The 103,538-nt window shown below is 39.2% G+C and overlaps 4 protein-coding genes and 1 non-coding gene across 5 annotated transcripts; 2 read left to right on the forward strand and 3 right to left on the reverse strand.

The window, feature by feature from the left end:
- The first annotated feature begins 3,936 nt into the window (after positions 1-3,936).
- On the forward strand, positions 3,937-7,085 carry zgc:92162 (group 10 secretory phospholipase A2). The gene is made up of 4 exons (XM_038703742.1): positions 3,937-4,085; positions 5,227-5,395; positions 6,082-6,188; positions 6,668-7,085. The coding sequence occupies exons 1-4, from the start codon at positions 4,049-4,051 to the stop codon at positions 6,814-6,816; spliced, it is 462 nt and encodes a 153-aa protein (XP_038559670.1). The 5' UTR covers positions 3,937-4,048; the 3' UTR covers positions 6,817-7,085.
- An 8,248-nt stretch (positions 7,086-15,333) lies between these two features.
- On the reverse strand, positions 15,334-15,405 carry trnat-cgu. The gene has a single exon. It is a non-coding gene; the product is annotated as a tRNA-Thr (tRNA).
- Positions 15,406-26,876: 11,471 nt separating this feature from the next.
- On the forward strand, positions 26,877-54,158 carry axin1 (axin 1). The gene is made up of 11 exons (XM_038703755.1): positions 26,877-27,048; positions 29,445-30,413; positions 39,873-40,013; positions 41,088-41,184; positions 42,230-42,367; positions 45,665-46,203; positions 46,296-46,457; positions 46,663-46,911; positions 47,111-47,218; positions 49,639-49,788; positions 50,692-54,158. The coding sequence occupies exons 2-11, from the start codon at positions 29,521-29,523 to the stop codon at positions 50,816-50,818; spliced, it is 2,604 nt and encodes an 867-aa protein (XP_038559683.1). The 5' UTR covers positions 26,877-27,048; positions 29,445-29,520; the 3' UTR covers positions 50,819-54,158.
- A 9,392-nt stretch (positions 54,159-63,550) lies between these two features.
- galr2b (galanin receptor 2b) lies at positions 63,551-72,331 on the reverse strand. Its single transcript, XM_038737661.1, has 3 exons — positions 72,202-72,331; positions 69,320-69,702; positions 63,551-64,368 (listed from the first exon to the last, which is right to left on the reverse strand). Exons 2-3 carry the CDS (start codon positions 69,691-69,693, stop codon positions 63,606-63,608), a joined length of 1,137 nt encoding a protein of 378 aa, XP_038593589.1. The 5' UTR covers positions 69,694-69,702; positions 72,202-72,331; the 3' UTR covers positions 63,551-63,605.
- A 21,135-nt stretch (positions 72,332-93,466) lies between these two features.
- On the reverse strand, positions 93,467-96,975 carry zfand2a (zinc finger, AN1-type domain 2A). Its single transcript, XM_038703765.1, has 10 exons — positions 96,813-96,975; positions 95,974-96,072; positions 95,782-95,876; positions 95,262-95,393; positions 95,026-95,177; positions 94,815-94,940; positions 94,650-94,725; positions 94,476-94,555; positions 93,974-94,058; positions 93,467-93,783 (listed from the first exon to the last, which is right to left on the reverse strand). The coding sequence occupies exons 2-10, from the start codon at positions 96,026-96,028 to the stop codon at positions 93,745-93,747; spliced, it is 840 nt and encodes a 279-aa protein (XP_038559693.1). The 5' UTR covers positions 96,029-96,072; positions 96,813-96,975; the 3' UTR covers positions 93,467-93,744.
- Positions 96,976-103,538: the final 6,563 nt, after the last annotated feature.

The following is a 103,538-nucleotide window of genomic DNA, read 5'->3' on the forward strand; positions in this document are numbered from 1 at the left end:
TAACAAGGCGGCTGCAGGCGCTGAGTGCGGCGCTATGGTCCGGTGGCCGCAGTTGCTTTCTCCAGCCCGAACCGTTGGGTCCACACTCTTGCCTAGTCTCGCGGCATGTGATCAGACTTTAGCCTTGCTGTTTTTTAACATTAGGGCAAATCCAGTGATAACGTTTTTGATGGGAGTAACTGGGAAAACCCATAGAGAAAAACAATCTAACCAAACATGGTTCCACCACAGCACTGAACATTGAACTTCACACTTATTGAGATATTTGGGAGGGCATAAAACACATTCTCAAGGTTGTTCTCCTACATTAAGTTTCTCACAATAATTATTATTTTTCTTTGTTCAGAAAAAAAAAACTCCTTGTAGGAAATTGTGTATATATTAATTTTGCACAAAATGCAGTAATAAAATACACTGCTCAAAAAAATAAAGGGAACACTTAACTGACACAACGTAACTCCAAGTCAGTCACACTCCTGTGAAATGAAACTGTCCACTTAGGAAGCAACACTGATTGACAATCAATTTCACATGCTGTTGTGCAAATGGAATAGACAGCAGGTGGAAATTATAGGCAATTAGCAAGACACCCCCAATAAAGGAGTGGTTCTGCAGGTGGTGACCACAGACCACTTCTCAGTTCCTATGCTTCCTGGCTGATGTTTTGGTCACTTTTGAATGCTGGCGGTGCTTTCACTCTAGTGGTAGCATGAGACGGAGTCTACAACCCACACAAGTGGCTGAGTTAGTGCAGCTCATCCAGGATGGCACATCAATGCGAGCTGTGGCAAGAAGGTTTGCTGTGTCTGTCAGTGTAGTGTCCAGAGCATGGAGGCGCTACCAGGAGACAGACCAGTACATCAGGAGACGTGGAGGAGGCTGTAGGAGGGCAACAACCCAGCAGCAGGACCGCTACCTCCGCTTTGTGCAAGGAGGACCAGGAGGAGCACTGCCAGAGCCCTGCAAAATGACCTCCAGCAGGCCACAAATGTGCATGTGTCTGCTCAAACGGTCAGAAACAGACTCCAGATGAAAGCAGGTTCACACTGAGCACACGTGACAGACGTGACAGAGTCTGGAGACGCCGTGGAGAACGTTCTGCTACCTGCAACATCCTCCAGCATGACCGGTTAGGCGGTGGGTCAGTAATGGTGTGGGGTGGCATTTCTTTGGGGGACCGCACAGCCCTCCATGTGCTCGCCAGAGGTAGCCTGAATGCCATTAGGTACCAAGACGAGATCCTCAGACCCCTTGTGAGACCATATGCTGGTGCGGTTGTCCCTGGGTTCCGCCTAATGCAAGACAGTGCTAGACCTCATGTGGCTGGAGTGTGTGAGCAGTTCCTGCAAGAGGAAGGCATTGATGCTATGGACTGGCCCGCCCATTCCCCAGACCTGAATCCAATTGAGCACATCTGGGATATCATGTCTCGCTCCATCCACCAACGCCACGTTGCACCACAGACTGTCCAGGAGTTGGCGGATGCTTTAGTCCAGGTCTGGGAGGAGATCCCTCAGGAGACCATCCGCCACCTCATCAGGAGCATGCCCAGGCGTTGTAGGGAGGTCATACAGGCACGTGGAGGCCACACACACTACTGAGCCTCATTTTGACTTGTTTTAAGGACATTACATCAAAGTTGGATTGGCCTGTAGTGTGGTTTTCCACTTTGATTTTGAGTGTGACTCCAATTCCAGACCTCCATGGGTTGATAGATTTGATTTCCATTGATAATTTTTGTGTGATTTTTGTTGTCAGCACATTCAACTATGTAAAGAAAGGAGTACGGGAGATTGAGAGAAGAGATTATTTCATTCATTCAGATCTAGGATGTGTTATTTTAGTGTTCCCTTTATTTTTTTGAGCAGTGTACAAAGAAATAGCGATACCGGAAATATTAAATTAGTATTAGTAATAGCGATGGTCCTTATTTCTGGAATCAATTCAACCATTCTTTTCTTTTCTTTTTTCATAATTTATTTGATCTGAAATTTTGTCATCTACAAATTAAGTTTGCACTCTGTTTAATAAGAGTTATCAAAACAAGTACAAATACGTGAGAGCAGCAGACATATAGATCTGTGTGAGGAAACACATGCCCTGATCTTAATTTTCATCCTTTCCTGACTTATTTTTCTTTCGCAAAATTAGATTGGAGCTACTGATTCTCATTCAGGAAGAATTCACCCACAGACTCCCAGCAGGGCAGACAACAAACAGATCAAACATTAAAAAAAAACACTAAAGCAGCAGTAATTATCCTTTTGTACCAAAGGAACACTGCTACTTTGAAGAGTGACTTCCTCTTTCTGCATCTTATAAGTGATGTGTGAAATGTCAAATCCATTATGCCAAAGTGAAAACAACAGTCCAGAGTTTAGTCAGTTTGCATTTTAACAGCACAGGATCAGAGAATTATTTTGGAATGTGTTTTTGGTTTACTTTGGTGTTTATTCTACCCCAAGACCTACTCGATTTGTTGTTAAATTAAGTTTCTCAGGCTGAAACTTATCTTGCCTTTTGTCGAGTGTTTGTCATTTAATCTGAAAAATGTATTTTTGGATCGTTTGTTTATGTGCAATCTTACTGTCATTCACATATCATCTCACCCTCAGTCCTCTGGGAGACTTATGTCAACAAAACCAGAATTTAACACTGTACATTGTCTGGGATTTTGCTTTCTGTTGAGATCATTGCACATTTGTAACTGCTTCACATTAACATTAACAGCTTTCAGCCAGATGTGTTCTGCCTGATATGATCTAAATGTTGACTGGACGTTTTGTGGCAATTGGCAGGTTGAGCTAAAAATAATCAGATATACAGGGTTCGAGGGCTCCTCTGATGCAGTCACCCTGTTAGCTATAATAACTGCCAGTAGGAGGCGCTTATCTCACATTGTGCAGAAGCATCATTGGGGAACTGAATCACAGAAAACTGTGAATGTGTCCCCTCTTATCAAAAGCCAAAGCGTGTGTCTTTTATGATTTAGCTGCACTGACATTACCACTTTATGGATGACGATGGAGTCCAGTGCGGCAGAGCTGAAAATATACTTTCAGAAAACATAAAAAGATGAAAAGCAAAGATATGACACAATTCATGCCATTTTCAGATCAGGTCTGCAATTTGTCATATAAACAAACTGAGCTGTGAGACACTTGGAGTGCTGCTCAGTAAATCACACTGACAATAATGATAGCTGTAGTATGTCTGAGTGGTTGTTTTACGGAGAGAAGCCCTGTTCTATTCACCCCTACTGACATGTTTATTTCCAAGGGGAAGAAAACGGATGAGATGCGTGAGGGAAATCTATATTATTAGAGCACAATTACAATAATCTGGGTGCATTTGTTGGGAGGAAGTGGAACCATATATAGTGTTGTTTGCAGTAACCATATATGTGTTAAAAAATTAGCCCGCAGACGCCAGCAGGATTTTCTTGTTTTTTGGTATGTGTTTAATTTTTTTACCATACTGTATGAATACAGGATTTATTTGGAAAAGCTCAGACTGACTTGAGTTTTATGTGAGAACCATTAATCTATAATTAAAAACAGCATCCAGAGTGATACTTATCTGTAAAATATATGCTATGTGACATGTGGCTCAGCAAGATAGTCAGAAACTTTTCTTGTCAGTCTTTTGGTGCACGATTGGCGCAACATCCCAACACCCCAACTTCTCTATCTGTGATTTTTAGAGGCCCTGGCATTGGCAAAAATAACATTTAGGCAAGACACAGTGATGCTAATACATAAATAAAAGAAAAAAACAATAGATAAACAATTTGTTTTCATTGCTATCTGCGTATGAGGATGAGCTGCAAACACAGGTCTTACAGAACTGTGAAGAAGCAGTAAAACAGCTTCAGGCTGTTTCCTGAAGGGGGCGTACAGTTTGACAAACACTGGATTAGCCTCTGGCCAATGGTGATGCTCAGGAGATTATTCACACAGCCTCTAAAAAAAGCTCTCCACTCAATGCCACACTCACAGACTGTAAGTGAAAATCACTTGGTCTGGGGTTCAGCTGCCTATTTCTTGCCATGACTGCGTTTTACCGGATACTTCTCCTGTTATCTGGTAAGTTGATTATTTCCTTTGTAGTGGAGCTCCAATTAGTGATAAAAAGCAGTAGAGTTAAGAAGTTTTTTAAGGACACAAAGGCAGTCCATGTAGATTCAGTGCCTTGAAGTGGAAATTAAGTCTGTTTACATATGCACAGTGATTCAGTGAAAGTGTTATTCTAAGAGGTCAAGTGCAGACAAGCTAAACTGTTTTTGCACAACATTATCTACTGTCCCGTCATTTCAAGCCTGACCCTGATTCAGGTGTCCAGGCAGAGTGTAGCTTTCTGGTGTTCTGTTACTTAGGTTGAGTGGTAAGTAAGAAAGTAAGTAAGTAAGTAAACTTTATTTGTAGTGTAGTGCTTTAAACCAACAAGAGGCACCAAGGGCCATACAAAAACATTAACGTACAAGAATAAAAACACAGAAGATAAAATACTCACGCACACCACGGGAAGAGGAAGTGAACTAACAGCACAGCATGTAATATAAATATATAATAATTGCACCAGATGTAATATGATATGTCACATTACCACGGCTCATGGTAAAAATGCCCAACAAATGCATAGTACATAATAAAATACACAAATAAATAAGAAGATGCAGACCTGGTGCATACGGTTACCCAAACTCCCGTCTGAACAGATTTCTTTTAAAAGAATCTGCAGAACGTAAGAATGCTGGCAGTGCATTTCAAAGTCTGGATGCAATGGCCTCAAAAGCTCATTCACTAAATGTCTATGTTATTTATCTAAAGGCAAGTGCGTGTTCAGATAGCAGGTTTTACTTGTTAGACTTAGTAGAGCGGCTGATGGGAGTAGTAGTTCAGCCACATACCTTCATAGAGGTCTGCTTTGTTAATTGTTTGTTTGACTATTGTATTAGACTGAATTGCCTATCTAATAAAGGGCTAACCAAGTGTACACAGGCAAGACAATAATAATGCTGAAAAGAAAATAATTTTGTTAAGACTGTGTCAAAGACACCAGTGTTTCTATTACTGCGTCCACCCCTGAATACCATACTGCATCAAACCAAAACAGGAGGACTGAACCATACTAAACAGTGTGGATGGGTGTAAAGAAACTGAAACTTGTTGACAAAGAGAGAGATGACTTTGCTCGTCCTCTTTTGTTGTTTATATCTCTTTGCAGTGGCCGTGGCCTCTGTGGCGACACGCAGGTCCCAGCGGACAAAAAGAGGGTTACTCGAGTTGGCAGGAGCCATCAAATGCAGCACAGGGAGATCTGCCTTGGCTTACATGATGTACGGATGCTACTGTGGACTGGGTGGTCAGGGCTGGCCCAGAGACAGGGCAGACTGGTGAGGCACCAGCTTTAATTACGCTCTTCCCAAACCTGACTAAAGAAAATACAACATGGTCAAGTCTGTTTTTTTGTTGCTTTTTCAGGAAAATTATGCCTGGATACCTGATGATAGAGTGTACCGAAGTGTAAACATTCACTTGACACTATATATGGCCCACCTATACATTATGTGATGCAAAAAATATAATTCACCATGCAAAGGCAATGTGGCAATGACAAAGGCACATTATTTCCTCCTCCTGGATACCTTTGGTTCTTCTTAGTTGTCCTACATCCTGCTCGTTTACACACAGTTTCCGTTTATGAATGAGTCGACTGAACCACAAATGCTGTGCGATAGGATGGAAGCGGGGAACGATGTCCAAATTCAGCATACTCACATGCTCCAGTGGGTACTTCCAGATAGGCCCAAAAATTACACACCCAAATCCTAATTGCCGTCTCCTTCTTTTCCTTCTTCACCGCAAGACACTAAACCCCCTCAAAACAGTTAACTGCTAACTATCTGCTGTGAAAACCCGTGTGGTGATCCTGCCCCTGCCTTTCAAAATAGCTGTGGTGTGATTCAGACCACAGCGCTGTGACGTTCCACCAACTGCTTTCTTGACCCTGCCTTGTCAAGTCTAGAGTTCAGGCTCCAAAACAAAACATTTATCTTGTTGTTAATCTTTCTGTATGTAGGTGTTGTCACAGACATGATTGCTGTTATGGAGATGCAGAACATCTTGGCTGCCAAACCAAAACAGCCCAGTATCAGTGGAAGTGTGAGGACAAGGCATCTGAGTGTGGTATTGCATTTATCTGAAACTTTTTTCGTTGTTATTTAGAAAATAAGGTAGATGATGCTTTTTTTGTGGCAGCAAACGGTAACATGATGCCATAACACAGTGGCATGAGTATGATCTAAAAGTGAGACCCAGACCAGGCTGTGTGTGATGTACAAATATCCCTGGAGTTTATGAAAACAGTATGCAGGCAGCTAATTATGGGGGAAAGACAAGATGTTTCTAATATAATATTTAATAGTATTTTAAGACCCCATGAACCACAGTAGATTGTGTACTTACATAGCAATGGCCTAAATGAGGTTTACACATTTCAGTACCAATAAATAGTGGGTTGTTTCTTTTTTTCCAGCCACTGTGCAGGCATTCGAATCACAACAAATGTCACAATGTTAACGAGAAAACTGCTCAAAAACTATTTTTAATGGAAATCCTCTTTTCAGCTTGTCACTGAAAAAAGACATGTATGTTCTTCATTGCAGATGATTTGAAGGACAAATGTGAAAAGCTGCTGTGCAAGTGTGACAGAGATGCTGCCAAATGTTTGAGAAAAGCACCTTTCATCCGGAAATATGCTTTATGGCCAGATTTTCTCTGTGGTGATGAACACCCTACTTGTAATATTTACTAACACAATAAATGCATTTGCATGTCCTATGTGCCTTTTGTAAATATAACATGTTACAGCAATAATGGGAATGGCATTGCTCTCAAGATCAGAAACTCTACATTTTTGCTTTACATTGTGTTATATTTTACTGTTCTCAATGTCACATCATTATCAGACTCTTTGTGAAAACACATAATGATTTGTGTGAGGAGTAAAACAGTGTTGTGATTTTACACATACCTTTATATGAAATTTGTTTTGCAGAAAATAAACTCTAAATTTTGTCATGAGCAGCCCACGAATGCCTGAGAAGTCCTCAGGATTACAGCAGCAGTCCACATAATGAAAAGGCAACTTGAGCATTCCTCTGTTGAAACTCAGTCAAGGCTCAGCCAGAAGGTCAAATGTTAATCAGTGAGTGGGAAGATCAGATAGCTGGTCCTCACAACAGTGCTGTTATTTGTTTTAAATACTGTGCAAGGCGTTGGCCTCCTTATAACTCTGAAGCTGACTCCCTGTGCCTTTGGAAAGTCTGTGACAACACTGTATTCCTTGGTTTTAAAAAAAAAAATTTGGAAGTGTAGTGCACTAATGGGCAAACTGAGGTTTTCTTGCCTTTCTATTTTAGAGTCTGCTGTAAAGCAGGTTTCTTTCCTTTTTCTATGAAATATGTCAGCTGTGTTGTCAGTGCTATTTCAGGGACATGACAGCCAGCTGAGGCTTTGTTTAAAAAACTTAAATGTTGTGAAAAAAAAAAATGTGTGAAAACTCCATGTGGTCATTCTCTTTTAAGGTTTTGGCAGTATCACAATAGGATTACAGGTTGTTTCCCATGGAGTCGACAGAATAAGCTATAGTCACTAAATAGCTATTAAGTGATCTCATATACCCTTAATATTATGAAGTGCATGATCTCATTGGCTGTTCCACAGTTTTTCTTTTCCTCAGAGTACTAAAGACAACAGAAGCATGTTACATCTACAAATTGTGTATAGTGGGATGCCTCCACAGAAACAAACTGTGTCATCAGAGCAGCAGGACGTCACCTGGTTTGTGATGTGTGAAGTCTAGATATTCTCCTGTAGATGGTGCCATGTTCACGAATAGTAAACTTGCACACTGACACTGCAGGAACCAAGCAAATTGTTGTTTTTTTAGATTTGTGTTAAAAAACAGGATTTTATGTATAAAGATTTGTTTAAGCAAAGAGCCTGTTATTGACTGTGGGGTTTAATACATGCTGTGAATTACTCTATTTTGGTCCACCACAGTTGGTTTTGGGTTTGGCTTGGGAACCTCCTTCAAATCCAACTAGTGAAGTCCCACAGTCAAATCAAAACCTTTGTTTCCCATCAGACACCCACGAAACAGTATCACTACCACGGCTGTAATCAAAGCAAACCCTCTAAGTTTTAGACAAGTTTCAAGATCAAGATCTTTCATGCTCCAAAACATCGTCTACGAGTTTTGCTTTCTTTGTTGCATCGTTCATGAGTGTGGAATGAAATGGGAGACGATGCTGTGATACAGTGTCCAGTCCAGGGCTGGAAACAAGTATCTGGGTCATGGCCCACAAACACTTGCCTGATTGTGTCCAACCTTCTGCGGACTGAGCTCTGAAGTTATGGAAGTCATATGCTTCATTCAAAAGGGTGGTTCAAAGTCCCACTTTTCTGTATGTGTATGTCGTTTTACGTATAATCTGTGCAAATAAAATAAACTTTTTATAGTACTGCAATTAAGGTTTTTCTGCACTTCAGTGATGACTTGACAAATTATATGTCATGTCAAGTGATATATGTAAACATCCTGTGTTATATAAGCATGAAGAGAAAAATGCACATGCCTCATTTTTGTGATGAAAATAACTTTTCTTAATAATCTTTCTTAGCTGTAATACAGAATGATTCAATACGCCAGCTGTTTGAATGTACTGATGGTGTAACACAGGCTGTGCTTTCAAAGCATAAATCTTTAATTTTTAATGTCACAAAAGTGACATCTCTTACTTGGTTGCAAGTGTCTGAAGTAATTTGGAGAATTTTCAAAGGGGAACTTGATGATTGTCAAATCTCTAAATGTTTCTCTGCATCACACAAGGTTTGCATTTCATTTTTGCCCAGGCAGCTGTCTCGTGAAGCTCTGAGACCCTATGAAAGCAGCCTGGATCCTCGTTCTTTCTTTTCCAGTTCCACTTCCTTGTGAAGGTTGAGCGGTGGTTTTCTGGCAGCACACTCTTCTCTTCAATTCCTGCTGCCTTGAAGTGGCCTTTTAAGGTTTTCAGCTCTTGACTTGTTGATTATCTCTCACTTGTCCTATGTACTTTTGCCAGTTGCTACCATCAAACCGTCTGACTCTTTTGTCGTTACCTTAAGCCCCTTGTCGGACTGGACTCTATCTGTCATTGCTGACTAGAGAGTTGTAAAAGTTCACAGCTCTACCTGGTCTTTTTAAATCTCAAAGGAGATGCATCCGGTGCAATATGCCCCAGCTTTCATAAAAATCCTGGTTGGAAAAGACTCATCTGACCTCACATTAACATTTCTGGAGCAGCGTGGCGCTCTTGAGAAAATCCTGTGATTGAAGAAACACCGGTTGCCTATCCTACACATGCATGACGGCGTGGTTGTCACAATGAATAAGCGCATTCTTTAATCCCTGCCGGGTGAGCTGACAGAACCTGTTCCACACTAATTGCGTTCTTTAATCAACTGTTTGGCTCCCCACCCAAGAGCCAGATGGCACACAATGAAGTCTTGGCTTAAACAGCTCAAAACATAAACAATAACAACCATGTGCAGAACAAAGTATTACCAGTGTCGGATCTGCGTGTCTTTTTGGACTGCTATGTTCAGGCATAGAGTGAATGGTTGGTCACAATAGAGAGGATTTTCTTTTTATTTGTTTCAAAGGTTAGTACGGTCTCCAAGTCTGTTTGATCTATTTGAAGTGGAGTCTGGAGTTTGGTCTATACAAGTCAATACATCAGTATTATTATTTCAATTTTATAAGAATAATGATATAAATAAAATGTATAAATTACACCTCAAATGCAGTTGCAGCATGAATATGGGATTTTAGTGGGCGACAATCCTTTGCGTTTATTGTGTGAAAATCTCCATTGAGTTCAGAATGCTACAACCCACACAAACAGGGAAATCAATGTGTGTGGAGCCAACAGCAGATCTGGACCTGATGCCAATATACCTCATTTTACAGACTCTCTTCCTCCTGCTATTTATATCTCCTATGAGATTTTTTTTCTTGGAAGACTCTCTCTATTTGCAGGTGGCACAGGAGAAATTTGAGGAGATTAAAATAAGAAATCAACAAAGAGAGCCGCGTGGTTCACTCACAAAGGCAGAAATAAATGACTGCAGGCCTTGTAAATATATTTAAATGTACATATTTGTTTACAGGTATGATGTGAAAAAAACCCAGTTTATGTGTGTTTATAACCAGAGTTTAATATGTGTGTAAATAATATTCAAAGTGATGATATATTGAGTTTTAGGAAGGGAAGGGCAACAAATCTGTACACAACTCAGCAGCTCATTTATATGGTAATATAACTCTGTTTTGCATGTGTACATATTTAGACAAGTGCTAAGTTGGACTATGAGAGATGTGGGCATCATCTATAATTACCTAAGGATTCCACCAGGGGGCTGAATTTACAGTAATTCATAAATTGTTCAAAAAAAGAAGAAACCAGAAAATGCCATTAAGGGCATGGAGACATAATGAGACATTTAGGAAGTATGGTCCAGCCGTGTCAAATACTTTGAGGATGAAGTTCCAACTTTTGCTTGTAGTGACCCAATCTGGCTAATTAACTCCAGCTTTTGAGGTATGTGTGTGTTTTGTGTGTGTGTGTGTGTGTGTGTGTGTGTGTGTGTGTGTGTGTGTGTGTGTGTGTTTTTAACTTAGGACAGCACATTTCCTGTTCATTGTGTTGTTTCCTAATTGGAAGGGCAGCTTTTATTATTCTTGTTTAACCAGCTTGTTTAACCAGCTTGGAGAGACTCAGTTAGGACACATGTTAAATGTTTCTGTCCAGGCCTGCGCCACACAGCCTCCATTGGTGCCACAAAAACACTGGGAAAAGGCACTACAATTTTGATCATGAAAACACAAGGAATGCAGACACGTATACTGTTGCTATATCTGGAATTTAAACAGCAGCCGTGAAAGGCAAAACTAATTAGAAGGATCCTGATAATTGCCTTCCTAATCTTGCTGAAGGAAATGTTATGTGGGACACTCATTTCCACAAGTGTGAGATTGTGCCACATGCTTACATAGGCGTATATACTTTTATGGTAAACATTCTTTAAAGATTGTTTACCATAAAAATTTAATTTAAACTGTCTCTAGATATGTTTGACCATCTGTATCTGAATAGTAATATCAGCTAAAATTGACAGATTTGAAAACCATTTACTATCTTTTTTTCTTCTTTCACCATCATCAGTCATCTATCAAAAGCTTAATGGCAGTAAATCCTCCCAGGGAGGAAAAAAACAATTACAATGACGTTCATGGATTATGGTCTCAGTGTTATTATTAATGATGCTATTCACAAAAAAAATCTTATAGGTTACCATGGAAACAAGCTGCTGGCACTGCAGCATGAGTTTACTAATGTATGTCAATCTCAGTAGCCTTGACTGCATGATGAACATGAGCCATTTTTCAGTGCTCATGTTAAAAATGATCTTGGACTATCTCAACACAGATTCCCAATAAACAACCTGCCCAAAAGGAGCTTTGTAGATCAAACCTTGGTGCAATTAGTTTGTTTACATGGTTAAAGCTGCTCATAGTGTCATATAGGATTATATGCTTTTGCACCATCATGCTGAATAAACTCCAGAACCAGCAATTTTGCCATCTGGATCTGATTTTCAAGGTACTGATTTATGTGCTAAATGCAGCATTTCTTCTCACAGTGATGGCAGCTGGATGTTGGACATTATCCACCAGTGATGCACTGTGGATGTTGCTGACTAGGGCTTTTGTAAACCACTACAGCAGCTTCCAGTTGTTTCCTTCCTATCATCAGATTACAAAGGGTCACTTCAACAGATGGAACGTGATGATACGCTGCAGCATGCCATGAACTAGATATGAATCATTGATGCTGCTACACTAAGTGTTACCCAGGAAACTGTACTAGTCTGAGAACAGTATCAGCTTAATAGCTGCACGATTATAGTAACATTATCACATTGTGATGTGAAAACAATTTTAAAATTAAGAAAGAATATTATGAAAAACATTCAATTACATTTGATGAAATTCTGAAAAATGCACACACAAACTGCTGACTGATGCAGACTGGGCAAAAGTGAGGTGGGTTTACCTGCAATCTCCTGTTTTTGGTTCAAAACAAAACCCCTGTGTTTTGAGAAATACACTTTCATCATCTTCAGTTTAGAAGATCTCTGCAAGAGCAAGATCAATCTTTAAACATACTGTTGTACATCTGAAACACATACTGAAGGTCAGCTTTCTGTTTGAATGAAATCCCACTTGAATTAACCACTTTCTAGGCCCATTTACAAAACATCTGTGTAATGCTTAGTAACTTCTCATGCAAACGTTGCAGAAACTTTGATTGATAGCACATACTAAAGAGGACACATGTACTATTAAACATATAAATGTAAATGACTGAATGCATTAATCTCCGTGAAAATATAGGATAGTGAATGCACAATTTGGTTTTCAAAAAACTATAACACTAAATGACTTACCTAAATGTATTATAAACTCTTCAAATGTTGCATTTTCTGGTTCCCAAACCCCTTGTTTACAAGTGTACTAAATTTCACGTTGACTTGAAGTTAGAAAGCTGTTTGTCAGTGTTTTTTGGTGTGCCCATCTATCCAGAACCTGTGCTTTAGTTTTTAAACATATAAGGCTAATGACAAACATAATTACATATACTAACAACCCTAAAATGAAGACATTTCGTTTAGAAAATAAAAGTGTGGCTATGCATGTATCCAAAAATCTAACTTCTCCAAACAACAATATGAATGAGCATTGTTCTTGTAGCATATGACTTTGTTTGTTCGGGTGACTTTACAACCATTTAAACCCACTGACATCATCTGCCTAGCATAGCTGAACATTAGCTCTCACTCTAGAAAAGAATAACAAACAATAAGTCACATTTTGTGTTTAATGACTGCACCGGGCCTTTCGGTGCATAAACATAATGCAGGCTCACCCTGAGTGCGGGAGGCCCATAGTGCCTCTCCTATTACTGTATTGAACATTAATAGTGATATGAATGTCTGAGTGACTACTGACTCCAAACAAGTGAGTAAAAATGCGCAGGCTACTTATCTAGAACTTCACCAGGGCAATCAAGTACAACATGAATTAAAAGAAACTGACTGAATGAAACAGTTAACCAACGTTTAAAGATTTTTTTGTGCCGAATGTCTCAAATCTAAGCAGAAATTCATAACGTGGCATAGTTGGCACATAGCCTACTGCTCTAGACAGAATTTTGCAGCAGACACAGCTGGTGCACGTTTCTAGGTTTTTTTCCAGGCTGAACTGGAGTTTCTGCACCAGACTAAGCAGGTGTGGGCTTGGCTGGTACTTACATGGGAAGACCTCTTGGGAAAACTAAGTGGTAGCTGGAATAGATCCAAGTGCAGTGTCATGGACGCTGTGCTGTAGGAGTTGCGGTCCTTCAACGTTAAACTGAGGTCCTGACTCACTGTGGTCATTGCACTTATCGCAAACAGTAAGGGGTTCCCTGCATGTTGCCCCATTGTAAATGGTTCTAAGTTTCTCTCCCTCTCCAACCCAAGCTGCTGTGTGATGAGCGCAAAATGGCTGCTGTGCATCACCCAGGTGGTACTGTGGAGTTCCATCCCTTGATACTGAGGCACTTTGAGTATTCATGTTAAAGTGCTTCCCCAGACTTCTTAAAGGACTTCCAGGAAACTTGAGAAGGCTGTTTGGATCATTTAAGACATTTAAGCAGTCCTTGAAGTCATTCCAGGATGCTCTAGAAGCTACTGGAACTCAATATTTTAGGGTTCCTATATGTAGAATGAATTCAATGATGCCTTAGAAGGCTCCTGGTGTCCTTGAAGACAGTACAGTGGTGCTTGAATTAGTTCCAGGCTCTGTGTCTGGTTATCTTTAAGATATCTGGTTGTGTCCTGCCACCTGAAGCCTCAAATTCAAAATCACCAGATTTGGAGATGGATGGTTTTGAACTGCAAATATGATTAAATATGTTGACAACTTTAAAGAAAAAACAAATATGAAACATTTAAATAAGAAAACAAATGCAACGGTTTGACTTCAGGTGTGATATTTTATTCTTTGTCATCTTTCCCTTTCCCAGTCATGATTTCTGAAAGTGATTCAGAAAAGATTTCAGTTAATATTCTCAATAAGTAGAGATCATTGTTGTTATCTCGTTGTTTTGTCCAACTATTTATCGAGTCACAAATTAACTTTCTCTCTTTAGATTTCATAATTTTTCTGTTGATTTTCTTCTAAAATTACTTCAAAATGTTAGTATAGATAGGATTTACTAACACAGTGCTGTATACAAATGAATTATAACATTTCTATGTGTCATTTAAATCAATAATTATTATTTATGGCTGCAGAGCAGACAGCCTATATTGAGAGAGTAAGTCAAATTTAAAAAAGCTAGAGATGCAGGGTGACAACCAGGTGGAGCTGAAGAATCTTAGCTGTAACCCCCGCAGTAATTCTAACAAAAAAACTTAAAATGTCAAACAAAAAAAATCTCAACATTTCTTCTGGCTGCCCCTAGTCTCACTGAACTAAAATTGTTCTCTGTTTCATCACAATTATTTAAGTTATTTGATAAAAGCCATACTGGCGACCTGTCCAGGGTGTACCCCGTCTTTCGCCCAATGTCAGCTGGGATAGGCTCCAGCCCCCCGCGACCCTGTACGCAGGATAAGCGGTTGACGATGGATGGATGGATGGATGGATAAAAGCCATTCTGACCTAATTTGATCAAATTTTTTTGTCAGTTGAAATAAGCTGTAATTTTTTTTTATTGTGTTCAATTTTTATTGTGTTCAATTTTTTTTGTGTTCAATTTATATATATATATATATATAAATGCCTTTTCCCTAAAAAATACATTTGATGAATACAAATGAATTTGTCAACTGCTATTTATTTTATTTTATAATATGTTACCTAGGCATTGCCTTCTTAAAGATACAAAAAAAAATCAATAAAAGGTTCTGTGTCAGAAAATAGACATTAAGCTTAGGGGGTGCATCTTACCCCACTAGCTGGGGAAAATGCCTTTCTCCTAAAATTTACATTTGATTAAATTCAAATAAATTTCTCGGCTGAAGGAAAATACTCCTAAGTCAAAATTGTGTTTGAAGTATCAAAGAGTTTTCTGTCAAAGAAAAAAAGTTAATATTTATATGTGACACGTGTTAAAGGTTTAACAGTGAAAATAGAAGTAGCCTTGGTCATGGTTTTAAATTGACTGATCGGGTGTTCAAAAGGCACGGACGGGGTTCGAACCCGCGATCTTCGGTTTACGAGACCGACGCCTTACCACTTGGCCACCGCGCCTGCGCTAAACCACTTCATTCGATCCCTTTTTGTACAGTAACTATTTATGTTGTCCGTGATTGAACAGATAGGAGGGTGCAGTAGGCCAACTATAATTGTCCTATTCTACCGAGGCACGACTTCCTCCTCATAACATACACCTGACGTCACGTGAGCTGCTGAGACCATAGACTGTATAAAAGAAGAGAGACTGAGACAAACCAACCTCCGCTATAAATGTATTGTTGTAATTCGGCCACAAGGGGAGGCTGTTATCTACCATGTGTGAACAACTTGTCTCTATATTTTGCAGATTTCAGCAAACAGGGGTCTCTGCACTCCCACTTCGTACGATAACAACAAGGTGAGAGCTCGGTCAATACAGTCTTTACTATTTTTTTCGCTCAAGACTGATTAAATTGCTACAGTCTAATTTCTGTATATCTGGCGTCAGCAAAAGTGCACGAGCTGACATCAGACTTTCTGAAAACAAAACTGGTGATGCTTCTTACAGGCTGAAATGATTACACCCGCGATACCAACGTGTAGGATGGGATGAACATCATAACATACCATTGTGCACTTCTTAAAATCTTAGATGTAGTGGGCATAATATAAAGTTTGTGAAATGGAAAATCCACTGGGTCATTACAATTTAAAGGCCCTGGAACATTATGCTCAGCATATTTGAAATGAAATCTGCAATGTTGAGAATTTGGTCAAGAGTGCCCAACAGGTTCATGTTCTTGGGAGCATGAACTCACATAGATTTTCACATGTGTCTTGCCTGCAAAACTTATTGTGTGGGAAAATGGATTGAAGGATTTAAGCAATGAAGCAATATATAACCATCAGTTTTTGACATACCACAAGAATGTATGACAGCAGACACAAAACAATATATAGTTCAAACAACACAAAGTTTGGCCAAGAGGGAATTTAGGCTTAACAAACGTGCTAGAGGAAAGGTCAGGGGGGCCACCATAATCACCTGGAATGATCTGGAGACCATTAATATCCAAACTCAATTTAAATGTTTTGTTCTGAGTCCGTATTGAGCAGAGTGAGATTGAGCTTGCATAGATAATAACTATGAGAACCAGTAGGCTGCTTGTAATTCTTTTCTAAGCAATACAATATGCATGAAGCCCGACTGCAGCTTTTCTCGCTTTCTTTTCAAAACATCAAAGATGAATGCTCGCCTGAGGGGCTTTTTTTGGGGGGGGGAATCAGATATCCTAGAGGCTGTCTGAAAAATGAATAAGACTCATTTCCATTGGGAATGAGTTAGCAGGCAAAATCACAGATGTGGAGTATTCACCTTGACCTGCTTATGGCAAGTTGTCAGCACACAGACCATAGGAGGGGCTCCTCTAGAATAAACCACATAGGTAGATTTAATTCAGAGCACCTTGAAATCTGAAAGTCCATCCTTGCTTTAATGTTCTATTTGTTTAAAACCTTTACATAAAATAAGATTTTTTGGATAGCATTTATCTTTATTGCTGTGGGTGATAATTTGCAGATACATGCTACATCTCTGGGTCCCAAGGTTTTCGGGGGAAGTGTGAATGCTGAGTTGCTGAGCTGTAATCGTTCTAGGGAGGCTTGTTGGGGTTTTTTTTCATTTTAATTTACAAATTATGCTCTTAGGATGAAACTAATATGAACAAAATGTAAGTATCTTAAAAGCAAATTAATGAACCATTGACTATAAAACAGGATATGCATGAGTGAGTGAATCTGAAGGATTTTAAATTGCTGTTGGTGGTTATAGTTGATATTGTAATGTCACATGGAATTGATTCTTTTTTTTGTTAGCAGCTCTGCATTTTTATCATAAACCCCTGCAACATCATAACCTGAGAGATACAGTATGTTCCAGTCAGAGATCACATGGATTTGGGGCATTTTTGTTCATGCGGGGGAACACCAAGCAGCTCACTCCCTGAGAGAATAAGAAGTATTACTGTAGCAATCTATTTAATTATTTATTGGTGTATTGCTTTGAAAAATCATCTTGTTTAGCTGTGCTTGTGCAAGAATACCCCTGTGCCCTGAATCTGTGAGAATATAATTTTTTTTGTTTAACAGACACACTTTATTCCGTACAGAGCTTGCTCTTTTGTTATGTAAACAAGAGTGAGACTCAAGCACATTTTCTGAATTGAATTCTGATAATAACTGACAGGAAAATTGAAAGATATACTGCACTAATCTAGCAGGCCTCCTCTGGCTGCTTTATATTTCTGTAAGCATTTTAGTGTAGTCATATGTGATTATTGAGTGCTGATTTGATCTCAAAATAGATTCCTCTAAGGTGTCTTCATATAGTGTTGTGTAGGACACAGCAGGGGACTATGATTTCAAGTTTATATCATTTGTTAAAGCTGATCTAAGTTCAGATTGATTTTGTAAAGTCTGCACTGCAGTAGCACACAGCAATAACACAAAAAACCAAAAGCACACAGTTAACGTTGTAGACAAAAGTGGTAACAATCTTCTCACCTAGCTAATGTTAGCTCCCGGCAAGAAAGCCAATAAGCGTAACATTATTTTACATAATATCAAACTAACCTTCAATCATTCACAAAGATTACACGGTTGTGTGTATGGTGGTTTGATACAGTTAATACTGTAGCCTTCTATGTGTAGTTCTGTATTGAGTTTTAAAGTAATGTTACAACCTGTTCTTCATTTTAAATATTCGTAAACTAGGCTGTGAAGTGAACACCCTGTTCACACCCCACAAATGCTAGTGTTAAAGGTTCAGTGTCTAGGTTTTAGTGGCATCTTGTGTTGAGAGTTGCGAATCGCAACCTACGTCTCAGCCACTGCTCACCCTTCCCTTTGTAAGCATGTTGAAGAAGCTAAGGTGGCTGACACGCTCTGTCGGCTCTTGTGCTAAATAATACACGTGGTCCTCTATTTGTCCAAATTTCACTTCCATTTTTACTTCTAATAAACCAGACGACTACTACAATTACGACTACTACTACTTCTTTTTCTTTATACGTATTCAATGTAGTGCCGAAACATGCTCTGGGAGGCAGCATGTCCGTTTCAGCTTCTGTAGAAACATGGCGGCGCAACATGGCGACTTCCATGTAAGGGGATCCACGGTGTATGTAGATAAAAATGACTCATTCTAAGGTAATAAACAAACACAAAACGGTTCATTATGTAAGGTCTTTAAAAAAACACTGTAAACATAGTTATGCCTATTATATTGCATATTACACACTGGACCTTTTTAAGGATCAATAAGAGAGGCAATGTAAATGCTAACGTTTGCATTACTTTATCTAGAGGTAGAGCACTTCGTCTACTAATAAGATCAGAGGTTCGATCCCTGGCTCCTCCAGTCTGCGTGAGCATGATACTGAGTGAAGGGGGTGAATGTGACATGTATTGTAATGTGCTTTGAGTGGCCGGAATTGCTATGCAAGTACAGGCCATTTACAAGAATTTTAGTGTTCGAGCAAGCTGCTACATTGTCTTGGACCGCCCTGAGGCCTAACACATCCTCTTAAACTTAGTGATGGGAACATTATTTATTTAAAACGACTGGGATTCTGTTCTGTGGTGAAATGTTGCAACTATGCTACATAACTTGTTGTGGATAACTATCTAATTTTATTTATGCAGCACTGAGCTTAAACGTTGTATAACATATCAGAGATCCTTAGTTTTCTCAAGTCATTCAAGTTACACATTTTGAAGAGCTCGTGCCTTTGGCGTCTTGCTTTTATCTTGTGATGTCTTATGACCGCACTCCTGCTAGTCTTTTGCAAATTTTGTTAAAATGCACATTTTATTACTTCAACTACATGTTTATACAGGCCGCTGACAAGTTAAAATCTGGAAATAAAATGTGTTTAAATACATCACAATCCAGACAAATGCAAGTGGCAGCCAACACCGTGGGTCTTTGCCCGTGCAGCATGAAGAGAGAATTGGTCATTGTGAGAAGGGTATGCTGGATCTGACCCTGGCTACAACCAGACATGCAAGTGTGAAATTCAGTTGAAAGGTAAGCAGCTGATGAAGCTACATAACAAAGGCAATATCATCACTCCCCCTTTCTCCAAAATTTCTTTTCATTCATCTTTTTCATCCTTTCTTTGCATTCATAAGTAAGTTTTAATAAAATATCACTTTGTTATGCCATTCATTGAAAAGCCCTTGGCGCTGAAATGTGTAATGTCTAAGAAAACTATTTGATTTGGCACAACACTGCTTCATTTATGCTTCTCTTTTTTTCTTATGCTTAATGTGTATGGAGCAATTAGGTGCACATCACTCATGCCTGTTGGGTCTGTTACCATAGCTACAATACGATTGTGCAGACAATCATCCGGTCCTTGTTTCCTCCAATAGGGTCGCACGGCTGAAGCTGCAATACAAAGTAAAGATGCTCATCTTTCAGCAACACACTAGTAAGAATCAGAAACAGGTTTATGAGTACGAGAAAGTATTGCAGAGTGGCAGGCAGGGGACTGCGCCCAGTCATGGCGGACCACAGAAACAAGATCCGACGAGCCACACAGCAGGAGAGGAAGGTGAGAGCATCTACCATTTTGAAATTCAACTCCTCTTATTGTTCATTGAAAGAGTTTGGCGGAACAAAACAGTGACAGTAAACAAGATACGCCTTTGCATTCAAGCTTTGAATACAAAAAAAGGGACCAGGAGGAAGAAAAAGGAAGTGTCACTTTAAATGAAATGCATTAGTTGGATGAAAGCAGACAGACAGCCTGCTTATACTTATAAATGTAGTTAGAGGCGGTTTAGGTCAGATTTAGGTTCACTTGGTGAGATCAGAGGATTCCAGCTGAGCTTTGCTTAAAAGGAAGATGGTCCTTTAACATTACATATGATGGAGCAGCTGTCAGAACAGTTATTTATTTTGGTGTAAATGATCAGAATCTATCGTTGATTTGCAAGTAATTACACAAATGTGGCCTCAATAAAATAGAGCTCCAAATCCCATCAATCAGAACATCTGAGGAAAAGATGAGTTCAGGGACAATCATGGAGGAGCTTTGAGGCCAGGCTTGTTGAAATCAAAGGCCCAAAGAGCTGAAATATTTTTTTGCAGGCTATCTGTATCATTCTGAGGAAAATAAATGTGGTCAGTTAATCTGCCGCTTGGAAAAGGACAACAGCCAATGCAGCATGTTCAAGCTGCCCCCCTACTGGGCGGCCCATGAGCCTGTCGATATGGTGGTTTGATGTGGATGGAAAATAAGAACCCCCCACAACAAACAGAGAGGGCTGGAACAGAGAAAGAGAGGGTAGAAAGGGAAGAACCATCGACAGATGGACTCTGTTGTGATTAAAGATGGCGGCAGTCTTCACTGCAGACTACGAAGGACTATACTCGATCCATAGAAAAGCGGTGGGAGTAGTCTGCGATTCAACACAACAAAACCGAGAACCACGCAGTAAGGTAAACCAGCAGGTATGATGTCTGCTTTTGAATCTCGGAGGATGAAAACTGCGGTTTACATTAACTATCCATTGTATTGTTTATCGTTCTGTTATGTCTGTTATCGTTTTTCATGTCATTACCATACTGGTTTTGTTGTGTCCTCCCTCTCATCACAACCGAAGCACATCATTTGATTTGACCAGTCAATGTGCATCCCATGACCAGACTACTGCGTACCCCGTTAGACTGAAGCTTAAATTAGTTGACATTTTTTTAAGCCAGCAGATGTCTGACAATGTACCTTCGCCGTTGGGTACATGGTTACAGATGTATGTCTTTGGTATTATATCACCATAGGAAATATGGGCCTTTTTAATAAGATTTTTTCCTTTCTTGCGGGAATATGGTGCTCTGTGAGCTAGAATATCCATCAAAATAAACTCAAGTCTGCAAATTGCTCAATCCTCTGTGCCTAATCCAGTCCAAGGCTTGTTAGTCATGATATATTCAGCCAGGACAAAGGACATCAGCAGGACTCCAGAATACATTTTCTGATAGTCTTTTGATATTACTCTTTGGAATATTTTCAGAACTTAAATTAATATGCCTGATGAACTTTTTAAAAAACCCTTAAAAAATGTTGTTAATATCAATGGTTTCGATTGTCTCAATTTAGTCCATAAGCCTTATGTATGTTATATTTTTAGTTTTGAGGGCTGTGAAAGATGTCTTGTTTGTTGTTTATTATGTTCTTCCTAACTTTTAGTGAATTGTTTGAATAAAAAAAATAGAAATTTTCTATTCTGTGCCTTGAGAATGGAAGCTTTCATCTAAACATCTTAATGGACTTTTGTCATCAGAGAGTCTTTAACAGAGATAAGCCTATTTCAGCCAAGACCTGGAGTCTAAATCCATACTGACAGGTGGAACAAAAGACAACTGAATGGACTGAATTGGGAAACATGTTGTCTTCTGGTAACACTTAACTGCAGCCGGATGTTTAAGAATTAGAAAGTATTTTAAAACATCAGTTAAATTCCTAATAAGAAACAGTGAAAAAATTCACATATTCAAATTCATCATGATTATAAGAATTCTTTTGACAAGCTACAAACTATTGAATTTGCATTTTTCTGTAATCAGAAAGAAATATCACAGATCAGTGAACACATTAAAATGACAAATAACTCTCAACTTAACTTAAGTTTATTTTATTTATTTTTTACAAATACATGTGTTTAAGAATTCTGACACAAAATACTACTTTTACATAAGTTTATCTGATTTCATAAATAACCAGATCTGGTTCAGAGAGTCACAGAGCTGAACAGAGAAACGTCTTCTTTTGTTCCGCTGCCTGCTGAGCAGCTCCACTGGGCCAGTTGCTTAAGGGCTTCTTGTTTGTAGTTGCTGAGGTTGGGAAGAGGATTTCTCATTTACCCTCCAAACCCTGCTGTTTTTAGCTGTTCAGTTTACCCACCTTCTTGTCACACTACTTCTAGCTTATGGCGTTACTGAAACCTTTGTGTAGGTATTTTTTTAAATAGGATGCCAGTAGTAGTCAAAATGCATTATCACTTGATATTGTGATACAGGGGGGGGAAAGTAAATTTTTTAATCTATTATGTTTTTCTTTAGTTTTCTTGGTGCAGATAAAGCTTTATAGAAAAATTAGAAATGACCACAAATAACTTAATTTGATTATTAACTGTTCTTGTAAATCAATTATGTGTACTTACAACTGTCTCTTTACTGAAAAGGCTATTTATTGTAATCCTGGTAGATCAGTGATGTAAAATGCACGCCATGTACAAGATCCACAATGTGCTTGTTTTGACATGGCCAGGGACCTGTATGCACAGAATTCCATTTGTACGTTAATGATCAAAAAAGCCCAAATGCCCTAAATGTTATCAGTAGATGTCAGTCCAATTTTGAAACCAAAAAGTAGAAGTGGGTGTAGACTCATGGGTATAGTGCTGCATCCATGGAGTTCAGTAGATGCCCTGTAGGTAAGAGTTAAAAGATTACATGTGAGTGGGTATAGAGTGCCGCACTGTCTAATGTGTAAATACATATTTTTCTGCTGCTGTCATTAGTGGTGCATCCTTCAACCTCTGAGTGTGAGAAGTCTATCAACATCAGACACTGCTTTTGACTGGTCCCAGCTTTGGTTGATAACGGGTGACTGATATGTAGTCACATTGGGCCTCTTGAGCCGCACCAGTCTTCAGGCTGTGTTTATAGTTTGTGTGCTTTTTCATGGCCGTCCTCTTTTGATTAACTTATAAGCTGTAGCTGCTGGTGGTAAGAGACTGGTCTAAAAATCCTATGTGGCTGCATCTTCATGAGCGCTGCACCAGCTGTCTACAGCACTCCATTCATGTGTTCCTTTCTCTTGTTTCTCTTCATCAGTACTACCCTGCATTTGATCATGCCAGGTCCTGACCCCCATTTTGATGATTAAAACAGAACTGCTGACAATTCAGCGTTGATCTAGCTAGTAGAATAGCTGGAATGGGATGGAGAGGGTCATGTGTAAACCCTAACTAGAATGTGATTTGTCTTCTGACTCTCTGTCAAATGACAGTGTTGTTCCGGGTTTGATTCTGTATAGATATGTAAGTGAATATGTATGTGTGTGTTTTTTTTAACAGCAACAGGGTTGCATGACAATGCAAGCCCCTGTTGGGAAAACTGTTACAGTAGAGGGCACCAAGCTGCTTTATCAGTTTATGGCATAAAAAGGTTTTGGAGCTTGACCTGTGTTTATTGAAGAGTATAGATTAAATGATCAATGTTGGTATGTGACTGTTTAATTATGCCGTGCATAAAGCAGACTTAACAAAAAATTCTTCTTCTTCAGGAACAAATGGATGGCAAAGACAAACTATTATGGCGACATTCTGCTTTGGCCAGGCCTTGTCCTATCAAGGTGATGAGAGGGATGTTGCCATTACCGAGACCCGATGTGTTTAATAACCATACAATGGAATCCTCCGTAAATGTGTGTACTGCTGGAGGATGTGTGAGGAAGACAATCAAACTCAAGGTAAAACATTGTTTTGCATGTAATTCAGTGTTTTCTCCATCACCTTCAGATGAACCATTTACAGAATGTAAACACAAAAAGCTGTACATGTACACACACAGAGGCACAGACAGAACACTTTTGTCCTTTTCTCTAGAATAACTAAAAAAACCACTAAACCAAAAGTATTTGGTTCATCTTTAGCTTTAAAAGACTCCCTCTTCACCCGTTGCAGCAGGGTGACTGGTCTGTTGATGGTGACACAGTGAAACTCAGTTTGACTATCAAAATGAATGTTCAGTGAAAGGACTCTCCTGCTCATATTATAAATAATGTACATTAAATTCTGAGTACCAAGTAAAGCGCCTGATGTGTTGGAACTGGTGAAATGTTGTTTGCCTAAAGACAATTTTCACATTGTAGCAACAAAAAAATAAACGTGCAGACCTGCACTTTATTTATTTTTTGAGTTGATCTGCAGACTGCCAGCCATGTTGATAGCAGAGAGAAAGGGTCAAATCCTCAGTGTAGTGTGTGATTATAATGGTCCAGAAATCAGCTGGGGAGTGTCAACAAATCAGTGGCTGGATGTCATGTATGTTTTAGAGGGTCATCACACCTTCATGCTGAGGTTCTGAAATGATTCTGAAATTTTCTAGATTGTCTAGTGGAAGAAATCTTGACCTTTGACATTCATGTTGTGAGAACATTGAAATAGATGGAAAAGATCATAGAGTAGATGGTCGGAGAAAACGCCATAAAGAAAAACTGAGCATTTGAGTATCAGGATGCTTAAATTGTTGCTGCCCAAAATCAATTTTTTGCCTTGAGGAAACTGAACTGTGCTGGGTCTTTTTCATGTTTTATCTTGCTGGCATAAATATTGTATGCAGCGTGTACACTGCACACTTTGATGTTTCTAGGTTTGAGCAGGTAATTCAGGTGATATGATGAGACAGAGTGTGAAATATATGTTCCTGCTCTTTCTCATGCAATCAAATGGTTTGATGTAATTACACAACCAAATGCGTTAATGTTTTTGTGGTCTTCCATCTCAGTCAAACCGTGTAACTGCTCAATGATTGCCTGGCATGAAAGCATAGAAACTGACAACAGCCTTTATTGCTGTATTTCGTCTGTCCTTTAGTTTTTGCAATGTGAAGTCAAGAACGAATGACGCGATCAAGTGTGTCTAACAGTGCTGCTAAAATGTAGCACAATGTTCTGTTGAGTTGAAACATGGTCACATTGAATGTCTTGTTTCAAGTATCAGGAGCTGTTACAACTGGCAAATTGTTGCAGTTCGCCTTCTTTCTGACATGTTCTCAGCTCGACCAGTCAAAATAAAGATTAAAATTTTGTCTAATGGTGCAAAGTGGCATGCTAATGGCTGTTTGTAACTCTGCAGTGTTTATAAAGACGAGGTATGTCACAGATGTACTGGTTTTATTCATTCCAAGGCTGTTGCAAAATGTTGGGCAACATCAGGAGCTGGGAAACATTTCATTCAAACAGAGGAATGTTGCATTTGCAGCCATTGCAAATTATTGTTACATTGAATTGAAGTGTTTGTCTTTGAGTGGCCATGTCACCGGTAAATATGACGCAGAAATTAGACCAGTGAAAAGTTACTGCAATGTGTATATTGGAAACCAGACATGAAATGGACTGTTTGCATATTGTTAGAAGCCTGGAAATGTTGGACATCTTGTGATAAAGATAGTCAAATTTATAGCCAGTTGCCCATCACTTGTTGAAGTACAATAACATTATTCATAAACTCAAGTATCATGGGGTTTCCCTAAATTTGTAAACTTAGTAGTGAAACTTCCTGGTGGTAAAATTCATGACAAAGGTCGCCTGAATGCACCACTTAACAGGAAAGGGAAAAAAATGATTGTCCAGATTTAACTGATTAAAGCACCTTCAGCCCTTGTAAACCATGTAAACTAATGAGTGGAGTAATCTGGTACAGTCTTTGGTTGCTGACTCCAAAGCACATTGTTGTCCAACCTGTTCTACAAACACTTTTCACTTTGAAACTGTATTGCATTTATTATTGCATGGAGACTACAGATGTATAATGGAAAGCCTGCATTATTGTGGAATGGTCAAGTGGGAAGCTTCCGGTCTGAGACGCGAAGCCAACATGGAACCTTACGCATACATTCTATCAAACAGCCAGCAGGGGGCGACTCTTGTGGTTGCAAAAAGAAGTCCGGTTCCATTAGAAATAATGGTAAAATGACCCTACTTCTCATCTGAATAATTACCTCAGTAAACACTTTCCTAATGAGTTTATGGTCTCAAAAGCAGAGTATGCTTCAGGGCGGGATTATCTATGATTGACATGTCGTTACCATGGCCGGCCAAACTCGAGGCTTCAGAACGACAGTCCACAAACCAACGGGTGACTTCATGAAGACTATGTCCACTTCTTATATATAGTCTATGGCAATGGTTTTATCTAATGAAAGGCACCATTGAGTTGCATTATGGGAAATGTAGGATCCAGCAGTTTTGGAGCTGGACCCATGCTGCCTCTGCTGCATCAATGTAGTCCTGTAGTCCTTGTTATGTGGGCTTCAGATCTGATATGATCAATAATCTAATTTGCATCAATAAAAACATAGTTTAGCCTATATCAATCATATGAACAGAAAACACACACAATGCCTGTACTTACTTACTTGTGATCCATATTCAATGCTTACAGTGGTATTGAAATCACTTTGTTGAATGTATTGATTTCTTCTCTTAATTTGGTTTGAATTAGGTTGATTAAAAAAACATCAGCCGATATGGCATACTTTTTCAAATTTTCAAATGTAATATAGAGACATATTTCAGTGGGTTGTAAGCCAAAAGCCAAGAAAGGGAATACTACAACCTCAATTAGAAGATGTTTATTTTAATTCTTGAGAGAGAGGGAGACAAAAAAATCAGTGTACCACATGTACCAAAACTAAACACTAGTAATTTGTGTTGTGAACGGGCGAGGCGCTGTGTATCATCTGCGGTGTAGCCTCAGCTCCGCACAGACAGTGTGAGAGACAGCCATGGAGAGGTGGAGAGCGGACTGTTTTCTTTGTTATTTTTAAAGTCCTGCAATTCGCAACTATGACACTGTTCGCCGTGACCTGTGCAGGTCCAAATGCCCGATGCACTCGAAAGCAGCAGGGAGATTTCCACTGGCTAAGTATATGTCACTTTTTTTTCTCTCCCAGATCAGGGATTGGGATTGCGGTAGTCGCGAGATATATGTGCCATCGCTTTGCTGGTTGTAAATCTGTTCGGGAATTGGTGTGGGATTCCCTCTGTGTCCTTTGACGGTAGGGGAAATGTTTGCGGTCGTCATGTTGTTCGTTTAGTTTAGCAGCTGTTAGCAGAGACAGGGCAGATATTAATAGGTGAATAGTCTGACAAAGTTGTGCACTTGTCGGTCGGCTCGGCTGCTGAAAGGCCTGGCTCCGTGTGTGTGTGTGTGTGTGTGTGTGTGTGCGTGCGTGTGTGTGTGTGTATACGGAGTTTGTTTCTAGCTCCCCTCCCCCATTCGGGGCTGCTGTTCTGCTCATTCTGGAGAGGCCAAGACATGAATGTGATGGGAGGCTCACTTCAGAGGAACAAACCGTTTCAGGAAGAGAGGACATTTCCCGAGCTCTGCTTAGACTGGCTGAAATCACGGCTAAACCTTTCTTAATATTCCTGCTTCATACCTGTGACCGCGGAACCGTTAAATTTAATATCAACGCGCCAACCCGAACATCCCCCGTGCCGATGCATCAATACATACAGTTAGCGAGATGAGTGCTAGTTTGAACAGGAGATTCACCACTGATAAAGTAGCTATGAAATGTGCTTGCACTAGAACTGCCCGCATTCTCTGGTTATCATTGTCAGTCCAGCACACCTGCCCCTATGCACGGTGCACGTGCTGCTCACACTTTGTGCAGAGAAAGGGCACTGTTGCCAAATTTGTCTTTAGCCTACTGTCTTTGTTGAATCAGGAAAATGATTTGGAGCTGCATTGGACAAGACAAGAGAGTGGGTGTGCCCTAAAGGGAATGCGATGGCAATCATTAAAAGATATTTCTTTTGAAATCTCTCTCTCACTCACTCACTCACTCTCACACACACACACAAAGTAAACCCAGCCCTTTTGAAAATTGCAAATGTTTTTTTCCAAGATTTATTTTAACCTTTTGCTACCAAGTACTTTAAAAGATTTTAACACAAATTTAATCAACCATTTACTCCATGTTGGAGTTGTTTGTCTTGCAGCAGAAATATTGGCTGCTGCATGGAAAATTTGTGCTTTTTTCCAAGCTGTCCTTACATTAGGAAATCAGAACTAAAAGGGTTTACTGGCACTGTATGTGGGAAGCTTAACCATAAGCTGTACCTACCATCAATAGAGGTGGCGATATAGGCTCTGCTGTGTCTTTGCTCAGCAAGAAAGCTCAGGGACAATACACGAGGACCAGGATGTGTCCTTGAACAACACATTCAATCACTATAATCATTAGGCATGCTATTCTGCAGCTGCTGATATTAGCTAATAGTAGAGAGACTACTGCTGCTTCATAATTGAGTCCGTACTGTAAACCTCAAGTGAATTTATCATTGTGATGATAACACTAATACTAATTTGGAAGAAACTGGAGTAGCAGTGTAAAGTAATGATATGCCTGTGCATGTAAAGCAGTGAATATTACTGCAAACCACACACCACACCACATTCATACTACTGCCTAGCAGAAAGCTGCGTCCAAGGCCAGACAGCACTAAAGCCACAACTCTTGGCCTGGATAACCACAACACTGCCACATAACTCTGAAGGTTACTCGGTATGGCGCAATCATAGACTATCAATCCATATTATAAGCCTAATAACACTTTTCAATTTCTGCTTAGGTTTACAGATGTTATGCAGAATGTGCAGTCACAGATCAAGTGCATTAAATTATTCAAAATATTCTTGGATCATCGCTTTTTGAGTTGATTTCATCACCAATTTCCACAGTTATTCCATTGAAGCGATTCCAATGTAAATCGCTGTACTTTAGTTGACTTAGAATGTAATAATAAGTTCTTTTATATTGGAGCGTAAACCGCTGAGGTCACCCGCCTACCATACAAACCATGCTGGATTTAATGGTAAACCAGAAGCTACTTTCTGGTTTTAAAGATTTATAGGAGGTTGTTTCATTTTCAAATCCTCTGGATTTCTGCAGAATTTGCATTCATTTGAATGTTCAGCTGGAAACTGGCCACATGATGAGTTTTTCATGAAAATCTGATAAAAATGCAAACTGTGCAAAATTGTAGAATTTCCCCAAGAGGTACTAGATCTCTTCTATACGGGCATATGGCAATTATGGCACATAATCGATCGATCTTTATTGTCAGCACTACATCTGTTGGCAATTCACTTTTACTTTGTATATATAAACTGCTGCATAGACCTTTTTTGCAAATAAACTGGGAATGAATATTAGAATATCTTCTCCTAGTAGAGCCCTGTCAAGGCTAGCACTACTCTACCTTTCAGTGATGTGATAAGCTGCGTCTCATTATACATTTTCCTCCTTGCAGGAGTTTTTTTGCAGCGGCATAAGTAGAGGCCTGGATCTAATAGTTGCGCAGTTTGGGCTCTACAGGGACGTTGTGTATGGATGCTGGGACTATGAGCATAAGCGACAAAAGGGCCTACTTAGCAGACCTGGGAGGCAGCTTCACTGAGGATGCTCCCAGACCTCCAGTACCAGGGGAAGAAGGCGAGCTGGTGTGCAGTGATGGACACCAATACAGCAACCTCGGTTTCTCAAAGAATGAGAGCCTCAAATGTGAGGCGTCTGTGGCTACACCCAGGCGACCTGACTTGGACCTGGGTTATGAACCGGAGGGAAGTGCTTCCCCAACACCACCCTACGTAAAGTGGGCAGAATCTCTTCACTCCCTCCTGGATGATCAAGATGGCATCCATCTGTTTAGGACGTTCCTCAAGCAGGAGGAGTGTGCAGATATGTTGGACTTCTGGTTTGCATGCAGTGGGTTCCGCAAACTTGAAGCTAACGAGGGTAACGAGGAGAAGAAGGTAAAACTGGCAAAAGCCATCTATAAAAAATACATCTTGGACAACAATGGGATTGTTTCCAGACAGATCAAACCAGCTACCAAGTCCTTCATCAAAGACTGTGTCATGAAGCTTCACATCGATCCCGCAATGTTCGACCAGGCTCAGACTGAGATACAGACTATGATGGAGGAAAACACCTATCCTTTATTTCTTAAGTCTGACATATATTTGGAATTTACACGGACAGGGGGAGAGAGCCCTAAGCTATACAGTAATCAGAGCTGTGTCTCTGGGAGTGGAAAGGGGCTGTCTGGTTATTTACCGACTTTAAATGAAGATGAGGAATGGAGATGTGACCACGAGCCAGAGGAGCAGCCTGAGTGTGACCCCACACCGAGCAAACGGCTTACTCAGAAGCTGCTAATGGAGACGGCCCCACAGCGTGTTGCCAGCAGCGTGAGATTCCAGGACAGTCACGAGTACAGGTAAATCCTCCCAGCAATCTAGAAAGCTTCACTTCAGCTGTAGCTACACAGCTTTTCTCTGCAAACTGCTGAATTATAAATAAATCCAGAAACCCACAATACTAGAAACGCTGTGTGAAGTTTGAAATGAAAACAGAGTCTCAGTGTAGCACAAGAGACAGCTGAGATGAGAGGAAGGTCGTGCATTTCCACCTATGGGGGTCTGTTAATGTCAGAGGCTGCAGAATTTAACTTTTTGTTAACTCAGGCTGACGTAGTGTTCTTTGTTTTTCTTGCGCAGGTACTGTGGGAATCATGTTTTCCCATTTTGTAGTGAAAGGGTTCAACGTGATTTTGTTTAAGTAGGAGCCTTCTGGAATATCTAATCTGAAAACTGTAATCTTTGCCTTACGCTTCCTCCTAATATTAAGTCTGCATTCCTAGGTTCAGTCGAACAAATAGCTCAACCTATCAATACAAGATAGTCTAGAAAGTTTGCTGCAGTGCAGGGGGTGTTGGCCAGCTATATGTGTGTGCAACAGCAGCATTAATATGATTGCCTTTCAGCAATCTTGTCATCTTTGAGATCACCACTAGTTTGAATTCTTTCTTTTCGTTATCTTCTGTCATGAATTTTGTATTGAATTAGTGATGTTCGACAACACTTTGATACTGACTAATCAGTCAATCTCTGTTCATCAGGGAGAGGGTGTAGGGCAACACAGTTATGATTTTATGTCATGTTTTGTATTTACACAAATAATAATCCTGTAATTGAATAATACTGACTGCATTTGAATAATCAAAAAACATCTAGACAGACAATAGGAATAAACTGAGAAGTGAAAGTGGAAAGGAGGACCTCTTTAACATGTCACAGTAGGAAAAGCACATGTGTAAATAATAAAATGAATGATGGTTGAATTACCGGTAGCTCTGCCAGGTTCAAGTCCTGATAAGATGCATGGAGGTTCACTGTCACACCTTCATGACACGGAACCTTGTTAACAACTGTATGAGTGAGGCAGGTTGTTGCTAAGTTTGAGCTGACCTTAGATTGCTGTAAAGTTTGCCTTGATGTTATGTCAGCTCCAGCTATATTATTGTGTACAGTATCTATAGCCTGGGTCTTGTAAATAAGATCCACAATAAGACTAAGATTGTATGAGGGAAAGCAGTACCTGTACCTTTTATGTATTGCTGATACTGTACTGGATAGCTGTTTGGACTCTTCTGGGTATTTGAGTTGTATTTTATGCTTTGAATCTGTCTACACTCTGTGTTTTTATTGATCTTTTATATTTTGTTAACTCAATCTACACATTTTAGTGTACTTATATGCTCACACTGTACAGATCAATTGACCGGCCCGAATGTGTCAGCTCACAATGAACGTAAACACACAACTCCGGTTGATTTGTTCAGTGGCAATTTCAATAAAATATAGTCAAACAAGATGGATGTGTCCTCAACACACACGGGAGATGAGATAAATTACATTGTGCAATTCTACTATGAGCAGAAAGTAAGAAATAAAATATGGAGATGTTTGGGAGATGCAGGCTATGGTCTGCTCTGCTGTGAATATTACAGCAGTCTCAAGACTACAAGATTACACCGTGTAAAATGCTTATACGATAGGGGTGGGAATCTCTGGACACCTTTCGATTCGATTATAATTCAGAGGGTTGTGATGCGATTTCTAAAAACAATTATCGATGCATCCTAATGCATAATTTTTTTTCTATACAGGATCTCTGGATAATTACTAAACAATTAATTTGTGCATTAAAATCCAAAAGAAACATCTCCTTATTATCTTAAAATGACTAGTTTGCATCCCTAATTTACTTCATTAACCTCAGCTCCATGGTCCCTCGTTTCTTCAACAACCAGACTGCTCTGAAAACTGAAATGTAATTATCAGAATGTACAGTATGTGTACAGGACAGAGCTGTACACCAGTTTAGTCTAAGCTTGTACCTGATGTTCTCAACCCTTGACAAGTAGGTACTAGGGATGAAACGGTATGAAGATTTCATATCACGATTATAGTGACCAAATTATCACGTTTATCAGTGGTATTGTAAAAATGTGCCAAAAAATATTAAAATGTACTGATATACACACTGAAACCATTTCAGCAAGTTTTATATTGAAAACTACAAATACAGTTGCCATTTTGTTTGCTTAAAAAAGGCAAGGCAAGTTTATTTGTATAGCACATTTCAACGACAAGGTAATTCAAAGTGCTTTACATAAAACATAAAAGCAACAGGGAAATATAAAAAAGTTTAAAAACAACATAGGGAAATTGAAAAAATACACATTAACAAAATAATAAAAGTTACACTGCAGTGTACAATCAGGGTTAAAAGAGTTAAATGGAAAATAAAAACAGGCTGAGGGGTTGAGCAAATAACTGAGTTACAATTATTTTGAAAAGAGAATAAACAGAAGTACACTTAATCTACTCTCTCTAGCTAGTCTGCACTCGGGTCCATAGCAATCTTTGGGTCCACTGAAACTCCAAAAACCCTCGGACACTACAGAGAAACCAGGAGATGGCTGCCCGCAGGCCACTTTGATCCAGTTATACTCTGGACCCACCTGCGCGTTTACAGGTAGACAGCGGTTCCTGCAAATCACTCAGCCGCGAGATTTAAGACTTCCTTCACTCTGTTCAGTCTCACTCTCATTATCTTTCCACTCAATTACCTACTCATGTCTCACCGTGTAGATATTTAATTAAAAGCAATGGTAAAAAGCTAAAAACAAAGAAAACAGGACAGTAAAAGTTACAGTGCAGTGCAAGTTATCAATCTACTAGTTTAAGGCAGTGGTAAAAAGAAAAATCTTCAGTCTGATTTGAAAGTTTTAAAGACATTTTCAGCAGACCTGCAGTTATCTGGGAGTTTGTTCCAGGTATACGGAGCATAATAACTGAACGCTGCTTCTCCTTGTTTAGATTTGACTCTGGGGACAGAAAGCAAACCTGCCCCAGACGACCTGAGAGGTCTGGATGGTTCATAACGAAGCAGAAGATCAGAAATGTATTTTGGCCCTAAACCATTTAGTGCTTTATAAACTAACAGCAGGATTTTGAAATCCAATACTTTGACATACAGGAAGCCAATGTAAAGACCTCAGAATTGGAGTGATATGATCTACCTTTTTGGTCTTAGTGAGGACTCGAGCAGCAATGTTCTGAATCAGCTGCAGCTGTCTGATGGATTTCTTAGGGAGTTACAGTGTTGCAGTAGTGGAGTCGACTGAAGATAAATGCATGGATAAGTTTTTCCAGGTCTTGCTGAGACATAAGTCCTTTAATCCGTGATATATTCTTCAGGTGATAGTATGCTGAGTCCATGACTAAACCAAGGAAAAAATAAATAAATAACAGCAAATACCTTTTGTAAACATGAAAATCAAAGTGTGCATTATCAAGATTTTATATTTTATAAATGCTCCGGTGTTTCCAGGAGAGCTCAGCTTTGCTGCAGTTCACAACCTTTCTGGCTGAGTGAAGGTGTTACTGCAGCTATGATGTTGTTTTAGGAACTTTAACGTTACTGTTCACATCACGTCGCTACGGTCCAATGACGTCATGAACGAAACGATAATTAAATTTGTTGGCAAGAAATTTAATAATAGATTTTTGTAAACTACGTTTTACACGATTTTTGTAAACTACGATTAGTTGTTGCACCCCTAATATAGGTAAGACAATGACCCCGTGGACAATTACATGAAAACAAATAAGTCTTTAGAAGATAGTAACTGCAATGAGCCCAAGAACTGACACAAAAACATTTAAATACTCGATGTTTCAACATTTGTTAATCGAGTCAGAATCTTCCACTTCCGCATCACAATGCATCTAAGAATTGATTTTTTCCTCCCACCCATATTAGACGATATATATTATATTAAAACAAGCTCACTGCATTTTATAATGGATCAGCAGACCAACATTTCTGAAATCACAGCAGAAATCTACCCAATCAACTAAAAATTTGTTGTTGTTGTGGCCCCCTCAGACTGCACCCCTGAGGCTCTGAGCAATCAGACTGTGGATACTTTTTTACTCTACATACTTGTGATCCTCCAGCAAAATAACTTAAACAACGAAAGATCATATGCAAACCTAAGTACTGGATTATTACCACAACTTAATTTCTGTCATTGGGAAGTTCAACTTTTTAAACGTGTTATGTTAAGGTTAGGTTATATCTTCCACAGAGATTTAAAGGGTAAATTGGGTATATTTAAAACTGCCTATTTATACTGCCGCTGGCCAATCACAGCGCAGTATAGGACTCTCTCTAACTGAGGTCCGACCGAGGCGTGGTTTTCTAGCATTTTCTTTTTTTTTTTTGCTTTATTTTTCCAAGATATGATGAAACACTTCTGAGGCACTTGTAATAGTTACAGTTGCCACCCAGAGTGGTTCAAAGGAGAAGTACGATTTATTCTCTTTCCAGAACCTAAAATAAATGCAGAAAAATTTCAGCTGTGGATTGTTCCTAATGTAATGTTAGTTAGCTAATGCTAGCTTACTACTATATGTAACTTTATATAAAGCTACTGCTTTTGGTTTTTAATGACTGTAATTTTGAATAGAGACCTACCCAGCTTTACAGTACACAGTGTTGTCCTTGATATCGTTGTCTTTTGTCTCAATGGTCAGGTGATGCGGTGGTTCACTTTTACTCTATATCTGTAGGCTTTAGCTTCTTTAATTTTTTTCACGTCAGTTCGAGTCACTTTGACAGCCTTCAAATGTATAATGCAACCGCTAAAATGTCTGCTTCTTTCTGAGATCGCTTTTTCCAAAAAAATTTGATAATTTTCTCTGGGGAGTGCAGTAATAGAAAGTGGTGTGATAAAAGTCCGACAGGTCTGACTGTTTGTCGGATTTAGCAGTTTAACAGTAAGCAAAGGGTCAGTTGTCCTTGAGCGAGACTTTTGTGTGTGGTAAAAAGCAAATGGTTTTAACGGGTATTGCTCTTAGGGATCCTTTCCATGATGTTGTCAGACAGTTGGTCTGAGCAGTCTGAGCTTATTGGTGGCAAAAGGAATATGTTGCAGCCAGTTTGCGGTTGCCGGCTGAAGCCATCTATTGCATGGATTCCTAAACATTTTGTATATACTATTAATTTTGACCCTGAAATAAATGAAAATACCGAAATTACCCTTTAAGACATGTTAGGTGTCATCATTAAAACGTCGCAAGTAACAAAATGTACCATCATTGCAAATTAAATTCCAACCAGGATTTATGGTCCTAATGTGATTGCAGCTGTTGTTTAGTTTGCATTGCTGTTGGTCCTCAAAAGAATAATTTTACATCACATTGACTTAAATTTAAGTCACTGTCGTACTAAGGCTGCTCGATTATGGCAAAAATCATAATCACGATTATTTTGGTCAATATTGAGATTATGATTATTTAACATGATTATTCATTAACTTTGGGAAAATTGTGCATGTCTTTAACAGTAGTTTTCTTTGAACTTTAAATATAATTCAACTTCAAAACAGATAAAAATAAATGTGCTTTAATAATAATCATAATAATATGATAAATATAAAGACTTGATGTGTGTGTGATGCGATGATTTGATCTTTGAGGCTGTAGCACCAGTGTTATGAGGAGGAATAGGAAGACATGTCAGCTGACAGATGGCCAATACCTTCCAGATAAGACCATCTATGTGACTAAACACTGGACACTGTGTAGTACCATCAGAGGAGACAGAACAAATCCTGACCAGTTAAAATCAGACGTACCATAGACTGGGCAGCTACAGACTTTTGCTACCTTGTACTTTCTATGGTCTAGTCTCATGTCTCATTACATTTTCCGCTGTTGGCACTTGGCATGCAGCTTTTCTGGTTGATATCTGCAGGACACAAGATAAACCAAATGCTTGTTTGTGTTTGATTTTTGTTTTTTTATTAATTTTTTTTTTTTTTTGAAAACACAACAAAAGGCAATTTTCCTTGAAGATCAATGTTGAATTCTCTTCTTGCTTCAGTTTTAATTAGTGAGTGAAACACAGTTTAGGGTTTATTTTCACATCATTATTTCAGCAATCAAGCATTTGGCTGGAATTACAGAAAGACACGCTTCATTTTTAAATAGCCTTTTAGCATTACCCGTTGGGTTTTTATGAAACTAAATTTTACATCAGTTGTGTCTGATCTCTTCAGAGACAGGCAACAAAAGACATTAAATAATCTTTCAGATCCGCTTTAAGAAAGCAAATGACTTGAAAGAGAATGACCTATACATTCATTAATGTTTGGTGAGATTTTTGAAATGTGAGCAGTTTAGTTCTTCTTCAAGTAAGTTGTGTACTTCAAAGGCAAGACTTCATCTCCTTTGTAATTTTAATGAAAGTTGTTGTTCCCTCTGAGCGATCTTTTGAGGGTCTGCATTCTGGAATAAAGTTGAGACAAACATGGAATAACAATATGGATGCATTATTGCTCAGTGTTTCTCTTTCAAATCAACATTATTATATGTCATGTCTGAAATAAAGGTTCTATATTCAGTTTTTGGAGTTGAATAAGTAAAAATATTTTGAGTTTGAGTTTGGAGTGCTTGAAAGGGAAATAGTACTTTCTAAAAAAGATTGTTTTTGCCTTTTGTATGTATTTAAAGTTAGGGCTCGGCAATATGGCCAAAAATACACATATAATACATATAAATACACGATAAAAACATTTCATATCATTCGATATCGATAATTATCACGATATATGTAAAATGATTATTTCTTTAAAGGCTGATTTTTCCCTCCTGAGTGAAAATTGAAAAAATTATGTGGTTAAAATTTTATTTATGGTCAGAATATGACACTTGATGCCAAACAGTGGATCACTTAACAAATCTGAGGTAGAACATTCAAAACTACTGTGATAAAATCTTTTTCATATGAATAAAAATATGATTAGTAAATCTTTTCTCAGTCCCTTTTCCTCAACAAAATAAATATTTGAATAGAAAAGTGCTAATTTGTGATTCAAATTAATTAAACCAAATATTTACTGACGATATATGGAACATTTATTATATTGATGACAATTATATTGTGATAATTATCATTATTTTTTTATTGCCCAGCCCTATTTACAGTTGACATGAGAGGGAAACGGGAAGGATAGAAGGCAAAGACAAGTGAATGGCATGTGGAAGTTTTGCTTACACATGGAGCGCAACTAAGAAAACCACAGCCAGTATCTAAAACAATCTATGTATAAAACAAAAAACAGCCCTATCTTAAACACTTGATAGTCTTTTTATTAGGGCTTTCCCTGACTAAGAATTTACATAGTTGAATCAGAATTGTCAAGTCTTTGCTGTAGTCAACTGACAGTTGAATCAGTGTGTGTTTGTGTGGTTCATCAATGGTGATAAATGATCCGAATGTCCCGCGAGGTGCAGACAACTCGGCACAACACCTGTGAGGGGGGGCCCCGTCTCTCTGCCACTAGGCTACGCCATAGACTGTAAGGCTACACACACACACATAAATGCAACGCCTACACATGGGCACTGACCCCCCTTTTTTAAAGGTCATTTTGGATTTATTCACGCACTTAAAAAAACATTATTTTAGGATACATGTTTATTTACAGCATCATATGTGGAAATTTATATTGTTATAGACTGTATATTAATTTATTGGGAGAAAACTGGTAGTCCTATTTAAAATGAGGCGTTGAGCACCCGCATATCGCCAAAATGGCATGATCCTCACTTTGCTGTGAAGCTTCGACTGTAAGATTGACAGTCAAATCAGGCTCTGCCCATCGAAGCATCGAATGTTCGACTATGCAGGGTCAGCCCTACTTTTTATTATAAGTAAGTTAAGTGAAATCAACGGAGAGAAAATGTGTTCAGGCTCAGGTGATGATGGGAAACCTGGTGTTTTATTGTGTCTTTTATTGCTGTGTTATTTTTTTTTAAAAGTTGGAATTAAAAAATGCAAGCACTAGGCTATATGTTTCCAATCGTGATATTATGCAAAATTTGCTCAAGGAATCATCTCATCTGTCTTTCAAATGCCAGGTTGAATTAAATTAATGTTTGCTTCTTTCTCGTGTCTGCACTTTGTATTTGTCCCAACGCTTCACCAACCTGGTGCTAAAATTGTTCACTATTGAATGTGGACGCTACCAGTTGGTCACAAAGGTTTCATTCTGAACTCTGGATGCTTCTGCATTCCAAACAGGGAGGAAGCTCAGGATAAATGCTTCAGGGAATCCGAATTTGAATAAAAGGAGATGATGCCTAACATCTTTAATTCATGTGTACAAAGCCCTCTAAGAAATGTGTTCAGCAAAGTCAGTGGCTGAGAATAAATAATAGGTGTCAAATGAAGCTTCCCCATATATCTGTAGACACTCTTGAAGAAAAAGATAATAATAAGACCTGCAGTTATACTCCACTGTTGAATATTTGGTATCGAATTTTGTGTGTTTACAGAGGTTGTTGAAAAACTCTAAAAAAACAATGTTGATAGCAAATGCCTGTATACTAACTCTGGCTGTAAGTTTGTTTGGATTATGCCAAACAGAAGGAGGAGGAGTTTCTGGAAGTGGCAGAATCAGACAGCTTGACAAATTGCAGGCTATGGAGTATTGGGTTGGGGAATGAGGTTGTGTGCACATTTGAAATAGTCAGCTGACCTGGCAACTATAGCCTGACCAAAACTGTGTTTTTGAGTCCGATATTGATATTTGGGAGTTTAAAAACATCCGATAATGGTATATTTGCCAACATGCATCACACAAAATGTTTATGGATTCCTTTACTTTTTAAAATGTAACCAAGATACATACTGGGACATTATTCATTTGTTTTAAAATGATATAAAAAGCTAGTTTGGCATTTCTATACTAACATTTGTTGTTAGGCTATTTATCAACCAATACATACACTGATATGATAAATCTGCAATATGCTGATATTGAGAGATTAACCAGTCTATATCTACTGCCTACACACACTACGGTGACCAGAAGCTAAATGGCGTATTTCATTTTCATTACGTGTCCGTCAGAATGCCTGTTTTCCACATTTAAATTAGTTTGTTGTTTTGCAGCCTAATTCTTAGCGTTACCCAAGAATATTAGTGGTTTGCAAGAATCATACATATTAATGTAGTGTTCATGGTTTTAAACTGTGTAACAAAACCAAAATAGGAGAAGTAAATTACAAACAAATAAAATATAGTGTAGTGCCAAAGTGTTGTGGTCTTTGTGGTCTTTAGAGAATGTTAACTGTGAACAGATAAACCATTGGCTTCTGGATGCATTTCTTATTACAGTTTCTAACCATTCGCGATCAAACAACACTGTATGTTCTTATTTAAGAATTATACTACAGAGCTGTGTACGTCTTTGTCTCTTATGTCTATTTATGAACAACTTGTTCTCAGCATTTCCTGTATTTCTTAATTTTTCCAGACATGCACCAAGTCGGGAGCCCATCAACCCATACTATGTCAACAGTGGTTATGCTATGGCTCCTGCCACCAGTGCCAACGATAGTGAGCAGCAGAGTATGTCCAGTGATGCAGACACAGTTTCCCTTACCGACAGCAGTGTGTATGTATTGTCTCATCACACACACATACATAAACACGCACATTTCATACATAAAGGCCATTCTACCAGGTCATAAAGGCAATGCCCGGCTGCATTTTTGGCTGGAACATGAGTTTTATCATCAAAATGAAAGACAGAACCCATTATTTATTTTTATGTCTATATATATATATATATATAAAATCTTATATAAAAGTTAGCATTGCTCAAAGACAGCACTAAGAGTTTAATTGGCTTCAAACTTACATTTCTTGCCCATTTTTACACATGCTCAAACTTAACAGGAGCAGCAACTAAAGTCCCATCTGCTCATTAGCCAAACCAATACATGCTGTTAGAATCAATCTCAAATGCTAATTAGGAATCCTAGAAACTCACTCTTAGAGATAAAACTAGGTCTGAGTGTACAGAAATGAAAATACTAACCTACAGACCTCTTTGACAAATGTGAGAACCGGCTTCAAATGTTTTCCAAAGTGTTTCTTTATAGTGACACAATTTAGGGTGAACAAAGCAGAACGCGTCTTCTTTCACAGGTAACTTTGTTTGGGTACATGCATGAGGCCAAAGGCAATGTCCTTTATCATCTGAGATCACTTGCACGCAGGAATTTTACTTCAATTGTGTGTGCAGGCATGTGCTGGTGAAAAGAAAAATTGAAAAGTAATGTTTCCTAGGTGCAGAGATGGCACTGGGGAAATATGCCAAAGAAACTTCAAAGCTTGCACAACTGGACAAAAATGTGTTTTGAATCTGAATGGATTAGAGGCTGTTATCAGCTAATTGGTCCAGAGCTTCCAGCGCAGGAGAGTTTGAAACGCTGCATGACCAGTACCACATGGAATTACAGACTTGTGGATGTGTTAACATGTATCTGTAATCTGCCAGACCACTTGTGGTGCAGGAGAGACACAATAAGCCTGTGAGAATGCCTGTCCTGCCGTACTGATTAATCGAGACTTACAAGGTGTCCGTTTTAGGCAAAAATGCAGCAGAAAGCTTTCAACTTCAAAGCTGCCTGTGTTGTTTATTCATGAGGATGTTATATGAAAATGTCTTTGTTGTTAATTCCAGAGATGGGATTCCACCCTACAGATACCGCAAACAGCATCGCCGGGAGATGCACGAAAGTGCCAAAGCAAATGGGCTAGTGCCACTACCTCATATTCCAGTGAGTTATTCATGGCTTCTTTTCCTCTCACATTCTGCCTCTACACCTCTCTTTAACTGTCTGTCTCTGCCTTATTTTCTCTGCTCCACCATTGGAGACGTGCATATTTAAGCTCTGCTGTGTCGCAGGGCCTGTGATGGAGTATAAGAATAGCTGATAGTGAAAGAGAAGGCTGTCTAAATGCAGCTTGGTGCTTTCCTAAGCTGTGCGCGCTGAAGCCTAGCAGACATGAATCCTCCCCTGTGACAGCCGGATGCCTCCCTCTGCAGCTTACACTGTCTCTTGGTAGGAAAACCCCGGCCCTAATTAGGCCTCAGAGTAAAGAGTCAAATTAAAACACCACACAAATCCCCAAAACCTAACTCTTACGTTTCCATGCCCCAACAAATGAATCATGACTTCACTTCATGGGCAATAAAAAGATTGACAGGCATTGTAGGTCATTTTGTTTTAAATGTCACTTTGTTTTCCAACCTTTTCTTCTATTAACTGGTTCCAAAGCAGGAGTTAACAGCTTTGAATTGTTTCAAGTGCAGTGCAGTAACTTCTGCTGGCAGGAGAGGATATAAATGTCACTCAAATCCTTATTATGCAAGTTTATTTGTATAGCACATTTCATACACAAAGGCAATTCAAAATGCTTTACTCTTTTTTTTATGCATTAAAACATTAAGAAAAGAGATTGGTAATTGTTGTCATTTAAAGTTACAGTACATTTTATGATCCTGCTAGTTGAGGTTAGTATCATCAAATTTTTAACAAATGTTAAGCATACATTCTCCATTGCGTGGGAAAATTAAAAGAACCTCACTATGTCAGTTTCAGTTCTATTCAGTGGTAAAATCTAGATTTATTATCCCTTTGGTTGTTGAACACTTGACACTGTCTACTTTAATATTTCCTGCTTATGTTTTTGTCCCTTCCTATGGTCACTGACAGGATGTCAGAAGTCTGGGTGGTAAAACTGCCCATTCGGTGTTGACAGTAATGCAGCAGTGACAACAATTTGCAGAGTGTGCTTACAGTTTGACATTTCACCCCCCAGCGCACCAACCGGATTCCAAAGGATATACATGTGGAGCCGGAAAGGTTTGCTGCAGAGCTTATCAGCAGACTGGAGGGCGTACTAAGGGAGAGACAGGCTCAAGAGAAACTAGAGGAGCGACTGAAGAGAGTACGACTGGTATGTTCACTTTATTTTCTGAATGACTGGCTACTGTTCAAAGCACAAGCAGATCCACTGTTTTGTTAATGTGGTTTAACACGTGAAGAATAAGTTGCATCTTTCACACAGGAGAGCACTGTCCATAGACTAAATTGACCTCTAACATAATACAATGGAGGCAGTGCAGGGAAGGAAAAGCAACATGCATGCTTTGACTCAGCGTTTCTCAGTGATTCTGAGCTGCTTTTACTCAAGTTACTAAAGGCACTGTAAGAATCAGATTGTTACTACCACCATGTCAGCTTTCTGGTGACACCAACTGTGTAATATTAGTGGCCAGAGGGAAAAGAAAAGTAGAGGCAGTTTAGGGCAATTATCTTCATTGTCCGTTTAATCTGCAAATTATTTTCTCAATTTAAAGATTATCAGTCATTTTAATTTCCCATAGCTCATGGTAACATTTTCAGTTTCCTTATTTTAAGTGACAGTAAAAAAAAACCTACAGATATACAGACAAATAATTTAACAAACTGGAATGAGAGAAAGATTGTGGAAGAAATGACTGAAACGATGAAGGAATTATATAACTAGTTGCAGAATTAAGTTTCTGTCAAACAACTAATCACTAACTTTAATAATAAACTTAGCTCTAGAGCAGTTTGTATTATATTGGAAACATTTATATTTAAACCGGATCTTTTGCATTGTTAGACTTTTAAAAGGCACAATATGAGAAAAGCTGATGTTCTGGTTATGAGGATCTCATTTTAAATGCTCTTTTCTTCAAATGACTCTTTTCTCACCTGAATAATTTTCATTCAGTTTAATAAAAGAATGATTCAGTAAATGATGATCATAGATAGTGTATTCAAAAGCCGGCTGTATATCGAGCGGTATCAGTAATACAACCTTTTCTGAGCCAGAAAGTAAGATGTGTGTCTGGCCGTCGGGCTTAAAGTTTTCAGTAATAAAGGAGATTTAAACCCGCCCAGCCTTAATGAAATTAATGAGGCTAGCCATTTGAATGGAGAATAAAAAAACATTATGAATCATTTGGGGGAAACCAGCCTTGGCCTGTCAGTAATCTGGCCTTGCTGATGAATCAGATGGAGCACCTGCACGCTCGGCCACTTGTAAGCCTGGAACAGTGTGCCGCCTGTTTGATGTCACTTGAACGGTGATAAAATAGTTGCTCTCTCAGTACACAGAGCCAAGTATTAAGTCTCAAGGCAGACAATTTATGTGGTTTGGCCCTGAAAGGAGAGAAGCTGCCATCACACAGCTGAAGGTTTGCTTTATTAAACCTGGAGGCAATGAAATGACTGCCTTCATCGAGTGATTCTCTGTGCATCTAGAAAAGGTTTTATCTTTTTAACCATAATATAAGCATTAAAAATTATATGGTTTTATTTCATGAAGAATTTCTGTAGCATAAAATCATATTCCAAACTCCACCATCTGGTTAAAAATTTATATTATCATTTTATTGCTGAGAGGAAAAGGTCCACATGATTTCACGGGGATGTGAGTAACTTATGTGAGTAAATTATTGCCACAGCTCTATCACACAGTCTGCTAAGAATTACTTAATGTAATTTTTTGGAACAATGGACCTTGTGGCCCAGCTATTCACTGGGAAATGTACGTAAACAAGAGCAGCAGCAGCATGCTGTTCACAAAAGTAAATGAATGACTCATGTGAGCAGGATGGCCATTGCTGGCCTGAATTGGATTTGTATTTCGTGTGAACAAGAAAACAGAACATGCAACCATGTACGTATGCTACTCCTTGCCAGGAGAGACACAACGTTGTATAAATGAGCTACTGGAGACTGTTATCGGTAAATCCCCATCCACCACCTAAGCTATCCTGTAGAATGTCAAAAAACTGTTGTCTGCCAAGGATTTTCAGTTTCATGGAAGGTGCTGGATAAGGTGTTCAGATGAAGATGTCATGATTCCATGACTAACTTCCACTGGGCTCAGCTAACACAAATATCTGTATCTGGTGCAAAGATACGAAGACACATCAATTATTAAAAACAAAACATATTTTGCCTGCATTCGGCATCTTTTACAATATTGCTGAATTGAGGAAAGCAGTGGGCACAAGAAAGTTACATTCATGTAGGAGCAGGATGAGAAACTCTTTGATGTTTTCTTTGATACAGTTATAGCAAATGGGTGGTGAGCACATTGCAATACCTAACTCAGTTGGTTTGGCATGTTCGCAAGTAAAGATTTTTTAAATTATTAACATAACTGACATAACTAAAAAGTTGGGGCATGGGCTGGCTAAAAGATAAAAGTGAAACCCCCACCCACTGTTTTCTTTCCACTGTATCTCTTTTCAGTCACCCCTTACCATCTCTCTCTGCCAAAGTGTTTCTAACTTCATAGAGGAAGATTAAAGCCAAGCCAGATGGTGCTCACTGCTCCAGCTGCATTAAAAACATTTTCTGATGGTGTTATATGACACTTTCTTTTAAATTCATAACTAAATATTTAATCATACAAAAAACTATGTGTCAAATGTGCATCTCCAGTAAGAAAATATTGGGTTCAGAATTTCATTTTGTAGTAACGTTGGTATGAGGTCCTTGTGCCATAAGGATTACAACTTGACCATAAGCAGTTTTACATGACTGAATTTTTCCACCCACTGCTGTGTTTTATTTCATTACTGCACATCCTCCACTCCCTAAAGTGCTGGCTTATCAAAAGCTATTATGAATGGCTGCAGCACCCCACCCCATGATTCCCGCTGGAGCAGATTCTGTCAGTGGGATTCTGTCCCAGTTACTCAGAGTTTCATTACATGAAACAACACAAATGTGCCGTGTGCATGCATAGTACCCCCAAATCTGACGGATACTGTTGTATTCTTGGTTTGTCTCCAAACCTCTGCAGTAGAACTGAGAAGAATATTAGCATATGGTGAAACTCTGCCATCTGCAGGTTGAATTAAGTCCATCACGTGTGTGTGTGTGTGTGTGTGTACACACACACACACACACACACACATTTTATTCTTTTATCAATTTGTTTCCTAACACATTTAACAAAACCTTCATAAAAAGTGTCTACATATATATATATATATATATATATATATATATATATATATATATATATATATATATATATATATATATATATATATATATATATATATATATATATGTGTGTGTGTGTGTGTGGCTTTTGTCAAACTAGTTTTATCCTTTTAACATGCATTATTTTTTTTTCATATTTTTTATTCTAGTTTTTCCACCCAATGATCTTTTGTTTTGTCTGTGTATTTTTGTTCTAAAGGAAGAGGAAGGTGATGAAGTCCTGCTCACAGCCACAGCATTATCATGTCACAGGTTCCCCCCTGGTGCTTATACGCAGAATTACAACTCTCGCTATGCTGATACCACCTACAGTGGTCCTTTAATTAGAGATGCTCATGAGGAGAACCCTGAAAGCATCCTGGACGACCACGTCCGGCGGGTTATGAAGACTCCCGGCTGCCAGTCTCCAGGTACAGGCCGTCACTCTCCCAAGTCACGCTCCCCAGAGGGTTTCCCAGGGGGCAAAGGGATGGGACTTGGAATGGCTCCGTCCTCAGGCCAGGGTAAACATCCTTCCAGACACGGCCTCAAGGGAGACACCAGCCACTTGTACCACCACAAACACCTGCACCACGTCCATCACACAAATATTGGAAAGCCCAAAGAGCAGGTGGAGGCTGAGGCAGCTATGCGTGTACATGGCAGCTTTCCCTGGGGCATGGAGACGAGTCATTATGGATCAAAGTCTCGCAGCTATGCAGAAGGCATGGGATCCAACCCTATGGAGCATACATATAGGTACGCACCACATTTAACCTTTTTGTCATTAATGCATCCAAAATGCCTTTTGCGTTTCTACTTACAAGTTGTTTTCTTCCATTACACATCAGCAAGGGTGGCACGCAGTGTAAAAAGGCGATCAAGAAAGGTGAGGAATTGCGGCCTTATGACATGCCAGGGCCTGCAGAGGAGATGGAGAAAAACCAGAAGATCCTTTTGTGGCTTATGGAAGGACAGAAAGAAATGGTTCAACAGAAGAGGAGCCCATACGGGTCAGTGATGACAGTTAACGTTATACAAGTGCAAGCATTTTTAAAAGCAAAAATAACAGTGCCACCAACACCTGCATGAGAGACTAATCTTGTACTGTTAGAGTAAGCACTGATTTAACCATGGTAGAAGCGGGGAAAATCCACTTTTTTAAATGATCTTGCCTGGGTTAAGTTGTTGATATTAATTCATGAATTTATGTTGTAGGAGTACAGCTGGGTCGAAGAGGACCACAGGCCATGAAGGATCCCGTCTCAGCTCGGCGGAGCGATCAGGGTCGGTGCACCCTTGCCTTAGCACCCAACTGCGGAATAACGTGCAGCCATCTCACCCGTTCATCCAGGATCCCACTATGCCCCCCAACCCAGCTCCCAGCCCCCTTATCCAGCTGGAGGAGGTGTGCCGGCGGCTTGAGGAGGAGAAGATCAAGTCTGGAACTTTACAACCCAAGCAGAGGTAAGTGGATGGACATGGTTATCTGTCCAGATAATAAGTGCAGTTTTTCAACAGAATCTATTTAACTTGATCCAAAAGGGGAAGAAGCCAGATTAAATCTTTGCTGTAGTCAAAATGAACAGTTACTCTTTTGTTCTCTAGCCTGTGTGCTCCTTAGGGCTAGTTTATGTCTAACTACTGGGGTTGTTCGGTCCCTCAGGTATGTGATGGAGGTTATCCAGAGGGGTCGCACTGCAGTCAGGCCTGCACTGATCCCTCCGCTCAGCGTGGTACCTGCCGTTTCTGACAGTGAGCTCTCCAAGTCTGAGTATGTCTATTGTGTACTACCATTACCTTTTCCTACTGTCTCCAAATTTCCCATAGGTCATGGCAACCCACTTCATTTTCCATTCCCATTACTGTTAGTTTAGTTACCCAGGACTGTGTTTTTTTTGTTGAGCTACTAAGAGACATTTAAGTCAGTAATGAGCAATTTCTTCTTCTCAGTGTGCTGTATTTGCAGTGCCATTATGTAGTGTCCCACACTCTATCCTTGAGTTTGTTTGAATGAGGTATGTTGTCTAGTTCTTCCGGTATTCCTTAATGTGGGCATAAGACTCCATAATATAGTAGCATCCATAATATACTCCTTATCAGCTTAAGACGAGAGCTAGTGCAGGGTATTGAGTGAGAAATAATGTATAACAAGGTGTCCAGAAAAAAGAAAATAATTGACAAAGGAGGCAAAGAATGACATGATGTCAAGCGGGTAGCATTTTACCCACCAAGCCCATGATTTTCTAGATTGGGTCACTTTGGGTGCATAATCACACCTATATTATGGCCAATGATTAAAGGAAAGTTTTGTGACAAGTATTGTAAGTTCAAAGTAATTAACATTTTTGTTTAGAACAGTGGTTAAACTGTTGACCAGGGCGATTTTTGATTTTAAAGGACAGCTGGCAGCCAGTGAGACTATTTTCAGTGTTCAGGGTATAAATGGTATTATTTCTCCACGCTGTCATAAACCACTAAGATCACACTTTAATGATAGAAAACATCAGAATCCTTGCTGGTTATTTCCCTCGAAGACCCGAAAGAGGATCACAAAGGAAGTAGACCTGTATGTTTTCTGTGTTCGTGCAGAAGCACTAGAATTGAGGAGAGGGTCAGCTTTTTGATGTTCAGTCAGAAACATGTTTCTGTTTGATGTTTGACTGCCTTCTATCAGATGGGTACTTAATGGAGGGGAATGGGGTTAACTGTGTAAGAGGCAGATGAAAGGCAGATTATGGGGCACAGCCAGTGGGTGAAGCCACTGGTCAGACCCGTGAGGACTTGGTTTCAGGACTTGGTGTGTGCCTGGATCATGACTGACTGACGCTTTCAGTACCTCAAATGTCCACACTTGTAAATGTCTGAAAGATAGCTTGGAGATTGGCATTTGGAAAAATGAAGGGTGTTTGTTTTAAAAGAACACTGTGGTGTTTTGAGTTGCATTAGTCTTTTAATTGTTGGTCTTACTGCTGGATACAATTGAGAGAAATACATTTGTATCCGAAACTTGTAGTAACTTGATCACTGTCAGACTAGCCTGTTATCACTGTAAATTCAGTTACTTGCCAGTCACAAAAACAGATGCAGTTATGTGGTTCTTCAAGTTGGTACAAAAGATGTTAGGCTAAAAACATTTGAGATCACTAAGGATAACATTATGTCATTGTATATCATGGCACACCCAGAGGCTGCTGGTAAGATCATCATTTCAGGGCCTCTCCCACTCAGAGGAAGTCATGACTGGTAGAGTACACCCATTTACTTAAACTGCTGGCTAGCTGACTGATAATTACCCATCTTGAGAATGCCCATTTTCAAACATCTTAATAATAGTTATAAATAAAATTAACCCAAAATATCTAAACATTAAATATTTTCCTGTTTACCTCTGTGTTAATCAGCCCTGCAGATATTTATGGGTTTGTTCGCTGAAGTTTTGGGACTGTGCCGTGCATTCAGTGCTCTGCAATCAAATATGATTTAAATTGGCCTAGTAAAAAAAATAATCGACAATCAGTCTGTGGCGGTCAGCGTTGATATTGTGGCGGGCCGCCACAAATAAAGGAACGCATGGGAAACACTGGTCTAGTAATGATTTGTTTGTTTGTTTTTGTTTGTTTTCTAGCTCCACTTCAGTTCATTTGTGTACTTGTTGATGTCTTGTTTAAACAGTGCATTTTCCTTGTTTACTATTTATTTTGTTTTCTACCTATATAAGCTATCCTTAAATAAGCCTCAGTGTTGTTTCCTTCAGAACTGATTATTGAAAGATGCTGCTTTTTATTCACTGGTCTGTTCTAATCAAAAACTCAGAAATGTCTAAGCTGTTAAGAAACACATCCTCCACATCCCTGTCTCTTTTCACGCACTCCCTGTAATTGCACATATTGATTAAAAAGTTCAACCTTTAAGATGCAAAATATGAAATGACCTTAGCCTTCAGCTGATCCCATTCATTTCATGTATTTGGCTCAGTTATTTAATTTTTCCATCTTGATTTATTTTCTTGTAAATACCTTAAAAAGTTGACATTCTTTTCATTGTTTCCACAGTGATACAGTTACTTATGAATATAAGCATGTTTGTAATTGTCATTCCCCTTAGCTTTAGCAAACTCTACTCTATATGGAAATGTTAATAAAGGGAATGTTTTACATTTTCTAATTCATTTCCTCTCTCTTGCATTTGCAGACATAAAGCTACTAAAAAGCAGCCATGTGAAAACATAACTGTGGCGTATTACTTCTGTGAGGAGCTAATACCGTACAGGACGTCTGTCAAAGGGAGGGTCGTCACACTTGGCCAGTTCAAAGAACTGCTAACAAAGAAAGGAAATTACAGGTGACATTTATGGTGCTATTTGATTTTTATGGACACATATTTGAAGAGATGAAACACAGCTAGAATGTATGTTTTAATTATCAGTAACCAGGATTGCATCAAACCCGCAGTGCTGAACTTTCGTTTTCCCTTCTGGCAGTGAGTCTAATTACACAAACACTGTCGATATGTGATCATGACATGTGCCTACACGAGAGCTCGCCCCGGGCTTTTGTTCAGAATTAGTTAAAATGCAGAGAAATGCACAATTCCAACTTAACAATACATTATTTAGTAAATGTAATCGCTACTTTGCCTACTCCAAATATTTTGCAAATACCAACCTGTCTAAGAGCAGCTGAAACATAGCATAATTTATAGTCCTTAAGATGTTGTTACAGCTGTAGTTGTCTGGGGTATGAATGGCAACGGATATTACAGTAGTTCATCCATGCCAAATAAATAAAATTGTCAGGTAGAAGTGGGGTTTTCTTAAAACCTTAAAATAACTTCCCAAATCACGCTCACATGTGGGTGGGTCCATGCTTCAGGCTGTGTCTGTTAACACTGGCCTAATGGAGGGGTGTTGTGATTGAAGGTGGGATTTTTATTCAAGTGAATAACACATTTGTGGATTATCTTTGAGTAGATGCAATTGAATTTTAGAAACTCTGAAAGGCCACAGTTCCTGCATCAGAGATGCATTTTTGACAAATTATAGAGGTATGATGATTTATAGCATGAATTACTGATTAAACTTTATATTTGTCTGATGAATATTTTAACTTCATTGCCTCAAACTAGTTTCTGATGTTGTTTCATTAAGATAACCCAAGAGTTGTCTGCCCGGGAAAATGTAAGTAAAGGTCACAGCATTTCACCTGGAGAAGTTAACTTTGTTCCTTCGCCTTGTTATTTTTTTAGGTATTATTTCAAGAAGGTAAGCGATGAGTTTGACTGTGGGGTGGTGTTTGAAGAGGTACGTGAAGATGATGCTATCTTGCCCATCTTTGAGGAGAAGATTATCGGGAAAGTGGAAAAAATTGATTGAAATGTGCATGTTGAAGACAAAGGAGTCTATAAAGCCAGCGTATTATGGACTAAGGAGCGACTGGATGGCGAAGAGGAAGTGTTTTAGGATTGCGCCCGGACGAGCGGAGAAGAAAGTCATACAGTAGAAGTGGATGTAGAGGTTAAGAGCGAAGCAGTGGTCACAGCGGATGACTTGTGACTTTAGAGGCTCAGTAACACCACTGCAGTGACATTGGACTAGAAGAAAAAAAAGACCTCATTCACTTCTTTGGAGTGTATTGTAGCATTGTAAAGTTTCCTAGATAAATGAAGAACAAAAGTGCTACTAAAGCTACATATTTTTGATATGATGTATCAGAGGGTGTCCTTTCTAAAGTAACCACACTTGTAATTTTATATCTATTGGTACCAGATGTGTACATTTTGTGTTAAAAGATAACAAAATTTTATATCTATTTAAGTATTTAAAATGCTCATTTTCAATCCTATTGAAGCAGGAGTGTCGCCCCTGTTGAAGACGATCATAATCCCTTATAGGGCTGATTTTTATTTGTTCTCATTCATGGTAAGAGCCTTCTGGATCCTAATGTTTGTGTTCGTCTTAGTGCTTTTAATACTTTATTTACCAGTACTTTATTTTGTTGCATTCAGTCAGGCTGCACTTTCATTGTATAGTATACCACTTACTATGTCTCAACGTAGGCTGCAACATAAATTTCTGCAGCACCAAACTTGTGACCAGAAAAATCTAAACCCTTGAACAGTATGTACAGTGTGAACTGTAATCCAAGACAACCCAGTGTCTTAAAATAGTACTTTTAAGAAGAGCTTCGTCATTTATGGTGATTTGAGCCTTAAATTTTGTCTAATGGATTCGAAATAAACCGAATAAGAAAGACTAATGCAATCCAATACATCATCACAAACTCAGACGTAAGAAATGACCGTAGGCGATTACCATGGAGTGAGTTCCTCTCTGACACAGTAGCAAGATAAATTGAACATCATTAAATTAACAAAGTTGTTCTTGGCAATTTTATTGGGTTGCATTAAGAATTGAATTGAATTCATTTCAGGATAACCCCTTGAGATGTATCATGTCATTTTCGAGTTGGTCCTGCACAAAAGTTAACCACACAGTACATATACATAAACATAAACACAATACACAGACATATATAAAAAAGAATAACTCGCTCATCTGCCCTTACCCCCTATTACTACATGCTATTACTATATTGTATAGGTTGTTTTATTTTCCTGGTCATTTGGTGAATGCTGCATGTAAATGCAACCAACGGCTATTTAATGTACAGTATTTTACTGCATTGTTTAATCCACAACCCATTTAAGTTTTAAGAAAATTGCCTTGGAATAACACAGTAGAAGCAGTGAAACTGTAAAAGAAATAATTATATGGTTGGAATTACAAGGTGAATATCTATGCAAGTTGGTTTATAATAGTGTTGCCCTAATCCAAAAACTATACCTGGCATTTATGAACTCAAAAAAAAAAACTCAATTCATAATACACATACGGACAGTCAGGTTATTAAAAGCCTGTTTAAGTAAATGTTTTTAATTTTAATCCTGATTGTGAATGAGTAATTTTACCTTATTTAAACTAGTGCCAATTATTTGCAGTTAAACATTGAATGACACGGGTTGGGGTTCGTATTCATTCCCAGTTTAAAGTCAAGTACTGCCTTCAGCATTTAGAGGTTAGTGTTAATGAAACAGAAGAGCAGCTTCCCCACTTGTAGACTTGCACACTTGTTCATGCTTGCAGTGCAGAGTGTCCCTTCAACCTGGTCATTTAAGGGCATATCAAAGCATTTGAATGAAAAGGCTGGTGAATGTCATCAGACTATCATCGATTGATCTTTTGCAATGATGACAAAGGCATATTTAAGCCTAGTTTAAGTGCTCTACCATTTAACAGTGTAGAGGAGAGTTGAACATATTCAGATTTCCCTGAAGTTCTGTTATCACAGATTTTCTCAACAGGAGTTGACAGACACTGAAATATTGCAATTATGTTTATCAAGTTTTTATGTATTTTTGTTTTTTTTGGTTAATCTCTATGATCCCCAAGATTTACCATCTTAAACTTTTAATCTCTTATCTGTAGACCACTACATCTTGTGCCTAGCAGGAATTGATTGTTTAGTGCAAATGATCTACTCTTGATAGATCACGTTACACCAAAGAGGAAAGTCGATGGTAGTTATTGTAGGTACAATTACCCTTTCACATTGATATTCCTCTTGCACTTATTATATGATATTCTTGTTATGTTTTTTATGTTTAAACATTGAAGCTCCACAACGTGTTTTGCAATTGACAAGGTGTATATGATGATGATATGCAGTTTTCTGATACATCTGGACATCAGCTTTTAAAAGTTGAACACCAGACATTCGATTGGGACACTTCATTTAGATGTTGTTGAAATAATGAAAAAATGTCTCTGCCAATTTATGTTTCCCGTTCCATCTATTTGGCAATGTAAATGACTCTTTTGCACTGGAATACAACAAACTGACATGAAACAAAAAATCATGGCACATAGTCAGCAGGGGAGGCTACATGACATTAAGGCCACCACGTTTTCTATCAGTACCTCTTCATTCGTAGTCCATAATGAGGAATGTGTTATCATAAAAGCCTTTTTTTATATGGAATAAAAGAAAGAAAAGTGGACCTTGAAACTAGAGTGCTGTATTGTATGTATTGTTGCATAGAAACCCAGTGTAAGGAATTTGTAATTTTCTTTGCATTTTTTTTGATGCTGCCTTATTTTTAGATTAATTTAAATCAGTTTAACTTAAATATATTTACTGCATTTGCTTCCAGAGGTCTTTTATCTGTTAAATTGCACTGCATTTACCTCCAGTGGTTCTTTGCCTGTTAAATTATACATTTTTGAGTACATCAAGTTAAGAACTATGTGTCATCTTGATTTTCATTGTTTATTTCCTATTAGAAATATAGAGTATCATATCTGTTATGATTTTTACTGTGAAAGCCCCAAAAGTAAACTTCCCTTATTTAAGATCAATGTAATGTATATATTAAATATCAGTGCCTTTTATTACTATGCTAATGATGTCTGCAGTGTGACTTTCAGACAGATGTGGGGACATAAATACCAGGGACTAGCTTTATTTTTCTGTTTTTTTAGTTTGCAAAGTGTTTCTTGTTTCATTTTTGTCACTATTCCACCTTTTCTATGTAAATATGTACAACGTAAATTGTCAGCAGCCATGTCAGCACATTCAGTACCCTGGACCTGTTCGCTAACTAGCATGGTTACCATTTAAAGGTACCTGGACAATAAATACATGCAATAAACCAGAGCTTGAGTTTTGAGTGTACTTGGCCCACCCTTCATCGTCATATGCTGCAGGCAAACACAGGTTAAAAGGCCTGCACTGGTAGTTCTGTTGTGCATTGCCAGTAGACCCAAGAGCTTTTAAAATGTGGCAGATTACTTTATTTGTGTAGGTGATCATTTAAAGGGTGCCTTGACATACTGAAACAACAGAATAATATATACATAAAGCATTTGTTTTTGTAGTTGAGCAGAACTGCATTGTTATGCATCAGACTGAAGAGGGCACTCCTAGCTTACTGGTAATGTTCAATAAACTGTGTATAACTCCAGGGCAAGCCTATCAAATGATATACAGAAAGTATATTGTGGATCAATGTGGATACTGAATGTAGAACCAGAACTTAAGAGTTTCACTGTGAAATCCTGCTGAATAACCTGCACTGACCTTATATCTGAGTGGGTTAGAGGCTTGATGCCCTACAAGCACTGCTGGCTGTTAACCTATTGATTTAGAATAAATAATGATGATCAGATGCAGAGATTACCAGGAATTGTGCTGCTTTTACCTTGACTTGTACAAGCTAATCAATGCTTCATACTCAGGAGAGCTGTATAGGAACAGGATGTTTGGAGCAAGGCCACACTGCTGCTGCCGCTATGTTGTGTTAGTTGTGCTTCCACAGGCTCATTTGAACAACCTCTTTGGGTGATATTAACATGCTGGTTAGTTAATGCCTTAAAGCACCCTGTGGAGGAAAATTAAAGAAATCACTTTTTATCTAAAGTCTTGGAGAAGGTGGTGGCTTTTCAATTACTATAGCAAGTGAATTTGTGTAATCATCCACTTGATCCAATGCAATGTGGTTTTAGAACAAATCATCCTACAGAAACTATAAATTGAAAACTATCGCAACATGATATATCTGATAGCACAATAAACTGGATGCCATCATATATAGATAACCTACAAAACAGCATTAGGATAATGTGGAGGTGATGGCGCAATGGTGCAAGACCCTTAACCCCTAGTTGCTCCAGAGGCGTGCAACCTCTGACATGTATAGCAATGGTAAGTTGCTTTGGATAAAAGCGTCAGCTAAATGAACAAATGTAAAAGTAATGTAAACTGCCATCAGTCTCCCTTTGTGTACTGTTGGGGTCCATTTATGACCTCTGTTGTTAAGTATCTATATCAATGATTTGTCAATCATCTGTGCTGATGTCCAGATACAAATGTATGCAGATGACACTGTCATATATGTTCGTTCATATATGTATCTTTTACAGCAAGTGCCTTTAGAACTCAAAAGAGCTATGGAGAAAATGGCTCACTGGCTATTTCAGACTTTTAAATGTGCCCAAGACTGTTCTTAATTCAAAAAAGTCAACACTCTCAGTCCCGAGATCTTAGTGAATGGAGAAAACCATCAGTCAAGTATTTATACTTCAGTTAAGTATTTCAGCTTGATTATGGATTCAAACTTAAATAAAAAAAACATACCATGTATATCTTCAGGTAAATCAAACATAGTTTAAGGGTGTAGATATGATGTAGGCTGCATGAAATTAACTATATAATATTAGGTGCCTTTGAGAGTACTGCAGCTGACTTTCGCAAACTTGATAGTCAAACATGGGATGCAGGCGACTGCAGGGGAGGGGTAGCCGCCGTCAAATCAGACACATTCTACCTGCGTGAGCTTAGAACAATGACTGATCTCCCATTTGTCTTTGCAAATGCCGCAAGATCAAGCAAAAAAAACAACTGTGGTCATGTGACTTGGACAACTGTAGCTGCCTTGTTCCCGTAAGGTTTTAATGTCATGTGACATGGTGACATTTTGCAGCACTGGTGAAAGTCGGACTAAATTTCTAACCAGCATGCATTATGTTGAGTCCAGCATGCCTTATGTTAAGTCAGCGCTGCAAAGCACGCATGAAGTCAAACACACCTAATATCACATCTGTCTTATTGTGCCACCTCTTGGCCAGCCTGTACGATAAAAATACTAACCCTTTTATTTAAACAAGCTCTTAAAGTCATTCCACTATTGCAATATTATAGGAAAATACAACTTGAGTTTTTGTTTATGGACAATGTTTGTTTGCTTTATACAATACTGCATGGTTTAGCTCCCCCACCCCTTTAACAGTTCATGGTGAAATAAGACAAACAACATCGTCAACGAGGGGAGACTGACATAAAACATTGCTTGACAAAATCAAACTGCTTTTTCATCAGAAGTATCACACCCAGGGACATACACAGATGTTGCAGATCTTAGATTTACTGTGTCTTTGATAATATAACTATTTAATTAAGTCATATGCAGCTAGTTATTTAAGCCGTGAACTTCTGACTACAGCATGTTCCTACAAATATTTTCATATCATGATTAAAGAAAGTAGCACAAAAAATCACCTGAATGAAACACCTCATCTTCCAGGTTTTTCCAAAACCTACAGAGAACATCAATGTACCAATTGTAACTCTACTACTGGCTACTGTCTCATAAACCAATCACTTCCTTTGACAGCTCAAATTACATCTTGGAGAGAGGTGAGGCCTTTGAATTGCTTCCTCTAAAGTTTATTAGTTTTTCCTTGTCTTTGGGCTGCTGTAGGTTCACTCTGTTTCAACAAATCGTCACCACTGCTAAATGCAATGTACTCGCAGCCTATTTTAGAAAAAGAAGAAGCATTCACTTTGGGTAATCACCAAAATGTAACTTAACACAGAAATCTAATTTCCCGTTGGCACCTTGGAAGTAGAATTGTTTTTCAAATTGTTAAACCAGAAGATCTTGTTGAATTCTTTGCTTGTTTGTTTTTAACCTCTTGGAAACAGAAACCTATTTCCAGGAAAAAAATAACATACCCAAAATGAATCTGTAATAACTCCTCGAACATTAGGCCTAGATGCATAATTCTGGTCTCCTTTGATAGGTCAGAAGCTAAGGAATATGAATCAATTCCATTAAAGACTAAATGGAGATGGAGATATTTTCATCCTCGCCTGGTATAAAATCTATATTTTAATAGTTTCAATATCACCATCAAAACCATCATCCTGTAGATTATAATGCAAATGAATATCTTCTAATACACCTGGAATACAACTAACTGTAAATTTGATGAAAAGAAACTAATATACAACAGTTATTACACAATTTTCCAAAATATACCAAGTTAATGTTCATGTTTAGCCCGTATTTACTGTTTAGCCCATATTATATGTTCACTTTTGCTGGGAGTTTTCTTCAAAACACTTTTTCATACAACCACGTTCCAAATAACATAAAGCTTCCAAAACATTGAGATATTGATAAAAACAATGAATATTGATCAACATTCCAATAACCAAAAGCACTCCCTGTAGGCTTTACAGGCCTACAACTTGAAAACAGAACATCCTACAGGGCTGATGGGCTCATTCTCTTCATGTTGAGCAGACGAATCATTTATATATTGGATGTCTGTGTTGGCCAGTAGACGACGATAAAGACTGTCTGTTCCAAAGTAACACTTCTCTCCTTCATATTGACGAGAGAAATGAGCTCAGGGATTGCGCAATACCAAGATGGCCGCCCGGGAGATATTTTCACACAAAGAAAACAGCTGTTTTTGGACTGAAAACAGTGAAAACATCAAACTTAAGGCAGCAGTTGTAATTGTAAATGTATATTGGTGTGTTTCTTGTTATTATTATCCGGCTAATACGTCTGTGAGATAGTAATTTGAGTGATATGAGCTACATAGCTGATCAGAACTGGAGCTGAGCTTTCTAGTGATCGGACTGCGGTGTAGGATGTGATGAGAGATATCTGGATGGCAATAACTGTAGCCATACACAGTGATTGCAGAGCGATTTATGTTTTATGGATAAAAATGGTTGATTTGACGTTCTGGCTGAGCCTCCTAGCTTCACAGAGGTGTGTGGCATCATTTTCATTTTGTGCGAAAATCGAGCGGACAAGTCCGTGCTTAACTTAAGGCATCAATGTCAAGGCAGACCCTAAAGCAGCATTTTTTCAGCAAAACTGTTGAAAAAATGAAGCTGCAAAACTGTCTACCAACTGCAACATGGCTCTGTCCTTAGAGTAATTGCAGCGTGGTTTCCTGAGCAACCATAGAATCGACATAAACCCTATCAACGTTGTTAGTGACGTAAACATAAATTTCCTTCAATTACTTCCAACCTAACAAGCCTTATTTCCGCAGCTACATCACATAAATTCACAAAAAGAACACCCACTCTAACCCCACTTTCTAGACACACATTTAGTTATCTAAGTGTATGATGTGTTTTGGTAAAAGCTTTGTTTCCTCAGCGGTGGTACTTCTCAATTCTCTGATAATGGAGCCGTCAATGTGTCTCTTTTTGTCATCTGCTGTCAGTCCTGCAGAAAGCCAAAGAGGTCATAATCACAGTATAATTATGTTCATGAGATCATGAATAATCATCAATCAATTGTTGATCCTGAATGAATCTTTATAATGATCACAAGAATTTAGGCTACAGCGAGATTTAAATTTAAAATATATATAATAATATATATGCATATATATAGATAGATAGAACAAGAAAAAGAACACCTGTTGTTGAAATGACAAGATAATTACTTGCGATTATGATTGGATTTCTGTCAGAGATGTACCACTGTAGTTTTACTGTACTAGTACTTGTTAGCAGCACTTTTATTTTCTCTTTTCTTGTTGTTTTTTTATATTCTTGCTGAATATCACTGTAAGCTTTGTATGCAAAGTGGTTATTTACCAAGGCCTCTTTGACACTAATGTTAGTAGCTGAACATCAAACACTTTTGTTTACTTCTTTCAATCTCAGATCGCGAGCAGAAGTTTTTCTTTAGTAAGTAATAGTAAGCTAAATGATTTGATATAGCATCTTTGTAGAAGTGCTTCACAAAAAAAGGGCATAAAATATAGACACAATACAGAAATCAATAAAAATAAATAAGTAAAACTAAGCAAAAGCAAGGGTGTGAGCTGCTTTTTAAAAGTGTCCACAAGGTTCTTAAATCCAACAAAACTGAGATCAAGTTAATGAGTCCCAACTTCAAAAACACTTCAGCAAAAACATTGTTTTTACATGCGTCACAGGAGCTTTGGCATAATTAGTTGGATGAAAGTCATGATTCTAAGAACACGGTGTGCAATGCTCAAATCCACAGCTCATTTTCTTGCAACAGTATATGCATTTCTTGTTGCTCTCACATTAAAATCAAATCTACCTGTTCAAATATCTGAAATATACCCAGTTATGCACATGAGTAAAATGTATTACACTGCTTCTCTATTGACTCTGATAGACATCAGAGCAGGATAGAAGGCTGCTCATGAAGAGGGAAATTGTGAAAGAATTAAATGTGTGATAGTTCTTGATGTTGAGAACTGCAACAGGTTCATAAAATAAGCAATTAAAAACACTGTAACTCATTGACTGATTCATTAACCACTAAAACAGTTTATAATTATCCCAGTAGTACACTCTATTCCACAGGCCTGTGGACACATTGATGGCAATGTGTGATAAACATGAACACACACTGTCCAAAACATCCATTAGTTTATCACACTAATGAACAACACTTTTTGGATTAAGCTTTTTATATGGATCAGTGGATAATTGCAATGTCCCTTTCTCTGGTCTTCCATTAAGGATTGTAAGGTAGCTATATCTTATAGATGTGTTTATTGCTAAGGCCTTACACCTCTGATCACTTATGGGTCAGATCTCTCAGGTCATCCAGCACGTCTGAAACCAAAGCTTGTGTATATGCTGTATGTAGCATGGTTATTGTCCCATTTGTTTGTACAGCATCAAAGGTTATTGATCATTTCCCTCCTTTTTTTTTGTCCTGCTGTTGCAACAGATATCCAGTATAAGAACATTTTCAACACAGCAAATTTTCAACATCATTTTGTAATATCAATATCTTCTTTTGAGATAACAAGAGCTGAATTTATTAATTAGTGTCTTCTTTTAAGTGCAGCATAGTCGCTCAACACCCAGAGAAGCAGTGATCTCTTGGGGATTTGCTCTGTTGTGCTGCACTTGTTAATATCATCTGTCACTCTGGCAGCAGACAACAGAAGTTAATGGCCTAAGGCAACAAGTAAATATGCAGAGTTAGAAGCAAATAGGAAAAAAAGGGTAGGCGGCATTAGCTTAGTCCATGGGGGCACCAGTTTGAGTCCAACATGGACAACTGCCGAAGGTGCCCTTAAGCAAAGCCCTGAACTTGTACTGCTCTCCAGGCACTGCACAATAGCTGCCCACTGCTCCGAATTAAATTAAATGGAGAGAACAAATTTCCCCTCTGGTATGATTAAAGTATATGAGAAAAATAAAGTAATTGATATTTTCTGTCTTTCTGGAACATAGTCCTTACATTTCCATACAGAGTTGATATTTTGCTACAATGCTCTGACATTGTCACTCAATACACACCCAAAGCTGAGCACAGCAGAATTGTTTGGGATTATAAAAAACTATTATCTATCTGTCTATCTTTTAATGGTATCTAGGTGTGGACCTAGCTTTGGTAGAAGAAGGGAATCCCATTTGTGGTGGTAACAGCTCTTATTTCCAGAAACATTTACATTGTTGGGCTCTAGATAAGTAAGCACACTAGGAACACACTTTGTTCTTACAGTATTTTCTAGAGCCTTTGTGCTGTGCTATAAAAGTCAATATGAGAACGGAGTCACTAAATATTGTACAGTGCTGTACAAGCTAAAAATAGTTTAATTCAGTCAGCTAATTAGTTTTATAAATTATTACTTAAGCCTAAGCGTGTGCATGGCGAGACCATCTCAATATCCATGTCCTGCGGTGCTGTGACACTCAAACAGACAAAACAATTAGTGAAGCATGATAGAGAGTAAAGCTATAGCATGTAAATACTTTTATTAGAAGTCAATGGATCGTTCACTGATCTGCATTAATGGAAAACCTAACAAATTCATTGTATCTCAGTGTTGAAGTGTGAGGTAATCCTAAGAAGACGTCCTTTCACTTCAGATTTTTATGCAGGAGCTTATGTTTGGTAATACATAAATTGTTATAATTTCTTTCTATTCACTCACTTAACTTGTATGCATATTTTGAGTTGAATAAAACCTCCACTACAGACTCACAGCAGAAAATATTTTTTTGTCATTTCAGTGTGTATTACATTTTCTAAACCATTTTTGATAAAGATTTATTTAAATATATATGCTCTTAAAGTCTGCAGGCTGTAACGTTTAATAATGCTACATGATTAAACAGAACAAACAGAGAGACACTTAACTATATACTGTAGATGTAAAGGGGAAAATCACAGTAGACACACTGGACGAAAACTGATCAGTTCAAAGGAAAATTTTCTGTGTGGAAAGAGGAAAATTCCATTTTACACAATCTGAGCAGAATACAGCTTTTAGGCAAGAAGATTTTTCTTTTTACAGCTTTGAGGTAGGACACAAGCTTACAGTGAAACATCGAGAGAGCGAGATACTGAGGATCCGCCTTCATTTGGAGAATTAAACTAAACAAACATCATATCATTTCACAGCTTCAAAAAATTTTAATACACAAAATACACAACTCTTAAATGCTTAAGTGCACTCATTGATAAACATATTCATTTAAATATGATATTTTACACCAAAGAGAAACATGCCATGAATACAATCATTACAAAATACAAGTTAGTCAAAAAAAGGTTTTCTTGTGGAGTCCGAAAAGACTCTTCTTTCGAGAACTGTTTACTCAATGTATAACTTTTGACACCTGATTCTTGAGCATCTTACAGCAGAATGTATTCCAGTGCAAATTTTGAGATTTGCAATGCGCGTATGAAATTGAAATACAACTGAATACCATGTTTACACAAGAAGATTTTTACGTCAATTTAAATATACCAGTAATAAAAGTACTATCTTGACAAGACAGAACAGCATCTGCATGCAAGATACAAAAGAGACCAAAAGGACCAAATAACATTCTGCTCCAATTAGAAAGACTTGATACTAGCTCTAGTACTTTCAAAACTAGTCAAAGAAGATGAATCTGACTTTGAAGATTACAGCTGCAGTTACACTTATGTGAGGAAAAGACCACATAAGAAATTGACAAACCTACAGTTAAATATAATGTTGGAAATACTGTGGTGACAGTTTACTTGCACAGGATGGACTTCACATGAGCGGAGGATAAGCACCACTTTGCAGAGGAATGCCATTCCTTTGGACTTTATAAACCTGCATTTCAGTGTTTCTAAAGTCAAATGTCTACATCAATTTCCCCCTACAGCTGCTAACCATTTGAAAAGGGAAAAGGTGAAACATACTGTACTGTAACATTATGAGACACATTCTGTGCTGCTCTTAAAAAGTGCTAGGATAATGTGGATTTTTAAATACTGAAAAAAAGTGCAAGCTGTGGTTAAGGCAAATGGTGGACACAGGAAATACTGAGAATTTTTCACTTTTAGTAAATACAAACCCTTCTGACCAATTGATGTCTGTTATGCTGGTTTCACACAAAACCCAATGCCAGCGCTGGAGGATTACTTTCAAAGTCAAAGTGATCAGTGCGCGGCCATGCGATAAATCCATTGTGTGAGTTAAAAAATTTTAACTCGAGCATGACATTCGCATGACGCTGTGTCGCGATAGTCCTATCAGCATTCAGACTGTCTGGACGTCACCGACGGCTTCAGAGTGTGTTGTGTAGAGGACACGGGGCAGAGCGGCGGGATAGAGCCGCAGCTCGCCCACAAAGAGCTGCTGAGCTAAGGGGAGCTCTGGAGGACAGACCCGGCGGCGGTGCTGGATCTTTGGGCAAATAAACTCCTGCAGTTGGACTGAATTCTGCTCTGACAACCGAGTTGCAAGCACTTCTAAAGTTGCAAGCTTGTAATATTGCTGACAGACCCAAGGAAGCATGACTTAATATTATTAACAAATCGGCATCAGTTATTTCGGCATTAGTTTGATCTGTTTATTGCAATTAAATCACAGCAAAATGTTTGTTTTGGGTTCATACAGCTGAAGTAATGGTGGGTTGGCATTTATTCACATTGTAGCTTTTTGTGTGAACACTTGTGTGAGTAGTACAGCGGTCTAACTCATACGATGAAAGCAATGCGAGTTTAAAAATCCTCTTGCGTTTGAAACCAGCATTAGTGGAACATTATGGGAAGTAGTATTTGACAAAAAAAAGTGTTTTGATAAGTGATGAAACAAACATATTTTTGGTTGTGGACTAACTGTATAAATCTTAATGTTCTTTTTGTCTGTGTAAATATGTTTGTGCATGATTCCTTTCAACTCCTCTCCTGTTTGCCACCAAAAATGTGAATATCATGATGAGACATTCACTCATTAAGAAAAAGTTAGCTGCAATGTCTTTCACATAAGGCAATCTGTAGTGAGCCTGTCAGCAAAGCTGAATCACTTGTCAAGTCTGCCGCTGAAGGGGCAAATTCAGTGTCACTGTGGCTTCTCTTGGCTCTGGGATCGGCCTGTTAATCATTTCACATTCATTCTGTCGTATGTTCTCCTCATTCATTTGCGACACCTCTGTGGAGCCTGCTTCAAACCCAGGCACAGTGTTGGCTACATGAACCACATGAACCTTATTTCTGCCATTTTTGCTGAGGATGCAGCTGAACACTTTTTTGAAGCCTTTGCGAAAGTGCTTGGACACCAGAGCGTACACGATGGGGTTGACACAAGAGTTGGCGTAGGCCATGCAGTGAGAGAGAAGCCTGAAGGCATACGTGGTCTGATTGAAAGGGAAGTCTCCATACAGGTAGCACAAGATCACCACATGGTAGGGCAGCCAGCATATGCAGAAAAGCACGGTGACAATGATGATCATTTTGGTGACTTTGCGTTTGGCCCTCTTAGATTCCGACATGCCGTCCAGAGGGTCGACGGCCGTCCACAGGTACTTGATGGTTCGAGTGTACGAGAGGCTCACAATCAGCACAGGGATGATGTAGCCAAACAGGAAGGTGCACGTGTCCAGCACCTTCCGGTTCTGCTCCTCCCAGCCAGGGATACACACAGTACTGTTGTCGAAATCAATCAGGTCGTAGTAGCTTAAGTAAGGACCCGCAAAGACCAGGGAAAGGCCCCAGATGATCACCATGGCAACTACTGCGTTACATGGGGTTCGTAGCTCTCTGGAACGCAGCGGGTAACGAATGGCCAGATATCTACAAAGAGACAAAATAAAACATTAACATGTGATTCAAACCACATGAACATGATAAATAGTGGACATGCTGAACCAGTGTGCTATGGTATGATAATTATAGGCTAAAAGAATATAATCATTCTACTATTCTGATCATTAAAGCAAAAATGAAAGCTTCATATAAAAATCTTGATTCTTAAACTAAAATCTATTTCATGGACATATTGTAAATATTATCACAAGAGTGAAAACATTTACTAGTTCATTAGCCAATGGGTACTATTGTATACCATGCTGTCCAGATTTCTTCTCAGTGTTTTGATGATGAAATTGTTTTGCCGAAACCAAATCCCTCTAAGGGTTAATAAAATGGAAAGCTACAGTTTTGTGTCAGTCATTAGCTTTTATGATTGTCTTTTATAAAATTGTATTATTTCTTTACACAAACAAAGAACCAAATTGCAAAACAAGAAAACATATATCAATTATAATACAACAATATGTGTTGCATTGGCTTACATATGAATGACATGATATACATTTCTATATACATTAGTGCCATGTCAAAGGAAAAACTGTATTGTATATGAGTATGTATATGAGTTATTTGTGATAACAAAGCGAAAAAGAAAATCAAGGAAGGGTTGCCAAATATTCTAAAATAGGTTGTCATTACCCTATTATAGCAGCGACATGTTCCTCAGGAAAAACCTTAAATATTTCTGTGTACTATTTTGTGATGTTGTAAGGTTTTTCCACTGCAACAAAATGTATTGCCTTGCTAAAAGCAGAAGTTTACACATTAAAGCCCCCCACTGCCACCGCAGCATGAGTGAAGATGACATGATGAAAATTGATTTTTGATAACTTAATAACTTGATAACTTTAATAATCAAGGGAATATCCAACACAGGTGCTGCCACCTCTACACTCACTGTCACAAGCATACTGGGGGTTCTGTGTTGGATGATAATCAGTCGCACCACAATGGTTTGGGGTGTTTATTGAATAAAAAGCACTGTAGTGGCTGCAAATAGGTTTTGTGGGAATTTCAATAGGATCTGATTTTGCATGCATCACTTGGTAAAATCATGACAATGGCAGAGAACATGACTGTGCCTGGTGCTGTGCATTTGATGTTGCGGAGCAGGTAGGCGATAAAGGCTCAAATCCCACACACTATGTTCTATCGTGAAAAAAAAGAGCCAGATGTTTTTATGGCACCAATGGCTTTCAATAATTAACACCGCACTGCTTTCCAGCTATAATTGCTGAAGTTATTGCCTCATTGTCACTCAGTTTGTTTATCTTTGAACATGTGAAGCTGAACTTCATATTCAACATGCAGCCAATGCTTTCTGATGGATAGAGTGTACTTGAGGTACAGAAGCTTTTTTTCCTTTGCCTTTCCCAAGACAGTGATTCTGGGTGAAGCTGCAAATCCATGTCCTCCCCTTCCACATTTACAGGACACTTGAAATAGCTCTCCAGAATCAAAGGAAAAAGCCTCTCTGGTCTTTGAAACCTCACTGAAATGGGGCCAAAGACACTTGAAAGGAAAAAAGCAGATACCTTGAACATACTTGTCACATATGGAAGCTCAGTGGAACAACTCAGACACCACTCTGTATGCTTGGCTGAAGTTTTCTGATTTATATAAAGAAAAGGCAAGGTTTGACAAGATGCTTTGCTTTTTTTGTTTTTGTTTAAGTTTTGCTAAATCAACTACTACCAATTAAAATGTAGAAAAGCAGTCTGTAAAGATTGAATGAATAACAATCACCACATTTTCTGTGAAATTGAGCCCATGATTAAATCTCAGAGTATCTCTCACTTCACAATCCCACTTCTATAACCCAGATGCTGTTCCAGTATTTTCTTTCCCAATGTTTGCAGAAATGTAACATTGATCAAATCTTTGCTCAAATAGATACAAACTGCTATGCATTATGTATGACTGCAGCCTCAACAGACATACATTTAAACAAAGAGGGTAATATAGGTCTCTATATGGACTTTTTCAAATAAATGTTTAGGCATTGGAGACTGCATGAATGTTGAATTTTGTTACCTCAGTTACATGTTACCAGATCTCAAGTATTACAAGTGCACATTAACCCCCTGGTTAGAAGTAATAATGGCAAATTGTTTTGTTGTATATGGAATCATTTTCACAGTTTGGATATTTCTTAAACATATGATCTGCCTGTGGGTAGCACACTGCAGAAGAAAATGCTTTCAATTATAAAAAGTGTGTGTGTGTGTGTGTGTGTGTGTGCTGCTGTTCATTCAGGTTGAACTGTGATTTTATTCCTGGTCTATAGTGTAACTATCAGCTGCTGCTTCTTTTTATTTGCTACACAGGAACTGTAGAGGAAAACAGACAAAAGTCATTAACCTCCCAACTTAGATGTTCCTGCTCTTTTCTAGACTGAGGAGGAATTGTCTGGCTTGCAGACTGAAAAATCTATTGAATCCTCTAAAGTGTAAACACAGCCAATGTGATCAGAGGGCATTCGCTGCAGAGGTCAGCTGCACACTTACTCTGTCCATATTGACTGAGCTGACAATGTTGGCCAATAGTTATGATGACTTACAGCTTACTCTCAATGGGGTATAATTTTCAGCCAGGGATAATGTATGATTCTCTCATAAGATATTTAATTACAATTCCAGCATCTCTGTAAGGTCTAATGGGTCCTCTGATGTCTGATGTGTACCTCTGGGGTCTGTTCTGGATGTTCCCACAGTAGTTTTAAAAAAATCTTCAGATGAGAAAAATACATTTGTAATTAATTAAATGCACCATACCGTGAAACGATGTGATGAAGCAGTAAATAATATAATTCATAGCATGAACAGACAGTGTGGATTTAAATAAAAGCTTTCTTGCAGCTTTCCTTAATGATTTGAGGCTTGACAATTGTTGTCTTATGAAATCTGTTCATACTATAGAGACGTTAATATGATTTCCATCTATAAATACTATCACTGAGAATCCATGCAAGGGTACCAATTTATAATAAGGGTACAACACGTCTAAGTATATCCTTAACTAATGCATGATTCATTGATTCACTGAATCATGCGATTAATTAACACCTACATGTTGCTGCGTGACCTGCGTGGTCTTTATGTCAAATTTACAAGAGTGGAACGTGATTTTTTTATTATTTTACTTTGTTTAATATTTAGTAATCAAAGTATCACATCATGACTTTGCATGCAGGAATAGATTTCAGATAAGTAGTGGTTATCTCTTGGGGTCTTCTGTTAAACTTAATCATGTCTGTCCATTCTTGTTCTTGATCTGACAATTGGCACCTGCTAGATGTTTTTGGTTTACCGCACCATTCTCGCTTCCATACTACCTCTCAATTTCCACCTCCCTAGATTTTAAATGTAACATAAAGACCACTGGGTCATGCAGCAACATGTAGATGTATACAAGGCTGACTCTGTTTTAACTTTTGAGAACACTTTTTAATTATTATTTTTTTTTTTTATTACAGGCATTTTACGCCACCTATCGCCCAGACCCTGAAACCGGATGGCCTGTTATGCTAGAGTTCACCGCAGAGATGGCATTGGAGGTTGATACCCTGAGGTAAAAAGATGCCATCTAGTAGAGCTATGCAATTTTACTAGTGTGTGTACTATGTGTTTGTAGGTGGCCTGTGGAAACATTGGTTTACATTGCAGCTGCCTTAAATGTCCAGTCCTTGTTGGAGTCAGAGCTGCATTGATCATTTACTGCTTTGTTTGAGGTACATTTTGCAGATATATGTTTTGTGGTATGTGTTAATTAAATTCTTATAATTTTAGGGTTGTATAGCCACTACTATTTTCCCTGTCTGATCAACTGCTGCCATTTGTGTCCTGATTTTATATGTGGATTCTTTTTATTAGACTCTAGCCCTTTTGTTGGTGTTGTTTTTTGTGTGTTATTTGCTGTGTTTAGGTTGCGGCGCACCAGTATAAGCTGTGTTAGGGTATCCTGGTGGCCCACAGGTAAGCTGCTGCATGTCTGGCTTCTGTAGCGGCAAAGGTGTTTTAACACTTTGCCTTTATCCTTTTAGCATCCCTGGCAGCATTGGCATCAACATCTTGTCTGTTTTAGTGTTGTTTGAGTTGGTGTGGTGAATAAAATAAAGGTGAATCCTACAGCTATTAATATGAATGAATAAATTAAGTAATTTGATCATTGTAGCAAAGGAATATTAAAGGGGAAAAATAAAGGTTGCACAGCTGATTCAACAAAACAGCTATGAGTGCATGAAGTTGTAATTTGAGACCTTATATGAACGCTATAACGGATTTATCATGCATTTTCCCTCATGAATCTTGACACTTACAACACCCTGTACAGGAGCGTAAAGCAAACCATATGTATGAAGATGATCAACTACTGCTCAGTTCAATTAGTCCAGCCACAGAATATTAATCAGCAATACCTATCATCAATTCACAGTTTATGTCATTTATCATGTGAAAATGTAGAACATTCTCTTCTTAAATGTGAATATTTGCTGCTTTTCTGTGTTTTATGTCGTTGTAAATACTTTTGGGTTTTGGACTGTAGGTCAAACAAACCAAGCAATTTGAAGATCATCTTGGGCTTTGAGAACTTCAACTAAACCAATTAAGTGGTTAAATGCAAAAATAATTGACAGATTAATGAATAATGGAAATAACCATTACTGTAACTGCAGCCCTATTAGCAACAACCTTTTCCAAAGTAAGCAAATGGCTCTATGAGAAATGTGGCCTTAATCATCAAACGCTATTTCTTTACAACAGGCTACTTATTTCAAGGTCATTTGATAATTGTATGTTACTTTCAAATGTCACATAATTGCCTTGTAGGTAGGTGGAAATGAAAAATTGCTGTGTTGTATAATATGTTGTAGTGTGTTTATATACATAATTAAATAATTTCTCTTAGGATTGAAAGATAATGGTCAACATACCGGTCAACAGAGACGGCAGCAAGCGTGAAGCTGCTGGCGTACATGGTGAGGTTGATGAAGAAGTGGACCACTTTGCACATGAAGGAGCCGAACACCCAGCCCTCCAGAGAGTAGATGGTGGCTTGGAAAGGAACGCAGAAGATGATGAAGAAGAAGTCGGCCACACTCAGGTTGAGTATGAACAGATTGGTCGTGTTGTATCCAACCTGCCCGCTCCGCAGAAGCACAGCAAGCACCAGGCTGTTGCCAATGGTGCCCAGCAGGAAGATGAGGGAGAAGACCACCGAAACAATCACACTGGTGGGGTTCAGCTGGTAGCTGTCAGACACATTCACCTGCCCTCCTGGCTTGCTGAAATCCTCAAAGTCAGACATTTTTCAAGTCTGACATAGGAAAGAAAACATGCGTGTGTCAAGCTAATTGTAAGCACTTTCCTGGATCTTTTGACAGGTTTACCATGTCTCCTGGGTGGAAATCTTAAATCAACTTAGAGACAGGGCTCATGCACTGGTGGTCAGTATTGATACGATGACAAAGGAGCTCACTCAGAGGGGGTTTAATGACAAGTTAGTCTTTACAACTTTTGAAATTATACTAAAAAACTTGACAAGCCTCCATGCACCAGAAGATTTCTTTATCCAATTAATCCCCAGTCGAGTCATGTCACACATATTAAGACAAGAACGAGAGGGTGTTTTTAATTGGCTGGTGGCTTTTTGTCAGATTTGTGCTGGGAATATTTTCACTGTTTTTTAATTAAAATTAATTACAATTGAGTAAGATTGCAATGCAGTATATCTATACATTTAAATCTAAATTCAAATGGAAATTTTACCAGATTAAATTACATGGTAATGCTAAATTCATACTTTATTGGACAGCATTTGTTTTAAAAGGTTTTCTGTCACATCCACACAGTGGTCACCTTTAAAGTGAAGATTTAGTGCTGCCATTTATGCATGTTATACACTGCAGAGATTTGTTGGCTTCATAAAAGAACGAGAGGGTTTCAGGTAAGTGAAATGGGACATTTACAGCAGCCAGTTCGCTTCTCCTCATCTTTAATCCAAGGAATTGTGTCTTAAACCCGGAGCTGTTTGAGTGTGGTCGTCTCTCACTCTCTAAAAGCGGGAAGAGCAGAGGTCCATCTCAGGTTTATCTCTGTCCATTTCTGATCAGCAATAATGTTATATTAGGCTGCATATTAGAGCCTCCGAGGTGTACTGTCAGCTGTTTTTCCCCTGTCAATTTGTCATATTGCTGAATTGTGAGTGATGCAAAATTGGGGCTTGAAAGTAAAGAGGTTCTCTTGATGGTGAAGTTGATGAGTCACAGTGAAGTGAACGTTTAATTAAATTCCATCTTTAATGAACACCTGAGACTGCAAACCCTATGTGTTTGGTTATGTTTGTAGCTGTGATTTGATGATAGTACGACATTGCTCAGTGCATCAGTGTGTTGTTTGGTAAAATTTGGTTGATGTTTTTTAACCATATCTGAATTAGGAAATTACATGACAAGACCATTTAGTAGTATATATACTTAATGTCTAGGGTTGATAAATTGGATTGGACTCCCGTACATCTGAAATCACAATACCTATTACCTGCATTTAAAAATGTCACTTTGTTGTAGCCTTCTCATGTGGAAACAAGACCCAAATTGAGTGGCAGTTGAGATCAAATACACATTTTCAAACAAAAGAAAACAACCTATTATGCCAAGCTCAGGCTACAACCAATATCAGCAGTTTTCTCCCCAGAAATTATGAAGGAATCAATCACAGAACTATTGTCTTTTTAAGACAGTAAAGCAAAGTCACAATGAATTAAAAATCTTTAAATATAGACCATTAAAATCTGAAATGTTGTGGCATTTTCAGACATCCTTAGGCTTTTTTGCTTCCATTTCTCAAATTTCAGCAAAACGAATTATTAAACATTATTAAACCTTCAGCATCCTGCCAGTATAAACTCCGTTGGCAATCTGCATAATCATGACCGAGAGAAAAAAAAGAGGATGTACTGATCAGTCAATGGCAAATGAATGATAAATAAAGTGGAAAGAACATATTCTTATTATCCTTATGTAGAGGCATTATTATAGCAGCATCAGCTGCAGAGGAATTTCCCTCACACCTCTGTGTCCATCCCTGACTTTAGCAGCCTCTTTCATAGTGGTGCTGATCTCCCTTTCTTCCCACAAGGAAAGACTATCTGAATTGATACTAAATTTCCCAATGCATTATAGGATATCAGGGCTAAGACTCCAGCCAGAACATGTGCTAGAGTATCAGGGTAGAACAGAGAAGACAGGGTTTGACACACAGGAGCTTTATGAGCTAGTAACAGAGCATGAGGGACTGGACAGGTTGTGAAATTTGCAGACTTTGGCTGAGCTCAGCGTGACGGATGTGAGGGCATAATTCAGAATTTTTGGAAAACCAAACGACGAGCAAAAAAAACAGCGGAGCCAGAGAGGAGGAGGAGGGTGATGAGGATGTAGCACAGCCAAAACCAGACAGGGAAAACACCTTCATTTTGACAGGAGTAGCAAAAAATGACAAGCAGGCACAGATAAGGCAACATATTCCATCACCGTATTTTGCATATTTATCACAGCAACAGAGCTTGAGTAAAATACATTATATTAAATATTCCTCTAGCAGGTGCCAGCGTAAGATGAATATCCAAACTTTAGATATCAGCCAAGCAGATTTAACATTTCTGTATCTTGTAATCAAATTATAAAAAAAAAATATGCTAATTGTGTGTCCTACATTTGAACAGCAAATGTTCCATAGATCCTTTAAAAACATTTCTGTTCCACACAAACGGTAGAATCAGCATGCAGATCAGGCAGATGCAGTATGATAAACGTACCAGGCTGATGATGAGTGGACAGTATCCAAAGCTTCAGCGCACCGCTCAGATTAAGGATGACACTCCCAGCAGACCTGCTCTGTTAAGATGCTCATACTCTTTACACTGATGCCTCTGTTCTCCCAGTGTACATCGCTATCTGCCTGTGTTGCTGGTATCTTACTCTTTCTCCACCCCTCCTCCACCCCACCCCTCTCCCCCTAGTGAGGACTCCTCCTCCACATTCACTTTAATGTTCTCCACTGCAGAAAAGGATTGCAGAGCGAAGGTATGGAGAGAGTCTGCAGTGCCCAGCAATCTTTTCACAATCTGTGCATAATCGGGAGGTTCCCTGACAAATAACCTTTAAACAACATTGATTGTCCCTCTAAAGAGTCTGCAGCTGCACCCTAATCTTCAAACGAGGCCATAAGCTCAGCATTCATCTTTAACATAATTAGTGGAACCATTATGTGCTATAAGGGGGGTCTGTTTCAGTTTAGCCAGTCAATTCAGGAGGGACATTGGTTGAATAATATTCTGTGTAAACATTGTTGGAGCTTTTTATTTGTGAGTAATGTTATTTCACCATCAGGTTTTCAAAATTAAAACAGGCAGGTGATATCACTTTGGATGCGTGGGACAGTGAAAATACTCACTGGAAATTACTTTTCATCCAACAACTATTTAACCTGACAATTACTATTCATTTCGCAACATACTTAATTAAATAACATTTCCAAACACGTTTTCTTATTTACGTATGTAATAACTATGCGACTAACTTTTGGGATCAGAGGAATCCCTTTTATAAATCTTTAGCTATTTTAATGTGCATCTTCATTCTAGACCATAGAGTCTTCAGGCTAAACATTAATATCATATGGTCAATGATTAATACATGCATGACTTTTGGTCCAGGGGTCTGAGCTTTGGAGGGTTTAGATTCACTAATAATAATTGAGCTGTCTTGGTGTACAGGAAAGGTTTTCATGAAATGCATGTACAAAAATCTCTCCTGGCTTGATGTTTCAAGCAGTTTACTCCATTCATTACTTTATCAGAGATGTCATAATCACAAAATCCCCCACATATCACAAAAGTTACTTGTACTACTATAACTACTGTAATACACATAACTATTTTACTAGACATGCAGCAATAAACGGCAGTGTATGTAACATGTTGATTGAGCAATGTACGCCTATTCAAGAAGTGTCCAGTTTTAAACTATTATTAAAAATGCATCCTCTGAAAAGAGTAAAACCTTAAATATTATTTACCTTTCGGTCTCGTGGTTCTATCTACTTTCTTATATGGACCCCAGGAATACTGTTATGATACAGCAGCTAATGGGGATCCAAATAAACAAACAAACAGGGGGGGAAAACGGTGGAATCAAAATCACAGCATGTCCGAGGTAAACAAAATGGTCAAGCCGACTTCATGTCATTTCAAGAGTCAGCAGGGGACAAGAATGACTAATGCAACTGAGAATAGGCCAGCAGGACCAGTGTCATCGATTGCAAATTTTGTGTCATGAATCATCTAATCACGACTGATACCATCCGCTAAATAAAAAGCCTCTTGACAAATTGTAGAAAAACAAAAATCAAAATCCAGAGAGGCCAGGGACTAGACAGGGAATTCTCCGGCGGGTGGCCTGAGGGCAGAGCAGGGGGGTCATAAGGTCCATAAGGAAGACAAAACAGGCAAATCAGGGTTAGGGAACAGTCTGGGGGAACCACCCAACAGGCAGATCATGGCCAGGAAACAGGGCAGGTAAGGCGCTTGGCCTAACATACAGGGCAGGGCAGAGGGGCAGAACAGTTCAGGAGGCCGACCAGGAGGTCGTTTGAGCAGGCCAGGAGGGTAACACAGTTCAGGTGGTCGTCCCGGAGGACGACCCATGAGGCCAGGCCGACCAGGGGGGCCACAGGGTTCGGGAGGCCGACCCGGAGGACAACCCAACAGGCCGGGCAGAACAGGGGGGCCACAGAGTTCGGGAGGCCGTCCCGGAGGACGACCCAACAGGCCGGGCAGAACAGGGGGGTCACAGAATTCAGGAGATCGGGCAGGAGGCCAGCGCTGAGGGCGGAACCTCTCTGGAGGTTGGTCAGGAGGCCGACGTAGGAGGCCTGAGGCCTCAAGTGGCAGAGCTGGACTGAGGACCACGGGCGAGGCGGCTGGGCTGAGGACCACCGGCCAAGCAGCTGGGCTGAGGTCCACGGGCGAGACAGCTGGGCTGGAGGACATGGACTGAACAGCTGGGCTGATTACCATAGACCGGACACAAGGAGCTGGAGTCAGCCTGACCACCGACTGGACAGCTGGGCTGGAGGCCATGGACTGGACAGCTGGGCTGGAGGCCATGGACCGGACACGAGGAGCTGGAGTCAGCCTGACCACCGACTGGACAGCTGGGCTGGAGGCCATGGACTGGACAGCTGGGCTGGAGGCCATGGACCGGACACGAGGAGCTGGAGTCGGCCTGACCACTGACTGGACAGCTGGGCTGGGGACCATGGACCGGACACGAGGAGCTGGAGTCGGCCTGACCACCGACTGGACAGCAGCGCTGGGGACCATGGACCGGACACGAGGAGTTGGAGTCGGCCTGACCACCGACTGAGCACTAGGAACAGGAATCGGCTGGGCCACCAACGGAGCTGGTGCTGGTCGGGCCACCGACGAGGGAACAGGAGGTCTAGAGACCATAGACTGGACCCGAGGAGCAGGGCTCGGTCTGGCCACCGACGGAGACCTTGTAACTGGTGTCAGTCGGACCTTCGACGAGGGACCAGCAACAGGTGTCGGTAGGACCACCGAGTGAGACCTGGGATCAGGAGCAGGCCAGGGATCAGGCAGGCGGGGGACAGGTTGGTTGCCGACAGGTCGCTGATGGTGACCTGGTCGCCTCCGATGACCACCACGGGAAAGATGGCTAGGCGACTCCCTTCAAAGGACGACTCTGGGGAAAGCCTAGCCTCCAGGCTATCAGGCCATAGGCTAGCTGCCCGTGCTGCCTCGGACTCCCTGGCCTTCATGGTCAGGTAGGCCAGGAGAGTCATAGTCCCTGAGTCCTTGGTAGGTAGGGCAGGCAGGCGGACGGACAGGCTAGGCGGAGGACTAGCCGTGCTAGCCGAGCAGGATACAGGCAGGACAGGCGGAGGGCTGGCAGGCAGGACGGCTGCTGCTGCATTGCTCCGTATTAGCCGTATTAAATCATGAATTTCCTACTTAAAGCTGGATATCGTTATTTTCAGAACTATATTGGCTACACGAAGTGCCAGTCATCGGAACAATTGCTTGCAATTGGCTCGGCCTACCCACAAAATAATAGGGGCTGGCTCTTCCTTACAGTGTGGGCTCTCGTTGGCTATTATAGGCTGTGAAAGGGACATGTGAACTCCTACTGGGTCGGATTTGGTGTCACTCAAAAGGTTAGAGTTCAGTGGCTAAATTGAATACAAGAAATCGTAGTTGTTTACATTCAAATCAGAGTTATTACGGTTATAATGACATACAAGCCATGTCTGCCGGCAAAAATGAAACGATGATGTCTCCAAGCGGCAGCATGTACAGATTAAAAAGGGTAGGGCCTAAAATTGAGCCCTGTGTGGAAATTTTTATGTCTTCTGGAGAGAGATTCATCAACACACAAAGAATTCTTGTTGTGGTACAATCATGCTACTTGTTTGTAGCACTGTATCTTGAAATAGTTTGCATGGGTCGAATCACAGGGATTTTAGCTTTCAAACGGTGTATCATGGGAGAATGAAGTTAACATAGCTGCTGTGTGCACATACCGAAAGCTACCGACAGGACCTGACGGCCCGTGGGTGGGCCGTTGGAATGTTAAGAGGTTAATTCGTGAAACAACATATTACTTATAACATACTTGTTTTTCTAAACAGTACAATCCGTAACTGACTCCGGACACATTTTAATCATAGTATGAAATTTTGGCATGGCAACAATTTAAATAGTCCACACAGAACTGAAGCTTTGGGAGGACTCAGAGAGAAATGTCCCCCAAACATACCGTCCTCGCTTTTTTCTGAGCATAAACAACCAAGGGGATGATATCAAGGCACACATATCAAGTTAAGTGACCATTGCACTGTTTTCGTGTGACCTGAACCCTACAAGTGTGATAACCCCAGCCTGAGTCAGAGAGGATGCCAATAAATGTTAAGTGACAATGTGACAATTTATGACCCTCCCTTATCCATCCTCAGGAGGATATCTGGACTTCATCAATAACCCATACAGGGAAAAATTAACAAAAGATAACAACTTGGTAATTCAGAGTAAAATGTACAGTAATTGATATTATCTGAAAAATGTGATCTTTTATTTCCACATGCTGATTTTGAAATAGGAACTGAGTTAACCAGAACTAGGTAGACATATGCAGAAGATTGGAGTGGTGTGGTCTGCTTCTTTACCCCTCCTCCTTTCACTCGTCTCAGGAGAGGAGACATTCCTGTGATAATGTGATTTTCTGGGATTCCCATTTCCCAAGAAAAAAGGGAAAATGTATTGATGCTGACATGTATTGAGTTTTTGTGACTTCTCATTTTCTGTATAAATATATATCTATAGATAGATAGATCGATATTTATTAGACAGACCAACAAACCAGCAAACAGACAACTACAATACAACCACAAAACATTGCTGGAGTGCTCTATATCAACTTCCTCAAACCCAAAGGTTCAGTAATTCCCCCTGAAATCTGTAGTCCAGTGGGCGACAATAGGCGGCGGGCCAAAGTGTGCTCCTCATGCTTCCTCATTGTAGTCATTGTATCTCCACCCACCCATCCACCACACTGTCAAGTGCACACACGACATCACCCAGTGGTTGCTATCACCTCTAATGAAGGATCCATGTGCAGGAGAGAAGTGGTCCAGCTCATCTAATGATGAGACCCTTACAACTTGGTGCTGAGCACCAGTTGTTAAATGAAGCACTGACTTTCCTAATTTATTTACTCACTGGCTCAACTGTAAACCAAGATTAGTCATTCAAGCTCCTGGGCATCAATGCCATCCCTAGCACGCTCCAGTGTGAATAGAAAATGTTTCTCCAAATCAGGGTCTGGCGTGGGCAGGTCTCCCTGCGGTGGATGAGTTATCTCAGGATCCTTCAGATGCAACTTCACAGCCTTCAGTCTGACATGTTACTGCCTCCTCCTGTTCCAAATACAAGTTCTGACATTCTGTCTGCGCTGTTGTCAGCTATTATCCATCAACTTACCGCATGACACTGGGTCAGACAAAACGACAGGATGGAGCATCATGTCGTCACGGAGCAGCTACTTTTGGAAAACAAAACATGCTTTTTCATCCATTACTTCACATTAGTATGATTTATACTGATGTCACTATCTCATTTATTATTGCCCCTGCAGATTTTTCAAAATGTTTGTCCTACTTCTACAATATTTGACTGTGACATGGCAAATCTGAAATTCATCTCACGGTACAAGCCCACAAAAGCCAATAACTATTAACATTAATTTCTGCATCTTCTCTTCAGTATACATTTATGTATTTCATCTGACTATTAGCACTGAACTACAAAGTTACCAGATTGATTCCAGTTGAGATAAAAATCAATCTTTCCACTGGTTCCTTGTACAACAGCACCACCCACATCTAAAATAAAGAGTGAGTGATCCGATGCAAACAGTTTAGGTTGGACAATGATGGATTTGGGCCTCGGTGTAAGGCAAATTAACATTCAGAAATACCTCTGGGTGTTGTTTCATGTGAATGTTTCCATGGCAACCACAGATGGAACACTTTGAAAGGATGGTGAAAACATGAGATTGATTTCCACCCAGAACACAAGGAGTAGCATGACATTTTGAAAAGTAGTCTACATAGAATTGCATTGAATTGGTGAATTATTAAAAGGCAGCTTCGGGCTAACAGAATCGAAAACATGTCTTCTGCTAATTTAAACCTTAATCATTTCTCTGTAGAATTCAACACAACAATGATATCTGAAGACTAGCCGTTCTTTGCTGATGCTACACGGAGCAACTTTTAGAGCAATGTTGTTGGGCAATCTTGCTACTGGCAAGTCCGACTATGTTTTGAACAGATAGCAGCGGTGCGGGCGGGTGGCGGAGTTGTGGGGGAAGGGGATTACGGTAGTAATCTTTACTCATTACCATGGACGGCAACGTTGTCCTGCACAATTGCTCTAAACGTTGCTCTGTGTATCATCAGCTTTACTGTTTGCCAGCAACAAGTTACTCAAATAAAACTGATCAATCCAGACTCCCCTAATGAATCCATCATTACGACAACACTCATCAGTTGTTTGTCTCCACTTAACATCCTTTAACATTAAGAAAGAGCATGTGACAAGACAGCATCCCTTTATACTTCTGTTTTATTCATTATCTAAAATAGATTTGCTGTCTACAACATGACTGCTAAAATATTGTTCATATCATTCATACTATGAATATTACACAATAAAATATTTGACACAGAACACAGGGAAACCACAGACAGCTCTGAAATGATTGAAGTCTGCTCTTATTCCCAGACAGAAGAACAAAGTACACATTGGAAATGTTCCAGCCCAGCAAACCACACCCTCAGCTGTTCACTTGACAACTAAAACCAGATTCATTATTCAACCAGAGAAACCTGAGGGCAGCATTACTAAAGGCCTTCTTACCGAGCTCTGTACGGACCGTAGGTACAGATAACAAATACAAGTTACCGGAGCGCAAATTATAGGAACTGATGTTGCGTGACATACAAGTACAAAAATAAGAGGGGAGCATATCCAGCATGTAGACTTGTCATGCCAATGTATGTGCCTTGAGCTTTTGTACCAGTTTATCAATGTGTGATTTAAAAGAGAGCTGATCATCAACTAATACACCCAAATATTTGTACATTTCTACTAATTGTACGATCTGCTCACCATGTATAGTAAAAATACTTGGAAGACTGTTCAGAGACTTCTTATAGATTTTGGAATAGCATAATCTTAGTTTTCTTAACATTCAAAACCAGCTTAAGCTGATACAGTTGTACCTGAACAAGGTTAAAAGTAGATTGTAAATAAGAAAAAGCTTGATGTAAAGTAGCAGCCTTACAATAAATAATGGTATCATCAGCATAAAAATGGAAATGAGCCTGTGGGATGTCTTGGCCCAAGATATTAATATAAATAGTAAATAAAATTGGACCCAAGACAGATCCTTGCGGTACACCACTAGATACATTCAGTGTTGCAGATTTGAGATTGTCAAAATTTCAGGGCTGGTAACAGAACCCAAGAGCAGACTGGAGCTGGGGAATGAACAAAAGAGTTTTATTGATGAAATGACAGAGGGAAAACTGATGGGGAGAGGGGCAAGGTCTGGGCTTCAAAATCATTCACCCATACACACACTGTCACTGGAGGGGATCAGGGGCCGGGGGCCATGACACAAAATAAACACACTGAGTTCTGTCTGCCAAATAGTTGGTAAACCAGCTGACGCTCAAACAAGGAACCAGCTTCCACAAAGTACTTCAACATTGCAGATTTTTCTGATATGACGGCTTTGTCGGCTTTTTAATAAAAAAGGTGCAGCGATTACGCAGCTGTCTAAACATTGTTGTTGTAGCTAGTAGTAGTTCCCTAATGGCTGACTAGGTGACGTTATTTTGGCAGCATCACGTTGGCTAATCCCATGCTGCTGTGAAAATTACTTGTACTTGTACTTGAGTATAAGTTGTGTACTCCATGGCCACCTCTGATCACCAGGGAGTCAGTAAATGAGTGCGAATGAGTACACTGATCCACTCGCACTGGTACACTTATCCACGGCATTTACTACTCAGCTTTATAGAGGTTTGGGGGAATATCACAGTACGTACACATTTTTAAGAGGACTGCAAGGATGGTGTATTGGTGAGGAGTGACCGATTGTGGTAGGCCGCCTGGGCCAAAAATGCCAGGGCTGATTTTTTGTCCCAGTCCAGCCCTGTTTCTGTTGATTCTGAGACTCAAACGATCTCTACCCAGCAACTAACCACATGCTTCTGTTCACTAATGAAGCATATCGTATGTCCTGAAGTGAATTTTTTGAAGCAGGAATTAGTATTTTTTTCCAGATAAAGACATGCTACAAAATGTCTCACAAACAGTGCGGCTCTAGATGAGATAACTAGACCACAGGAATCTATGTTTTTGTTGTGTTGACTTCCCTGCTGGTTAGGTTATAGTATAATTATATAACACAAAAATAGTCAGTGCCAGTGATTAGTACTGTATCATCAACATTGTTGCCTGCTTGGAAAAGATCATATCATTTAAACATTAAACTTTACCAAAGCATGGTTAGCAGCTTCTCACGACCCGCCCTACTCTGCTTCTGATTGGCTAGTAGTCCTTACCTAGGAACGAAGGTTACAATATGGTAACCCTAGTTCTATAAGCACAGGCGGCGCCCTCTACTGGACTCTATAGGTACTACCTCCTCCAATCACATGCACGCACTTGCCCACTGAAATTTTATCGAGCACGTAGCCAACCAATTGGACGTTGCTACCAATACGTGCGTGACGTATAAATAGCAGTGTCCCTACTGCCTCAGCATCCGACCGCCTCTTCAGCAGATGGCGTCAGAGTGGCAGGGCTCATCGGTAGAGGGCCTTTGTTCTATTGCACACAGGCACTGGACTCAATGGGTACAGTGGGTGGAGCCTGATGAAGTCCACCACACCAATCCGGTCGGCCACAGGCCGGCCAAAGCCCCGACCACCACATCATCTAGTGACAGAATGGTGGGACACTCCTGAGAAGGTCGCTGGATCGATAGGGGCTTGGAATGACCATTAACACCTGCGCTGCCCTGACTTCTCAGTGGAACGTCAGGCACTGCCAGTGTATGTTCCCCCTCTACACCCAGAGGAGGGGTAGTACCCATAGAGTCCAGTAGAGGGCGGAGCCTGTGTGAGATAGAACTGCGCATGTGCAACTCCCAACAAAGATCAAATAGAAGTGAGATGCTTCACTCTGTAGCTAAAATGGAGTGTTCAACACACAGCGTGAAAACTTGGTGTGTTTTTTTTTAATGAAACCATGTAAACCTAATCTGGTACAAACCCTAAATAAAATGATGAACCTGAAAAATAGCATAATATAACCACTTTTCATACCAAATTGTATACTGATGCAGTTCAGTACCATAAATTGATAAAAAATACTAAAAACTGAAAAAAAAGAAAAAAGACAGGTCAGTCCAGGCCTCAGCTACCTACTGTGAATCATTATCCCCTGGTTGTCATAGAAACCAATGGAGATTATGTTTTGTCTGCACTTAATGTTGAGTGTGACAAATTTGTCTTGGAGTGTGCTTCCACTGGGGTTGTTTTTCAGCATACCAGTGTTTTTGTGTTACAAAAAGAGAAGCATGTGAGGCTGTGCAGAGACTCTGTAAATAGGCATCTTCTTCAAAGCGCTTTTGCCTTTCTGTGCGGCTTTTGAAGGTACCTGAAGTTGACAGTATTTCAACTTTTCAGAATTTGCCACTATTTAAATGGACAGTTTAGAGGTATTGGATGGTATTAACTCATTTTGTGCTCACTCCAGGGCAGTCACATTGAGCAATGAAGCAGGAAATAGTGCTACTATTGACCTGATCAAAGGCAGCAGGCTCAAGGATTATAGGTTTATAAGTCAGTGTACAAACTGTTTACCAGCACTTCCCCACAATCAGTTTTCTTCATACTGTAATCAAAATAATTGTTATTTACTCAAGCATCCACCTCCACATTATTAGAAAACAGACTGTAGTGGTTTGCTCAGGTCTGCTGTCAATACAGGTATGAATGAGTTTGTTTTGACCCCAATCAATAATGCCACACTGATGCTGAACGAAGAAATCTCTGCTCCGTGGAAAATCCTTCAGCAAACCCCACTGGGTGACTGACTTCATTGATCGGCTGGAAAAGCAAGCTTTCATTACCCTCAGAAACAAACTTCATACAGAACATCATCAAATCAATTGACAGTGCTCATGGTGCAATGTACAAATTGCTTCTGCATAACAGACTGGAAGAAACAAGAACAAACTAAGTTGAAAGCAATTGTGCGCTGGATTCCGCAGGAAAATTACAGTTTGTTGACTTCACCATTGGAGAAAAGGCCACGTGATTGCTAAAATATTAATAATATTGAGTATTACTCATTTTTATGGATATTACTTATTAAAACATTTGACATCTACAGCTGCTGAGAAAAATGTGAACCCACAGACGGCTCTGAAATTATTGAAGTCAGCTCTTAAACTCAGAAGAACACAGTGTAACTGATTTAGATTAGACGTTTACACATCTGTCTGAGAATAAGAGCAGACTTCAATCAATGTTGCAGCCCAGCAAACCACAGCCTCAGCTTTTCACTTGAAAACCAAAACCCGATTCATTATTCAAACCAGAAAAACCTGATTGAAGAAATGTTGCTTGCTTTATTGTGAAAATCAAATGTCCTTGTGTGTAATCACTGTAAAGAAGTGGGTTATTACGGAATGCAAGCAAGAATCATGTGATGACTAAAACATTTCTTCTATCCATTGACCTTCAGCTTTTACCACCTTTCCACATGTAAAAGCCAAGTAACAAGCGTACAGCTATGTGAAAGATTAAATTAACATCAGCTATTTGCTCCACAATGAGTGTCTCATTCGTTACATTACATTACATTACATTTATTCATTTAGCTGACGCTTTTATCTAAAGCGACTTACAATTGCTAAGTATGTCAGAGGTCGCACACCTCTGGAGTAACTAGGGGTTAAGTGTCTTGCTCAAGGACACATTGGTGGATGTGTCACAGTGGGGAATTGAAGCTAGGTCTTTCACACCAAAGGCACGTGTCTTGTCCCCTGTTCCATCACCACCCCCATTCTCATTCACAGCTGTGTGGCCAGTAACGTCCAGTCACTCTCACTGGTTGCCAACGCTGTTTGCTGCCGTAACTGTTCTGACACAGTCTGTGCTTCTTGTTTTGGACGACTTGATTCCGCGGTGGTCAGCTGTCAGTTCAGATGTCAGCAAAGAAGCAGAGTTTTCTGTCAGTCAGGGACCACTCTGACTGGTGGATGTGGTGTTTAGAGGCCTTATGACCTCCTTAAAAATATGGACGTGTGTTCGCAACCTCGAGAAATGTATTGTAAGCTGTGTGATGGACTGTGACTTTTTACTTGTATTTCACAATAGAAATCGAAAGTTAAAGGACACAACCAGAAATGGAATGTATGTTCATCTGAGACTAATCAATATTACTGAGTTGCATCTCAGATGAGAAGGGCTTTGCTAGCATTTAAAGGAATTTGCAACATGCTTGTATCTTCTCTTAGGTTAAGAACATTTAGTTTGGAATATTTCCCTGGAAAATCCTCATTGCTGCTCGGATTCTTTGAGAGTCTTTTCCTCCAAATCTGTATACCAATTTGCTATAAATGGTCAATTCCTTGACATAAGTAGGTATCTCTTACTGAAAAGGGCTCTCCTCTAGACATCAAGATAGCCAATTTAGCTCACTTGTGATGGTTTGCTTTTACAGGAGGTTTTCCCATGAGCCTTCCCAAAACACTGTGACATTTTGTACAGACATTCATGGTCCCCTGAGGATGCATCCTCATGACTTTGTGACCCCTGACTTTTCCTCTAGCACCTACAATTGTAGTTTTGAGTGAGTCTCAACAACATTCCCGTCAGTCTCAGCTGGACATTGTGTTTAGTGCTTCTAATCAGCAAATGTTAGCAAACTACACACTACACTAAGATGGTGATCATGGTAAATATGATACCTGCAAACCATTAACTTTGTAGCATTGTCGTTGCAACAATGTTAGTATGCTGACGGTGGTGCTGACATTTCGCTCAAAGAGCAGCTGTGTCAAAGTACAGCCTGCAGAGTTTGCTCTTTAACACCTATGAGTTGAAATGGTTACTGTTGTTGTGCAGAGATCTAAATGCTTGGCTGCAGCCCCAGTGTATGAAAGACACGCTGCAACCATGAGTGCTGCGCCATTGCCTCATTAAAAATCCATGGTGATGAATCGACTGTAAGGCAGTAAAAAAAAAAAAAAACCTAAATATGCCATGTTATACTAAGGCTGTTTCATTTCAATAATAGGACATTTACTTACCTATTATTCTTTAGATATTTCTCTGAATAACACGCACGACTTGCTGGAAATAATCTACCCTGTAATCTACCCCTAACTGAGCCTGACTGATCTGAACTGGCTACCTAGTTATCATGGTGCAGTATCAAAGCAGGTGCTCTTAAGTCCTTGGGATGGTTGAAGTATGAATTTGGTGTTTGTGAAATTAGAAGCAGAGATGATTACAAGCATGAGCACAGAGCCACAGCACAATTGAATTAATGGAAGCTGAAGTGGAAATACAGGCAGCACTCAGAAATGCCCTCAGACTTGAAACGTACCACAACAATGAAAGAAAACAGAAATTATATCAAAGGTTCTAAACAGTGTGATAGGAGATGAATGTGTGTCCATAGGTCTGCCCAGCCATTTCATTAATGACAATAATAAGGTTATAAGAGTACATGGAGGAAGTGATAAATCAATGTATTTCCTGTTTTGTAAATGTTGAAGCTAATCTTGCAAATTCTATTAAAAAAACATGATGATGGGCAAATAGAGGGTGGCTGTATTGGGGAAAGTAAAGTGCTGCAAACCATGTTTATTTTGGAGAAGTGAATGAAATTGAAATTAGATCTATTGTCACTGAATCCAAAAATAAGACATGAAATGAGAGTGGAATCAACATCTTTATAGTATTGGACAGAGGGTAGAGAATATTCCATATTAAGTCTTGAAACAGAGAATATTGTACATTAGTACAATCCACATGCAAATGTAAATTGCAAATCTAAATGTAAATATGTTTTCTGTACAGCCCACACATAAAAAAACAGTTGGCAGAGGAGAGGAGAAAAATAACTATCACTAAAACCTAGATATGGAGATAAAAGAAAGACACTGAGGAAACTGGATGTGGAGAAGTGATCATTTCAATGCACACTGTAAACAATACTGTATCACAATGTATTAATCATTGTTATTGTTTTTTCTCTTCTCCTCCCAGGAGACAAGGGATCCTAGCAATACAGAGTATATAGGTCAAAAAACATTGCGGTGTCCTCTGCCTGTTGTTTCATGAATGTACACTAGTTATTGCTTCAGTGAGCTGGGACTATAATTTGGGAGGATAATACAATTATGAAACCTAATAACCACAAATTGTGTGCTACCAATGCCAAATGAAACATATGTTGAAGAACTATTGTGAGCCAGCTGTCAGGTGCGAGGAAGAAGGTTTTTGGCGACTGGTGAAGTTTTACACAGCAAAGTTTAATAAGACTTGATCAAGGAGAAACAGTGTCAGCATACAACATGTGAACGCAAGCGATGCCAACACCAGATATGAAGGATAACTTTTGGTCCCTTTTATGTTTCTCTCTTCCCCCAGTTCCTGTAGGTTTCCCTATTAGGTCATCCTTAGCTGATCTTAATCTAGAACAATTAATCTATCTGATATGTAGACTCCACTGCTTCGTCATATTGGAATATATCACTATACATGAGTTGTACTCTAATCTGTGGAGCCAGTGAGTTCTTGTAAACATTCTTGTAGGACTCAAACTTGTAAGATTCCCAGAGAACACTGTTATCTGCTAGCCTGACGCCTGAGTTACTGTCTCTAACTAAACATCTATCTAGTCTATCGTTGTCTCCGTGACAAGAATGAGTACGAGAGAAATACCTAAAGCTAGAATGTCAGAAAGAACTTATGGGGTCATCTAAATTACTCGAAGCTAGACTAGAGTATCACACGCTCCTTTTATTGTTAAAGAATACATCAAAAAGCAATATGTCCTTATGTAATATGTCCATTTACTTCATTAACAACATACAGGTCTTTGACCAGTCCGCTATTGATGTTATCAGGCAATACTACAGCATTCTCCCCCAGTCCATCTCCAAGACCACTCTGGGAGCCCTTTCCTTGCTGAGATAGCTGAGGGACATTGCAGGCAACAAGGATGTCACACTGGGACGCAATTTCTATTCAGGCCCTTTGTTCTTGCATGGGCATGAGTGAATGCTGTGCTGCTGCCTGGGGTTCTGCAAAGGGAGTAAATAGAAAAACCCATAACCTTGCCTCACAGCAACATGCCAGAGAATGCACCATTGTTACCAGCAATTTGGTAGAATTCCTTTATAATGTAGCATATTCTTCTTTTGCAGAGGAAGCTAATTAAGATGTTTGAAAATCCTTTCCATGCCAAATATACCTTTCTAATAGAGCAGCAAATAGTGGCTTTGTTCAGTGTCTTTACTTAACTGAATGGTAATATGTAGGATACCTGTAGTACTTTAATGCAGGCTAATAAAAATAAGGCCAAAAACACCTTGGTGTCTGATTGGAGTGATTGCTGCCAGAACAAATATGGCACCAGGATTAATCAAGCCTGGCTGTTAGCCTGGGGCCTCTCTCGTATCTCAGTTTCGATTCCTCTCCTGGCCTCCTCCCCTCGCGTCTTAGACTTATATACAGTTTATAGTCTTAGTCCCACCCACACGAGATGCAAGCAGAGGAGACAAGGACGAGATGCGAGGAGAGAGGCATGGAGGCGACAGGCCTTTAATGAAATGAGAAGTCCCTTCCTCTGAGCCGTCATTTTAAAGCGACGTCAATTAAATATGACGTGTGGCAGAGCTACATCATCTTTATCATTGTTTTGTTATGCTCAGCAGCATCGTTAGCCTGTTTTTTGAAAAGCTCCGGATCTCAGAAGGGTTTTTAAAAATCAAACAACAAAAGGCCGAAAATTGAACTTTACTCGTTTAACTAACGTTACGTGCGCGTGAGCGAGCGAGCAAGCGAGAGAGAGATCATTGTTATTATTTATTCTCCTTCAAATTAGCGGAGAAAAAGATGATCCAGCTGTAGCTCTGTGTCTGTCCTCTCTGCTCCACCTGAAGCGGCTGTGAGCTGCACTTTATCAGAGGCGGATTTCGGAGCTGGCTCATATAGGAGGCGGTTTATTAAGTGATCAGTCAGTCACTCACAGTCCACATCAGTCGCGGACAAAATGTATAGAAATGTTGAGGGAGAAAAAAAAAGTTGCTGCTGTTACTTCTAGCTGCAGGCAGCGGAGATGATGTCTGCAGCAGGGGTGGGTATAGCCTACATCTAATGTAGGCCTACTCTTAATTTCGCTACATTTTCCATTCATACCTTTTATAACTTAACCAGTCTGTAATCTGCATTTTGCTTCATTAACCGAAATGAGCTGTCATCCAGGCTGTGTGCGCAGTTACGCAGTAAAGCGCTGGTCGGGCGCTTGTCACTGTCAGAGCTGGGCGGATGCAAACATTTAGAAAATTACGCAAATATCTTTTCAGTTTACTAATTTATTTTTGCTTTATTGTTCTACTAATACAACTGAACTCTAGTGAGCGCACACCATGGCACTGGTGGCCTGTTGGAAAGCAGCCTGCGTCGCTCTTTCACGAGCCAGCAAGTGAATTAACGGCGCATTAAAAGCGTCTTTAGTCTCTGCCGAGCAAATTAAGACTTCACACTGTAACATCTATGTCAGACGATCACTGCATTGATTGAGATATATTAAAAGTGTCCTGTTGTTGAACAGAGGATCGCTTTGGACATAGGCTAAGCCTAAGCCGGTTTCTTTTCTTTAATACACATCGGTTACTATTTGTTTTATAGCGATGTCCCACGGTGAGTCTGAAACTTTCACTCAGCCGCTACCAGTTGTTATTTTATTTTTCAGATGCACAGAGAGAGAGAGAGAGAGAGAGAGAGAATATGGTGGATAAAATAGTTCTGTTGGGTTTTACGCATGACGCTGATTTAGATGCTTCAGGAATAATCACATTGTATTGACAGCCTGTGCTACTGCAAAACAAGTGTCTCCCTAATAAAAGGCACAGGTAACAAAAGTTGTCTGGGCAGCAAAAGTGATATTTTAAAGTGATCACCTTCATGGAGAATTAAAAAGGAAAATAATTGTAGAAATAGCTAAATTACAGATAATCAGCTTCATCACTGCATTTGCAGGAATATTTTAATGGCCTACTTAAAAAAATAAACTCATCAAGTTGCCTAGTCTAATGCAGTCCATTTTTACTCTGGTAGCCTATCTTGACCTTTCCTCATGTGGACACTTAGGGGCTGTGATCCTGCACAACAAAACATGTAAGAGAATTAAATCCCCACACTAGCATGGATAGTAGTGGTGCAACGGGGTGCAGAATCCATGGTATGGATCCCTTCCACATGGTGCGGCACACAGGTGGACCGCGGATTGATTGCAAAATTTGATTTATCCTGTTTGGCCTCTCAAAATATCCTTTATTCTGGAAATGTCAGAGAACCCAGTTAGATTCTGAATGTGCAGAACTTTGAACATGAGCAGGAAACCTGCTGAAACACGGGAGCTATTAAAGTCCAGGAGTTTATAACTGAATTAAAATGATTTAATTTATTACTGATGAGGTAAAAAGGTGCCACATGCACATTGAAAGAGGTTACCTCAATCAGTCACGCCTGCGTGTATGTTGATTCAGCAGTGATAATATTAAAAGTTGATCTACAGGAAAAACATATCTGAAAGCAACCCAGAATGCCTGAGAGCTGCTTTGCATTATATTCTGTTACAGTTTTAGATTTTAAATTGTTTTATTATACCTTTATTAAATCAGAAAAACTCTTTTTCCAAGAATGTCCTGGCCAAGGCAGGCAGCAGCACAATTGCACATTTAAGATGGAAATAAATACAGTTAAAAGGTCATAAAATATCAAAATGTTCTTAAATACTCACCACAGAGAAAAAGTGCAGAAAAACACCAGAATGCAGGAAATTAAGTGTTTAACACTCACAATTTTCTGGGGGAGTAGCCCCAGACCCCCCTGGTGATACTGTTGCAGTTTTGTTCATGACATTACAATTTAGCAACATCAAATTGAGACAGGTAATAGTGTTGCTGTGAGTTTTGTTGTGCCGTATACGTAGAGGATGTTTACTGTTGCTTTACTGCTTTACAGACTTAACTTTGGGGTGGGGGGTGTCAATTATTATGTGAAGATATGAAGTTTTATGGGCTAAGCCCCCAATGTTTCAAGATCCTAAAAACGCCCCTGGTTATGCTCATTTATTTACGTCTTCTTGTTGCACCTTCTTCTTCTGTAATGGTTTAATGGCAAGCAACTGAAAAATTAGTACAAACAAACCAACTCCTAATTAACCCATAACTGTAGAGGTTGGAAACACATTTATTTGCCTTTTGGTTAACATTTGTACAACAATTGGATAGAAACCTAGATTATGGCATTTATCTGGATATGAGAATCTTGCTTTTGTCAACCTCTGTCTGGTATTAAAGACTAATTGTTTAAAAAAATACAAAACATTTTGAGTGGTTAATCTGTCATTCATTGTCAAATCATTGTTCACCAAAGTGACTGAAAACTGGCCACATTACATCCAGTATGGAGTAGGAGATGTTGTTTGTTTGACTCAAATGGTTGCTACCTGCTGTGCACCGACATCTTTTATATTCAGTGCAACACATATCAAAACTGGAATTATTCTATTTGTAAGCTAGTTTGTGTAAATTAATCTTTACTATATTGAAACTGGCAGGATCTCAGAGCAGAATGTTGTCAATCTACTAACTCAAGAAAATTAAATCAATCAGTTGAGGCTCATTGAAGTCAAGGTCCATTTACCTGAACACTGTGTACTGTTTTAAAATCAGCTTCTACTGTCTTCCACACTCTGACCTGCTTCGTGCTTGAACACCACACATCTGTTCAATGACATTTTGCAGTGGGAAAAAAAAATCCACTCAGGCAGAGCTTTTCCGTCCCTCTTTCACATCCCAATGAGTGCCATGTATACCTAATAAAAAATGTACCTACTTAGCTTTAGTGCTAGGTTTTTATCCATCAGAATATCCAAAGACATAAATTACACCATAGTTCTTAGAATAAGAGTAGACGATATTTTAAATCACTATATACAGTACATCATGTAGTATTAAAACTACATGCACATTAAAATCATTGTTTTGTTTGTTGCTGCTATACAGCAGTGTCTTTGCCGTTCGTTTTCACAAAAAAACAAATGAAGATGCTTTTTTGTTCTGTAGCTAGAGTACTGGGAACAACCAACAGTACCAAGTCAGCTTGCAGTAAACACGGTGGTGCCAGTAGTGTCAGCTGTGTGGGCTTTATGGCCTATTTGTGCCAAACCAGTAGTCCAGGTGCTGGTGCTGCTGGTGAACCAGTTGAACATCTCAAGTAAAAAGATGATGCATGTTTGAGCCAATGAGTTACTCCATATTCATTCACCATCTGGTCCGCTAAAGTGAAATCCTCACATGAGCACCCTGCATTAGTGAAAGCGTTTCTCTCTCTCTTACACACACACACACATACACAAATTGTTGTGTTACCATAGCAACCAATCTCTCAAAATCTACTTCAAGAAAAAAGTGTGTTTAAGTTGTGGATGTGGAAACTACTTGTGTATACTGATCCAAACACACCATTACAAGGTTTCTGACACAAATTTTCCATTTGCACCGACACAACAGGGCACACTCTGGTCCACTGTCCTAGTTTTCCTGCTGCGCTGTTAAATGGCACTTGTGATACCAGGAAATTGGAGCTGTGTGAGAGCTCTGTGTTTTCCAGCCTCCAGGTCATAAATCTCTGGCTGTATGTTTCTACAATAAAGCAAGGAAGGGTGCGTGACTTTTGCAAACTGATATATAGAACATCTATTCGGTTATTTGTTGACAGATTTGGTGAAGAATTTACATACTACTAACAAAACACTGTCAGTACATGGTCATATGATGAACTGTGATAACATTCACATGATTCATGGCCATATTTCATGGCCAGCAGGGCTGAATAATTTTTTTTCCCCACAGAGAATCACTGCTGTGTATTCAGAAACAACTCATCAATTTCTACTCAGCTGACAGAACAGCGGTGAGTCAGAAAGGCTTAAAGTACGCTGAAACAATTTTAAACGACACAAAGGAGATCATGTCCCCATTCATCACTGAGATAAACAAGATACTTGCTTGGCTCACTGAGTGGTTGCTGTTGTGTCACAGGCATCAGGTGAATCTAGAGTACGCCTCAACAGTTTCCGTCATGACCTGGACCAAAATCCTCAGAGACAAGAGCCAATGGACGAGAAAAACTACTTCTGTCTGAAACATGTCAGAGGCTGAGTGTTTCCTCTACCCAGTGAAAATGACCTTTTCAGCAATCACAGCGAGAATTTCTATTTTTAAATGCTGTTTTCTGTTTTGACCTCTATAAACCCTTTTCACTTCAGACTGTATCATGAACATAGTGGAACAGGAGGAGTGCAGGATTGGGACTAATGTGAGAGTTGTACGTGATATGCTGAGCACAGGTTTAATTATGTAATTGCACTTATAACACTGTACTGAAGGTGGCAGATTTTTTACTTTTTGATCATTGTGAAACCTGTTTTCACTAAGGCAACAAACGAGTGCAACTTTAAATAACTGATGCTCTTCGCCTTAGTGACTACAGACACTTTGAAACACTAATTCAGGTGAGGCACTCAGTGTGTTTAGGTGTCTGTATTACTGCGCAGTATGATGCAGTACACGGAGTAATCTTCACAGAATCTTCCAGACTCATATCTCCTCCAATTACTGTGAACATAAGCAGATTAGGTCATTCACATGTTAACAATATGTCTTTGCGTTTTGCATAAATATGAGCTCCAGATCCTGTTTAAAGCTTTAAGTACTTGACAGTAGTTGTCCTCGTGAACTTGCAAATATATGCAGCAATATGCCACAACTGATCAGATCAATGCATACTTTTGTTCAATAGAAATGCTCACTTCACAGCATCAGCGATGAATTTTTGCATATATATTTTGCATTACTGCCATCTGATAATATAATTAGGTGTTTGGTGACACATGCTGACTGGAGCAGGTTGAACAGGTGTTGTCCAGTGGCTGAACGCCTTTTGGTCGTGCTTATTAAATATTACTGACCCAATGGTTTAGGTTAGTTTGTGTCACGACACTCTGCTTTCCAATACAACATTTCAACTGCTGCCATTGTTGGTCACATCATGCAGCTCAATGGACCTCGACAGTGTCTCTCCTCATCATGCAAATGGAAGCAAAGGCAAAAGTACTGAAACAAAAGGAGAAAGCGCCAGATTTTTCATGACAATTGAATGAATCAGTATACTAAGTAGAAAAACAGCAGAGGTCTCTTGTAATAAACAGCTATGACAGCTGATCATATATGAAGTGTCACTGCCATCTGCTGTGCAAACTCTGAATGACTCGTACTGCAACTTTTTAGCCGTAATTAACAAAATGTCAGAAAATGTTCAAAAATATTCAGTTTACAATGTTAAACACAGCAAAAGAACCAGATCCTCTTACTTGAGAAATGTAACCCATTTCCCCCATGATAAATGACAACAATTATCTATTACTAAATTTGTTGCAGATAGATTTTTCTGTTGAACTATAAATCAATTAATAGATTGTTTCAGCTCTAGCTGCAAGAAAGTACAGCAGGAGTGAAAACGTTAATATAATATATTAATATACAGAAATACATTTCAAATGTATCAAGGCAATAACCAAGTAATGGAAACAATTGGGAAACAATTATAATTGTTACAAAGTTATTGAACACCAGAATGTATTTAAGGCAGGTGCATCCAATCAAAAACTTTTACGGTCAAAAAAAACAAAAAAAACCTCTTAAGTCTTGTACATCACTGATCTCTTGTACTTTATCTACAGTGTTTCAATCCTGAGAGTATCATCATGATGAGGTTTACCTGATTAGATTCTGAGAGACAAAATGTAAAAAAGTGCGTACAAGTGATCAATGTGCGGAAACAACAAATTCAGCATTGTCAATCTCAGCTTCATGTGGTCAACACAGCGATATATAAACACTGTATTTTGCTAAATAAAACTGGCCAAGTGTATCAGAAAGAATCCTGAGCATTCGTCTGTAAACAATCTTGAACCCCTCCTGCTGAAAAGCTGAAAACATTTATTACCGTATTCCACTTCACAACTCTAATGGACTTGTTGATTTGCCGAAATAACAGACGTCTCAGTGTTAAGTATGTCTTCAAATCTGAATGAACTGTGCGATTCAAAATTCAGAGTGCATCTTTGAAATTATTTATTAATATTCATACAAGTTAATATAACGGTTTCATGATTAGCATATAAAATATGTACAAAGCAAATCATTAGTAAAAATGACAGATCCTGCTGGGAAAGTATGTGCTTATATAGTAGAAGGCGGCAATGTCTCAGCAAATTTCCAAGAGTATTTCTTCTTTTAACAATCATTGATCCTGGATGTTGATATCCTAGATGTGCAGTTTCTAGTAGATCATTAGCACAGCTTGAAGTCTAAATGGTGGTTGGAGATTAAGAAAGGCTGCAGCTGGACTGTTTGGACTCTCTCCCCTAAACAAAGAGAAAATACAGTTAGAAACAAAGACTCTTATAATCCCATGAGTTTCATATAATAATAAAAAATGTATCAAAAGGCAAATTAGTCTTTCATCTTATGACAACAGTTCAAAGAGGACATGACAACAGTGTACCCACATGCGTTCCTGTTAGCATGCTAGTGATGGCTAAGCTTTCCGCGTACCTGTTGTATCTGCTGCTGACGTCTGTATTCTTCTTCACTGGCAGCGAGAGCCTGAGCGAGAGCCAGATCGTCCTGCTCCTGAGGGCTGAGATGCAAACCAAAAAACTCAGACTCACACACGGAACCTAAGTTAAACCTGGATTTATTGATAGTAACTGTTTTTATTCATACAGTACATTTAACTTGATGATGACGATGTGTGTGTTTACATAAACAGCAATGGTGATAAATCGACTTCCCACAACTTCAGATTTACCATTGAAAGCTCCAGAACAGTTAAACTGTTTGAGGTTGTCTTTGTCGATTGGTCATACTTGTTCACAAACCCCGGCTTATGCGTAAACCTGAGACTGAGCACTCACACATATATTTCTGTTGCATTTCCAAGAAAAACTGCCTACTTAGGTATGTCAATTTAATGGATCTTTGCTTCTGCTTACACTGATGTTGAGCTGATAACAGGATATTTCTGGGATTACGGCTTTTGATAATGTTTCCTCACCTAAGGTCTGGCTGAACCGTTGGCTGAATCGAATCAGCCAAAGACATCTCCAGAGCCCTTTGTAAAGCCTGCTCCTCCGTCTGCAAAGACAGCATGAGCAGCACACACGTGACATTTTCCACGCAACGGTGAATTTTTTTTTATCAGGTAATGTCATGTAAATAATGCACATACCATGCTGGCCTGAAATGATGCTGATGGTGGGATAACATTCTGTGCTGAAACGGAAGTAGGGATCCTCTGAGTAGAGCTAGAAAAAACAAACAGGACAACAAAGGAGTGAATTAGTATTTTAGATGTCTATATAAACAAACAATTTTAATAAATAGATGTGCTCACCCGCTGTTGTGGCCTCTGTTGTTTGCACTCAGACCATTAGAAACAGGTCTAGAGCGTCCTGAAGCAGATGAACTAGAACCAGAGGCAGCGGAGGAAGCACCTTGGGCCCTCATTGCAGCAGCATGTCTAAAACAAAACATAAAATCATTCTTGCATTGACATTTCTCAGATAAAACAACAGTATCTGAAGGTGCAGTGCGAATGTACCCACCGTGGTTTGGACAGAGGTTTCCCATCAGTTTTACAATCATGGTCTAGTGGGTGCCGGTGTTTAAGACAGTAATTTAAACGACACTGGTCACAGGTCACTCGTATCATTTCCTTCTGCTTACAGCCTCCTTTAGAACATTTATTTGTGAAAATCTGAAAGGAAAAAAGTGTCTGTTATTGTTGTTTAGATTCTAACTGACTGCAAGGTGAGACACCTCTATTTGGTTTTATATTAACCTTTCTCTTTCTCTGTGCAGGGTCCGATTTGCAATCCCGATCAATGTGTTCCCCGACTTTAATGTCGGGAATCTCTCCTCTCTTGATGGGAATAGGGATGTTGCACAAAGGACACACTGGGACCTGGACATCCTACAGGAAAAACAAAATCAAATCAAATTAATTTATTATTGAAACAGCATCTTGACACAAAATAACACAAACTAGGGAATATATTAAGTCCAATGGGTAATAAAGATAATCAAAATTTGCAATGCGATTTGTTTTAGTGGACACTATTGAACTATTTATTTATGTTCACTAATACACCATGATGCAATCAGAAATCATACACTGTTTTCCTCAGGTTTACAGCAATGAAACTGTAATCCTAAAAAAACAGGTTAATAAAATGTTCATTTAGTTTCACATGTGCGCACATTCTTACATAAAAAAGGCAAACAACTGAATTGAACATGCAGGTGAACATGCAAAATGCTAACCACAGTTCAAAAAGTTGTACTGAAAATAGATCATTTACCTTTTTGTAGGATGAGGTGCATTTGTGATTTGCATAGGTAATGTGGTCCTTGCAGAAAATCTCTTTACAGGCATCACATCTCATAGGAAGAAAATCTGCAAAAATCACATGGTTTTAAATTCCATGTTTACGTCAGGCTGGGGAGGATAAACACGCAGTAGCCATGATTTATCTTTCCCAGACAGTGCTCACCTAAACGCTTGCAGGTCTTCTCAGAGCAGTGCTCTCCCAAATCTGGAAACTCCATCGCAGAAATACCTCTACAACTGACAATGGTGAAATCTAAACAACCTGAAGGAAGGATAAAATAATGTGTTTAGTATTTTAAGCCACACTGTCACTTATGAGGTTCTGACTATGTGAACACTGAAATGGGTGGACCCACTGCATGCTAGCAAGCGTTTCCTGTGGCATTCAAAGTCAAGTCATCGTGAGTTTTAAAAATTGTAAGCTCATGACTAACGTTAAGTATACAATATTACGTCAGCTCCGAACCGCTGCTGGCTAACGTTAGCTTTCAGAAGTTATCTCGGTCTAGAAAACAATGGTAAACGAAATGTTATGAGACCATCCAAGCAGACTGCCAACCTACTAGCTAACGTTAGCTAGGCCAGGTTATTTTACACGATTAGTTAGGCTGGTTACGTAACTTACTTACAGCTCACCTTGTTACGATCGTGTAGCAGAGATACAACTTAACAACGAACAGGCGTTTCGGTAATGTTACTGTGACCAAACCAGCATAATAACATGTTTCACAATTCGTGACGAGTAAGACTTGTTTATTAGCCACACAAGTGCTAACAGCTGACATTAGCATGTGTATTTGTAAGCAATACGCCAACCTCAAGTTATAGCTACCTTGTATATAAAGTATTATTAAATGGGTGCACTTTCTCTCTCTCTCTCGACTAAACCACATGAATAAACACCGTTAAGATGACGTTTCAGTTGGTTTTGCTGCCCAACGTTAATCAAACTATCTATTAGCTTACTAAGCTAGGTTAGCTAGTTCTTTATTTTGTACTCACCAAATCTCGTTTTCTTGTCCGTCTGTCGTGTTATAGCAGGAGAACACAACGTTATCTTAAATTAGCCTAGTTAATTTTGATGTTATTGTGCCTTTTTGACAGTAAGCACAGATCCCTGAGCACCGCCTGTCTCTTGGCCGCTGAACTGTCTGTTTTCATTAACTTTTGATGTGTCACGCACGCTCAGCAACGTCATCTTACGTCAGGAAAAACGCACGTGACCGCAGATGTAGTTTTAGAAACGGTGGAATGCAGTCAGTGGGTGGAACTGACCATAGAAAAGACAAGCAGAGTCCGGAAAGATCCAGACTCACCTGGCAGTATGTATACCCATACAAGAAATTATCTGGTTATTCATTGCTCTCAATGTACACATATCTTACATAGACATAACAGTTAAGAACAAGGACAACAAAACTGAACAAATAAAGGTAAAATAATAGACAGGATCTACACACATATGTGAAAACTATGGTGAAAACAGAATAAAGCGATTTTTAAAGGGTACTATGAATTATTAGTCACTTCAAGTAACTATTCGTTTTAACATTAACAATTGATTAGATCCTAGTAGGCCTACTTACTTTTTAGTTACCAATCAATTGCACATTTTTGCCATTGAACACTATGGGGCTCTGCAGTTCAGATATCACCTTTTATTTAGTAAGAAGTAGCCTAACTAATTGATTAGTAATAATTAGTAACCAATTCCATTTAACTACTCACTGTTATTTAGCTACTGACTAGTAACTATTACATTCTTACTGGTAAGAATTAAAATGTTACAATCAACAAGTCATTTTACTAGTTATAAATGAATGACTAGTAACCCCCAAAAATGTACAAGTAAGAATGAAAATGTTAGTATCTTTTGGAATAATTACTAGTAACTAGTGAATAGGTAATAGTTTCCTAATAATAGATACTAGTAAAATGGTAATAGTTACATAACTAATGAATAGATGATTTCTGAACTGCAGAGCCCCATAGATTTCAATGGTTCACACCGACCACTGGTCGCTACCACAGTCTCTAAGGGAAGGCTCCTTTCTGTTCCTTGTCACACAAACTGTGGCTGTATTAAAAAAGGTCAGTTTCAAGTTTTTATACAGTCTATGGTTCCAAAGTAGACCTAAAGAGACCTTAGATCATTTAAATTATCTCAACTGGCAGATGATACATTTTTTTTTGTCTAATAGAGAGGAATGGATCAAAGCAATTAGATGTGTTGAGGAATTTTCTACTGTATCAGGCTTAAGAAGGAACTTGAACAAATCTGTTTATTAGGCTACCACTTAAGGAGTTATCAGAAGTTAATGGTATCCCTGTGAAGAACCCAGTTACACACCTGGGTGTGATAAGAATGAAAAACTCTGCAATAACCTAAAATTCAGCCCTATGATTAAACAAATAATGAGAAAAGGTTCAACATGTGGTGGATGAGGCATCTTTCACTGAATGGTAGAGCTCTACTATCTAATACTGCGGGAATATCCATATCTATGTATCCTTATCACTGGAAATGCCTACTGAAATATACAAAGAATTAGATAAGATCTTATTTAATTTCATTTGGAGGAACAAATGTCATTATTTAGGGAAAGATACCCTATGCAACATAAAATATTTTTTTTAGGTTTTAAGCTTTGAAACCTTAAACTATATTACTTTAAAATACTTTCCAAAGTTAAATGGCTAACTAAGTTGATAAAATGGCCTGGAAATGAAGAGATAGTATTTTATGAGAATATAGGCATAATTGATAATGTTGTATTTATCAAAGTATTGTGATCTAGATAGATGTATTAGCCTACTGTAGATTGGCTACAACCACACAATATACTGTACGCCTACAGTGCATCAATAAGATATAATAGAGTATATTTTATTATTATAAGATGTGCTCAATTGGATTCAGATCTGGGGAACGGGCGGGCCAGTCCATAGCATCCTCTTGCAAGAATTGCTGACACACTCCAGCCACATGAGGTCTAGCATTGTCTTGCATTAGGAGGAACCCAGGGCCAACCGCACCAGCATATGGTCTCACAAGGGGTCTGAGGATCTCATCTCGGTACCTAATGGCAGTCAGGCTACCTCTGGTGAGCACATGGAGGGCTGTGTGGCCCCCCCAAATAAATGCCACCCCACACCATTACTGACCCATCACCAAACCGGTCATGCTGGAGGATGTTGCAGGCAGCAGAACGTTCTCCACGGCGTCTCCAGACTCTGTCACGTCTGTCACATGTGCTCAGTGTGAACCTGCTTTCATCTGTGAAGAGCACAGGGCGCCAGTGGTGAATTTGCCAATCTTGGTGTTTTCTGGCAAATGCCAAACGTCCTGCACGCTGTTGGGCTGTAAGCACAACCCCCACCTGTGGACGTCGGGCCCTCATACCACCCTCATGGAGTCTGTTTCTGACCGTTTGAGCAGATACATGCACATTTGTGGCCTGCTGGAGGTCATTTTGCAGGGCTCTGGCAGTGCTCCTCCTGCTCCTCCTTGCACAAAGGCGGAGGTAGCGGTCCTGCTGCTGGGTTGTTGCCCTCCAACGGCCTCCTCCACGTCTCCTGGTAGCGCCTCCATCCTCTGGACACTACGCTGACAGACACAGCAAACCTTCTTGCCACAGCTCGCATTGATGTACCATCCTGGATGAGCTGCACTACCTGAGCCACTTGTGTGGGTTGTAGACTCCGTCTCATGCTACCACTAGAGTGAAAGCACCGCCAGCATTCAAAAGTGACCAATACATCAGCCAGGAAGCATAGGAACTGAGAAGTGGTCTGTGGTCACCACCTGCAGAACCACTCCTTTATTGGGGGTGTCTTGCTAATTGCCTATAATTTCCACCTGTTGTCTATTACATTTGCACAACAGCATGTGAAATTGATTGTCAATCAGTTAATTATCTTTCACAGACAATTATGGGGCCAAGTTGTGTGGTTGCATTATCAAACACTAAGTTATGTTGGGGAGAAAACATCCCCTTCTAAAACTTTCAGGGTAAAACCTCAACACTCCGTTGGGGTTTGTTGTTCATTAATACACTGCAACGTTTGCTAACTGAGCTAGCTTACTGAATGTTAAAGCTAATTTTGTTTTGTAACTTTTCCACATTACGTGTTCTTGCGTTTGCTGCTGTCTAGTGGTGACAGTGCAGAACGGCAACACAAGATCAATACAGATATAATGCACTTCCTGTGAGTACTTTTCAAATAAACCAACCTGAAACTAGTAAAATTATATTTCTTTTCTCATCTTGATCATATTGTTGCTACAGATTAAAAAAAAATCACTGCCGAATGTTCTGGGTGTGTATGTGTATTTATAGCCTTTGAATACGCTCATAAATAACTGTATATAGCCTATTGTTTTATTTTATTTATTTTAAATGTTTCCGTATTTTAATAAACAGTTAATTATCTGTTAAGTTATATGCATGAAGCATGAAGGGACTACAAACCTTTGTTTCGTTATACATGAAATAAACAACCTTGTAATCTTGGATGTTATTTTATATTATTCTGATTATTGCTGTTACAATTCCTTAGAGATTTCAATAAATATATTCTCAGTCATATTGCAACTGTAATGGTCTCAGTACTGAATGAGCTTGGATTAGCAAATCTCCCATCTGGGCTTCTCTTGAGTATAGAGCAATAAAATGACACTTCTCTCCAGCGTTTTCATTTTAAATACAGATTTACATTACATAAAGACACCACTTGTTATGAATTTTGTTTCCGGCTCTGTCCGTTTTACCCTCTGTGAATGCCTTCGGAAAGATGCTTGTATTTTAATTAATTTGCAACTACTGCTCTTGTTGTCAGTCACAGCAACATATAAGACTGATACATTTCCATACATTTGACAAAGCGATCTCAAATCAAGGTCCACTTGTCTGCTTTTTTCAGAGCCCCCAAATAATATTACACAGTCTTCATCATCGGCTGCAGTTTTCCACAATTGTCATTGACATGGATTGGTCTGTTAAGCTCAGTAGTAGTAAGTGGACTTTTAAGTAGGGATCATTATGTTTAATCTTAATGTGGTAATGTATTTTGTAAAGTAAAATATTCATCTTCCGTTGGTGAGCAAGACCAGCATCAGTGGCTGGTGTTCTGCGCACAATCTGGCATGCACTGGCAAAACATATAATCCGTTGCACATATTACCCTATGCAGATGTAAATTGATGGCTGGGCGAGTAAGCTCTGTGAAGGGCTGGACTGTTTTCATTGGAGCAGTACTTTACCTCTTCTGTACACATCTGCAAGCTGGAGTAGAGGTGGGGCCATGAGGAAACTTCACCAAGTCTCATGAATTGAAATTCAAATTTTATTCTGTACTTTCCAAAAAGGCTTAGTGTTGTAGCAGTATTACTGGACTTCTGGGATCAGACTTATGTTAAGCATTAATGGGTCACTGAGCACCCGGACCCCTTCATGGTGTCAATAATTAGTGCTCCCATGGGATGAGGGGTGAATATAAGGGGTGGGAAACGTAATGTGTGTATATGTGTGTGTGTTCAAATATTTTTACTCAGAGAGGCAGAGTTTCCCATTGAGCGGGCAGAAAGACAGTAGTTTACTGCTGAGCTTGCTGCTTAATAGAAGGCCAGTTGGCAGCTGCAGGTACTTGTGGGCTCCTGCTGGTTTAGCCACAGTTTGTTTTAGGAGGTAAATCTGCTCACTGAACCTTGCAATTATTCTTTTTCTCATTATCATTAGATGGACAGCGTGTGAGTGTTGCATTGTGGGAGACACATTAAGCTGGTAGTTAACATTTTGTACCTACAGTATTGCTAGGGAGTGGAAATAAGTGAGTGTGGGAATGTCATGTAAAAGTTCCTTAAACCAGAATTAAACTAGAACTAGAATTTATTTCTTTAAAAAAAAAAAGGCCTCCCTAGGCCACAATGCCTGTACAGTGCATAGTCATCGACTTTAACAATAACTATATGAACTGCCTCAGTGGGGCTTGCAGAGTTGCATTACTAGACTCTTTAATTCTGCACATACTATACAACTTCCTCCACAATGCTCTAGTTATGTCATGTATATGATCTAAGTGTTGTAATTTGTTTATAGCAGATGTTATTTACATTCATTATCACATAGAGATCACATAGAATAGCCTAAATGTGCGTGATTAGGTTAAAGAGATAGTGAGACAGTAGTCTTGGGGGATTTTACTGTTTTTCCAACTTTCCTATAGTCAGAAACTAATAAATGTCTTAGGGCAGACCATTTTTTATGTTTTTGGTGTCGTGTGAAGTTAGGTCAAATATTAGTTTTAGGCAATTGTCTCAATTGTTGGGTGTCTATTGGACCAAATGACATAATCATGTTCCCAGGTAAACAAAGGGGATGAGGGGGCACCTTTTTCCAAGCTTTGTGTGAGGGGAGACCCACAGTCTCAGACTTTGAAAACCCCTGTTCTATAGCGTATGTATAGCTCTGTATCTGTTTCATACCTCTTCAGACTGTTTCTTGCACAGATAACTTGTGAATTTCCCCTCAGGAGATCAATAAAATCTTATCTTTAAGTTGTGTTTAAATATGTGCACCAGTATCTTTCTTTTACTGTCTTTTAGGATTAGCCAAGTTGAGGGTTGATTTAGCCTTAATAGGAGTCATAATAAATTCAGTCTTGTAAGCCTGAAATATTAGGTTCTCTCTAGTTGCTCGACAGCAGTCCTGATAAACTGATCATTGAAGATTTGGCATGCCAGCTAGAAAAATAGTAATGCGCTTTCTGTCCTTTGAAATATTTAACCCCAAAAGAGTCTTTGGGGGAAAAAAGCCTAAAGTAATATTCAGCATTCATGAAAATATGTGTAACTCAGTTTTATTAAAAAGTGAGATAGAGCCATATAATCACAATTTGACATAAATTATTTAAACTCAAGTCCAATCATCCAATCTTTTGACAATTTACCAAGAATGGATCTTAAGTTATGTTCTTCAATTTGAGTTTGGGCGGCTCTCTCAGATGAGTGAGTGTAATGGAGTGAAATTGAACCCAACATTGTTTTAGATGGCACACAGGCTAAATCTCTTGCAAACTGATGGCTTTAAATGTTAATTCATCAGAGCAGAGAACTTCTTGGTTTAATGCCACCCAGCTGAGTGGTGTCTTTGCAGGTTTAACCAGTTGATGGCAGCAGGATTCTTCTACAAGCCAGTGAGCTGAGGAGGAACCATGAACAGAGATCCTAAAGGATTTAGTGACTACAGTATACAACACATGTTATGGCTGTATATTGTCAGTGCATAGTGAAAATCTATGAATTGTAAATTCTCTTTAATTATTTTATTTACTGTAATTATTATTATATGATTATTATAACATGAAAGCACTGCACTACTATTACAAAATTACAACAGCAGTCTATATTTACTGTATTTTAAGGTTCTTCAATATATAATAATTGATCAGAAGTCTCAGTAGACTATAATGAATTACAGGAATATTTAAGGTGGAATAGCATGACGTTTTCAGTGTTTCCGTTACTCTCTTGCACATTTCAACAAAGTTATTATGAAGGAACAATAAAGGCACTGATTTAAATGGCAGTACTTGCACATATTCTTCCTTTGAGATGCTAAGTATAATGTGAGAGTGCATCATCGGGGAACAGACAGGGGCTGTTTACAGAGAGCATACATTTCGCTCCTGTTCTGCAACACCTGCCTCATAAGCTGGTAACGCTGCGGC

The sequence above is a fragment of the Micropterus salmoides genome, unplaced genomic scaffold, assembly GCF_014851395.1.
Source record: "Micropterus salmoides isolate LMB-PRFRI ecotype aquatic unplaced genomic scaffold, ASM1485139v1 Ms_hic_scaffold_10, whole genome shotgun sequence".
In the NCBI taxonomy this organism is placed as follows: domain Eukaryota; kingdom Metazoa; phylum Chordata; class Actinopteri; order Centrarchiformes; family Centrarchidae; genus Micropterus; species Micropterus salmoides.

Bases quoted from the DNA above. Each gene is read 5' to 3' on its own strand.
- zgc:92162 (XM_038703742.1), top strand. From the start codon at position 4,049: ATGACTGCGTTTTACCGGATACTTCTCCTGTTATCTG. The intron at 4,086-5,226 runs GTAAGTTGATTA...ATCTCTTTGCAG, and splicing joins GATACTTCTCCTGTTATCTG to TGGCCGTGGCCTCTGTGGCG. The intron at 6,189-6,667 runs GTATTGCATTTA...TCTTCATTGCAG, and splicing joins GGACAAGGCATCTGAGTGTG to ATGATTTGAAGGACAAATGT.
- axin1 (XM_038703755.1), top strand. From the start codon at position 29,521: ATGGATGCTGGGACTATGAGCATAAGCGACAAAAGGGCCTACTTAGCA. The intron at 42,368-45,664 runs GTATGTTCACTT...TTTGTTCTAAAG, and splicing joins GACTGAAGAGAGTACGACTG to GAAGAGGAAGGTGATGAAGT. The intron at 46,912-47,110 runs GTAAGTGGATGG...TCGGTCCCTCAG, and splicing joins ACTTTACAACCCAAGCAGAG to GTATGTGATGGAGGTTATCC.
- galr2b (XM_038737661.1), bottom strand. From the start codon at position 69,693: ATGTCTGACTTTGAGGATTTCAGCAAGCCAGGAGGGCAGGTGAATGTG. The intron at 64,369-69,319 runs GTATGTTGACCA...GTCTCTTTGTAG, and splicing joins GCTGCCGTCTCTGTTGACCG to ATATCTGGCCATTCGTTACC.
- zfand2a (XM_038703765.1), bottom strand. From the start codon at position 96,028: ATGGAGTTTCCAGATTTGGGAGAGCACTGCTCTGAGAAGACCTGCAAG. The intron at 94,941-95,025 runs GTGGGTACATTC...GTTTTGTTTTAG, and splicing joins AAACCTCTGTCCAAACCACG to ACATGCTGCTGCAATGAGGG. The intron at 94,059-94,475 runs GTGAGGAAACAT...TTTGCATCTCAG, and splicing joins ACGGTTCAGCCAGACCTTAG to CCCTCAGGAGCAGGACGATC.